We start from the raw sequence: 144,179 nt of genomic DNA on the forward strand, positions 1-144,179 counted from the left end.
GGGCCCTCCTCAATCGCTATTGAACAGGCCATGGCCAGTGCGCCGCTATGTTCCATCGCTGGGGGGCCAGAGATGACCCAAACTGCCCCTGCGGCTACAGACAGACTATGACCCACATAGTCAACGACTGCCACCTCTCCAGATTCAAAAGAGGTCTCGAAACTTTACATCAGGCTCAACCTGACGCTCTTGACTGCCTTCGGAAGAAGGGCAAACGCTAGAAGAAGAAGAAGTTGACAGGTTCAGGTCCTGGCAGAGGGGGGAGAGATAGAGAGAGAGGAAGAGAGAGAGAGAAATAGGGGAGATAGGAGAGAATGAAAGAAGATTGCATAAATAGCAACTTAAGATAACAAAGAAAATCTCTAAATCGAAGGACCAGTCATCAAAAGGTTGTCTGACAACTTGTAGGTATCTCGAGCACCTTAAAAAAAAACAAACAACAAAAAAAAAAACTTTGGATTTCTCCATATGCTTCAAGCAAAGTCACATGAGCCACAGACATGAGGACCCTACTATTTTCTATTAAGCCACATAGCTCAGTTTAGAACTACAACTCAAGATATATATATAATGGAACACGGTACCTTCAGCTCACTTGATGCATTGCTTTTATCTACCTAGGCCATCCTCCTTACCTAGCAGATATCTGAACTTTGACTCTTTTAAGTAGCAGAGAGTCAGCAAAGAGTCTTAGATGAGACTCTCAGGGATTAGAGTTAAGGTGAGATAGAAAATTCCAGAAATCTCCTAGCTGGCTTGTTCCTTAAGTCTATTTCATTCTGTACTTCATGGATATATTCAATTCAATCCTGTTGCTTTTTTACCAAGCTGATTTCTGGGGAGTGACAATTTTGAAGTTAGAACAGAAATATAACAAACTCTGCCAACCACTTTTTCAGAAGAGATCAGAATTGTTGGCCAATATGCCAAAGTTTGGGGTAACATTTGTCAACCACCCACAAGTGTCTACACTGCTTGGGGAAGAGGATGAAGAGGCACTGCATTACTTGACAAGAGTTGAAGTGGCAGTATTCAAAGATAGTAAATCAGGTAATAGAACAGACTTTTATTTTGTTGAAAACCCTTTCTTTGAAAATAAAGTTCTCTTCAAAGAATTTTATCTGAATGAGAGTGGTGATCCTTCTTTTGAAGGATCCACTGAAATCAAATGGAAATCTGGAAAGGATTTGATCAAATGTTCAAGTCAAACACAATATAAAACCAACAGGAAGAGACAACATGAGGAACCAGAGACCTTCTTCACCTGCTTTATTGACCATTCTCATGCAGATGCAGGTGAGTTAAGAGAGGCCATTAAAGATGGTATCTGGCCAAATCCACTACAATACTACTTGGTTCCTGATATGGATGATGAATAAGGCGAGGGGGAAGATGATGATGATGATGATGAAGAAGAAGAAGAAGAGGAAGAAAGATTAGAAGATATGAAGAAGTGGGAGCCTGGTGGTGGTGCACTTGGTTGAGCTCACATGTTACAATGCACAAAGACCTGGGTTCAAGCCCCCAATTCTCACCTGCAGGGGGGAGATCTTCATAAGTGGCGAAGCAGTACTGCAGCTGTCTCTCTGTCTCTCACCCTCTCTATCCCTCCCTCCCCTCTTGATTTCTAACCATCTCTATCCAATTAACAAATAAAAATAATATTTTTTTAAAAAAAGAAGATATGAAGAAGGAGACGAGGATGAAGGAAAAGAAGATGGTGATGAGGGGGAGGAAAGAGAGGAAGATGAAGGAGATGACTAATGAAACACTGATTAATTCCTGCATTTTTAAATTTTCTCCTGTCCCTGGGAGCTAGTTGCAGTCTTTATTTTTTTCTGTTTTTTTCTCTCCCCTTGTACACAATCACCCTGTCTTTGAGGTCTCATCTCTCCTTTATACAATAGTTATCAACTTATTTGGGGGGAGGATACCTTGACAGAATACAGTTGAAAAGAATCTCTATCCTTTTCTGTTCCAAACTAATATTTTTTTATTTTTTATTTTTTTATTTAAGAAAGGATTAATTAACAAAACCATAGGGTAGGAGGAGTACAACTCCACACAATTCCCACCACCCAATCTCCATATCCCACCCCCTCCCCTGATGGCTTTCTCACTCTCTATTCCTTTGGGAGCATGGACCCAGGGTCATTGTGGGTAGTAGAAGGTGGAAGGTCTGGCTTCTGTAATTGCTTCCCCGCTGAACATGGGTGTTGACTGGTCGGTCCATACTCCCAGTGTGCCTCTCTCTTTCCCTAGTATGGTGGGCCTCTGGGGAAGTGGAGCTCCAGGCCACATTGGTGGGGTCTTCAGTCCAGGGAAGCCTGGCCGGCATCCTGATGACATCTGGAACCTGGTGACTGAAAAGAGAGTTCACATACAAAGCCAAACAAATTGTTGAGCAATCATGGACCCAAAGCTTGGAATAGTGGAGAGGAAGTGTTAGGGGGATACTCACTGCAAACTCTAGTGTACTTCTGCTTTCAGGTATATATTTTGCAGCAAACTAATATTTTTTTCCACTTAAAACATTTTTAAGAAAACCTTTATCTTTCTGCAGTTAGCAAAAAGACAGCTTTGTGTTGTTGTTGTTTTTCAATTTTTTTATTTATAAAATCAAACACTGATAAAACCATAGGATAATAGGGGTACAACTCCCCCATCCTTTTTCAACAAAAACTTTTGGAATCAATACCACCATGCTCCGTGGGAACAAAGAACAACTTTCTGCTCCCTCAGCTCTGCTAGAAGCTGGGGGCTTCTGTGTAGTAGTGCATAGAATTCTAGCTTTTTTCCTCCTTTCTCTCAGATCTTGAATCTGAGGGGATCATATGGCAAAGCAGGCACCTTCCCAGTTTTTGTTTGTTTGCTTGTTTTTGTTTTTGCCTCCAGGGTTATAGCTGGGGCCCAGTGCTGGCACTACAAATTGACTGCTCCTATTGGCCATCTTTTGTCCATTGTTGCTGCTGTTATTCTTGTTATGACTGCTGTTAGACAGGACAGAGAAAAATTGAGAGGAGGGGAAGTTGGAGAGGAGGAGAGAAAAACAGACATCTGCAGACCTGGTTCATGGCTTGCAAAATGACTCCCCCCTCCCCCCCGCAGGGAACTGAACTGGGATCATTGTGCACATCCTTGTGCTTCACACTATGTGCACTTAACCCGGTGCGCTAGCGCCTGGCCCTCATCGTAGTTTTGAATCATCATTCCCAGACTATTCCAGTCTGACTATTCCAGTCTATTTTCAGTCTGAAAATGTAATTCAGGAACTAGGTGGTGACACACCAGTACAGTGCATATGACAGTGCAGAAGGACCTGGGTTCAAGCCTCTGGTCCCTAACTGCTGCAGGGAGGGAAGCGTCATGAGTGATGAAGCAGTGCTGCTGATGCTACTGCTGCGTATGTTAGTGCTGCAGATGTTCCTTCCCTCTCTTCTCTAATTCTCCCTTCCCTCTCAATGTCTGTCTCTATCCAACAAATGAATAATGAAATGAAATAGTAAAGAAGTGAGTGCAGATGTAAAAATAAAATGCAATTTCATCAAACTTTGAGCTGTGGGAATATCATAGCCAATGAGCTTTATCAGAGTTGAACTACCGTTAACTGGAAAAGAAAGCCATCATAACATTCCTTTTCAGAATCCAAATGTTACAAATAATCTTCTCAGTCAAACTGAAAGTCACAGTAGATTAATTCAGAACCTGATGCCAACTGCATTTCTATCAACAGAGCTTCTTGACCCATGACAACTAAGATGATCAGGGCAGGTTAAGAAATGTACACATTGAAAGTTGGGGGATAGCACAGCAGGTTAAGCGTACATGGCACAAAGCAAAAGAACCGGTATAAGGATCCTGGTTCAAGCCCCTGGCTCCCCACCTTCAGGGGAGTCACTTCACAAGCAGTGAAGCAGGTCTGCAGGTGTCTATCTTCTCTCCCTCTCTCTTTCTCCCACTCCTCTCTCCATTTCTCTCTGTTCTATCCAAACAGTGACACCAATAACAACAACAATAATAACTACAACAATAAAAACAACAAGGGCAACAAAAAGAAAAATGAATAAATATTTTTAAAAATCTTTAAAACAAAGAAGTATACACACCAAGGGCGGGTAGGTGGCACACTTGGATTACACATGACCATGCACAAGGACCCAGGTTCAAGATCTCAGCCCCCAACTGCAGGAGGTAGAGGAGGGGGGAAGCTTTAGGGGTAGTAAGGCAGTGATGCGGGTGTCTTTCTTTTCCCATCAGAATTTCTCTCGGTCCTATAAAATATAAGAAAACTAAAATAAAGCAAAAGAAAAAAAAAAAAAGAAAGCAGACACTGTATTACTGAGTCTCCTTGCATAAAAGTTCCTAAAATACTGGTATCTTCCCTTATGTATAAATGGTTCAACAGATGCTGACAGTATAACAGACAGTATACCAGAGGCTATGAATACACATGCTCACACATAATATATACCCATAATTTCATATCAATACTTTAAAAGAAGCTTTATTCTTGGAGGATGTTAAACGGAAATGAACTCAACTTCTGTACTTTTTCTGAAAACCTAAATTATTTATTTATTAGTAAGACAGAGGTTATGGAGGAGGAGAGGGAGACAGAGTGAGAACCAGAGCATCACTCTGGCATGAGATGCCAAGGCTTGAACTCAAAACTTCTTGCATGAGAGTCCAACAACATCACCTCTCAGGTGTACAATGACCTTTTTTTAAAAAAATGACATACAGGGCAGGGGTAGATAGCATAATGGTTATGCAAGGAGACTCATGCTTGAGGCTCTGAAGTCCCAGGTGATCTAAAATAAGTATTTAAGATATCACCGAGTGAATGAAATCTTTAAATAAAAAACAGATTTTTAAGTATCCAAGGAGTCTCTAAAACAGCTGACTCAGATAGTACAGAGTTTTGTCATGCTCACGATCCAGGTTCGAGGCCTGGCCCAGCGCACTGTAGGAAGGCGCGCTACTGTGGTCCTTAACACCATTCAACAAAAAGGCTGCAACACTGAACAGCAGCAAGAAAGCAGAGCTCTGGGACATTTCCAGGTGTCTTCCAAGGTGGCGAGCCAGGCTGCCTCCAGAGTATTCCTGACCATTTCAGGGGGTGACCTCGCCCCTGTCACACAATCTAGCCCAGTGGGCATCCTCTCTGGGGACCTTACAAGGAGGCCTGCTACCGACCAACACGGGGCGACTGGGGAGAACCTCAGGCCCGGCTTGCCCTGGAGTCCTCCAGGCTACACCCGGCCCGGTAGGTCTACACTGTCCGAGCACCGGGGTCATTAAAAAAACAGAGTCCTCAGACCAGAAGAGAACTCCCGACTGCCCGCCGGGTGACAGGAGCTCCAGCAGATGTCTACACTGCCAGCCACGCAGCTTGACCTGGGTGGGAACTGGAGCTCCTGGAGAGGGCGATGAGCAAAGAAAGGCCCAGCCAGGATGCGCCTGCAGAGGCTAGGCTTGGGGCCAGACATCCCTGCTCCCCGCCCAGCCTGGCGCTCACCACCACCCCCACCCCGCCCTTCCTCACCAGTCTCCCAGCCACTAAGCAGTGAACAAGGTGGAGACCCTGCGCCAACTGTCTGGCAACTGAAACCTTTGATGAGTCGCAGATACGCCAGGCCAGGAGGGGAGGAATTCTGTCTAGCAGATGCAGGAGGCTCTAGGGCCCACACTACAGGGCCACCCAGTGCATGACCTCTGACCTCCCTCACAACTAGCTACCTGCCCTGGGGACCAGTACTTCAGGGGCATGTGCCAAGCTCTTCCACAATCACCTATAGTGATTTTCTTTGGGCGGTGGGAGAGTGCATTGAATTTTGTAAACCACTACTAATCACAATTTTCAAAAAGGAAAAATAAATGTGCAAGATGGTGTATTATCATGATCATTGTTATATAAATAAGGGCCATAAGCCTAAAAAACACTTGTCAAAAAAACAGTCTTTGTATTTTGTGATCACCTGACTTTTCTTTCCAGATGTTAAGAGAGAGAATCAGACATCTCTTTCTCTCTCAGGTACATGGTAGCTAAACTGAACTCAATAGTTTGTGAAGACAGCTCTACTATTTGTATTCTGAACATAATCTGCTGAGAAACTGAAAGTGTCACTCAGAAACAATAGGATGCTCTGGATCTCCCACCCCACTACTACCTTGTATTAAGAAATAAATTAAATATTTTATAAATCCTTTTCAACTTTTTATTTATTTATTTATTGAATGCAGTCACAGAAATTGAAAGGGCCAGTGGGGATAAAGAGGGAAAGAAGGGGGTCGGGCAGTAGTGCAGTGGGTTAAGTGTACATGGCACAAAGCATATAAATATCATGGTTCACAGCCCCCAACCCCCACCTCTAGGGGAGTAGCCTTATAAGTGGTGAATCAGGTATGCAGGTGTATATATTTCTCTCCCTCTTTCTGTCTTCCCCAACTTGCTGTGCTAGCTTCACTGGAGAAAGAGACGAGGAACTCGTGGCAGTGTGATAATACAATTCTTATTGATGCGGACCCCCCAGAATCAGGAGCCAGCACAGTGAGTTTAGCCACAAAGAGCTAGCAAAATAGCCATGCTCATGGATTGGGAGAATAAATATCAAAATGAATATTCTCCCCAGAGCCATATACAAATTTAATGCAATACCCATCAAAGTTCCACCAAGCTTCTTTAAGAGAATAGAACAAACACTACAATCATTTATCTAGAACCTGAAAACACCTAGAATTGCCAAAACCATCTTGAGGAAAAGAAACAGAAATGGAGGCATCACACTCCCAGACCTTAAACTATATTATAAAGCCATCATCATCAAAACAGCATGGTACTGGAACAAAAATAGGCACACAGACCAGTGGAACAGAATTGAAAGCCCAGAAATAAATCCCAACACCTATGGATATCTAGTCTTTGATAAGGGGGCCCAAAGGATTAAATGGAAAAAGGAGGCTCTCTTCAATAAATGGTGCTGGGAAAACTGGGTTGTAACATGCAGAAGAATGAAATTGAACCACTTTATCTCACCAGAAACAAAAATCAACTCCCAATGGATCAAACACCTAGATGTCAGACCAGAAACAATCAAATACTTCGAGGAAAACATTGGTAAAACACTTTCCCACCTACACCTCAAGGACATCTTTGATGAATCAAACCCAATTGCAAGGAAGACTAAAGCAGAAACAAACCAATGGGACTACATCAAATTGAAAAGCTTCTGCACATCCAAAGAAACTATTAAACAAACAGAGAGACCCCTCACAGAATGGGAGAAGATCTTCACAGGCCATACATCAGACAAGAAAGTAATCACCAAAATATATAAAGAGCTCAGCAAACTTAGCACAAAAAAAGCAAATGACCCCATCCAAAAATGGGCACAGGATATGAACAAAACATTCACTACAGAGGAGATCCAAAAGGCTAACAAACATATGAAAAACTGCTATAGGTCACTGATTGTCAGAGAAAGGCCACAAATATTCTAAATGGCCAATTAACAAATTGTAATCCTGGGTAGCCCATGGATAACTCCTCCTTCCTCTTCTCCTACCCTTCTTTCTCTCTCTACTCCTCCTTCAGTCTGGCTTATGATGATACAGAGGATTGAACCTGGGACTTCAGAGTCTCAGACATGCAAGTCTTTTGCAGAACCACCATGCTATCTTTCCCACTGGGATACAATCTCTTCTAAAGGAAATGTTCTGATTTTGGTGGAAGGCATTTCCTCCCCCTCTCTCATGTAGGGCCCATCATTTGTGGCAGTGAGTGATAGTAGAAGAACAGCCTGGGGGAACGGGAGCAGGTACTGGGGGGGGGTGGTCACTGTCCTTGTCTCCTTTTCACAGTTTTGAGGAAGGCCTCTCACCATTGCCTGTGTCTCCTTCCCAGTTGTCCTGCTAGCAGGGACTGGAGGGTTGAGGGTGGACTGGGGGGCTTGAGAGAGGAGGTACCCAACTGAATTGGAGGAACCCACAAAACAACCCCAAATCCCACCCCCATCCCTACTAGTTCACCTGCCTATGCCCCATTTAGCACCTCAAACCACCCTATCCCATTCAATGTCCCCCACCCCAACCATCATCCTTCCACCTTCCCAGTCCACCCTCAGGGCAGCTGGGGATAAGGCACCAAGCCTAAGACTGATGTGGTGTGCTCGCCTAAACCCCTACATTCACCACTCCACCCCACACCATCCCATCAAACCCCCTCCAATTAGCCCAGGATCTCTCCTCCAATCCCCACAACCTGTCCACCCTCAACCTCACAGACCTGGTACCAGCACAGCTAGGGAGGAAGCACCCAGCCTAATTCCGGATTCCCTATTTTTCCTCCCTCTGCCCCCATGTACCACAGAGAGGAAAAACGAAAGAAGAATCTAGAGAATGAGACGATTCTACAGAGATACCACTCTAATCCTAATTTCTTTGCTTTTTCTTTTTGCTCCCTGCCTTTTTAGGTCCATTATGACCTGCATTCACGAGCTATGCAGAGTATCTGTCAACCAGCTTCTCCTACACTCTTACATTCCTCTGCAGGTTGGGCCCCCACAGACCTATTCCTACCTTTAACCCCCACCACATGTCGCCCCCATTTAGCAGGAAGCAGCCAGAATGACTTCGGCACCCTATATAACCAAAAAGGTAAGAATGATACAACTGGGACGGCCTCACCATTGAAGGCGCTTGTGGCTAAAAACACTCAATCATAAGAATGTGGAACCCAGCAATACCAGCTCCTCCCTGGAATGCCTGCTGGAGGCTAGCAGTTTCCTAAACCACAGACCCACCACACTTAATGTCATGGAAAATGCCCACTGAACTCTCACCTAAGTTCCTTGTTCTCCTCACCTATAAGAATCTCCGTCCCTGACCCTGGCTGTGACTCCATGCCCACTCCACCCCACCCTGCATGCCTGGACTGGAGAACCTTGCCCCAGGAGCACACAAATAAAACCCTTGTTGATGATATTCATGGCCTGAATTTTTCTATCAGGTTCCTTTCGCCACCCACCAGACCATACAACCAGTAGACAGCAGACAGGCACTGGTCTCCCCAGACAAGCAAATGATGGGGTGGCTTCACTGGCTCTCACACAGGGCTGTGAGAACAAGGATTCTGAGTTGATGTAGACACTGCACATCAAGCTGAATTGGGGCCACTCCTGCAACCCGAGGAGCTCAGCCTACCAAAATCATCGAGCCTGGCATACCCTCCTACCTATGATGGTTGTGGGCTTCACCTGCTGCACCACCTCCTCCAAGGAGCCCTGCTCAGCATGATCCTGGGCAAAAGTCTCTTTCTCAGGTCTCAGATGACTCCTCCCCTGCAGGAGAGGAAGAAGGCATGTGGCTGTGGGGAACCCGGGCAAAATTGCTGCATTTGAGCCACAGAGTGTACTCTTCGTACTTCTTTCTGAGACACACACACACACACACACTCACACACACACAGAAGGAGAGCCACCTCAGCACCAGAGCTTCTCCCAGTACAGTGACACCCTCCCATGTGGTGCTAGGGTTTGAATGTGATTCAAGTGCATGGCAAGGTATCTACCCTGCCCACTGAAATATATGGCTCTCAGATGCAGGTGTCCATGGTTCTTAAACTTTAATTTTATTATTAGCATTATTGCCAGCAGTGTCATTGTCCAGGATCAATGGTTACACAACTCCACTGCTCATGGTGGCCACTTTGGTTCCTTCCTCCCTCCCTCCCTCCTCCTTTTCTTATCTTTTCTTTTTTTAAATATTTATTTATTTTCATTTTTGTTGCCCTTGTTATTTTTTTATTGTTATAGTATTTATTATTATTGTTGTTGATGTTGTCATTGTTGGATAGGACACAGAGAAATGGAGAGAGGAAGGGTAGACAGAAAGGGGGAGAAAAAGACAAACACCTGCAGACATGCTTCACCACCTGTGAAGCAACTCCTCTGCAGGTGGTGAGCCAGGGGCTCGAAGCATTCTCTTTTCTTTTTTCTCCCTTCTTTTATAGAGACAGAGACTGATAGAAAGGGAATAAGGAGGGACATCTTCAGCCTGTTCTACTATTCGGGAAACTTTTCCTTTGCAGGTCAGGACCAGGCACTTGAACCCAGGTTCTCACAAATGTGAACGTGTGTTCTACCAGGTGTGTCAACTCTTAGCCCAGGTTTTTACATTTTAAGCTCTGACCTTTGAACTGTCTCTCCTGTCCCTCTCCCCAGTTTTCTATGCTACTGGAATCTGGGACCTGAATTCAGGCTCTGAGTGACATCTGAGGGGAATCACTCTGTGCTGCAGATGTCTCCCCTTCTCTCTATTTCCCTCTCATTTTTTCCCTATGTATTCTTCTCTATCTCTCCCTTTCTCTGCAATAAAAATGGCATTCAGGAATAGTGAAACAGTATGGTAACCCTGGTGGCAAAATCAATCAATCCATCAATGCAAATAAAGAGCAGGCCCTGCCCTCCTTGACCTCCTCTCTCTCCTGCCTGCCAGGCTTGCCTCCTCACAGGTGAGCACCCCATCTCCAGCTGCTGTAAGACACCCCATGTCTTGCCCCAGACCAATACATCTTGACAGTGAGTCGCCTGGAGTCCACCATCCAGATCTTCTTGGTGCCTCAGCTGCAGGGATGCCTTCCTTCTCCAGGGCCATAACCAGGAGGTGAGTGATGCCCAGGGAAGCCTGGGGGTGCCACACAGGACAGGTTCAGACCCAGGGAGGCAGCAGCCAGCCCTCCTCCCTCCACACCTGGGGAACGCAGGGATCCTCAAGTGAGAGAGGGTGCAAAAAGCCCATAGGTCTAGAGGTTCCTCCAATGCAGTGGCCGTGCACCTGGCAAAGGAGTGCAGTGTCCAGATGAGGCATCGTGCCAGGCTGCCTCTAGGCTTTTCCATTTCCTGGCAGTACCTACCTCCCCTGCTCTTTGGAAGATGAACACATGGCTAGAGAGCTGGCTTCTGGTGACCCACAGAGTCACAAGGATCCCAGCCACAGCAATGGAATCCTTCTTCGACCTGTATTCTTCCCATACATCCACCCCAGAGTCTTTTACTTTGATGCACTATGCAATTCCATTTCAGATTCTATTTCTGTTTTTTTTTCTGATCTTATTTTTCAACTTCTGCCTGAGAGTGAGATCATCCCATATTTACCCTGATATTTCTGACTTATTTCACTCAACATGATTCTTTCAGGGTCCATCCAAGATCGGCTGAAAATGGTGAAGTCATCATTTTTTAGAGCTGAGTAGTATTCCACTGTGTATATAGACCACAACTTGCTCAGCCACTCATCAGTTGTTGGATATCTGGGTTGCTTCCAGGTTTTGGCTATTACGAATTGTGCTGCTAAGAACATATGTATACACAGATGTTTTTGGATGGATGTGTTGGGTTCCATAGGATATATCCCAGGAGAGGAATTGCAAGATCATAGGGTAGGTCCATTTCTAGCCTTTTGAGAGTTCTCCAAACTGTTCTCCACAGAGGTTGGACCAACTGACATTCCCACCAGCAGTGTAAGAGGGTTCCTTTGACCCACAACCTCTCCAACATTTGCAGCTCTTACCTTTTCTAATGTATGACATTCTCACAGGAGTGAAGTGGTATATCTTGCATTTCTCTGACAGTCAGAGACTTGGAGGATTTTTTCATGTGTTTCTCGGCCTTTTGGATCTCTTCTGTGGTGAATATTCTGTCCAAGTCCTCCCCCCATTTTTGGATGGGGTTATTTGTTGTCTTCTTTTTGAGTCTGACAAGCTCTTTATATATGTTGGTTATTAAACTCTTGTCTGATGTATGTCATGTAAAGATCTTCTCCCATTCTGTGAGGGGTCTCTTGGTTTGGGTAGTGGTTTCTTTGCTGTGAAGAAGCTTTTTAATTTGATGTAGTCCCATAGGTTTATACTTGCCTTAGTCTTCTTTGTAATTGGATTTGTTTTATTGGTGATGTCTTTAAATTTTATGCGGAAAAGAATTCTGCCAATATTTTCTTCTAAGTATCTGATAGTTTGTGGTCTAACATCCAAGTCCTTGATCCACTTGGAATTTACTTTTATATTTGGTGAAATACAGTGTTTCAATTTCATTCTTCTGCCTGTTTCAACCCATTGTTTCTAACACCATTTGTTGAAGAGACTCTGCTTTTCCCATTTAATAGTCTGAGCCCCTTTGTTGAAGATTAGATGTCCATAGGTGTGGGGTCTCACTTCTGGGCTCTCAATTCTATTCCATTGGTCACGGTGTCTATTCGTGTTCCAGTGTCAAACAGTTTTGATGACAATGGCCCTGTAATAAAATTTGAGATCTGGGAGTGTGATGCCTCCAGTTCTGTTCATTATTCTCAAGATGTTTTGACAATTCTAGGTCTTTTCTGGTTCCAGATAAACACTTGTAGCATTTATTCTATTCTCCTAAATATGTGCTTGGGATCTTGATGGTGATAGCATTAAATTTGTTTATGGCTCTAGGTAGTATATTCATTTTGATGATGGCAATTCTACCAACCCATGAACATGGAATATCTTTCCGCTTCTTTGTGTCTTTTTCAATTTCTTTGAGTAGTGACTCATAATTTTCAGTATACAAGTCTTTCACTTCTTTGGTTAGGTTTACTCCTAGATATTTTGTTATTTTAGTTGCTATAGTAAAAAGAATTTCTTTCTGGGTTTCAATTTCTTCTAGCTTAGTGTTTGAATAGAGGAATGCCACTGACTTTTGAATATTAATTTTATAGCCTGACACCTTACTGTATTGCCTATGATTTCCAAAAACTTTTTGTTGGATTCCTGAGGTTTTCTGTGTATACTATCATGTCATCTGTAAATAGGGAGAGTTTGACTTCTTCTCTTTCAATCTGTATCTCTCTAATTCCTTGCTCCTTCCTGATTGCTATGGCAAGAACTTCCAACACTATGTTGAATAGTAATGGTGATAGTGAGCAGCCCTCTCTAGTACCTGATCTGAGTGGAAATGCTTCCAGGTTTTCACCATTGAGTATGATGCTAGCTGTAGGTTTGCTATATGTAGACTCCACTATCTTCAGGAATTTTCCATCTATTCCCATTTTTTGTAGTGTTCTGATAATAAAGCCATGTATTTTGTCAAAGGCTTTCTCTGCATCTATTGATATGACCATTTGGTTTTCAGTCTTGCTTTTGTTGATGTGCTGGAGCACATAGATTGATTTATGTATATTAATACATAATATTAATTAATATTATGTATTAATAAATATTAATTTTTATTAATAATAATTAATTAATAATATTGCATGCCTGGGATAAACCCCACTAGTTCATGATGAACAATCTTTTTAATATACTGCTGTATCCAGCTGGCTAGAATCTTGTTCTGTATTTTTAGCATCTATGTTCATCAGAAATATTGATCTGATGTTTTCTTTTTTGTTTATGTCCCTGTCTGCTTTTGGTATCAGAGTGATGTTGACTTCATAGAAGCTGGCAGGGAGTATTCCAGTGTCTTCAATCTTCTGGAAGACTTTTAAAAGTAGAGGTATTAGTTTTTCTTTGAAGGTTTTGTAGAATTCTTTTTTAAAACTATCTGGTCCAGGACTTTTATTTCTGATAACTGTTTCAATTTCATTAGCTGTGATGGTCCTGTTCATGTTATCCACTTTCTCTTTACTTAGTTTTCGAAGTTGGTAGATATGTAGGAAATTGTCCATTTCTTCTAGGTTCTCTAGCTTGGTGGCATATAGAAGCCTCACATGATATCTTGAATTTCTGCAGTGTCTGTTGTGATAGCTCCTCTTTCATTTATGATACGATTTATTTGGGTTTTCTCTCTTTTTTGTTTTGTGAGTCTGGCTAAAGGTTTGTTGATTTTGGTCATTCTTTTGAAGAACCAACATTTACTTTCATTGATCTCTTGTATGGTTTTCTTATTCTCAATGTTATTTATTTCTGCCCTAACTTTAGTGATTTCTGTCCTTCTCGTTGCTTTAGGGTTCCTCTGTTGTTCTTTTACTAGTTCTTTAAGATATGCAGTCAGGCTGTTTATTTATGCTTTTTCTTGTTTCCTAATGTGTGCTTGTACAGCTATGATCTTCCCTCTCATTACTGCCATATCTGTGTCCCAAATATTTTGATAGTTTGTGTCTTCATTTTCTTTGAAGTATCGAAACATTTTGACTTCTTCCGTGATTTCCTCTTTGACTCAGAGGTTGTTAAGAAGTGTACTGTTGAGCTTCCAAATTTTGGGACTATTAGTAATCTTCTGTTGATTGTTAAGTGTTAGTTTATTTCCACTGTGGACTGAGAAGATGTTTGGGATGATTTTAATGCTCTTGAATGTGCTGATGCTGTCTTTGTGGCCTAACATATAGTCTATCCTTGAGAGTGATCCATGTGGACTTGTGTAAAATGTGTATTCCAGTTTCTTGGGATGAATGACTCTGACAATGTCCAATAGTTTTAGTGTATCTATCTCTTCATTTAGCTCCCTTATGTTTTTACTGATTTTATACCTGGATGATCTGTCAAGTTGAGAGACTGGGGTGCTGAAGTCCCTTACTATGACTGTGTTGCTATGAATAAATTACTTTAGCTCTTTCAGTAGATGTTTGATGTATTTAGGTGGCTTCTCATTGGGTGCATAGATGTTAATAATTGTGAAGTCCTCTTGATTGACTGATCCTCTGAGCATTAAGTAGTGTCCATTCCTATCTTTTTTAATCATATCTATTTTGAAGTGTATCGTTTCAGATGTGAGAATAGCTATTCCTGCCCATTTTTGTGGGCCATGTGTTTGTATGATAGTTTTCCATCCTTTCACTCTAAGTCTGTGTTTGTCTTTTTGATTTAGGTGGGCTTCTTATAGACAGCGTATTGTTGGGTTGTATTTTCTGATCCATCTTCCTACTCTTTGTCTTTTAATAGGTGAATTCAGGCCATTGACATTTATTGATATCAAAGATTGAAGATATTTTAACACCATTCTTGTAGAGTTTTAGAGTGTTCTGATATATGACCTATTTATGATGGTCTGACAGCTTATAGAAGAGCTTTCAGAACTTCTTTCAGGGCAGGCTTGGTGATAGTTGATTCCTTCAACTGTTGCTTGTCTGAGAAGGTTTTGATGCCTCCATCTAGTCTGAATGACAGTCTAGCAGGATACAGTATTCTTGGTCGAAAGACTTTCTCATTGAGCCCTCAGTAGATACCTTGTCATTCTCTTCTGACCTGTAGTGTTGGTGTGGAGAAGTCTGATGCTAATCTTATGGGATGTCTTCTATAGGTGACTCTTTGTTTTTCTCTTGCAGCCTTCAGGATCCTTTATTTATCATATTCCTTTCCATTCTAAAGATGATGTGTCTTGGTGTCTTTATGTCTGGTTTAATTCTGTTTGGGACCCTCTGGGCTTCTTGAATCTTTATGCCTTTTTGTTGTTGTTGTTGTTAATATTTATTTATTTATTTATTTTTTATTTTTTTATTTTTTATTTAAGAAAGGATTAATTAACAAAACCATAGGGTAGGAGGAGTACAACTCCACACAATTCCCACCGCCCAATCTCCATATCCTACCCCCTCCCCCGATATCTTTCCCATTCTCTATCCCTCTGGGAGCATGGACCCAGGGTCATTGAGGGTTGCAGAAGGTAGAAGGTCTGGCTTCTGTAATTGCTTCCTCGCTGAACATGGGCGTTGACTGGTCGGTCCATACTCCCAGTCTGTCTCTCTCTTTCCCTAGTAGGATGGGTCTCTGGGGAAGCTGAGCTCCAGGACACATTGGTGGTGTCTTCAATCCAGGGAAGTCTGGCTGGCATCCTGATGACACCTGGAACCTGGTGACTGAAAAGAGAGTTCACATACAAAGCCAAACAAATTGTTGAGCAATCATGGACCCAAAGCTTGGAAAAGTGGAGAGGTAGTATTAGGTAGGTACTCCCTGCAAACTCTAGTATACTTCTGCTTTCTTACTTTGGTGCCATACTCCAAACTCAGTCAATTTCTGCTTTGCGTTTCTACTTCTTTTTTTTTTTTACATGCATAACATTCCCCAGATTCCCATTTAGCAATACAACCCCCACTATTTAATTCATCATTTTTCATGGACCTGTATTCTCCCCACCCACCCACCCACCCCAGAGTCTTTTACTTTGGTGTAATACTCCAATTCCATTTCAGGTTCGACTTGTGTTTTCTTTTCTAATCTTGTTTTTCAACTTCGGCCTGAGAGTGAGATCATCCCATATTCATCCTTCTGTTTCTGACTTATTTCACTCAACATGATTTTTTCAAGGTCCATCCAAGATCGGCTGAAAACGCTGAAGTCACCATTTTTTACAGCTGAGTAGTAAGTATGTATACCACAGCTTGGTCAGCCACTCATCTGTTGTTGGACACCTGGGTTGCTTCCAGGTTTTGGCTATTACAAATTGTGCTGCCAAGAACATATGTGTACACAGATCTTTTTGGATGGATGTGTTGGGTTCCTTAGGATATATCCCCAGGAGGGGAATTGCAGGGTCATAGGGTAGGTCCATTTCTAGCCTTCTGAGAGTTCTCCAGACTGTTCTCCACAGAGGTTGGACCAATTTACATTCCCACCAGCAGTGCAGGAGGGTTCCTTTGACCCCACATCCTCTCCAGAATTTGCTGCTGTTACCTTTTCTGATGTGTGACATTCTCACAGGAGTGAAGTGATATCTCATTGTTGTCTTGATTTGCATTTCTCTGACAATCAGAGACTTGGAGCATTTTTTCATGTGTTTCTCGGCCTTTTGGATCTCTTCTGTGGTGAATATTCTGTCCAATTCCTCCCCCCATTTTTGAATGGGGTTATTTGTTGTCTTGTTGTTGAGTCTGGTAAGCTCCTTATATATGTTGGTTATTAAACTCTTATCTGATGTATGGCATGTAAAGATCTTCTCCCATTCTGTGAGGGGTCTCTTGATTTGGGTAGTGGTTTCTTTTGCTGTGAAGAAGCTTTTTAATTTGATGTAGTCCCATAGGTTTATACTTGCCTTAGTCTTCCTTGTAATTGGAGTTAATATTTATTTTATTTATTTATTCCCTTTTGTTGCCCTTGATTATTTTTATTGTTGTACTTATTATTGTTGTTGTCTTTCTTGGATAGGACAGAGAGAAATGGAGAGAGGAGGGGAAGACTGAGAGGAGGAGAGAGAAAGATAGACACCTGCAGACCTGCTTCACTACCTGTGAAGTGACTCCCCTGCAGGTGGGGAGCTGGGGCTCAAACTGGGATCCTTATGCCAGTCCCTATGCTTTGCACCACCTGCACTTAACCTGCTACACTACAGCCCGTCTCCCATCTTTATGTCTTTGATGTTGTCTAGACTAGAGAATTTTTCAGCTATTATGGCCTGAAGAATGATTTCTTCCTTACCCTCTCTTTCTTCCTCTGGTAAGCCAATGATGTGTATATTGTTTCCTTTTAAGTCAACCCATAGGTCTCTGTTGTTATTTTCAGCACCTCTTAATCTCTTTGTGAGATGTCTTACTTCTTTTTTAGTTGTCTCTAAATCGTCCTCAATCTTGCTAATCCTGCCTTCAGCCTCATTGATTCTATTCTCTCTGCCCTCTACTGTTTTCTGCAGTTCATTTATTTTGTTACTCTGTTTTGACACTGTTTTAGCTTGTTCAACGAGTTGAGTTCTTAGCTCAGCTATTTCAGCTTTCAGCTCTCTAATAACCTTGAGATAGTTAGTTACTGTTTTCTTCCAGAGTCTCATTTGTTGTTCCCGTGTTTCTGATTACAATTTTTTCAAACTCTTTACTCACTCCTGTGATTATTTCCTTAGCTAATGTTTGGATGCTGAAGTTGCTATTTTGTGCTTCTCCCTTTGGGGGGCTTTTAGCTGGAATCTTGTCCTGGTTTGTTTCTCCAATAGTTCTTCTTGTTGGTTTACCTATTTTATATATTATGTTATGATTTCCCTCTCTTAGTACTTTTCAAATTACTGACCACTATTTCCTGGATTGACTTGTGTCTATGTAAGGTAATTAAAGGGTTCACAGTGGTGGAAGTTAACAGATGTTAAATAGTATTTTAATCCTTGAGTTGGAGCTCAGTGATTTAAAACTCTCTTTTTTATTTTTTTTTTCTCTCTCTTTAGGCTATGGGAGCCTGAGGGTTTTTAAACTATAAGTAGGCTTCTTAGCTTAATCACTGACTCCTGACCAAGAGATAAGGCAGTGTGTGGCAGAGATAGTCCAGTGGTTATGCAAAGAGACTTTCACAGTCCAACAGCTATGCCACGGAGGTATAGGTCTTCTCCTCTGTTTCCTGGTTAGATCTCTGCCCCCTGTTGTCCCTCCCTACTACTGCTCCAGATTCTGAGGGCAGTAGCAATGGAGACTTAGAATTGCACTTGGTGAGACTCCAGGGAGTCCTCTCCTCCCTTCAGCTGTCCCCTTGTTGGTGGAACAGACTGGAGGTGGTGTCTCAACTGATAAACTGTCGGACTGTTAACAGCCACTTAGACTCTCCCTAGGCTCCTCTCTATCACAATCCATGTGTATCTGCACTCACTGGTGATTTGGTGGATTCCTGTAGTCATTCTAGTCCTGTCTTGCTTAGGTCCCAGGTGGTCTCCTTTGGTATCCCTAGAGATTGGAATGTGCTGTTTAGGTAAAGATTGAGGAGGAATGTGTGCTTTGCCTTGCTCAAGGCAAAGATTAGAATGTAATGTGTACCTGTTTTACCTTGGGGCATCCTCCTTGTGCAACCCCCATCCCTCGAGAGTGTAAATAGGGGGTCTTAGAGTTGCCTGAGGGATCTGTCCCAGCTAGACCCTCAGTGCTGAGTTCCCCTGTGTGTGTGTCTTGTGTGTCTGTGTAAATAAATACTTTAACTTTGTCAATTGCCTGTGTCAGCCTCAGTTTGTGATAGGGCTCTGTCAGTAGCAACTTAACACTGTTCTCAGCTCCCACAGTGAATCCTTAAGCACCCAAGTCCTAAGTTCCTTTTTAAGTCTCAAGTTACAACACAGATCCAAGCCCCTTTTAAAGTTAAATTTCAACAAATGGCGCCTCAACGTGTTGAATATATATTTTTTAATTTATCCCACCTCTATTTTAGTTGACTTTCATTTCGCCCTACCCACTTTTTTCACATTACAAATCCATTGTTCCTGGCGGCCAATTAAAACAAAAAAATCTGAGGAGTCAGGTGGTAGCGCAGAGAGTTAAGCGAAGATGGCGCAAAGCACAAGGACCAGTGGAAGGATACTGGTTTGAGCCCCTGGCTCCCCACCTGCAGGGGTGTCACTTCACAGGTAGTGAAGCAGGTCTACAGTTGTCTCTCTTTCTCTCCCCCTCTCTGTCTTCCTCTCCTCTCTCCATTTCTCTCTGTCCTAGCCAACAACAATGACAGCAATAATAACTACAACAATTAAGGGCAACAAAGGGAATATATAAATATAAAAAAATAAAAAATAAAATAAAACAATTTTTTTTCATTTCAGAAGGACAAAGAGAAACTGAGAGGGGATGGAGTGATAGAGGGGAAAAAAAGATAAGACACCTGTAGACTTGTTTCTTGATGGTTGGGAGCGGGGCTCGATGCCAGGTTCTTGCCTTTGGTGGTATGTGTGCTTAACTGGTGCACCACAGCCCGGCACCCTTCTGGTTCTTTTTCTTGTTAATGAATAATTATTTCTTTAAAGGAAAGAGTGATAATGCCTGCTGTAAGGATTTAGTGAAGCGATACTTATAAAGGCGCACTGTAATTTCTTTTCTTTTTTTTTTGTAATTGTATTTATTTATCTTCCCTTTTGTTGCCCTTGTTGTCTCCTTTTTTATTGTTGTTGTAGATATTGTTGTTGTAGTTGATGTCGTCGTTGTTGGATATGACAGAGAGAAATGGAGAGAGGAGGGGAAGACAGAGAGGAGGAGAGAAAGACAGACACCTGCAGATCTGCTTCACCACCTGTGAAGCGACTCCCCTGCATTGGGGAGCCTGGGCTTGAACAGTGGTCCTCATGCAGGTCCCTGCACTTAGCGCCACCTGTGCTTAACCCGCTGCGCTACAGCCGGGCTCCCGCACTGTAATTTCTTAAACACTACACAGAGGCATTAACTCAACTGTCAATCAATTCTGATTCCAGAATTTGGGAGCCCAAATTTTCTCAAAGGGGGTGTGTTTTCAGGGACCATAACCTACAGTAAGTAGGCGCCGAGCCTTCTGGGACTTGTAGTTTTCATTTATTGTCACTCACTTATAGTGGTGGAGCTTGGAGCAGGCCTGGAAATACTTGTTCCAGGGGCAGATAGCTAGTTGTGAGGGGGGTCAGAGTTCTGCCTGGCCTGGCATCCCCGCGACTCGTGGACGGTTTCGGCCGCCCTTCAGCTGGCGCAGGGTCGCCGCCAAGTTCGCTGCTAAGTGGCTGGGAGACTGGTGAGGATGGCGGGGGCATGAGCCCAGCTGGGCGGGGAGCAGGCAATGCCGGCCTGGAGCCTGGCCACTGCAGGCACATCTTAGGCTATTGCTCTCCACCCTCTCCCGGAGCTCCAGTTCCCACCAGAGCGAGCTGCATGACTGGCAGTGTAGATGTCTGCCTGAGCTCCTGTCAGTTCTCATCTGGTCTGAGGACCCTGTTTTTTTTTAAAGACCCCGGTGCCCCTGCAGTGTAGACCTACAGGGCCTGGTGTAGCCTGGAGGACTCCTGGGCAATCAGGCCTAAGGTTCTCCCCACTCGCCCCGTGTTGGTGGGTAGCAGGCCTCCTTGTAAGGTCCCCAGAGAGGATGCCCACTGGGCTAGATTGTGTGACAGGGGCGAGGTCACCCCCTGAAATGGTCAGGAATACTCTGGAGGCAGCCTGGCTAGCCACCTTGGAAGCCGCCTGGAAATGTTCTTGCTGCTGTTCAGTGTTGCAGCCTTTTTGTTGAATGGTGTTAAGGACCACAGCAGCGCAGCTTCCTCCAGTGCGCTGGACCGGGCCTCGAACCTGCCTCTTGAGCATGGCAAATATCCGAGTCAGCTGTTTCAGAGCCTCCTTGGATACTTATAAATCTGTTTTTTATTTAAAGATGTCCTTCACTCAGTGATCTCTTAAATACTTATTTTAGATCACTAAGCTTTATGCTTTCCTGGTATATTTGTTAATGACATGGAATATTAGATTCACTATTATTAGATTATTAGTGGTATGATTGTAATTGATTATACTTGGAAGTAGAGCTTACAGCTGTACTATAAAGGTAATAGAAACCTACCAGACTTTTAAACTAAAAGAAGTTAAGAATAATGATAAAAAATAATAATAAGTGAACTGGGGACTGGTTGGTGGTGCACCTGGTTAAGTGCACATAGCACCAAGCTCAAGGCCCAGGGAATACTCTCGCATCCTGTGGGGACGTTCTGCGAGTGGTGAAGCAGGTCTACAGGTGTCAGATTTTTCTCTTTTCTATCTCTCCCTTCCCTCTCAATTTTCTCTGTCCTATCCAACAAAATAGAAAAAAAGGAAAAACTGGCCGCTGGAAGTGTTGTATTCACAGTGCTGGCACCAAACCCCAGTAGTAACCTTGGTGGGAAATAAACTAAGGGAGAATTTCGTATGTTCCAGGTGCAAAGAGCTGCACAGCAAGTAGGAGAAAATAAATTTGTTTTCGATTTGCCTGATTATGAAAATATCAACCACGTGGGAAAAACCACGGTCTTCCTCTCCTCCATAACCTCTGTCTTACTAATAAATAAACAATTTAGCTTTTGAGAAAAAGTACAGAAATTGAGTTGATTTCCATTCAACATTCTCCAAGAATGATGCTTCTTTTAAAGTATTGATATTATGAAATTGTGAGTATATGTTAGAAGTGGGTATATGTATTTATAGCCTCTGGTATACCATCAGGATCTGTTGGACTATTTATACTTTTTTTTTCTTCTTTTTTTAGGGACGATACCAGGATTTTAGGAATTTTTATGCAAGGAGAATCTGTAATACAGTGTCTGTTTTCTTTTTCTTGATTGTAGTTTTCTCATACTTGATAGGACAGGGAGAAATTGTGATGGGGTGGGAAAAAGACATCTGCATCACTGCCTTACTACTCCTGAGCCGCCCCCCTCCCCCACCCCACCCCCCGCAAGTGCGGACTGAGAGCTTGAACTTGGGTCCTTGTGCACGGAAATGTATAACCTAAGTGCGCCACCACCCAGCCCCTGATGTGTACATTTCTTAACTCTGCTCAGAACGTGTTAGTTGTCATGTTTCAAGAAGCTTTGTTGATAGAATTGCAGTTGCTAGCAGGTCCTGAATTAATCTACTGTGAATTCAGTTTGAGATTATTTTTTAATTTTTTAAAAAATTTATTTATTCCCTTTTGTTGCCCTTCTTGTTTTATTGTTGTCGTTATTATTGTTGTTGTCGTCATTGTTGGATAGGACAGAGAGAAATGGAGAGAGGAGGGGAAGACAGAGAGGAGGAGAGAAAGATAGACACCTGCAGACCTGCTTCAGCGCCTGTGAAGTGACTCCCCTGCAGGTGGGGAGCCGGGGCTCGAACCGGGATCCTTATGCCGGTCCTTGTGCTTTGCGCCACCTGCGCTTAACCCACAGCCCAACTCTCTGAGATTATTTTTAACACTTGGATTTTGAAAAGGAGTTTTGTGATGAAATTTTTTTCAGTTAACAGTAGTTAAGCTCATAAAGCTCATTGGCTATGATACTCCCACAGCTCAACGTTTGATGAAATTAAATTTTTATTTTTACATCTACATTCTAACCCTTTTTACTATTTTATTTATTGCCAGGAGCCATTTCTCTGCTTTATAGATGATAAGCTTTGAGACAACAGAACCCCTCAAGACAAATGTTAATTCCCCCCTGGGCAGGCCATTTCCCCTTAGGTAAACCATTTATCAGTAATCAAGTGAGTCAACACAAGTGAGTCAACACACAGTTTGGTTCCTGCCATTTGTTGCAAGGAACATTCCGCTTTGAAGTTTGGTCCCCCTTCCCCTCCTCCAGCATTCCCTCTCCTTCCCCAAAGCCTTATAATGCCTGTGTGCTCAATAAAATTTACAGCTTGATCAGAAACTTGACTTGCTGTCATTCTCTCGTGTCTCATGTTCCTTCATTTCAGGTTTCATTGGGTTCCTAGCCCCTGTTCACCGCCCTACTGGTCGGGGCATTCTGGCACCCGGAACGTGGGGCGAAGAAGCCTTCTGGACCTAGAAACTCCGCTGATCGAGAGGGTAGGCCTACCCGACTTCACTGAGTTACTGTGGCCCGAGGGGGGTAACGCAAAGACTCGCATAGATGGCCATGGAGATACCCGACCGTGAGTCGCATCTGGAGGAGAGTGTCACAGCGGCTGAGGTAAGCAATACCATGGGACATGAATTCAGCAAACTATTTATTCATTAAAGGACTCAAGGAGTCACTCAAGACACGAGGAACTAGGGTTAAAAAGAAAGAATTAAAGAAGTTTTTAGATTATATTGGAAATATTTGCCCCTGGTTCCCCCAGGAAGGCACTATAGATGAAAAGCGTTGGAGGAGAATTAGTGACTGTCTTAACGATCACTATCAGTCTTTTGGTCCTGAACGTGTACCTGTTTCTGCCTTTTGTTACTGGAATTTAATTAATGATATCTTAAAAATCTATAATAATCACCCTGATATTAAAAACCTTATTACAGAGGGTGAAAAGGTCCTCCGGCAACTTTCTAGTCCGCCGTCCAGGACAAAGTCCCCATCCCCATGCCCTTCTGTGATTATTGATCTTGATCCCCCAGTACCCAGTCAAAATGAAAGCCTCCCAAAACCCATTGAAAGTAAAAGCCCCGTTCTCCTCCCTACAGGTTCCACCTCACTCACTAAAGTTCCCTCCATTGACCCTCCTATTGCTAATTCACATGAGAATGAAACCCAGCATTCTTTCCCCCACCTCTATCCAGTTTTACAAACCCCCCCTCTCCTGAAGCACTTCCCACAGAGAATGAGGCTTTGCTAGAAAAAGAGGCTGCCAGATACTACAATCCCGATTGGTGTCCTCCTCCCTTTAATTTCCCTCCCTATATCCATGCCCCTGCTCTCCAGCCTGACCCTCTCCTTGACAACCCCTCCGTCAGGAGGGCACGCTCAGGGGCCCTTACAGGAATTTCCACTCTCCGCAAGGTCCTTGCTGACCGGAGAGAGCAGCTTCAATTAATGAAAGAAATAGCTGCAGTTACAAAAGAGCTTACATTTTTAGCCTCACCAAAAAACCCAATCCCTAAAACTAAAACTAAGACTAAACCATCCAAATCAAACCCGGTTTTGGCTTTCCCTGTTACTCGGAGCCAGGCTCAAACTGGCTAGCCCTATCCCCTATGCTCTTCCTTTGTCCAGACTGCCTCCCTACACCACCGCCCCTCCGTTTTGTGCTACGGTCCTTGACTTGGCCAATAATACTGATTAGACCACTTTCTTTAAAACTGTAAAATGTACCTTAGCCCAGAAAAAAAAAATTTCAAAGATTTTTCTCTGTGCGAGGCGGTAAACTAAGCCCGCCTGTTCCGCCCGCACAGCCAATCACGGCACAGAGCCCCTGCTCCACAGATTGGCAAAGACTGATGTCAATCATTCCTTAGCCACTAACGCCCCTCCTTAGGCAACCTGGTCCTGGGTAGATAGGCTGTGAGTCAGGAATCCAAAAACCAAAAGCGGTTTTTCAAAGGGAAAATTTTTCTGTTCACCAAGAATGTATGTTTTAAGTCTGTGCTAACCTTGTTTTCATTAATGTGTGTTAACCCCTAAGTAACTAAAGTTTGTTTTAAGTTTTAAATAAGATTTAGTTAAGCTAAATGTGGTTTTAAAGATCCTGACTCATAGAGTTGGCACACCTTTACCAGAGTAAAATATAGGACAGTTTCGTCCTTCTGATAGCTAATATCAGCATCAATTCATTAGTTAAAAGATTTTCTGAGATCTCTAGGCATGGTAAAATGCCCCTGCAGTCTCTCTCCCTCTTGTGAGAATTGTAAACCTTAACAGCACCCCAATACCAACTGCCACTGTTTGTTAATTTGTTAATTTAATTCCATGCTTGAACTGACTTTCTAATAACCCAGTCAGTGTAGAGCAGTGGCCTTGACAGGAAAAAAAGGGTTAAACGTGCTATTCCTGGCCTGATAAAAAAATTTTATTCAACAGATGTGATTCAACAAAATTATTTAGTGTAAAATGGTCATATAAAAGAAATGTTAACAGTAAAAATTTATTATAACATTTCAGCTATAAGGTTTATCTTAGCTTTTTAAGTTACCTATCCAAATCAAAGTGAAAGATCAATTAAGTTGTGTACCCACCCTTGTTCATAGCTGCCCTAAGGGTGTGATAGCTTTGTGATAAACGAAGGTCCTAGCAAATAAAGTTAACATTTTACTTAAAATTGTTTTTAAGACTGGCTTGGGTTAGTAAAAGATAACACAATAGTTATGTTAATTATTTACATGCCAGAGGCTCTTGCGCTGGTTTTCCTCTTTATATCTTTCTGCTTTTAAAAATTATCTGGTTTGTTTTAAGACACTGCCAGAGGTTTATTCTTGATAAATTAAGGTAATACATTGTATTTTTGGTCTGATAGAAGATTTGTTTTGGCAAATCCTGATTTAACAAAATTAATATTTTGAACATTTAAACTATGAGGTTTTATTTTAGCCTTTTAAGTTGCCATATTAGAGTTCTAAAGAGTAAAATCTATTAAGAGTTTTATATCTATGCTTACTCATGATAGCCTTGTGATGAGTAAAGATCTTAGTAAACTAAAGGTATAATAGTGTGCTTAAACTGTCTAATCAGTTTAAAATAATGCCAAAAAAATGGTAAACATTTTATCATGTCAACACATTAGGTATTGACTTTCTATAACATATTGGTATATTCTAATAAAGAGCCTTCTAAAATTATAGAAAAAACTCAAGTCAATTCTAACCATTACATCATCAATTAACTTGGTACAAGTTCTCTCCCTAAGTAAATAATTATAGGTACATCTGCACATGAAGAACTGACTGCTCATATGGTAAGATTTAAAACTAAACATTTTTAATTTTTTACTTATGGGTGTGTGATGACTCCTAAAGTCACTCATATCCTAAAATTTTTCTCATTTTTTTTACAAGCCTCTTAACAATTTCAATGCTTGACCTGCCATAGTGAGAGCACTTTACTGGCTCCTGCATTATTTAATTAAGAGCTTGCTATTCAGACTTTTAAGATTAATCTCCATTGATAAAAGCCAATGCTCTCTGACAGATTGATGTAATTCACCTGCCCATGTTTAGTAAACAAAAAAACTTTTTTCTCAGTTGATATTTTGTCTAAATTTATGTGGGCTACAGCTCAAACAATAAAAACTAAAACCCTTAAGCTTAATTAATTAAAAAAAAAAGAAGGGAAATGCACCCCCCCAGTATTCAGTTGGCTAAAGTGTCAATGAAGTAACATACTAAATCTTTTTAATATTTACAAAAATTCTAATTGTCCGTTTATTGTATCTCATTGACAAAGCCACACACTTTTCCAGTCATAGAGACATATTCTTTTTCTCTTTTTTCAGCACTGGATGTCCATGTTTGTTTTCCTTTTATTATGGTGGATGACATTGTTCTTGCAAAATCCACAGAGTCCCTGTTGGCAAGTCCTTACCACAAAGGACGCCATGGCAGTATATACTCCAGCTAACCTCACCAGCTTATCCAAGTCTTCTCTTTCTGCTTACCTACCACTGCTGACTTCATCTTTGCATGCTTATTGACTGCTCACTTTTCTCAAAATGTTCCTTGATGTTCAAGGAACCTCACCTTGACTTCTAATGTGTATGCACCTCCTCTGTGTTTTGGTACAACACCATCCTATATTTTCATGTCAATTCTTCTCTACCTGGCCCTTGCCTCCTAGTTTTGCTTGTTCCACAGCTGACAGGAAGAAGAAAATTTCATCAGTTGGTGCTGACCAGACCAGACGTGCTGTGTTTCTTCTCCTGGACATCACATCCACTGACTGCTTCCCTTAGACTTGCTGGTGGCATGCTAGGACACTCTATATATTCCTCCCATAAATTTTCTGACAAATTACAACAGGTTATAGACTCTACCACAAATAGTCTTGAGTCACTACAGAGCCCCTTATGGGAACCTTATTAGTCTTTTGTTAATGATTACCTTAAGACCCTTTATTTTTAATAAGATTACTGATTTTATAAAACGGCAGATTGACTCCTTGGCATCAAAACCTTTGCAAATACATTATCACAGACTTGATTTGGCTGACAGAGGCCTGGCTGAACCTGAGGATGACAGACCCCCTTTTTGGATGGCATAAAACTCAGAATTATGCATCGAGACATCCAACCTTGGCAGGGAAAGGACACCAGTAAGGGGTTTAAGGCAAAGCACTGCAGGGGGAGGACCCTATAGTTCGCCTCTGAGTCCCCCGTGAAGCAAACCTGATTTGCATGGAGGTTGGTGTCAGCAACAAAAATTGTTTCCCTAGAAACTGTGGCTCTGCCTCCCCTCCCCAAAAAGACACCAAGAGCCTTATAAGATGTGGGAAGGTTGGTTTTGCACCCACCCCGCGGGAGGAATCAGGTCAATACTTCCCTCCTCTGGTTACGCCCACCAAACCTGCTGTTAGGGTCTCTGCGCCTCACCCCCATTGCCTGCCTCAATTTTAAATTATAACAAAGGGAGGATATGCCAGGAGCCATTTCTCTGCTTTATAGATGATAAGCTTTGAGACAACGGAACCCCTCAAGACAAATGTTAATTCCCCCCTGGGCAGGCCATTTCCCCTTAGGTCAACCATTTATCAGTAATCAAGTGAGTCAACACAAGTGAGTCAACACACAGTTTGGTTCCTGCCATTTGTTGCAAGGAACATTCCGCTTTGAAGTTTGGTCCCCCTTCCCCTCCTCCAGCATTCCCTCTCCTTCCCCAAAGCCTTATAATGCCTGTGTTCTCAATAAAATTTACAGCTTGATCAGAAACTTGACTTGCTGTCGTTCTCTCGTGTCTCATGTTCCTTCATTTCAGCTTTCATTGGGCTCCTAGCCCCTGTTCACCGCCCTGCTGGTCGGGGCAATTTATTTATTTGTTGGATAGAGACAGAAATTGAGAGAGAAGGGAGAGATAGAGGAGGGGGGACATCGGTAGCATTGCTTCATCACTTGTGAAGCTTCCCTCCCTGTAGCTGAGGACTGGAGGCTTGAACCCAAGTCCTTGTGTACTGTCATATGTACTCTACTGTTGTGCCACCACCCAGCTCCTGAATTACATTTTCAGACTGATGCTTGAATAGCCTGGGAATGATGATTAAAAACTAGGATGGGGCTGGGGGATCCTGGCGTTCCTGTAGCAGGTTGAGTTCACATGGTGCAAAGTGCAAGGACTGGATTAAGGATTTCAGTTTGAGCCTGGCTCCCCACCTGCTGGTGGGTGGCTTCACAAGTAGTGAAGCAGGTAGGCAGATATTTATCTTTTATAATCAATTACAATCATTATACCACTATTTATCTTTCTCTCCCCCTCTCTGTCTTTCCTCCCTCTCTGGATTTCTTTCTATCTTAAAAATAACTTGGTTGGGGAGCCAGGTGATAGTATACTGGGTTAAGTGCATGTAGTGTGAAGTACAAGGACTCATGCAGTGATCCCAGTTCCAGTCTCCTGCAGGTGGAGTCGCTTTGCAAGCTGGGAAGTAGATCTGCAGGTGTCTTTCTCTCCTCCTCTCTACCTTTCCTCAAATTTTTTCTGTTCTATTCAACAGCAGTAGTAACAACAATAACAGCAGCAGCAGTGGACAAAAGATGGCCACCAGGAGCATTCAGTTTGTAGGTAGTGTCAGTACCATCCCCAGAGATAACCCTGGAAGCAAAAAGAAAGAAACAAACAAAAAACTGGGATAGGTGGGCCTTGGAAGGTGCCTGCTTTGCCATAGGATTCACTCAGATTCCAGATCTGTCACACAGCACTGAGGGAAGCTTCAGTGAGTGCTGCTGTGGTGTGTGGCTCACTTGCTCTCTTTCTCTTTCTCACACCCTCCCCACCCTCCCACCCCCCACCCCCCACCCCCACTTTGCCTTTCCCTTTCTGTCTGGGAAAAAGATAAACAGAAACTTATCACAGACCTGTGAAAATCACGGAAAAAAACAAAACAAAAAACTAGCATGGGACTAATCTTGAGAATGTAAAATGAAAGGGTCACTATTTCAAAACAGGAAGGAACTTTCTTCCCTTCCTTTCTACCTCCAACAAAAATCTGTCTTATTTTATTTATTTTTTTTTTTGCATATATTTCTCTCGTAAGTATGATTTGTAGCTACAGAATTTGGGATGTTTAAATGAATCTTTTCCTATTTTGTCTTTAGGTTGCGTCTTCTTCCTAACGTGCATGAAACATTTAACTGAAAACTCAGTACAAATAATGAACTACTGAAAGTTTATAAAGAGTTTTATAGAGATTCTTTGCTTTTGTAAGTATATATGAATTCATATAAGCACATATCAGGAAGTGTTAACAAGGTTAAACATTTTTTTTTGTTTTATTTTTGAAACTGCCAGGTAGTGCTATTAGTTACTAGTAGTGTGGTATAAGTACTGTATGTCTGTTTGCTATAACTTGATTTTTAAACTGTCTATACTGTGAAAGCTTAGGGAAATACTTGGAATTAATATTTAAGTTACAGAAGAAAAAATGATCTGAATTTGTGGTTAAGACTGTGTTGTTTATCTTTTTTAAAAATATTTATTTAATTTATTTATTCCCTTTTGTTGTCATTGTTGTTTTATTGTTGTGGTTATTCTTGTTGTTGTAGTTGTCGGATAGGACAGAGAGAAATGGAGAGAGGTGGGGAAGACAGAGAGGGGGAGAGAAAGATAGATACCTGCCGACCTGCTTCACAGCCTGTGAAGCGACTCCCCTGCAGGTGGGGAGCCGGGGGCTCGAACTGGGATCCTTGCGCCGGACTGTGTTGTTTATCTTATTCCTCAAGAATATCTACTCTTTATTTGCCTGTATGCTTCAAAGTGATGACTGTTTTTGGGATATTCATATCACAGATAAGCAGGATTCAAAAAAAACAAACTGTGCACTGGTTGAAACAGATCTATGAAAGGTAACATTTCTAAAGTGTTCAGTGGGCTTGGATGGGATAAAAGTGGGAGAATGCCAACTGCGCTTGGTAGTAGTTAGAATCATCAACTAGTAACATCTGCACCTTCCAGTGGAGAGGGATCTTTTAGGATGGCATGATAGGGTTATTTTTGGAAAGTCTTGAAGATCAAGTAGATTCGATGGTGTACAGGATTGGACACTCCAACATGAGGTCCTGAGTTTAATCCCTGGCATCATGTGTGGTAGAGTGATGCTCTGGTTCTTTCTCATTGATAAATATTTAAGTAAATAAATGTTGAGTTGAGTTGAGTTGAGTTGAGTTGTGTTATAGCCACACTAGGGGGGGTTTCTATTTTTTTTCCCTTCTGGTGGGCACATATTTGAGCAAGACTATATTCACATTGGTGTTTGAGGAAAACTTGTCTGGGATGACTTGAAGAATCTTGCTTAGGTTAGAGTCAAAGGGTAATAGATGCTGATCGTGCAATGTGCCATTGCAAACTTTTCCTGTGTACTAGCTATGTTATATTTTAAAATCAACCTTTTGATGTGGTGCTATTGATATCTCCTGTTTCAAGAGACTGAGTTACAAGAAGTTTAGTATGTTGTTTAGGCAACCCACTGATTTGTGGGCAGTAAACAGTCCTATTTTGAAGTGCAGCACCATGCCTCATTCAACAAGTTCCAACTGCTGGAAATTTGGGGGTGGCCTCATATTTCCTTAGCGTTTCACCAGCAATGCTGCAACAAGTATTCTTGCATGTGTCTTTGCACATATTTTGTAGCACTGTTTTTCTGTAGAAGGAACTAGAAGTGAAACTGAATCCCTGGATTAAAATGCCCTTTAAACAAATGGTATCGGAGGCCTGGAGAAAGGGTACTTAGTGGCTGTGGATAATGGATCACTCTTGTTATACAGTGTGAGATGGGGAGAGAAAAAAAGACACCTGCAGACCTCCTTCACTGCCTGTGAAAGGACTCCCCTGCAGGTGGGGAGCTGGGGGCTGAAACCTGGATCCATAGGTTGGTCCTTAAGCTTTGGGCCATGTGCGCTTAAACCAGATGCGCTGCTGCCCGACTCCTCGTGCAGAAGCTTTTTAATATGATGTAGTCCCATAGGTTTATTCTTGCCTTAGTCTTCTTTGCAATTGGATTTATTTCATTGAGGATGTCTTTAAACATTATGTGGAAAGATGTTCTGCCATTATTTTCCTCTCAGTATCTGAAAGTTTCTGGTTGAACATCCAAGTCCTTGATCCACTTGGAATTTACTTTTATGTTTGGTGAAATATAGTGGTTCAGTTTCACTCTTCTGCATGTTTCAACCCAGTTTTTCCAACACCATTTGTTGAAGAGACTGTGCTTTCCCCATTTAATAGTCTGGGCCCCTTTGTCAACAATTAGATGTCCACAGGTATGGAGGCTCGCTTTTGGGCTCTCAATTCTAATCCACTGGTCAGTGTGTATGTTCATGTTCCAGTATCAAGCAGTTTTGATGACTATGGCCCTATAATACAGTTTGAAATATGTGAGTGTGATGCCTCTGGTTCTGTTCTTTTTTCTCAAGATTGTTTTGGCAATTCTAGGTTTACTCTGGTTCCAGATAAACATTTGTCGCCTAAAAAATGTGTTTGGGATCTTGATGGAGATATCATCAAATTTGTAGATGGCTCTGGGTAGTATATTCATTTTGATGATGTTAATTCTTCCAACCCATGAACATGGAATATATTTCCACTTCTTTGTGTCTTTTTCAATTTCCTTGAGTAGTGACTCATAATTTTCAGTGTACAAGTCTTTCACTTCTTTGGTCAGGTTTACTCCTAGATATTTTATTGTTTTAGTTGCTATAGTAAAAGGAATTGATTTCTGGATTTCAATTTCTTCTAGTTTAGTGTTAGCATACAGGAATGCCACTGCCTTTTGAATGTTAATTTTATAGCTTGATACCTTACTGTATGTCCTGATGATTTCCAAAAGCTTCTTGCTGGATTCCTTAGGTTTGAGTTCTTTTTTTTTGAAGGTTTTGTAGAATTCATTTGTTAAACCATCTTGCCCTGGTCTTTTATTCTTGGGAAGGTTATAATAACTGTTTCAATTTTGTTAGTTGTGATGGGCCTGTTCATATTATTTAGTTCCTCTTTATTTAATTTTGTATGTTTGTAGGTATCTAAGAAGTTGTCCATTTAGTCCATGTTCTCTAACTTGGTGGCATATAGTTGTTCATAGAAACCTCACATGATATGTTGAATTTCTGCTGTCTTTTTTGATATCTCCTCTTCAATTTGCAATCTGATTTTTTTATCTTCTCCCTTTTATTTTTTTCTTCAATTTTGTTAGTCTGGCTAAAGGTTTGTGGATTTTGTTTACTCTTTTGAAGAACCTACATTTACTTTCATTGATCTTTTTTTAATAGTTTTCTTATTTTCAGTGTTATTTATTTCTGCCCTAACTTTAGTGATTTCTGTCCTTCTGATTGTTTTAGGTTTCCTTTATTCATCTTTTTCTAGGTCTTATTAAGGTGTGAAGTCAGGCTGTTTCTTTGTGCTTTTTCTTGTTTCCTAATGTGTGCTTGTATGGCTGTCAGCTTCCTTTTCAGTACTTCCTTAGCTGTATCCCAAATGTTTTGATAGCTTGTGTCTTCATTTTCATATAGTCTCGAAATATTTTTATTTCTTCCTTTATTTCCTCTTTGTCCCTGTAGTTGTTAAGTAGTGTACTGTTGAGCTTCCACATTTTGGGACCATTAGTCATTTTTTTCTTGATTGTTAAGTGTTTCATACCACTGTGGTTTGAGAAGATGCTTGGAATGATTTCAGTGCTCTTGAATTTGCTGATGCTGTCTTTGTGGCCTAAAATGTGGACTGTCCTTGAGAATGACCCATGTGGACTTGAGTAGAATGTGTATTAGTTTCTTGTGGTGAAAGACTCTGAATATGTCCAATAGTTCTAGATTATTTATCTCTTCATTTAGCACCTTCATTTCTTTTATTTATTTATTTATTTATTTATTTATTTATCTATTTATTTAGTTGTTTTTTATTGATGCAGTTATTATTGTTATTGATGTCATCATTGTTAGATAGCATAGAGAGAAATAGAGATATTGTGGAAGACAGAGAGAGACAGAAAGACACCAGCAGACCTGCTTCACCACCTGTGAAGTGACTCCACTTCGGGTGGGGAGTCGGTAGCTTAAACTGGGACCCTTATGTTGGTCTTTGCACTTTGCACTACTTGCACTTAATCTGCTGCACAACCGCCCATCTCCCTATCTCCTTCACTTCCTTAGTGATTTTCTGCCTGTATGATCTGTCATGTTGAGAGAGTGGGGTGTTGGATACCCCAATATTACTGTGTTGTTGTCTGTATATTATTGTACCTCTTTTAGTACATGTTTGATGTATTTAGATGACTTCTCAATAAGTGTATAAATGTTAATAATGTTAAATCCTCTTGATTGATTGAGTTAGGTAGTGTCCATACATATCTTTTTAAATTTTATTCATTTTAAAATCTATCGTGTCAGATATGATAATAGCTGTTCCTGCTCTTTTTTGTGTGCCCTTGGCTTGTATGATAGTTTTCCATCCTTTCACTTTGTATGTGTTTGTCTTGTCGAATTAGGTGGGTTTCCTATAGACAACATATAGTTGGGTTCTGTTTTCTGATCCATCTTCATACTCAATGCCTTTTAATATGTGAATTTAGGCCATTGACATTTATTGATATCATATGCTGAAATTATTTTAACATCAATATTGTAGATTGTAGAGTGTTCTGATAGATGGCATGCTTATGGTGGTCTGATTGTTTATAGGAGGACTTTCAGAACTTATTTCAGGGCAGGTTTGGTGATAGTTGATTCTTTCAACTGTTGCTTGTCTGAGAAGATTTTTATGCTTCCATCTAATCTGAATGGCAGTCTAGCAGGATACAGTAGTCTTGGTTGAAAGCCTTTGTCAGTAAGTACTTGATAGATATCTTGTTATTCTCTTTTGGCCTGCAGTGTTTGTGTGGAGAAGTCTGCTGCTAATCTTATGGGTTTTCCTCTGTAGGTGACTCTATGTTTTTCTCTTGCAGCCTTCAGGATCCTTTCTTTATCCTTTTTCCTTTCCATTCTAAATTTCATGTGTCTTGTTGTCTTTAAGTGTGTGTTGATTCTGTTTGGGACCCTCTGGGCTTCTTGAACTTTTATGTGTGTAGAGTATGGAAGTTCTCAGCTACTATTTACAGAAGAATGCTTTCTTCCCTTCCTCCTCTTCCTCTGGTAAGCCAATAATACATATATTATTATTATTATTTTATTTTTTTATTTATAAAAAGGAAACATTGACAAAACCATAGGATAAGAGCAACCAACTTCACACAATTCCCACCACCAGAACTCTGTATGACATCCCCTCCCCTGATAGCTTTCCTATTCTTTAACCCTCTGGGATTATGGACGCAAGGTCAATATGGACTACAGAAGGTTGAAGGTCTGGCTTCTGTAATTGCTTTTCCACTGAACATGGGCATTGACAGGTTCATCCATACTCCCTGCCTGTCTCTTTCCTTAGTGAGGAAGGAATCTGGGGAAGCGCAGCTCCAGGACACATTGTTGGGGTTGTCTGTCCAGGCAATTCTGGTTAGCATCATGCTAGCATCTGGAACCTGGTAGTTGAAAAGAGAGTTAACATACAAAGCCAAACAAATTGTTAACCTATCATGAACCCAAGGGCTGAAATAGTGCATATGAAGAGTTGGGGGCAGGGTCCTCCATTTTGTAGATAGCTAGCTGGAATATTTTAGTTAAATTTGAAAGGGCTTGTGGCTATACTAGTTTGATGGGCCTAGACCTCTAATAAATACTTCTCTCCATTTTTATGGGTCATTTCTGATAGCAACAACTCAATAGACCTCTTTGTGGGCCCCCGTAGGACCTTGCCCTCAACTTGGATCTACAACGATATAGAGGGCAGGCAAGATAGCATACTGATTATACAAACAGACTCTCATGCTTGAGGCTCCAAAGTCCCAGGTTCAATCCCCCTGAGCACCACCATAAACTAGAGCTGAGCTGTGCTCTGGTATTTCTTTTTATATCTCTCTCTCTCTCTCCCTCTCTTTCTCTCTCTCACTCTGTGTATTCATCTCTATCAAAAATAAAATAAAAAAATAAAATATATTTTAAAAAATGGTAGAAATGTTCTGTCCTCCAAAAGGAGGATGCACAACATGCTCTATGCTACATCTGAGGAAGATGGATTGATATTGGAGCAACATGGAATGTTCCTACTCAGGACCACAGAATGTGATCTCAGATTTAGAGGGATATAGAGGTCACATAGGCTCCTAAACTCAATAGGGGACCCAGATCACATGAAATCGATGTTGTTTATAGTCAACAATATTTATACACCTTTCCCATATTAGGGAGCTAGTCTCTTTCCTGATCCAGATTTCTGGTCCTTTTTACAGCCATGACATCATCTCCCTAGACAATAACTTGGATCCACTGGCATATCAGATTTCAGGCTCAGGGACAAAAAGGAAAAAAAAAAAAAAACTCGTATATTATTTCATTTGAAGTCATCCCATAGGTCTCTGTTGTTTATGTCAGTATCTCTTAGTGTCATTTTGAGATCTCTAATTTCATTTTTAGTTGTCTCTAAGTCATCCTCCAACTCGCTAATTCTGTCTTCAGCCTCATTTATTTTATTCTCTCTCCCCTCTACTGTTTTCTGGAGTTCATCTATTTTTTAAATATATTTTTTTATTTCTTTCTTGGGGAATTAATGTTTTACATTCAACAGTAAATATAATAGTGTGTACATGCATAACATTCCCCAGTTTCCCATATAACAATACAGCCCCCACTAGGTCCTCTGTCATCCTTCTTGGACCTGTATTCTCCCCACCCACCCACCCCAGCGTCTTTTACTTTGGTGTGAGAGTTCATCTGTTTTGTTATCCTGTTCTGATACTGTTTTGGCTTCTCCAGCCTGTTGTGTTCTTAGCTCAGCTATTTCAGCTTTCATCTCTCTAATAACCTTGAGATAATTAGTGTTTTCTTCCAGTGTCTCATTTGTTGTTTCTGCATATCTAGTGAGAATTCTTTCAAACTCTTTACACACTCCTGTCACTATTTCCTTAACTAGTGTTTGAATGTTGACCTCATTATTTTGTGCCTCACCCTTTGGGGCCCTTTTAGTTGGACTGTGATCCTGGTTAATTTTCCCAATATTTATTCTTGTTGGTTTAACCATTCTATACAGTATATTATGAGTTCTCTTAGTACTTCTCAAATTACTGCAGGGGAGTCGCTTTACAGGTGGTGAAGCAGGTCTGCAGGTGTCTGTCTTTCTCTCCCCCTCTCTGTCTTCCCCTCCTCTCTCCATTTCTAAGTGTCCTATCTAACAATAAAAACAGCAATAACAACAATAACTACAACAACAATGAAAAAAAAACAAGGGCAACAAAAAAGGAACATAAATAAATAAATAAACAAATAAAATATTTAAAAAAGAGAGAGAGGCAGAGTGATGGGTGAGGGTAGATAGCATAATGGTTATGCAAACAAACTGTCATGCCTGAGGCTCCAAAATCACAGGTTCAATCCCCCGCACCACCATAAGCCAAAGTTGATCAGTGCTCTGGTAAAAAGAGAGAGAGAGAGAGAGAGAGAGAGAGAGAGAGAGAGAGAGAGAGGCAGTGTGAAGAGAACACAGCACCAAAGCTTCCTTTAATGCTATGGGGACTCAGCTTCAGGCTGGGTTATGCACATGGAAAAGCAACACACTTTCCAAGTGACATGTTTCACTGGCTCTCTCTGTCTCTCTATCTCCCTCTCTCTCTCCCTCTTCCTCTCTCTCTCCCTCTCTCATATATATATATATATATATATATATATATATATATATATATATATATATATATATATTATAGTCCAGGAGCAGTGAAATAATATACAAGACAATGCCATCTTTAAGATTTGCTTTTAATGAGCAGAATCAGAAATGTATAGATTTTCATATTTTGTTCAGTAGCAAAAATTACCAGATGGAAGCATTTCAGTTGTTGGATAGATGAGACATTGAATACAAAGAGGCAAGGCGCTTGAGTTTAGTGGCTAGTCTGAGGTTGGATGAAATATTGTCTGAGTAGAGAAAAGGGCTAGACAGTCGGATAAGGGCAGGGAGTAGCTCCCATTATTATGGATAAAATATGTGCCTAAAATTAACTATTTACCTCCATCCATCTTTTCCAGGGCCTATATATATATATATATATATATATATATATATATATATATATATATGTTTATCACAGAGCCTGTGTAACCTCTAAGTCCCTGTTGGTCTTAGCTTATAGCTCATGGTCACATCTGAGGACCATTGCAGGCTGTACTCATTCCAGGATCAATCTTTTTCAAGTGGAAGGGCAGGATACCCTCAGCTTCCCTTCAGAGTCTGGGGATATCTCCACCATCACTGCTTTGTGGTAGAGCCAAGGTCCTGGAAGGCCCCCAAGAGGCTGTTCCTTATGGACGTGACCAGCAGTAGTGGAGATAGGGACCTTTTAGTGTTCAAGGCCCAGTATATGTGTATGGGAATCCAAGGATTCCCTAAGTAGGGCCCCTGATGATCAGATGGTACGATATTGAGCAAACAGGCCATTATTAAGTGGGCCAGTCTCTTGCCCTTACCCAACTTTTGTAGTCCTTTCTTTATCTGATGATCTTATATTTTCTCTCAGTTGTTCAGGCATTGAGTATCATTTGTTGAGTTCAACCAGCGTTAGGTTTTGGGGATGTGTCTTCTTTGGACCTTTCTGCTAGACTGCCCTGCTAATTTGGTCTAAATCCAATAAATTAAAGTTTAAAAAATATTTTATTCAATTTTATTGAGAGTTATAATGAAAGAAATCACAGTACTGAAGCATCCTTTCTGGTTGCATCTATGTCACCTGTCCCTGCAAAATGTTTATGGGTGCATGTATTCATCATTGATACCTGAGACTGCAGTGTCATTGGTTCAGACTGCAAACCAAGTACAAAAGCTCAGGAGAAAAGACTGGGAAGAAGGATTTTGAAATTCTCAATACATACCATGTATATAAAGAATTAACTGTAAATCTCAAAATATTCTAAAAGGTAGACTATGTGAAGTATATTCTCTCAGTGTTGATAGAATGACAGATCTGGAAAGTTAACATGTAAAATTAAAATAATTTTAAGGGGACTAGGTGGTGATGCACCAGGTTGAGCACACATGTTACAATGCACAGGGGCCCAGGGTCAAGCCCCTGGTCACTACCTGAGGGGGAAAGCTTCATGAGTGGTGAAGCAGCACTGCAGGTGTCTTCTCTGTCTCCTTCCTTCTCAATTTCTCTGTCTCTACCCAATAGTAATAAATACATAATTTAGAATAATTTTAAAAGCACTGAAAAATCTCAGACCAGTTATGTATAGTGAATGTGTTTTTTAGAGCATTTAAACACATTTATGGTTTTTCTCATTTGCTTGAAAATTTAAGAAGGGTTTTGATATTTGCAGTAAATATTCGAGTTATTAGGATCACTTTTCTAAAAACTAGGTTTTTTATCTCAGTGTCTTATTTAATTAATTAGTTAGTTAATTTTTTAGTCAAGCTTCCTTGTTTGTTTAGCAGCTAGAACACAGACTTGCATATTTAAGGCCCTGGGTTCAACCTTCAGCTCTGTAATTCTGCAGTGACGCTTTGGTCTCTCCAAACTAAATTCAAAACCAAAGTAAAACATCTAAAAGTTTTACAGTTATAGAAAGATCAGTTAATTGGAAAAAAAAGATAGTAACTTCATTGTATGTTTTTCTTAAGAGGTATAATCTGTACAAGTGGCCATTTATAGATCTTTGGTGAAATTTTCAGGAAATGTTAAAACCTGCCAGGGGCCAGCCCCAGCAGGTCTCAGGGATCCCAAAGGAGGGGTGTTGGCCAAGAATGAGAGATGAGTGAGTTGATGCTGAATCAAGCTCAGGCAGACATCTCTGTCATGCTCAAGCAGAACTTTATTTTTATAGTCTCATAAGGCATAGATCATTAATACAGAAATCACCAAGGTATAGATTATTAAAACAAAAATCACCAAGTAAGCACAGCACAGGTAGGGAACACCTGCTTTGTGGAATATTCGCATTCCACGGGCACTTTTCTCCCTAGAGATCACATCACAGTTTCTAGGTCTTTTGTTATTTCCTGTACCTGTGTGCTAGTCAGATGTCTTTTTGATTAAGATTAATATTCTCCCTATTATGTATGTTTATGCCATCCTCTGGCCCCTAGGCATCGCAAGCTTGTTATGTTTCTAGGAGCCTTAAACAAATTTAACAGCCCATTTTTCATATAATCTGTTCCATTGTTTGATCAAGGAGTTTTGTTTTGTTCCTTACTGAGAAGGCAGCAAGGTGATACTTAATTTTCCTCCATAAAATTAAGCTCGCTTTCTTGTATGCTTATTATGTGACCTAGGTTCTCATGTACTATTCCTGTATAAGGAAGTGGGAGCATGGTGGGTGGTAGCTTAAAAGGCCCATTGTATCTAGGCAGGTACCTTAACTTTCCATTTATTAATTAGGCTATCTAAGGTGCCCCCCTCCACTGTGGGAACTACCAATCTTTCTCTATGTTTTAGGGGGAATACTAAAGGAAGTGGTGTAGATAAATGGGGACACAATTCTTCCTCTTGGAGTCTCCTGAAAAATTCTGCATTACTGATATTGCTTGTTCCGTTATGATCAATCTTACAGGGTGCAATGCAGGTTTTATCATTACTTTTGTTATTGGTCAGGCTCTGAGCTTGGCCATAGGTAAATATTATTAAGACCACACAGAGCTTAATCCCAAGACCTATACCTGGCAAAAGGCAAGATGGTTTCAGTTTATCCTGGAGAGTCCAGCCTAGCTGAACTTCCTGCAAAGCTGGTACTGTGTCAAGCAGGTCACATGACAGTGCCTGTGCCATCTCCCCCTTTTTTATTTTGTAAATGAAACTTTCATGTTTCATAGAAATGGCTTTGATGCTCTGCCTTAGCATCACTGAGCTAAGATCTCTGAGCTCTTATGGTTGTTTTTGCTTTAATTTTAACTATGATTAATTATCCCTAAGCAAGCTTCCTGGAGCGTTTGGTAGTAGTTAGAATCATCAACTAGTAACATCTGCACCTTCAAGTGGAGAGGGAGCTTTTAGGATGGCATGATAGGGTTATTTTTGTAAAGTCTTGAAGATCAAGTAGATTCGATGGCGTACAGGATTGGACACTCCAACATGAGGTCCTGAGTTTAATCCCTGGCATCACGTGTGGTAGAGTGATGCTCTGGTTCTTTCTCATTGATAAATATTTAAGTAAATAAATGTTGAGTTGAGTTGTGTTATAGCCACACTGGGGGAGGGGTTTCTATTTTTTTTCCCTTCTGGTGGGCACATATTTGAGCAAGACTATATTCACATTGGTGTTTGAGGAAAACTTGTCTGGGATGACTTGAAGAATCTTGCTTAGGTTAGAGTCAAAGGGTAATAGATGCTGACTGTGCAATGTGCCACTGCAAACTTTTCCTGTATATTAGCTATGTTATATTTTAAAATCAACCTTTTGATGTGGTGCTATTGATATCTCCTATTTCAAGAGACTGAGTTACAAGAAGTTTAGTATGTTGTTTAGGCAACCCACTGATTTGTGGGCAGTAAACAGTCATACTTTGAAGAGCAGCACCATGCCTCATTCAACAAGTTCCAACTGCTGGAAATTTGGGGGTGGCCTCATATTTCCTTAGCGTTTCACCAGCAATGCTGCAACAAGTATTCTTGCATGTGTCTTTGCACATATTTTGTAGCACTTTTTTTCTGTAGAAGGAACTAGAAGTGAAACTGAATCCCTGGATTAAAATGCCCTTTAAACTAATGGTATGTGAGGCCTAGAGAAAGGGTACTTAGTGGCTGTGGATAATGGATCACTCTTGTTATGCAGTGTGATATGGGGAGAGAAAAAAAGACACCTGCAGACCTCCTTCACTACCTGTGAAAGGACTCCCCTGCAGGTGGGGAGCTGGGGGATGAAACCTGGATCCTTAGGTTGGTCCTTAAGCTTTGGGCCACGTGCGCTTAAACCAGATGCACTGCTGCCCGACTCCTCATGCAGAAGCTTTTTAATATGATGTAGTCCCATAGGTTTATTCTTGCCTTAGTCTTCTTTGTAATTGGATTTATTTCATTGAGGATGTCTTTAAACATTATGTGGAAAGATGTTCTGCCAATATTTTCCTCTAAGTATCTGAAAGTTTCTGGTCGAACATCCAAGTCCTTGATCCACTTGGAATTTACTTTTGTGTTTGGTGAAATATAGTGGTTCAGTTTCATACTTCTGCATGTTTCAACCCAGTTTTTCCAACACCATTTGTTGAAGATACTGTGCTTTCCCCATTTAATAGTCTGGGCCCCTTTGTCAACGATTAGATGTCCACAGGTATGGAGGCTCGCTTTTGGGCTCTCAATTCTAATCCACTGGTCAGTGTGTCTGTTCATGTTCCAGTATCAAGCAGTTTTGATGACAATGGCCCTATAATACAGTTTGAAATCTGGGAGTGTGATGCCTCCGGTTCTGATCTTTTTTCTCAAGATTGTTTTGGCAATTCTAGGTCTTCTCTGGTTCCAGATAAACATTTGTCGCCTTTGTTCTATTCTCCTAAAAAATGTGTTTGGGATCTTGATGGAGATATCATTAAATTTGTAGATGGCTCTGGGTAGTATATTCATTTTGATGATGTTAATTCTTCCAACCCATGAACATGGAATATATTTCCACTTCTTTGTGTCTTTTTCAATTTCTTTGAGTAGTGACTCATAATTTTCAGTGTACAAGTCTTTCAATTCTTTGGTTAGGTTTACTCCTAGATATTTTATTGTTTTAGTTGCTATAGTAAAAGGAATTGATTTCTGGATTTCAATTTCTTCTAGTTTAGTGTTAGCATACAGGAATGCCACTGCCTTTTGAATGTTAATTTTATAGCCTGATACCTTACTCTATGTCCTGATGATTTCCAAAAGCTTCTTGCTGGATTCCTTAGGTTTGAGTTCTTTTTTTTTTTTAAGGTTTTGTAGAATTCATTTGTTAAACCATCTTGCCCTGGTCTTTTATTCTTGGGAAGGTTATAATAACTGTTTCAATTTTGTTAGTTGTGATGGGCCTGTTCATATTATTTAGTTCCTCTTCATTTAATTTTGTATGTTTGTAGGTATCTAAGAAGTTGTCCATTTAGTCCATGTTCTCTAACTTGGTGGCATATAGTTGTTCATAGAAACCTCACATAATATGTTGAATTTCTGCTGTCTTTTTTGATATCTCCTCTTCAATTTACAATCTGATTTATTTTGGTCTTCTCCCCTTTTTTTTTTTCTTCAATTTTGTTAGTCTGGATAAAGGTTTGTGGATTTTGTTTACTCTTTTGAAGAACCTACATTTACTTTCATTGATATTTTTTGTAGGTTTCTTATTTTCAGTGTTATTTATTTCTGCCCTAACTTTAGTGATTTCTGTCCTTCTGATTGTTTTAAGTTTCCTGTATTCATCTTTTTCTAGGTCTTTAAGGTGTGAAGTCAGGCTGTTTCTTTGTGCTTTTTCTTGTTTTCTAATGTGTATGTGTATGGCTAATGTGTATGTGTATGTCTAATGTGTATGTGTATGGCTGTCAGCTTCCTTCTCAGTACTTCCTTAGCTGTATCCCAAATGTTTTGATAGCTTGTGTCTTCATTTTCATATAGTCTCGAAATATTTTTATTTCTTCCTTTATTTCCTCTTTGTCCCTGTAGTTGTTAAGTAGTGTACTGTTGAGCTTCCACATTTTGGGACCATTAGTCATTTTTTTCTTGATTGTTAAGTGTTTCATACCACTGTGGTTTGAGAAGATGCTTGGAATGATTTCAGTGCTCTTGAATTTGCTGATGCTGTCTTTGTGGCCTAAAATGTGGACTGTCCTTGAGAATGACCCATGTGGACTTGAGTAGAATGTGTATTAGTTTCTTGTGGTGAAAGACTCTGAATATGTCCAATAGTTGTAGATTATTTATCTCTTCATTTAGCACCTTCATTTCTTTTATTTATTTATTTATCTATTTATTTAGTTGTTTTTTATTGATGCAGTTATTATTGTTATTGATGTCATCATTGTTAGATAGCATAGAGAGAAATAGAGATATTGGGGAAGACAGAGAGAGACAGAAAGACACCAGCAGACCTGCTTCACCACCTGTGAAGTGACTCCACTTCGGGTGGGGAGTCGGGGGCTTAAACTGGGACCCTTATGTTGGTCTTTGCACTTTGCACTACTTGCACTTAATCTGCTGCACAACCGCCCATCTCCCTATCTCCTTCACTTCCTTAGTGATTTTCTGCCTGTATGATCTGTCATGTTGAGAGAGTGGGGTGTTGTATACCCCAATATTACTGTGTTGTTGTCTGTATATTATTGTACCTCTTTTAGTACATGTTTGATGTATTTAGATGACTTCTCAATAAGTGCATAAATGTTAATAATGTTAAATCCTCTTGATTGATTGAGTTAGGTAGTGTCCATCCATATCTTTTTAAATTTTATTCATTTTAAAATCTATCGTGTCAGATATGATAATAGCTGTTCCTGCTCTTTTTTGTGTGCCCTTGGCTTGTATGATAGTTTTCCATCCTTTCACTTTGTATGTGTCTGTCTTGTCGAATTAGGTGGGTTTCCTATAGACAACATATATTTGGGTTCTGTTTTCTGATCCATCTTCATACTCAATGCTTTTTAATATGTGAATTTAGGCCATTGACATTTATTGATATCATATGCTGAAATTATTTTAACATCATTATTGTGGATTGTTAGAGTGTTCTGATAGATGGCATGTTTATGGTGGTCTGACTGTTTATAGGAGGCCTTTCAGAACTTATTTCAGGGCAGGTTTGGTGATAGTTGATTCTTTCAACTATTGCTTGTCTGAGAGGTTTTTATGCTTCCATCTAATCTGAATGGCAGTCTAGCAGGATACAGTAGTCTTGGTTGAAGCCTTTGTCATTAAGCACTTGATAGATATCTTGTTATTCTCTTTTGGCCTGCAATGTTTGTGTGGAGAAGTCTGCTGCTAATCTTATGGGTTTTCATCTGTAGGTGACTCTATGTTTTTCTCTTGCAGCCTTCAGGATCCTTTCTTTATCCTTTTTCCTTTCCATTCTAAATTTCATGTGTCTTGTTGTCTTTAAGTGTGTGTTGTATCTGTTTGGGACTCTCTGGGCTTCTTGAACTTTTATGTGTGTAGAGTAGGGAAGTTCTCAGCTACTATTTACTGAAGAATGCTTTCTTCCCTTCCTACTCTTCCTCTGGTAAGCCAATAATACATATATTATTATTATTATTATTTTAATTTTTTATTTATAAAAAGGAAACATTGAAAAAACCATAGGATAAGAGCAACCAACTTCACACAATTCCCACCACCAGAACTCTGTATGACATCCCCTCCCCTGATAGCTTTCCTATTCTTTAACCCTCTGGGATTATGGACGCAAGGTCAATATGGACTACAGAAGGTTGAAGGTCTGGCTTCTGTAATTGATTTTCCACTGAACATGGGCATTGACAGGTCCATCCATACTCCCAGCCTGTCTCTTTCCTTAGTGAGGAAGGACTCTGGGGAAGCAGAGCTCCAGGACACATTGTTGGGGTTGTCTGTCCAGGGAATTCTGGTTAGCATCATGCTAGCTGGTAGTTGAAAAGAAAGTTAACACAGAAAGCCAAACAAATTGTTCACCTATCATGAACCTAAGGGCTGAAATAGTGCAGATGAAGAGTTGGGGGCAGGTCCTCCATTTTGTAGATAGCTAGCAGGCATATTTTAGTTAAATTTGAAAGGGCTTGTGGCTATACTAGTTTGATGGGCCTAGACCTCTAATAAATACTTCTCTCCATTTTTATGGGTCATTTCTGATAGCAACAACTCAATAGACCTCTTTGTGGGCCCCCATAGGACCTTGCCCTCAACTTGGATAACAATGATAGAGAGGGCAGGGGAGATAGCATACTGGTTATATAAAAAGACTCTCATGCTTGAAGCTCCAAAGTCCCAGGTTCAATCCCCCTGAGCACCACCATAAACCAGAGCTGAGCTGTGCTCTGGTATTTCTCTTTATCTCTCTCTCTCCCTCTCTCTCTCTCTTTCTCTTCCTCTCTTTCTCTTTCTCACTCTGTGTATTCATCTCTATCAAAAATAAAATAAATAAATAAGATATATTTTAAAAAATGGTAGACAATGTTTTGTTCTCCAAAGGGAGGATGGACAACATGCTCTATGCTACATCTGAGGAAGATGGATTGATATTGGAGCAACATGGAATGTTCCTACTCAGGACCACAGAATGTGATCTCAGATTTAGAGGGATATAGAGGTCACATAGGCTCCTAAACTCAATAGGGGACCCAGATCACATGAAATCGATGTTGTTTATAGTCAACAATATTTATACACCTTTCCCATATTAGGGAGCTAGTCTCTTTCCTGATCCAGATTTCTGGTCCTTTTTCAGCCATGACATCATCTCCCTAGACAATAACTTGGATCCACTGGCATATCAGATTTCAGGCTCAGGGACAAAAAGGAAAAAAAAAAAAAAACCTCGTATATTATTTCATTTGAAGTCATTCCATAGGTCTCTGTTGTTTATGTCAGTATCTCTTAATGTCATTTTGAGATCTCTAATTTCATTTTTAGTTGTCTCTAAGTCACCCTCCAACTAGCTAATTCTGTCTTCAGCCTCATTTATTTTATTCTCTCTCCCTTCTACTGTTTTCTGGAGTTGATCTATTTTTTAAGTATATTTTATTTATTTCTTTCTTGGGGAATTAATGTTTTACATTCAACAGTAAATATAATAGTGTGTACATGCATAACATTCCCCAGTTTCCCATATAACAATATAGCCCCCACTAGGTCCTCTGTCATCCTTCTTGGACCTGTATTCTCCCCACCCACCCACCCAGTGTCTTTTACTTTGGTGTGAGAGTTCATCTATTTTGTTATCCTGTTCTGATACTGTTTTGGCTTCTCCAGCCTGTTGTGTTCTTAGCTCAGCTATTTCAGCTTTCATCTCTCTAATAACCTTGAGATAATTAGTGTTTTCTTCCAGTGTCTCATTTGTTGTTTCTGCATATCTGGTTAGAATTCTTTCAAACTCTTTACACACTCCTGTCACTATTTCCTTAACTAGTGTTTGTATGTTGACCTCATTATTTTGTGCCTCACTCTTTGGGGGCCTTTTAGTTGGACTGTGATCCTGGTTAATTTTCCCAATATTTATTCTTGTTGGTTTAACCATTCTATACAGTATATTATGAGGTCTCTCTCTCAGCACTTTTCAAATTACTGCAGGGGAGTCGCTTTACAGGTGGTGCAGCAGGTTTGCAGGTGTCTGTCTTTCTCTCCCCCTCTCTGTCTTCCCCTCCTCTCTCCATTTCTAAGTTTCCTATCTAACAATAAAAACAGCAATAACAACAATAACTACAACAACAATGAAAAAAAAAACAAGGGCAACAAAAAAAGGATCATAAATAAATAAATAAACAAATAAAATATTAAAAAAAGAGAGAGAGGCAGAGTGATGGGTAAGGGTAGATAACATAATGGTTATGCAAACAAACTGTCATGCCTGAGGCTCCAAAATCACAGGTTCAATCCCCTGCACCACCATAAGCCAAAGTTGATCAGTGCTCTGGTAAAAAAAGAGAGAGAGAGAGAGAGAGAGAGAGGGACAATGTGAAGAGACCACAGCACCAAAGCTTCCTTTAATGCTATGGGGACTCAGCTTCAGGCTGGGTTATGCACATGGCAAAGCAACACACTTTCCAAGTGACATGTTTCACTGGCTCTCTCTCTCTCTCTCTATCTCCTTCTATCTCTCCCTCTTCCTCTCTCTCTCCCTCTCATATATATATATATATATATATATATATATATATATATATATATATAGTCCAGGAGCAGTGAATTAATATGCAAGACAATGCCATCTTTAAGATTTGCTTTTAATGAGCAGAATCAGAAATGTATAGATTTTCATATTTTGTTCAGTAGCAAAAATTACCAGATGGAAGCATTTCAGTTGTTGGATAGATGAGACATTGAATACAAAGAGGCAAGGCGCTTGAGTTTGGTGGCTAGTCTGAGGTTGGATGAGAATATTGTCTGAGTAGAGAAAAGGGCTAGACAGTCAGATAAGGGCAGGAAGTAGCTCCCGTTATTATGGAAAAAATATGTGCCTAAAATTAACTATTTACCTCCATCCATTTTTTCCAGGGCCCATATATATATATATATATATATATATATATATATGTTTATCACAGAGCCTGTGTAACCTCTAAGTCCCTGTTGGTCTTAGTTTATAGCTCATGGTCACATCTGAGGACCATTGCAGGCTGTACTCATTCCAGGATCAATCTTTTTCAAGTGGAAGGGCAGGATACCCTCAGCCTCCCTTCAGAGTCTGGGGCTACCTCTACCATCATTGCTTTATGAGCCAAGTTCCTGGAAGGCCCCCAAGAGGCTGTTCCTTATGGAAGTGACCAGCAGTAGTGGAGATAGGGACCTTTTAGTGTTCAAGGCCCAGTATATGTGTATAGGAATCCAAGGATTCCCCAAGTAGGGCCCCTGATGATCAGATGGTACGATATTGACCAAACAGGCCATTATTAAGTGGGCCAGTCTCTTGCCCTTAACCAACTTTGTAGTCCTTTCTTTATCTGATGATCTTACATTTTCTCTCAGTTGTTCAGGCATTGAGTATCATTTGTTGAGTTTAACAAGAGTTAGGTTTTGGGGATGTGTCTTCTTTGGACTTTTCTGCTAGGCTGCCTTGCTAATTTGGTCCCAATCCAATCAATTAAAGTTTAAAAAAATATTTGATTCAATTTTAATGAGAGTTATAATGAAAGAAATCACAGTACTGAAGCATCCTTTCTGGTTGCATCTATGTCACCAGTCCCTGCAAAATGTTTATGGGTGCATGTATTCATCATTGCTGCCTGAGACTGCAGTATCATTGGTTCAGACTGCAAACCAAGTACAAAAGCTCAGGAGAAAAGACTGGGAAGAAGGATTTTGAAATTCTCAATACATACCATATATATAAAGAATTAACTGTAAATCTCAAAATATTCTAAAAGGTAGACTATGTGAAGTACATTCTCTCAGTGTTGATAGAAATGACAGATCTGGAAAGTTAACATGTAAAATTAAAATAATTTTAACGGGACTAGGTGGTGATGCACCACGTGTTACAATGCACAAGGGCCCAGGGTCAAGCCCCTGGTCACTACCTGAGGGGGAAAGCTTCATGAGTGGTGAAGCAGCACTGCAGGTGTCTTCTCTGTCTCCTTCCTTCTCAATTTCTCTGTCTCTACCCAATAGTAATAAATACATAATTTAGAATAATTTTAAAAGCACTGAAAAATCTCAGACCAGTTATGTATAGTGAATGTGTTTTTTAGAGCATTTAAACACATTTATGGTTTTTCTCATTTGCTTGAAAATTTAAGAAGGGTTTTGATATTTGCAGTAAATATTCGAGTTATTAGGATCACTTTTCTAAAAACTAGGTTTTTTATCTCAGTGTCTTATTTAATTAATTAGTTAGTTAATTTTTTAGTCAAGCTTCCTTGTTTGTTTAGCAGCTAGAACACAGACTTGCATATTTAAGGCCCTGGGTTCAACCTTCAGCTCTGTAATTCTGCAGTGATGCTTTGGTCTCTCCAAACTAAATTCAAAACCAAAGTAAAACATCTAAAAGTTTTACAGTTATAGAAAGATCAGGTAATTGGAAAAAAGATAGTAACTTCATTGTATGTTTTTCTTAAGAGGTATAATCTGTACAAGTGGCCATTTATAGATCTTTCTTTGGTGAAATTTTCAGGAAATGTTAAAACCTGCCAGGGGCCAGCCCCAGCAGGTCTCAGGGATCCCAAAGGAGGGGTGTTGGCCAAGAATGAGAGATGAGTGAGTTGATGCTGAATCAAGCTCAGGCAGACATCTCTGTCATGCTCAAGCAGAACTTTATTTTTATAGTCTCATAAGGCATAGATCATTAATACAGAAATCACCAAGGTATAGATTATTAAAACAAAAATCACCAAGTAAGCACAGCACAGGTAGGGAACACCTGCTTTGTGGAATATTCGCATTCCACGGGCACTTTTCTCCCTAGAGATCACATCACAGTTTCTAGGTCTTTTGTTATTTCCTGTACCTGTGTGCTAGTCAGATGTCCTTTTGATTAAGATTAATATTCTCCCTATTATGTATGTTTATGCCATCCTCTTGCCCCTAGGCATCGGAAGCTGTGGTTCATAGAAAATTCAAGCTTGTTATGTTTCTAGGGGCCTTAAACAAATTGAACAGCCCATTTTTCATATAATCTGTTCCATTGTTTGATCAAGGAGTTTTGTTTTGTTCCTTACTGAGAAGGCAGCAAGGTGATACTTAATTTTACCCCATAAAATTAAACTCGCTTTTTTGTATGCTTATTATGTGACCTAGATTCTCATGTACTATTCCTGTATAAGGAAGTGAGAGCATGGTGGGTGGTAGCTTAAAAGGCCCATTGTATCTAGGCAGGTACCTTAACTTTCCATTTATTAATTAGGCTATGTGAGGTGTCCCCTCTACTGTGGGAACCACCAATCTTTCTCTATGTTTTAGGGGGACTACTAAAGGAAGTGGTGTAGATAAATGGGGAGACAATTCTTCCTCTTGGAGTCTCCTGAAAAATTCTGCATTACTGATATTCCTTGTTCCGTTATGATCAATCTTACAGGGTGCAATGCAGGTTTTGTCATTACTTTTGTTATTGATCAGGCTCTGAGCCTGGCCATAGGTGAATATTATTAAGACCACAAAGAGCTTAATCCCAAGACCTATACATGGCAAAAGGCAAGATGGTTTCAGTTTATCCTGGAGAGTCCAGCAAGCTGAACTTCCTGCAAAGCTGGTAGTGTGTCAAGCAGGTCGCATAACAGTGCCTGTGCCATCTCCCCCTTTTTTATTTTGTAAATGAAACTTTCATGTTTCATTGAAATGGCTTTGATGCTGTGCCTTAGCACTCACTGAGCTCTTATGGTTGTTTTTGCTTTAATTTTAACTATGATTAATTATCCCTAAGCAAGCTTCCTGGAGTAGCTATTGTTTCTAAAAGGTGAGTTTTTATGAAGCAAATTAACAGTCTACCCCTATTCTATAAGCTTCTCAAGGCTGTGGGAAGAACCCACTGCTCTCTATATTTCCCTCTAACCTTTTCTGCTAGGGGTGTAGGTACCTGGATGATAAAGGGGTGGGGGGAGCTAGGAATTGCCTTACAGACAGCTTATCTGATAATTGGCCAATTGCTGTTTTGGACCTCTTTAGTCTGGGGGTCTTTAAGGGGTTGTTTTTTGTTAAACAGCATTCTCCTTAGGAACTTGCTATTTTCTCAGTTGTCATTTGGAAATTAACCAGTAAATCTTATAAAATAGCCAATAATACCCAATATTAATATCATGATTAGTGGAACAAAAAGGCAGAGTGGTTTCAGTTCAATCCAGGGCCACTCACCTTGCAGAGGCCCCCCACCATGCTTGGATCTTGTCAGATGGCTGGTGTGACTTGGCCTTCCCTAAAAACTGGTCCTTAAAGTCTTTAAAACCATTCTTCCCTCAGAGTTAACATTGAAAATCTTTTATCTGATACTTGCTCTCATTCATTGATTTCTCTCTTTTTATTCTGTCAACTTCCAGCTATACTAATTTAATACAATTTAGAAAAAGCTACTTTTTATGGTGGGGGAAATGTTATGTGATGATTTGTATTTTTATTTAGCAATATGGTAAAAACTCATTCTTTACAGTTAAAAAAGCAAACTTTCAAATAATAACACACACACATATATATGTATGTATATATATATACATACATATATATATATATATATTTAAGCTAGAACACTGCTCAGCTATGGTTATGGTGGTGTAGAGGATTAATTCTGGGCAAATAAAAATTATTCTGGGCAAATAAAAATTATAAAAATACATTTATTGGGAGTCAGGCGGTAGCGCAGTGCGTTAAGCACACGTGGCGCAAAACGCAAGGACCGGCTTAAGGATCCCAGTTCGAGCCCCAGCTCCCCACGTGCAGGGGAGTCACTTTACAGGTGGTGAAGCAGGTCTATAGGTGTCTATCTTTCTCTCCCCTTCTCTGTCTGAACTACTCTGCAAGGACTACTGAGCATCATTCTGGTACATGTGAAACTAGGGATCAAGATTTCGGACCTTATGCTTTCAAGCCCAGTATTTCATTCCCGACCCCACCTAGCAAGCCACTTAATTTATTAATTAACATGAAACTGAGAGAACAGAGCATTGCTCCGGCAATCCATGCATTGAACTCAAGTCCTCATGCTTAAGACTCCAATACTGTTAGCAATCTCCCAGTCTGCTTCAGAACTGATTTTTAAAGGGTTGAGTTTATTCCATAGGTGGTAGACCATTATATTCACATGACAGAAGCCACAGTGCCACTCCAGTAGGTGTGTGTGGCACTGGGAATTGAATCAGGAGCCTCCTGCATGTAAGTCCTGAACTCCACCAATGGAGCTATTTCCCTGACTGCTTATATCAGAACTTGCTTTCTTTTACTGCATTTACACTGGAAGTTCTTACTTATTTATGAATTAATTTATATGGACCCCAGTTAGGCTTGAAATATGTGTATATGTTCTTTTTTTTTTTTTCCAGGAGAAGGGAGCCAGCATCCTTTTGGAGCCATGAATATGGTGTGGACTCCATCTGTTGCTCAGATTGGAATTTCAGTGGAATTACTGGATAGCGTGGCTCAGCAAACTCCTGTAGGCAATGCTGCTGTGTCCTCAGTTGACTCCTTCACTCGGGTAATGTCATCTTATTTCCTTACTCCTTTAAAAAACAATATATACTTTAAAAATAAGCCTGGTGGGGAGTCGGGTAGTGAGTTAAGCACATGTGGCACAAAGTGCAAAGACTTGCATAAGGATACAGGTTTGAGCCCCTGGCTTCCCACCTGCAGGGGAGTCACTTCACAGGCAGTGAACCAGGTCTGCATGTGTCTATCTTTCTCTCCCCTTCTCTGTCTTCCCATCCTCTCTCCATTTCTCTCTGTCCTATGTAACAATAATAATAACTACATCAACAATGAAAAATAACAACAACAAAAGGGAAAATAAATAAATATAAAAAATTTATATAGTAAAAAATAGCCTGGTACTGGAAAGTTAAAAAAATGAAGGTGGATATATGACATTAATTACTGACTTTATGAATGCTTTTAGTTTATTTGTATATGCTTAAGTATCTTAGTATTTGTAAATGTTTTGATGAGTTTTTTTTAACATTTATTTGTATGTGTGCTAGAACAAGAGAATTCTGTTTATAGTGATTTCTATGATATTTAGGCTTAACTATTATACTTTACATATATGTTCTAAATTTTAAAAATTATTTTATTTATTTTATTTTTGAGAGAGTTGCAGAGAGAGAAAGACACAGAGAAACACCAGAGCAAGACACAATAAGCTCTGGCTTATTGTGATGCGGGGGATTGAACCTGGGACTTTGGAGCCTCTTTGCATAACCATTATCCTACTTACTTTTTTTTTCTCTACATTTTACTTACTGATGAGAGCATATGGATGAGAGAGAGAGAGAAAACAAGAAAATCTTTGTTGTATATAGTGCCAGTGCTCAATCTCAGACCCTCTGTGCACACAGGTCTGATGCTATCACGTTCATCCTCACTACTTCCATTTTTTTTAAGATAAAATATTGGGCTATAAGTAGCTTAGCAATCTACACAACAGACTTTCATGTAAAAGGCCCCAGAAGTCCAGAGCTGAGCAGTTCTCTGTTTTTTGTTTTTTTTTTAAACCAGAGCACTACTCAGTTCTGGCTTATGGTGGTGCGGGGGATTGAACCTGGGACTTTGGAGCCTCAGGCATGAGAGTCTCTTTGCATAACCATTATGCTATTTACCCTCTGCCCTGCTTTCTTTTTTAAATATAATTTATTTAATTGTTTTCCCTTTTGTTGCCCTTGCTTTTTATTGTTGTAGTACTTATTATTGTTGTTATTGATGTCATCATTATTAGACAGGACAGAGAGAAATGGAGAGAGGAGGGGGAGACAGAGAGGGGGAGAGAAAGGTAGACACCTGCAGACCTGCTTCATTCACTGCCTGTGAAATGACTCCCCTGCAGGGTGGGGAGCCGGGGGCTCGAACTGGGATCCTTATGCTGGGTCTTGCACTTTGCGCCATGTGTGTTTAACCACTGCGCTACCAACCGACTCCAAGCAGTTCTCTTCTTAAAAAGAGAAAAGCAAAATTACACATATGGTCCACTGCCCTTCCGTTTCCCTCCTTATATCTGCTCTGTGTCTTTTTTTTATGATAAGACATTTATTTATTTATTTATTTATTTATTTATTTATTCTGCCTTCAGGGTTATCACTGGGACATGGTTCCTGCACTACAAATCCACTGCTCTTGGAGGTCATTTTTCCCATTTATGTTGCCCTTGTTGTTATTATTGTTGGATAAGATAGAGACATCGAGAAGGGAGGGGAAGACAGAGAGGGAGAGAAAGGTAGATACCTGCAGACCTACTTCACCACTTGTGAAGCGACACCCAAAACGCCACCACCACCACCACCACCACCACCCTCCCGCCTTGCAGGTGGGTACCCTGGAACTCGAACCGGGATCCTTATGTAGTCCTTGTGCTTTGCCCCATGTGCGATTAACCTGCTGTGCTACCACCCTACTCCCTTGATAAGACCTTTTTATCTGTGTTCCAGTGGATAGTGGCATTACTTCTAGATCTGGAATCTGTACCATAAATCAGTACATTTATCTATGTGTGTGAGTTTCTTTGTATTTGAAATGCCTGGAAGCATTTGGCCTGTGAATACTGACATCCTAGTGCCTGCTGGTATGTTGATTACATGGAGCAGTCTGCAGCCTAGAGGAGGGCTCACACCAAGCTGGCACCTTGATCTTGAACTTGCAGTCTCCAGAATTGTGAGAAATCTTGTGTTACCATCTACCCAGTCTGAGGTCATTTGTGATAGCAGTTGAATGGGAAAAGATACACTGACACTTATTTTTTTATTAATAAATGTCATATATATATATATGTTAACCCAGGCAAGCTAAATTCTGGTAATATGCCAAGTTATCTTCTGTTAAGTTCAGTTATTAATAGAGAGCTCAGCTAGCGTTTAGGCAGTTTAGATTTGGAGAATACTGAAGAAACTAAATTTCTCCTGTTATCTCTTCTGAAAGGTAAAGGAAACCCAAAGAGCTCATGCAGAAAGGCATCTTAGCAGTTTTATTGTGACTGGATTTTGGAAAGGCAAATTCAATGAGCTGTCATAGAAGACAAGGTATGAATGAATACGAGTAAACAGTATGTGTAAGGCAAGAAATAGTCTCCATTTTCTGGATCCAATACACTAGAAAACATAATACAGTTTGCAGCTGGTTTCCCAGTACCCCCCAGAGTACTTTTTTTCCAAATCTGTCTTTAAAAATATAAATTTATCTTTATTTTACTTGTTAAAAGAGAGAACCAGAGCCTCACTCCAGCATGTACACTACCATATACTGACTGAACTTGGAGCCTCATGCTTGAGTCCAACAATTTCGCCACTGTGTCAGCTCCTGGATCACCTTTATTTTTATTTTTATTTATTTTTTGACCAGAGCTTTATTTAGCACTGGTTTAAAGTGGTACCAGAGATTCATTGGGACCCCAGAGCCTCAGACATAAGAGTCTTTTGCAGTGAGGATCCTGGTTAGGGACCCTGGATTCCCACCTGCAGGGGAGTCGCTTCACAGGCGGTGAAGCAGGTCTGCAGGTGTCTGTCTTTCTCTCCCCCTCTCTGTCTTCCCCTCCTCTCTCCATTTCTCTCTGTCCTATCCAACAACAACAACATCAATAATAACTACAACAACAAAACAAAGAGGGCAACAAAAGGGAATAAATAAATATTAAAAATGCAAAAAAAAGTCTTTTGCATAACCACTATGCAATCTCCTAACCCAAATTTCCCTTTCCAGTGTTTTTTATGCAACCAAAAACACACAGTACAGTCTTTTGTGAGTCCCTTCCTTCATTTAGCATATTTTCGCGATTTACTCATTTTCAGCATGTATAATACATATTTTTTGCTAAAAAATATCTTTTCCATTTCATGATTATGCCACATTTCCCTCAGTGGAACTGGGGCCTCATTTATATGTAATTTCATTGTTCTTAGATTGATTTTTCATTCAGCTAGAAAGGGGGAGAGACAGACGATTCCAGAGCTGCCCCTGTTTCCATGTCACCTTGTACTTGGTGCCAGTGCTTGAGTCCCACCCACACAATTAGACAAGGCATGTCCCCTAGATCGTGAGCTGTCTCTCTAGATGGATAGACCACATTTTAGCCATACTTTTGGGTTGATTGCATCTTTGGCTGTTATGAGTAATGTTGCTGTGTATATTCATGTACAAGGTTTATTTTATTTTTTTGTTTTTGTTTTGTCCTCTCTGGGGCCTCACTTTTCTGTAAAGAAAGGGACAGATACCACAGCACCAAAACGTTCCTCAGTGTGATAGTGCCCCCATGTGGTGTAGCAGTAGCTCAAACCTGGGTGATGCACCTGGCAAAGCAGACACCCTCCCAGGTAAAGTATCTCACTGTCCCCTGTATACATGTTTTTTTAATGGGCATGTGCTGTCATTTCTCTTGCATATATTTTCAATAATAGAATTTTAGGTTCTCTATGCCTAACTTTAAAAATATTTTTGTTAGTGATTTAATATTGATTTACAAAATTATAAGATAACAGGAGTATAATTCCATGCTTTTCCCACTGCCAGTGTTTTCTATCCCCATGCCCTTCATAGGATACTGCATTTGTTCTCCCAAGATCACAAATATAGGTTGACTATTATTTGTACAACTGTCAGTCTCTCTCTATATATATATTTCCCCATTTTCCCTATGATCTTGCTTCCTCTTCCTTTCTAAGTCACACTTAATACTTGTGAGCCCCCCCCCTTTTTTTTTTCTCTTTCTTTTCCTTCTCTCTCTGGTTCCTGATGAAATTGGAGTTCAGAGCCCTGTAGTCACCTTTCCCTGACATTTACCCCTCTGGGAGTATGGACCAAAATTCTTTATGGTGTACAGAAAATGGAAGTTCTGGCTTCTGTAATTGCTTCTCCACTGGACATGGACATTGGTATCTTGTGTTGGGTTTTTGGTTTATTTATTAAAAAGAGGGAAAGAACAGCATTACTCTCCCATACTTGATGCCAGGTCACAAAACCATTGCACCACAAATGCAAAGTCCTATACTATACCTGAACAGCTACCTTTCATCACAGATTTTGTTGTAAGAGTTATAGGAATAAATTCTATATGGAGGCCAGGTAGTGACATGCCAGGTAGGGCACAAAGACCTGAGTTCAAGCTCCCAGCCTTGACTAGCAGGTATCTCTCTTTTTCCTTCCCACTATATCCCCCCATCTCTCCCCCCCCCCCTCTCTCTCTCTCTCACACACACACACACACACACACACACACACACACACACACACACACACACAGGTTTTCATAGCTCTTGGCCCAGTAAAATAGAATAGTTTACATACATATGGCCCACAAGGAAATGGACTGGGAACACTGCTGGAGAGAGCATCTTGATCTCTCTTGACACTAGTGCCACTTTATCACTAGTGTCCCTCACCTCCCAGAGCAGAGGCTTTCCCTAGAAATTGCTTCACTCCAGCCCCCTCCATCAGGACTATTGCTAGGGCCGTCAGCCAACAAGATATTTCATTAATGTGCATGTACAGAGTGAGTGGGCTTAGGACACTAAGGAGAGTGAAATGACCTTTTTCATGCAAAACCAAAGAGGAAGAGAGAGACTTGGGAGTCAAGAGTTCTCCTCAGGGAGGCACACAGGAAGCTGGGTTTCACCAGGAGCACAGGCACTCAAGGCAGGGGTAAGAACTCTGGGGAAACTCAGTGGAGAGCCATGCTGGCAACAGAAACTCTTCTTCCTTCTAGTGAAGTCAACACTCTTCCTGGGATCTGGTGCCTCCCAAAGAATGACCCACACCCTCTAGCTGACTGATACAAATATGGGATATAAAGTATGTGATGACTGTGTTAAGAAGATAATAAAGGACAGACGGGGTGGGTGGTAGGATAGGTAACATATGGTTATGCAAAGAGATTCTGATGCCTGAGACTCCAAAGTCTCAGGTTCAGTCCCTTGCACCACCATAAACTGGAGCTGATCAGTGCTCTGGTAACAAAGAAAAAAAATGAGAGTGTGATAATAAAATAAAAATTTAAGTCTTCCATCTCTACTTCTCATCAGCAAGGCAGTCACTTTCCAACTAAGTGGGTTACTGTCAGTGAGAGACAAATAATAGGGATAAAGTATTGTTTCCCAGGACTGCTAATACAGTTTATACAAAAGTGCTTGTAACTATACAGCATAGCACATGTTATGTGTTATTACAATTATAACGAGTACCTATGATGTCATTGCAGTTGTCCTGATGATAAAAATGATCTTTTATGCTTCTTTTTACTGGGTAGTTAGATGTATAGATGAATTGATAGAAAGATTAGACATACAGAAAGTCATATTCATAGTTAGGGAGACAACAAAGTGGCTTTGCAAAAGATTTTCATGCTTGATGATCTGAAGTCCCAGGTTTAGTCCTGAGCACCACCATAAGCCAGAGCTGAGCAGCACTCTAATCTTTCTGTATCTCTATTTTTCTCTCCCATTAAAATAAAATAAAATATTAAAAAAGAGGTCCTATTTATGAACATTCCCTGTTACATAACAAATTACAAAAACTTTTCTTCATCATCTGTGTTCAGGTGAAAGCGAAACTATCAGCCATGCAAGTTAGACTGTGACTGTGGTATGCAGTATATCAGCAATTTCAGAATATGGTACAAAACTTTTTTAAAATTTTTTATGAGAGGGATAGGGGAGAGAGAAAGAACCAGACATCACTGGTACATGTGCTACCGGGGATCGAACTCAAGACCTAACGCTTGAGAGTCCAACTCTTTACCTAGTAGGCTAAATCCCATACCACTGGTACAAAACATTTTAACAAGTATCAAGTTATGACTAATTACAAGTGCTGAAGCTGTGTTACAGGTTTTTCTCTCTCCCTCTCTATTTCTTTCTTCCATGTCCACTTCTCTTAGTCTCTATTCAATAATAAAAAATATTTTACAAAATGAATTAGAGGGTGGGAGTAAATAGCAAAATGGTTATGCAAAGAGACTCTCATGCCTGATGCTCCAGAGTCCCAGGTTCAGTCCCGCACACCACCATAATCCAGAACTGAGTACTGCTCTGGTAAAAAAAAAAAAAAAAAAAAAAAAAAAAAGAATTGTAATTTACAGATATAGAAATTGAGAGATGGAGAGATAGCATAATAGTTATGCAGAGACTCTCTTCCGTGAGGTTTTAAAATTCCAGTTTCAGTTCCCCATACACAAGCCAGAACTGTGTTAAATAAAATAAAAAAAAACACAAAAAACTTGAAAGGCAGACATGACAAATGAGCAGCAGAGAAAGGAAGAAAAACTTTACTCTTCTTAGATTTTAAGTTGAGTTAGAATCTGTGACTCCTCCAGACACAACCTATGTAATAGGATAACATCTGTGCAAATCATATATCTAAATGCAGGTTTATATTCAAAATGATAACTTAAAGGAACTCATGGAACTCAAAGCGTCTGACACCAAATAACTCAAGTTTGTAAATAGGCAAAACCACTGACCAGATATTCCTCCAAAGAAGATCTACAACAGGATTGTGGGAAAAGTTGAGTACTCACCAGAGAAATGCAAGCCAAAACCTCAGTACCTGCTAGAGTAGATATTATTCAAACAGAAATGAGTGCTGAGAGGAGAAGAAATCAGAGGCCCTGGGTGTACTGTTGATGGGTAGGTAAAGTGGAGCAATCCCTGTGGAAAACAGACTAGATGTTGCTCACAAAAGGAAAAGTAGAACTACTTCTAAATAAACTCATGTCTAGGCCCTTGAAGATGTCCTTGTACACCCTTGTTCACTGCATAGTTAGCATGAACTTGTCTTGAAAATGATAAAATGTAAGTAACCCCATGCTAACAGAGCTGCCAAGTCCCAGACCCCTAGACTGGAACCCAGAGGCCAGATCACAAAACCCTTCACTGGTGTGTCTAGTGCAGACTGTCTTTGGACTGGTGCTCCACTGCTCCAGTTAATGCAAGCCGGTGGTTTCTACCTAGTGCACATTCTCTAATAGAAATGCAAATGACGACAGCCCTGTAGATGCAAATTCATTTTTTCTTCTTTATTGGGGGGAATCAATGCTCTACAGTCAAAAGCAAACACAACAGTTTGTACATGCATAACACCTCCCACTCCTCCACACAACACTACATCCCCCAGTAGGCCCTCTATCATCCTGTCCCAAGACCTGAACTCCCTCTCCCACTCATTAACTCCAGAGTCTTACTTTGCTGCATTATACCACCTGCAGTTGGGGTTCAACTTAATTCTTTCTCTTCTGATCTTGTTTTTCAACTTCTGCCTGTGAATGAGGTCATCTCATATACATCCTTCTGTTTCTGACTTATTTCACTTAACATGATTACTTTAAGCTCCATCCAAGATGGGCTGAAAATGATTACGTCACCATTTTTACTCTCCTTATTTACCTTTCTCATTTCTTTATTGATTTTCTGCCTGGATAATCTTTCAAGTGAATAGAGTGGTATGTTTAAGTTCCCTATTATGACTGTGTTACTTGCTGTTAATATATTGCTGTAGCTCTTGCAGTAGATATTTGATATATTTAAATAGCCTCTCCTTGGTTGCATAAATGTTGATAATCATTAAGTCCTCTTGATTGATCCTCTGAGCACTAAGTAATGTCCATCCCTATCTTTTTAAATTTTATTTATTTTAAGGTCTATTGTGTCAGATATACACATAGCTGTTCCTGTCCTTTTTTTGTGTGGTCCATTGGCTCATACGATAGTTTTCCATCCTTTCACTTTGAGTCTGTGTTTGTCTTGCTGAGATAGGTGGGATTCCTACAGACAACATAGGACTTTTTTTTTCTTTCTGATCCATGTTTCTACTTTGCCCCTTTTAATACGTGAATTCATGCCATTGACATTTATTTATTTATTTACTATTGGATAGAGACAGAAATGGAGAGGGAAGGGGGAGATAGAGAGGGAGAGAGACACCTGAAGCCCTGCTTTACCACTTGTGAATCTTCCCCCTGCAGGTGGGGACCAGGCGCTTGAACCCAGGTTCTTGTGCACTGTAACGTGAGTGCTTAAATAGGTGTGGCACTGCCTGGTTCACTCATTGATGTTTATTGTTATCATAGATTGAAGATATTTTATCATCATTATTGTAGATCTTTAGAGTGTTCTGTTATATGGCATATTTAAGGTGATCTGACTGTTTATACAACTTTCAGAATTTCTTTCAGAGCAGGTTTGGTGATAGTTGATTCTTTCAACTGCTGCTTGTCTTAGAAGGTTGTTATGCCTCCATCTATTCTGAATGAGAGTCTAACAGTAATCTTGGATGAAAGCCTTTCTGATTGAGCACTAGATAGATATCTTGCCATTCTCTTCTGGCCTTTAGTGTTTGTGTGGAGAAATTTGCTGCCGATCTTATGGGTTTTCCTCTGTAAGTGACTCTTTGTTTTTCTCCTGCAGCCTTTGGGATCCTTTCTTGTTGAGTTATGTTGGTTTCCTGTAGATATCATATTGTTGGGTTGTGTTTTTGGAACCATCTTCCTTCTCTGTGCCTTTTAATAGGTGAATTCTGACCATTGACATCTATTGATATCATAGATTGAATATATTTTAGCATCATTATAGATTTTTAGTGTGTTCTGATATATGACATAATTATGGTGTTCTGACTGTTTATAGGAGACCTTTCAGAACTTCTTTCAGGGAAGGCTTGGTGATAGTTGATTCTTTCAACTGTTGCTTGTCTGAGAAGGTTTTGATGCCTCCATCTAGTCGGAATGACAGTCTAGCAGGATACAGTAGTCTTGGCTGAAAGCCTTTCTCATTGAGCACTAGATAGATATCTTGCTGTTCTCTTCTGGCCTGTAGTGTTTGTGTGGAGATGTCTGCTGCTAATCTTATGGGTTTTCCTCTGTAGGTAACTCTTTGTTTTTCTCTTGCTGCCTTCAGGATCCTTTCTTTATCCTTATCCCTTTCCATTCTAAATATGAAGTGTCGAGGTGTCTTTAAGTCTGGGTTAATTCTGTTTGGGAACCTCTGGGCTTCTTGAACCTTTATGTTTTTGATGTTATTTAGACTAGAGAAGTTCTCTCTCTCTTTTTTTTTCCTCCAGGGTTATTGCTGGGACTTGGTCCTTGCACTACAAATCCATTGCTCCTGGATGTTTTTATTCCCCCTTTTTTCCCCTTGTGTAAGGATCCCGGTTTGAGCTGCCAGCTCCCCACCTGCAGGGTATTCACTTCACAGGCAGTGAAGCAGGTCTGCAGGTGTCTTTCTCTCCCCCACTGTCTTTCCCTCTTCTCTCCATTTCTCTCTGTCTTTTCTAACAACAATGACATCAATAACAACAATAATAACTACAGCAATTAAAAAAAAGGCAACAAAGGGAATACATATTTAAAAAAATTTTTAAAAGCTTTAAATCAAAACCATAAACATACGGGGCATCATTTATTTTTTTAAGTTGTTTTTTAATATGTATTCCCTTTTGTTGCCCTTGTTTTTTTCATTGTTATGGTTATTAAAATCATCTTTGTTTGGATAGAACAGAATGAAATGGAGTGATGAGGGGAAGACAGAGGGAGAGAGAAACAAAGACACCTGTAGACCTGCTTCACGGCTTGTGAAGCGACTCCCCTGAAGGTGGGGAGCTGGGGGCTTGAACCGGGCTCCTTACATAGGTCCTTGTGCTTTGTGCTGCATGTGCTTAATCTGCTGCGCTACCTCCATACTCCCACAGGGCATCTTTCGAACAAAATCCCCTGCAATCCTTCCATATAGGTGCCAACATTTACAAGCTTTTTCTTTCTTTTTTTTATTTTCCCTTTTGTTGCACTTGTTTTATTGTTGTTGTAGTTATTATTGTTGTTGTTATTAATGTCGTCATTAGGACAGAGAGAAATAGAGAGAGGAACAGAAGACAGAGAGGGAGAGAGAAAGATATAGACACCTACAGACCTGCTTCATTGCTTGTGAAGCGACTCCCCTGCAGATGGGGAGCCAGGGTCTCGAACCGGGATCCTTACTCCTACCCCTGCGCTTTGCACCACTTGCACTTAATTACTGCGGCGCTGTCACCGAAATCCCGGTTTTTTCTTTTTTAATGGTCATTACTGTTCACAGTAGACAATAAGAAGAAGATATTAAGAAAAAGCCATTAAGAAAAAAGCCATTAAGAAAAATAATAAAGAAAAAAAGGGAAAAGAATAGAGAGATGTGTTGCTCTATAGATGTCAAGGATGGGGACCAGGCAGTGGTGCATTTGGCAGAGTACAATAGTTAAAATACACAAGGACCCATTTCAAGCCCTTGGTCCACACACACACACATATCTGTCTGCAGGGGGAAAGCTTCAGAAAAGGTGAAGCATTGTTGCAAGTGGCTCTTTCTCTCTTCATCTCTGTCTTCTCTCTCAATTTCTTTCTGCCCCTACTCAACAAATAAATAATAAAAAAAATTAAAAGATGTCAAGAACATGTTCTATAAACAAAGACAAGTAGCCAGAGTTGCGAATTGTGGGTTCTGTCACAGTCACCTACATTGGTAACATTCACATCAAGATGTATTGGTGGAGACTCAACCCTATGGGGCATGTGGATGATTTATAAAAGGAAAAGATAATAACAGTAAAAAGAATCTCCAGACTGCTTCCCACAGGAGTTGTACCAATTTTCATTCCCCCCAGCTGTATAGAAGGGACCCCAGGATCCTCACTGCAAAAGACTCTTATGTCTGAGGCTCTGGGGTCCCAATGAATCTCTGGTACCACTTTAAACCAGTGCTAAATAAAGCTCTGGTCAAAAAATAAATAAAAATAAAAATAAAGGTGATCCAGGAGCTGACACAGTGGCGAAATTGTTGGACTCAAGCATGAGGCTCCAAGTTCAGTCAGTATATGGTAGTGTACATGCTGGAGTGAGGCTCTGGTTCTCTCTTTTAACAAGTAAAATAAAGATAAATTTATATTTTTAAAGACAGATTTGGAAAAAAAGTACTCTGGGGGGTACTGGGAAACCAGCTGCAAACTGTATTATGTTTTCTAGTGTATTGGATCCAGAAAATGGAGACTATTTCTTGCCTTACACATACTGTTTACTCGTATTCATTCATACCTTGTCTTCTATGACAGCTCATTGAATTTGCCTTTCCAAAATCCAGTCACAATAAAACTGCTAAGATGCCTTTCTGCATGAGCTCTTTGGGTTTCCTTTACCTTTCAGAAGAGATAACAGGAGAAATTTAGTTTCTTCAGTATTCTCCAAATCTAAACTGCCTAAACGCTAGCTGAGCTCTCTATTAATAACTGAACTTAACAGAAGATAACTTGGCATATTACCAGAATTTAGCTTGCCTGGGTTAACATATATATATATATGACATTTATTAATAAAAAAATAAGTGTCAGTGTATCTTTTCCCATTCAACTGCTATCACAAATGACCTCAGACTGGGTAGATGGTAACACAAGATTTCTCACAATTCTGGAGACTGCAAGTTCAAGATCAAGGTGCCAGCTTGGTGTGAGCCCTCCTCTAGGCTGCAGACTGCTCCATGTAATCAACATACCAGCAGGCACTAGGATGTCAGTATTCACAGGCCAAATGCTTCCAGGCATTTCAAATACAAAGAAACTCACACACATAGATAAATGTACTGATTTATGGTACAGATTCCAGATCTAGAAGTAATGCCACTATCCACTGGAACACAGATAAAAAGGTCTTATCAAGGGAGTAGGGTGGTAGCACAGCAGGTTAATCGCACATGGGGCAAAGCACAAGGACTACATAAGGATCCCGGTTCGAGTTCCAGGGTACCCACCTGCAAGGCGGGAGGGTGGTGGTGGTGGTGGTGGTGGTGGCGTTTTGGGTGTCGCTTCACAAGTGGTGAAGTAGGTCTGCAGGTATCTACCTTTCTCTCCCTCTCTGTCTTCCCCTCCCTTCTCGATGTCTCTATCTTATCCAACAATAATAACAACAAGGGCAACATAAATGGGAAAAATGACCTCCAAGAGCAGTGGATTTGTAGTGCAGGAACCATGTCCCAGTGATAACCCTGAAGGCAGAATAAATAAATAAATAAATAAATAAATGTCTTATCATAAAAAAAAGACACAGAGCAGATATAAGGAGGGAAACGGAAGGGCAGTGGACCATATGTGTAATTTTGCTTTTCTCTTTTTAAGAAGAGAACTGCTTGGAGTCGGTTGGTAGCGCAGTGGTTAAACACACATGGCGCAAAGTGCAAGACCCAGCATAAGGATCCCAGTTCGAGCCCCCGGCTCCCCACCCTGCAGGGGAGTCATTTCACAGGCAGTGAATGAAGCAGGTCTGCAGGTGTCTACCTTTCTCTCCCCCTCTCTGTCTCCCCCTCCTCTCTCCATTTCTCTCTGTCCTGTCTAATAATGATGACATCAATAACAACAATAATAAGTACTACAACAATAAAAAGCAAGGGCAACAAAAGGGAAAACAATTAAATAAATTATATTTAAAAAAGAAAGCAGGGCAGAGGGTAAATAGCATAATGGTTATGCAAAGAGACTCTCATGCCTGAGGCTCCAAAGTCCCAGGTTCAATCCCCCGCACCACCATAAGCCAGAACTGAGTAGTGCTCTGATTTAAAAAAAAAACAAAAAACAGAGAACTGCTCAGCTCTGGACTTCTGGGGCCTTTTACATGAAAGTCTGTTGTGTAGATTGCTAAGCTACTTATAGCCCAATATTTTATCTTAAAAAAAATGGAAGTAGTGAGGATGAACGTGATAGCATCAGACCTGTGTGCACAGAGGGTCTGAGATTGAGCACTGGCACTATATACAACAAAGATTTTCTTGTTTTCTCTCTCTCTCTCATCCATATGCTCTCATCAGTAAGTAAAATGTAGAGAAAAAAAAAGTAAGTAGGATAATGGTTATGCAAAGAGGCTCCAAAGTCCCAGGTTCAATCCCCCGCATCACAATAAGCCAGAGCTTATTGTGTCTTGCTCTGGTGTTTCTCTGTGTCTTTCTCTCTCTGCAACTCTCTCAAAAATAAAATAAATAAAATAATTTTTAAAATTTAGAACATATATGTAAAGTATAATAGTTAAGCCTAAATATCATAGAAATCACTATAAACAGAATTCTCTTGTTCTAGCACACATACAAATAAATGTTAAAAAAAACTCATCAAAACATTTACAAATACTAAGATACTTAAGCATATACAAATAAACTAAAAGCATTCATAAAGTCAGTAATTAATGTCATATATCCACCTTCATTTTTTTAACTTTCCAGTACCAGGCTATTTTTTACTATATAAATTTTTTATATTTATTTATTTTCCCTTTTGTTGTTGTTATTTTTCATTGTTGATGTAGTTATTATTATTGTTACATAGGACAGAGAGAAATGGAGAGAGGATGGGAAGACAGAGAAGGGGAGAGAAAGATAGACACATGCAGACCTGGTTCACTGCCTGTGAAGTGACTCCCCTGCAGGTGGGAAGCCAGGGGCTCAAACCTGTATCCTTATGCAAGTCTTTGCACTTTGTGCCACATGTGCTTAACTCACTACCCGACTCCCCACCAGGCTTATTTTTAAAGTATATATTGTTTTTTAAAGGAGTAAGGAAATAAGATGACATTACCCGAGTGAAGGAGTCAACTGAGGACACAGCAGCATTGCCTACAGGAGTTTGCTGAGCCACGCTATCCAGTAATTCCACTGAAATTCCAATCTGAGCAACAGATGGAGTCCACACCATATTCATGGCTCCAAAAGGATGCTGGCTCCCTTCTCCTGGAAAAAAAAAAAAAGAACATATACACATATTTCAAGCCTAACTGGGGTCCATATAAATTAATTCATAAATAAGTAAGAACTTCCAGTGTAAATGCAGTAAAAGAAAGCAAGTTCTGATATAAGCAGTCAGGGAAATAGCTCCATTGGTGGAGTTCAGGACTTACATGCAGGAGGCTCCTGATTCAATTCCCAGTGCCACACACACCTACTGGAGTGGCACTGTGGCTTCTGTCATGTGAATATAATGGTCTACCACCTATGGAATAAACTCAACCCTTTAAAAATCAGTTCTGAAGCAGACTGGGAGATTGCTAACAGTATTGGAGTCTTAAGCATGAGGACTTGAGTTCAATGCATGGATTGCCGGAGCAATGCTCTGTTCTCTCAGTTTCATGTTAATTAATAAATTAAGTGGCTTGCTAGGTGGGGTCGGGAATGAAATACTGGGCTTGAAAGCATAAGGTCCGAAATCTTGATCCCTAGTTTCACATGTACCAGAATGATGCTCAGTAGTCCTTGCAGAGTAGTTCAGACAGAGAAGGGGAGAGAAAGATAGACACCTATAGACCTGCTTCACCACCTGTAAAGTGACTCCCCTGCACGTGGGGAGCTGGGGCTCGAACTGGGATCCTTAAGCCGGTCCTTGCGTTTTGCGCCACGTGTGCTTAACGCACTGCGCTACCGCCTGACTCCCAATAAATGTATTTTTATAATTTTTATTTGCCCAGAATAATTTTTATTTGCCCAGAATTAATCCTCTACACCACCATAACCATAGCTGAGCAGTGTTCTAGCTTAAATATATATATATATATATGTATGTATATATATATACATACATATATATGTGTGTGTGTTATTATTTGAAAGTTTGCTTTTTTAACTGTAAAGAATGAGTTTTTACCATATTGCTAAATAAAAATACAAATCATCACATAACATTTCCCCCACCATAAAAAGTAGCTTTTTCTAAATTGTATTAAATTAGTATAGCTGGAAGTTGACAGAATAAAAAGAGAGAAATCAATGAATGAGAGCAAGTATCAGATAAAAGATTTTCAATGTTAACTCTGAGGGAAGAATGGTTTTAAAGACTTTAAGGACCAGTTTTTAGGGAAGGCCAAGTCACACCAGCCATCTGACAAGATCCAAGCATGGTGGGGGGCCTCTGCAAGGTGAGTGGCCCTGGATTGAACTGAAACCACTCTGCCTTTTTGTTCCACTAATCATGATATTAATATTGGGTATTATTGGCTATTTTATAAGATTTACTGGTTAATTTCCAAATGACAACTGAGAAAATAGCAAGTTCCTAAGGAGAATGCTGTTTAACAAAAAACAACCCCTTAAAGACCCCCAGACTAAAGAGGTCCAAAACAGCAATTGGCCAATTATCAGATAAGCTGTCTGTAAGGCAATTCCTAGCTCCCCCCACCCCTTTATCATCCAGGTACCTACACCCCTAGCAGAAAAGGTTAGAGGGAAATATAGAGAGCAGTGGGTTCTTCCCACAGCCTTGAGAAGCTTATAGAATAGGGGTAGACTGTTAATTTGCTTCATAAAAACTCACCTTTTAGAAACAATAGCTACTCCAGGAAGCTTGCTTAGGGATAATTAATCATAGTTAAAATTAAAGCAAAAACAACCATAAGAGCTCAGTGAGTGCTAAGGCACAGCATCAAAGCCATTTCAATGAAACATGAAAGTTTCATTTACAAAATAAAAAAGGGGGAGATGGCACAGGCACTGTTATGCGACCTGCTTGACACACTACCAGCTTTGCAGGAAGTTCAGCTTGCTGGACTCTCCAGGATAAACTGAAACCATCTTGCCTTTTGCCATGTATAGGTCTTGGGATTAAGCTCTTTGTGGTCTTAATAATATTTACCTATGGCCAGGCTCAGAGCCTGATCAATAACAAAAGTAATGACAAAACCTGCATTGCACCCTGTAAGATTGATCATAACGGAACAAGGAATATCAGTAATGCAGAATTTTTCAGGAGACTCCAAGAGGAAGAATTGTCTCCCCATTTATCTACACCACTTCCTTTAGTAGTCCCCCTAAAACATAGAGAAAGATTGGTGGTTCCCACAGTAGAGGGGACACCTCACATAGCCTAATTAATAAATGGAAAGTTAAGGTACCTGCCTAGATACAATGGGCCTTTTAAGCTACCACCCACCATGCTCTCACTTCCTTATACAGGAATAGTACATGAGAATCTAGGTCACATAATAAGCATACAAAAAGGCGAGTTTAATTTTATGGGGTAAAATTAAGTATCACCTTGCTGCCTTCTCAGTAAGGAACAAAACAAAACTCCTTGATCAAACAATGGAACAGATTATATGAAAAATGGGCTGTTCAATTTGTTTAAGGCCCCTAGAAACATAACAAGCTTGAATTTTCTATGAACCACAGCTTCCGATGCCTAGGGGCAAGAGGATGGCATAAACATACATAATAGGGAGAATATTAATCTTAATCAAAAGGACATCTGACTAGCACACAGGTACAGGAAATAACAAAAGACCTAGAAACTGTGATGTGATCTCTAGGGAGAAAAGTGCCCGTGGAATGCGAATATTCCACAAAGCAGGTGTTCCCTACCTGTGCTGTGCTTACTTGGTGATTTTTGTTTTAATAATCTATACCTTGGTGATTTCTGTATTAATGATCTATGCCTTATGAGACTATAAAAATAAAGTTCTGCTTGAGCATGACAGAGATGTCTGCCTGAGCTTGATTCAGCATCAACTCACTCATCTCTCATTCTTGGCCAACACCCCTCCTTTGGGATCCCTGAGACCTGCTGGGGCTGGCCCCTGGCAGGTTTTAACATTTCCTGAAAATTTCACCAAAGAAAGATCTATAAATGGCCACTTGTACAGATTATACCTCTTAAGAAAAACATACAATGAAGTTACAATCTTTTTTCCAATTACCTGATCTTTCTATAACTGTAAAACTTTTAGATGTTTTACTTTGGTTTTGAATTTAGTTTGGAGAGACCAAAGCGTCACTGCAGAATTACAGAGCTGAAGGTTGAACCCAGGGCCTTAAATATGCAAGTCTGTGTTCTAGCTGCTAAACAAACAAGGAAGCTTGACTAAAAAATTAACTAACTAATTAATTAAATAAGACACTGAGATAAAAAACCTAGTTTTTAGAAAAGTGATCCTAATAACTCGAATATTTACTGCAAATATCAAAACCCTTCTTAAATTTTCAAGCAAATGAGAAAAACCATAAATGTGTTTAAATGCTCTAAAAAACACATTCACTATACATAACTGGTCTGAGATTTTTCAGTGCTTTTAAAATTATTCTAAATTATGTATTTATTACTATTGGGTAGAGACAGAGAAATTGAGAAGGAAGGAGACAGAGAAGACACCTGCAGCGCTGCTTCACCACTCATGAAGCTTTCCCCCTCAAGTAGTGACCAGGGGCTTGACCCTGGGCCCTTGTGCATTGTAACACGTGTGCTCAACCTGGTGCATCACCACCTAGTCCCTTTAAAATTATTTTAATTTTACATGTTAACTTTCCAGATCTGTCATTTCTATCAACACTGAGAGAATGTACTTCACATAGTCAACCTTTTAGAATATTTTGAGATTTACAGTTAATTCTTTATATATATGGTATGTACTGAGAATTTCAAAATCCTTCTTCCCAGTCTTTTCCCCTGAGCTTTTGTACTTGGTTTGCAGTCTGAACCAATGATACTGCAGTCTCAGGCAGCAATGATGAATACATGCACCCATAAACATTTTGCAGGGACAGGTGACATAGATGCAACCAGAAAGGATGCTTCAGTACTGTGATTTCTTTCATTATAACTCTCAATAAAATTGAATAAAATATTTTTTTAAACTTTAATTGATTGGATTGAGACCAAATTAGCAAGGCAGCCTAGCAGAAAAGTCCAAAGAAGACACATCCCCAAAACCTAACTCTTGTTAAACTCAACAAATGATACTCAATGCCTGAACAACTGAGAGAAAATGTAAGATCATCAGATAAAGAAAGGACTACAAAGTTGGTTAAGGGCAAGAGACTGGCCCACTTAATAATGGCCTGTTTGGTCAATATCGTACCATCTGATCATCAGGGGCCCTACTTAGGGAATCCTTGGATTCCTATACACATATACTGGGCCTTGAACACTAAAAGGTCCCTATCTCCACTACTGCTGGTCACTTCCATAAGGAACAGCCTCTTGGGGGCCTTCCAGGACCTTGGCTCATAAAGCAATGATGGTAGAGATAGCCCCAGACTCTGAAGGGAGGCTGAGGGTATCCTGCCCTTCCACTTGAAAAAGATTGATCCTGGAATGAGTACAGCCTGCAATGGTCCTCAGATGTGACCATGAGCTATAAGCTAAGACCAACAGGGACTTAGAGGTTACACAGGCTCTGTGATAAACATATATATATATATATATATGGGCCCTGGAAAAAATGGATGGAGGTAAATAGTTAATTTTAGGCACATATTTTTTCCATAATAATGGGAGCTACTTCCTGCCCTTATCTGACTGTCTAGCCCTTTTCTCTACTCAGACAATATTCTCATCCAACCTCAGACTAGCCACCAAACTCAAGCACCTTGCCTCTTTGTATTCAATGTCTCATCTATCCAACAACTGAAATGCTTCCATCTGGTAATTTTTGCTACTGAACAAAATATGAAAATCTATACATTTCTGATTCTGCTCATTAAAAGCAAATCTTAAAGATGGCATTGTCTTGCATATTAATTCACTGCTCCTGGACTATATTATATATATATATATATATATATATATATATATATATATATATATATATATGAGAGAGGGAGAGAGAGAGGAAGAGGGAGAGAGAGAAGGAGATAGAGAGAGGGAGAGAGAGAGAGAGAGAGCCAGTGAAACATGTCACTTGGAAAGTGTGTTGCTTTGCCATGTGCATAACCCAGCCTGAAGCTGAGTCCCCATAGCATTAAAGGAAGCTTTGTTGCTGTGGTCTCTTCACATTGCCTCCCTCTCTCTCTCTCTCTCTCTCTCTCTCTCTCTCTTTTTTTACCAGAGCACTGATCAACTTTGGCTTATGGTGGTGCGGGGGATTGAACCTGTGATTTTGGAGCCTCAGGCATGACAGTTTGTTTGCATAACCATTATGTTATCTACCCTTACCCATCACTCTGCCTCTCTCTCTTTTTTTAATATTTTATTTGTTTATTTATTTATTTATGATCCTTTTTTGTTGCCCTTGTTTTTTTTTTCATTGTTGTTGTAGTTATTGTTGTTATTGCTGTTTTTATTGTTAGATAGGAAACTTAGAAATGGAGAGAGGAGGGGAAGACAGAGAGGGGGAGAGAAAGACACCTGTAAACCTGCTGCACCACCTGTAAAGCGACTCCCCTGCAGTAATTTGAAAAGTGCTGAGAGAGAGACCTCATAATATACTGTATAGAATGGTTAAACCAACAAGAATAAATATTGGGAAAATTAACCAGGATCACAGTCCAACTAAAAGGCCCCCAAAGAGTGAGGCACAAAATAATGAGGTCAACATACAAACACTAGATAAGGAAATAGTGACAGGAGTGTGTAAAGAGTTTGAAAGAATTCTAACCAGATATGCAGAGACAACAAATGAGACACTGGAAGAAAACACTAATTATCTCAAGGTTATTAGAGAGATGAAAGCTGAAATAGCTGAGCTAAGAACACAACAGGCTGGAGAAGCCAAAACAGTATCAGAACAGGATAACAAAATAGATGAACTCTCACACCAAAGTAAAAGACGCTGGGGTGGGTGGGTGGGGAGAATACAGGTCCAAGAAGGATGACAGAGGACCTAGTGGGGGCTGTATTGTTATATGGGAAACTGGGGAATGTTATGCATGTACACACTATTATATTTACTGTTGAATGTAAAACATTAATTCCCCAAGAAAGAAATAAAAAAAATATACTTAAAAAATAGATCAACTCCAGAAAACAGTAGAAGGGAGAGAGAATAAAATAAATGAGGCTGAAGACAGAATTAGCTAGTTGGAGGGTGACTTAGAGACAACTAAAAATGAAATTAGAGATCTCAAAATGACACTAAGAGATACTGACATAAACAACAGAGACCTATGGAATGACTTCAAATGAAATAATATACGAGGTTTTTTTTTTTTTTTTCCTTTTTGTCCCTGATCCTGAAATCTGATATGCCAGTGGATCCAAGTTATTGTCTAGGGAGATGATGTCATGGCTGAAAAAGGACCAGAAATCTGGATCAGGAAAGAGACTAGCTCCCTAATATGGGAAAGGTGTATAAATATTGTTGACTATAAACAACATCGATTTCATGTGATCTGGGTCCCCTATTGAGTTTAGGAGCCTATGTGACCTCTATATCCCTCTAAATCTGAGATCACATTCTGTGGTCCTGAGTAGGAACATTCCATGTTGCTCCAATATCAATCTATCTTCCTCAGATGTAGCATAGAGCATGTTGTCCATCCTCCCTTTGGAGAAGAAAACATTGTCTACCATTTTTTTTAAATATATCTTATTTATTTATTTTATTTTTGATAGAGATGAATACACAGAGTGAGAAAGAGAAAGAGAGGAAGAGAAAGAGAGAGAGAGAGGGAGAGAGAGAGATAAAGAGAAATACCAGAGCACAGCTCAGCTCTGGTTTATGGTGGTGCTCAGGGGGATTGAACCTGGGACTTTGGAGCTTCAAGCATGAGAGTCTTTTTATATAACCAGTATGCTATCTCCCCTGCCCTCTCTATCATTGTTATCCAAGTTGAGGGCAAGGTCCTATGGGGGCCCACAAAGAGGTCTATTGAGTTGTTGCTATCAGAAATGACCCATAAAAATGGAGAGAAGTATTTATTAGAGGTCTAGGCCCATCAAACTAGTATAGCCACAAGCCGTTTCAAATTTAACTAAAATATGCCTGCTAGCTATCTACAAAATGGAGGACCTGCCCCCAACTCTTCATCTGCACTATTTCAGCCCTTAGGTTCATGATAGGTTAACAATTTGTTTGGCTTTCTGTGTTAACTTTCTTTTCAACTACCAGCTAGCATGATCCTAACCAGAATTCCCTGGACAGACAACCCCAACAATGTGTCCTGGAGCTCTGCTTCCCCAGAGTCCTTCCTCACTAAGGAAAGAGACAGGCTGGGAGTATGGATGGACCTGTCAATGCCCATGTTCAGTGGAAAATCAATTACAGAAGCCAGACCTTCAACCTTCTGTAGTCCATATTGACCTTGCGTCCATAATCCCAGAGGGTTAAAGAATAGGAAAGCTATCAGGGGAGGGGATGTCATACAGAGTTCTGGTGGTGGGAATTGTGTGAAGTTGGTTGCTCTTATCCTATGGTTTTGTCAATGTTTCCTTTTTATAAATAAAAAATTAAAATAATAATAATAATAATATATGTATTATTGGCTTACCAGAGGAAGAGGAGGAAGGGAAGAAAGCATTCTTCAGTAAATAGTAGCTGAGAACTTCCCTACTCTACACACATAAAAGTTCAAGAAGCCCAGAGAGTCCCAAACAGATACAACACACACTTAAAGACAACAAGACACATGAAATTTAGAATGGAAAGGAAAAAGGATAAAGAAAGGATCCTGAAGGCTGCAAGAGAAAAACATAGAGTCACCTACAGAGGAAAACCCATAAGATTAGCAGCAGACTTCTCCACACAAACATTGCAGGCCAAAAGAGAATAACAAGATATCTATCAAGTGCTTAATGACAAAGGCTTCAACCAAGACTACTGTATCCTGCTAGACTGCCATTCAGATTAGATGGAAGCATAAAAACCTCTCAGACAAGCAATAGTTGAAAGAATCAACTATCACCAAACCTGCCCTGAAATAAGTTCTGAAAGGCCTCCTATAAACAGTCAGACCACCATAAACATGCCATCTATCAGAACACTCTAACAATCCACAATAATGATGTTAAAATAATTTCAGCATATGATATCAATAAATGTCAATGGCCTAAATTCACATATTAAAAAGCATTGAGTATGAAGATGGATCAGAAAACAGAACCCAACTATATGTTGTCTATAGGAAACCCACCTAATTCGACAAGACAGACACATACAAAGTGAAAGGATGGAAAACTATCATACAAACCAAGGGCACACAAAAAAGAGCAGGAACAGCTATTATCATATCTGACACGATAGATTTTAAAATGAATAAAATTTAAAAAGATATGGATGGACACTACCTAACTCAATCAATCAAGAGGATTTAACATTATTAACATTTATGCACTTATTGAGAAGTCATCTAAATACATCAAACATGTACTAAAAGAGGTACAATAATATACAGACAACAACACAGTAATATTGGGGTATACAACACCCCACTCTCTCAACATGACAGATCATACAGGCAGAAAATCACTAAGGAAGTGAAGGAGATAGGGAGATGGGCGGTTGTGCAGCAGATTAAGTGCAAGTAGTGCAAAGTGCAAAGACCAACATAAGGGTCCCAGTTTAAGCCCCCGACTCCCCACCCGAAGTGGAGTCACTTCACAGGTGGTGAAGCAGGTCTGCTGGTGTCTTTCTGTCTCTCTCTGTCTTCCCCAATATCTCTATTTCTCTCTATGCTATCTAACAATGATGACATCAATAACAATAATAACTGCATCAATAAAAAACAACTAAATAAATAGATAAATAAATAAATAAATAAATAAAAGAAATGAAGGTGCTAAATGAAGAGATAAATAATCTAGAACTATTGGACATATTCAGAGTCTTTCACCACGAGACACTAATACACATTCTACTCAAGTCCACATGGGTCATTCTCAAGGACAGTCCAAATTTTAGGCCACAAAGACAGCATCAGCAAATTCAAGAGCACTGAAATCATTCCAAGCATCTTCTCAAACCACAGTGGTATGAAACACTTAACAATCAAGAAAAAAATGACTAATGGTCCCAAAATGTGGAAGCTCAACAGTACACTACTTAACAACTACAGGGACAAAGAGGAAATAAAGGAAGAAATAAAAATATTTCGAGACTATATGAAAATGAAGACACAAGCTATCAAAACATTTGGGATACAGCTAAGGAAGTACTGAGAAGGAAGCTGACAGCCATACAAGCACACATTAGGAAACAAGAAAAAGCACAAAGAAACAGCCTGACTTCACACCTTAAAGACCTAGAAAAATATGAATACAGGAAACCTAAAACAATCAGAAGGACAGAAATCACTAAAGTTAGGGCAGAAATAAATAACACTGAAAATAAGAAACCTACAAAAAATATCAATGAAAGTAAATGTAGGTTCTTCAAAAGAGTAAACAAAATCCACAAACCTTTAGCCAGACTAACAAAATTGAAGAAAAAAAAAAGGGGAGAAGACCAAAATAAATCAGATTGTAAATTGAAGAGGAGATATCAAAAAAGACAGCAGAAATTCAACATATTATGTGAGGTTTCTATGAACAACTATATGCCACCAAGTTAGAGAACATGGACTAAACGGACAACTTCTTAGATACCTACAAACATACAAAATTAAATGAAGAGGAACTAAATAATATGAACAGGCCCATCACAACTAACAAAATTGAAACAGTTATTATAACCTTCCCAAGAATAAAAGACCAGGGCAAGATGGTTTAACAAATGAATTCTACAAAACCTTCAAAAAAAAAAAGAACTCAAACCTAAGGAATCCAGCAAGAAGCTTTTGGAAATCATCAGGACATAGAGTAAGGTATCAGGCTATAAAATTAACATTCAAAAGGTAGTGGCATTCCTGTATGCTAACACTAAACTAGAAGAAATTGAAATCCAGAAATCAATTCCTTTTACTATAGCAACTAAAACAATAAAATATCTAGGAGTAAACCTAACCAAAGAATTGAAAGACTTGTACACTGAAAATTATGAGTCACTACTCAAAGAAATTGAAAAAGACACAAAGAAGTGGAAATATATTCCATGTTCATGGGTTGGAAGAATTAACATCATCAAAATGAATATACTACCCAGAGCCATCTACAAATTTAATGATATCTCCATCAAGATCCCAAACACATTTTTTAGGAGAATAGAACAAAGGCGACAAATGTTTATCTGGAACCAGAGAAGACCTAGAATTGCCAAAACAATCTTGAGAAAAAAGATCAGAACCGGAGGCATCACACTCACAGATTTCAAACTGTATTATAGGGCCATTGTCATCAAAACTGCTTGATACTGGAACATGAACAGACACACTGACCAGTGGATTAGAATTGAGAGCCCAAAAGTGAACCTCCATACCTGTGGACATCTAATTGTTGACAAAGGGGCCCAGACTATTAAATGGGGAAAGCACAGTATCTTCAACAAATGGTGTTGGAAAAACTGGGTTGAAACATGCAGAAGAGTGAAACTGAACCACTATATTTCACCAAACATAAAAGTAAATTCCAAGTGGATCAAGGACTTGGATGTTCGACCAGAAACTTTCAGATACTTAGAGGAAAATATTGGCAGAACATCTTTCCACATAATGTTTAAAGACATCCTCAATGAAATAAATCCAATTACAAAGAAGACTAAGGCAAGAATAAACCTATGGGACTACATCATATTAAAAAGCTTCTGCATGTGGAGTCGGGCAGCAGTGCATCTGGTTTAAGCGCACGTGGCCCAAAGCTTAAAGACCAACCTAAGGATCCAGGTTTCATCCCCCAGCTCCCCACCTGCAGGGGAGTCCTTTCACAGGCAGTGAAGGAAGTCTGCAGGTGTCTTTTTTTCTCTCCCCCTCTCACACTGCATAACAAGAGTGATCCATTATCCACAGCCACTCAGTACCCTTTCTCCAGGCCTCCTATACCATTTGTTTAAGGGGCATTTTAATCCAGGGATTCAGTTTCACTTCTAGTTCCTTCTACAGAAAAACAGTGCTACAAAATATGTGCAAAGACACATGCAAGAATACTTGTTGCAGCATTGCTGGTGAAACGCTAAGGAAATATGAGGCCACCCCCAAATTTCCAGCAGTTGGAACTTGTTGAATGAGGCATGGTGCTGCTCTTCAAAGTATGACTGTTTACTGCCCACAAATCAGTGGGTTGCCTAAACAACATACTAAACTTCTTGTAACTCAGTCTCTTGAAATAGGAGATATCAATAGCACCACATCAAAAGGTTGATTTTAAAATATAACATAGCTAATATACAGGAAAAGTTTGCAGTGGCACATTGCACAGTCAGCATCTATTACCCTTTGACTCTAACCTAAGCAAGATTCTTCAAGTCATCCCAGACAAGTTTTCCTCAAACACCAATGTGAATATAGTCTTGCTCAAATATGTGCCCACCAGAAGGGAAAAAAAATAGAAACCCCTCCCCCAGTGTGGCTATAACACAACTCAACTCAACATTTATTTACTTAAATATTTATCAATGAGAAAGAACCAGAGCATCACTCTACCACACGTGATGCCAGGGATTAAACTCAGGACCTCATGTTGGAGTGTCCAATCCTGTACGCCATCGAATCTACTTGATCTTCAAGACTTTACAAAAATAACCCTATCATGCCATCCTAAAAGCTCCCTCTCCACTTGAAGGTGCAGATGTTACTAGTTGATGATTCTAACTACTACCAAACGCTCCAGGAAGCTTGCTTAGGGATAATTAATCATAGTTAAAATTAAAGCAAAAACAACCATAAGAGCTCAGAGATCTTAGCTCAGTGATGCTAAGGCAGAGCATCAAAGCCATTTCTATGAAACATGATAGTTTCATTTACAAAATAAAAAAGGGGGAGATGGCACAGGCACTGTCATGTGACCTGCTTGACACAGTACCAGCTTTGCAGGAAGTTCAGCTAGGCTGGACTCTCCAGGATAAACTGAAACCATCTTGCCTTTTGCCAGGTATAGGTCTTGGGATTAAGCTCTGTGTGGTCTTAATAATATTTACCTATGGCCAAGCTCAGAGCCTGACCAATAACAAAAGTAATGATAAAACCTGCATTGCACCCTGTAAGATTGATCATAACGGAACAAGCAATATCAGTAATGCAGAATTTTTCAGGAGACTCCAAGAGGAAGAATTGTGTCCCCATTTATCTACACCACTTCCTTTAGTATTCCCCCTAAAACATAGAGAAAGATTGGTGGTTCCCACAGTGGAGGGGGGCACCTTACATAGCCTAATTAATAAATGGAAAGTTAAGGTACCTGCCTAGATACAATGGGCCTTTTAAGCTACCACCCACCATGCTCCCACTTCCTTATACAGGAATAGTACATGAGAACCTAGGTCACATAATAAGCATACAAGAAAGCGAGCTTAATTTTATGGAGGAAAATTAAGTATCACCTTGCTGCCTTCTCAGTAAGGAACAAAACAAAACTCCTTGATCAAACAATGGAACAGATTATATGAAAAATGGGCTGTTAAATTTGTTTAAGGCTCCTAGAAACATAACAAGCTTGCGATGCCTAGGGGCCAGAGGATGGCATAAACATACATAATAGGGAGAATATTAATCTTAATCAAAAAGACATCTGACTAGCACACAGGTACAGGAAATAACAAAAGACCTAGAAACTGTGATGTGATCTCTAGGGAGAAAAGTGCCCGTGGAATGCGAATATTCCACAAAGCAGGTGTTCCCTACCTGTGCTGTGCTTACTTGGTGATTTTTGTTTTAATAATCTATACCTTGGTGATTTCTGTATTAATGATCTATGCCTTATGAGACTATAAAAATAAAGTTCTGCTTGAGCATGACAGAGATGTCTGCCTGAGCTTGATTCAGCATCAACTCACTCATCTCTCATTCTTGGCCAACACCCCTCCTTTGGGATCCCTGAGACCTGCTGGGGCTGGCCCCTGGCAGGTTTTAACATTTCCTGAAAATTTCACCAAAGAAAGATCTATAAATGGCCACTTGTACAGATTATACCTCTTAAGAAAAACATACAATGAAGTTACTATCTTTTTTTTCCAATTAACTGATCTTTCTATAACTGTAAAACTTTTAGATGTTTTACTTTGGTTTTGAATTTAGTTTGGAGAGACCAAAGCGTCACTGCAGAATTACAGAGCTGAAGGTTGAACCCAGGGCCTTAAATATGCAAGTCTGTGTTCTAGCTGCTAAACAAACAAGGAAGCTTGACTAAAAAATTAACTAACTAATTAATTAAATAAGACACTGAGATAAAAAACCTAGTTTTTAGAAAAGTGATCCTAATAACTTGAATATTTACTGCAAATATCAAAACCCTTCTTAAATTTTCAAGCAAATGAGAAAAACCATAAATGTGTTTAAATGCTCTAAAAAACACATTCACTATACATAACTGGTCTGAGATTTTTCAGTGCTTTTAAAATTATTCTAAATTATGTATTTATTACTATTGGGTAGAGACAGAGAAATTGAGAAGGAAGGAGACAGAGAAGATACCTGCAGTGCTGCTTCACCACTCATGAAGCTTTCCCCCTCAGGTAGTGACCAGGGGCTTGACCCTGGGCCCCTGTGCATTGTAACATGTGTGCTCAACCTGGTGCATCACCACCTAGTCCCCTTAAAATTATTTTAATTTTACATGTTAACTTTCCAGATCTGTCATTCTATCAACACTGAGAGAATATACTTCACATAGTCTACCTTTTAGAATATTTTGAGATTTACAGTTAATTCTTTATATACATGGTATGTATTGAGAATTTCAAAATCCTTCTTCCCAGTCTTTTCTCCTGAGCTTTTGTACTTGGTTTGCAGTCTGAACCAATGACACTGCAGTCTCAGGTATCAATGATGAATACATGCACCCATAAACATTTTGCAGGGACAGGTGACATAGATGCAACCAGAAAGGATGCTTCAGTACTGTGATTTCTTTCATTATAACTCTCAATAAAATTGAATAAAATATTTTTTAAACTTTAATTTATTGGATTTAGACCAAATTAGCAGGGCAGTCTAGCAGAAAGGTCCAAAGAAGACACATCCCCAAAACCTAACGCTGGTTGAACTCAACAAATGATACTCAATGCCTGAACAACTGAGAGAAAATATAAGATCATCAGATAAAGAAAGGACTACAAAAGTTGGGTAAGGGCAAGAGACTGGCCCACTTAATAATGGCCTGTTTGCTCAATATCGTACCATCTGATCATCAGGGGCCCTACTTAGGGAATCCTTGGATTCCCATACACATATACTGGGCCTTGAACACTAAAAGGTCCCTATCTCCACTACTGCTGGTCACGTCCATAAGGAACAGCCTCTTGGGGGCCTTCCAGGACCTTGGCTCTACCACAAAGCAGTGATGGTGGAGATATCCCCAGACTCTGAAGGGAAGCTGAGGGTATCCTGCCCTTCCACTTGAAAAAGATTGATCCTGGAATGAGTACAGCCTGCAATGGTCCTCAGATGTGACCATGAGCTATAAGCTAAGACCAACAGGGACTTAGAGGTTACACAGGCTCTGTGATAAACATATATATATATATATATATATATATATATATATATATATATATATATATATAGGCCCTGGAAAAGATGGATGGAGGTAAATAGTTAATTTTAGGCACATATTTTATCCATAATAATGGGAGCTACTCCCTGCCCTTATCCGACTGTCTAGCCCTTTTCTCTACTCAGACAATATTTCATCCAACCTCAGACTAGCCACTAAACTCAAGCGCCTTGCCTCTTTGTATTCAATGTCTCATCTATCCAACAACTGAAATGCTTCCATCTGGTAATTTTTGCTACTGAACAAAATATGAAAATCTATACATTTCTGATTCTGCTCATTAAAAGCAAATCTTAAAGATGGCATTGTCTTGTATATTATTTCACTGCTCCTGGACTATATATATATATATATATATATATATATATATATATATATATATATGAGAGAGGGAGAGAGAGAGGAAGAGGGAGAGAGAGAGGGAGATAGAGAGACAGAGAGAGCCAGTGAAACATGTCACTTGGAAAGTGTGTTGCTTTGCCATGTGCATAACCCAGCCTGAAGCTGAGTCCCCATAGCATTAAAGGAAGCTTTGGTGCTGTGTTCTCTTCACACTGCCCCTCTCTCTCTCTCTCTCTCTCTCTCTCTCTCTCTCTTTTTACCAGAGCACTAATCAACTTTGCCTTATGGTGGTGCGGGGGATTGAACCTGTGATTTTGGAGCCTCAGGCATGACAGTTTGTTTGCATAACCATTATGCTATCTACCCTCACCCATCACTCTGCCTCTCTCTCTTTTTTAAATATTTTATTTGTTTATTTATTTATTTATGTTCCTTTTTTGTTGCCCTTGTTTTTTTTTCATTGTTGTTGTAGTTATTGTTGTTATTGCTGTTTTTATTGTTAGATAGGACACTTAGAAATGGAGAGAGGAGGGGAAGACAGAGAGGGGGAGAGAAAGACAGACACCTGCAGACCTGCTTCACCACCTGTAAAGCGACTCCCCTGCAGTAATTTGAGAAGTACTAAGAGACCTCATAATATACTGTATAGAATGGTTAAACCAACAAGAATAAATATTGGGAAAATTAACCAGGATCACAGTCCAACTAAAAGGGCCCCAAAGGGTGAGGCACAAAATAATGAGGTCAACATTCAAACACTAGTTAAGGAAATAGTGACAGGAGTGTGTAAAGAGTTTGAAAGAATTCTCACTAGATATGCAGAAACAACAAATGAGACACTGGAAGAAAACACTAATTATCTCAAGGTTATTAGAGAGATGAAAGCTGAAATAGCTGAGCTAAGAACACAACAGGCTGGAGAAGCCAAAACAGTATCAGAACAGGATAACAAAACAGATGAACTCTCACACCAAAGTAAAAGACGCCGGGGTGGGTGGGTGGGGAGAATACAGGTCCAAGAAGGATGACAGAGGACCTAGTGGGGGCTGTATTGTTATATGGGAAACTGGGGAATGTTATGCATGTACACACTATTATATTTACTGTTGAATGTAAAACATTAATTCCCCAAGAAAGAAATAAAAAAATATATTTAAAAAATAGATGAACTCCAGAAAACAGTAGAGGGGAGAGAGAATAAAATAAATGAGGCTGAAGACAGAATTAGCGAGTTGGAGGATGACTTAGAGACAACTAAAAATGAAATTAGAGATCTCAAAATGACACTAAGAGATACTGACATAAACAACAGAGACCTATGGGATGACTTCAAATGAAATAATATACGAGTTTTTTTTTTTTTCCTTTTTGTCCCTGAGCCTGAAATCTGATATGCCAGTGGATCCAAGTTATTGTCTAGGGAGATGATGTCATGGCTGTAAAAAGGACCAGAAATCTGGATCAGGAAAGAGACTAGCTCCCTAATATGGGAAAGGTGTATAAATATTGTTGACTATAAACAACATCGATTTCATGTGATCTGGGTCCCCTATTGAGTTTAGGAGCCTATGTGACCTCTATATCCCTCTAAATCTGAGATCACATTCTGTGGTCCTGAGTAGGAACATTCCATGTTGCTCCAATATCAATCCATCTTCCTCAGATGTAGCATAGAGCATGTTGTGCATCCTCCTTTTGGAGGACAGAACATTTCTACCATTTTTTAAAATATATTTTATTTTTTTATTTTATTTTTGATAGAGATGAATACACAGAGTGAGAGAGAGAAAGAGAGGGAGAGAGAGAGAGAGAGATAAAAAGAAATACCAGAGCACAGCTCAGCTCTAGTTTATGGTGGTGCTCAGGGGGATTGAACCTGGGACTTTGGAGCCTCAAGCATGAGAGTCTGTTTGTATAATCAGTATGCTATCTTGCCTGCCCTCTATATCGTTGTAGATCCAAGTTGAGGGCAAGGTCCTACGGGGGCCCACAAAGAGGTCTATTGAGTTGTTGCTATCAGAAATGACCCATAAAAATGGAGAGAAGTATTTATTAGAGGTCTAGGCCCATCAAACTAGTATAGCCACAAGCCCTTTCAAATTTAACTAAAATATTCCAGCTAGCTATCTACAAAATGGAGGACCCTGCCCCCAACTCTTCATATGCACTATTTCAGCCCTTGGGTTCATGATAGGTTAACAATTTGTTTGGCTTTGTATGTTAACTCTCTTTTCAACTACCAGGTTCCAGATGCTAGCATGATGCTAACCAGAATTGCCTGGACAGACAACCCCAACAATGTGTCCTGGAGCTGCGCTTCCCCAGATTCCTTCCTCACTAAGGAAAGAGACAGGCAGGGAGTATGGATGAACCTGTCAATGCCCATGTTCAGTGGAAAAGCAATTACAGAAGCCAGACCTTCAACCTTCTGTAGTCCATATTGACCTTGCGTCCATAATCCCAGAGGGTTAAAGAATAGGAAAGCTATCACTGGAGGGGAGGAGATGTCATACAGAGTTCTGGTGGTGGGAATTGTGTGAAGTTGGTTGCTCTTATCCTATGGTTTTGTCAATGTTTCCTTTTTATAAATAAAAAATTAAAATAATAATAATAATAATATATGTATTATTGGCTTACCAGAGGAAGAGGAGGAAGGGAAGAAAGCATTCTTCAGTAAATAGTAGCTGAGAACTTCCCTACTCTACACACATAAAAGTTCAAGAAGCCCAGAGGGTCCCAAACAGAATCAACACACACTTAAAGACAACAAGACACGTTATATTTAGAATGGAAATGAAATAGGATAAAGAAAGGATCCTGAAGGCTGCAAGAGAAAAACATAGAGTCACCTACAGAGGAAAACCCATAAGATTAGCAGCAGACTTCTCCACACAAACACTGCAGGCCAAAAGAGAATAACAAGATATCTATCAAGTACTTACTGACAAAGGCTTTCAACCAAGACTACTGTATCCTGCTAGACTGCCATTCAGATTAGATGGAAGCATAAAAATCTTCTCAGACAAGCAACAGTTGAAAGAATCAACTATCACCAAACCTGCCCTGAAATAAGTTCTGAAAGGCCTCCTATAAACAATCAGACCACCATAAGCATGCCATCTATCAGAACACTCTAACAATCTACAATAATGATGTTAAAATAATTTCAGCATATGATATCAATAAATGTCAATGGCCTAAATTCACATATTAAAAGGCATTGAGTATGAAGATGGATCAGAAAACAGAACCCAACTATATGTTGTCTATAGGAAACCCACCTAATTCGACAAGACAAACACATACAAAGTGAAAGGATGGAAAACTATCATACAAGCCAAGGGCACACAAAAAAGAGCAGGAACAGCTATTATCATATCTGACACGATAGATTTTAAAATGAATAAAATTTAAAAAGATATGGATGGACACTACCTAACTCAATCAATCAAGAGGATTTAACATTATTAACATTTATGCACTTATTGAGAAGTCATCTAAATACATCAAACATGTACTAAAAGAGGTACAATAATATACAGACAACAACACAGTAATATTGGGGTATACAACACCCCACTCTCTCAACATGACAGATCATACAGGCAGAAAATCACTAAGGAAGTGAAGGAGATAGGGAGATGGGTGGTTGTGCAGCAGATTAAGTGCAAGTAGTGCAAAGTGCAAAGACCAACATAAGGGTCCCAGTTTAAGCCCCCGACTCCCCACCCGAAGTGGAGTCACTTCACAGGTGGTGAAGCAGGTCTGCTGGTGTCTTTCTGTCTCTCTCTGTCTTCCCCAATATCTCTATTTCTCTCTATGCTATCTAACAATGATGACATCAATAACAATAATAACTGCATCAATAAAAAACAACTAAATAAATAGATAAATAAATAAATAAAAGAAATGAAGGTGCTAAATGAAGAGATAAATAATCTAGAACTATTGGACATATTCAGAGTCTTTCACCACAAGAAACTAATACACATTCTACTCAAGTCCACATGGGTCATTCTCAAGGACAGTCCACATTTTAGGCCACAAAGACAGCATCAGCAAATTCAAGAGCACTGAAATCATTCCAAGCATCTTCTCAAACCACAGTGGTATGAAACACTTAACAATCAAGAAAAAAATGACTAATGGTCCCAAAATGTGGAAGCTCAACAGTACACTACTTAACAACTACAGGGACAAAGAGGAAATAAAGGAAGAAATAAAAATATTTCGAGACTATATGAAAATGAAGACACAAGCTATCAAAACATTTGGGATACAGCTAAGGAAGTACTGAGAAGGAAGCTGACAGCCATACAAGCACACATTAGGAAACAAGAAAAAGCACAAAGAAACAGCCTGACTTCATACCTTAAAGACCTAGAAAAAGATGAATAAAGGAAAACAATCAGAAGGACAGAAATCACTAAAGTTAGGGCAGAAATAAATAACACTGAAAATAAGAAAACTCTAAAAATAAAAGATCAATGAAAGTAAATGTAGGTTCTTCAAAAGAGTAAACAAAATCCACAAACCTTTAGCCAGACTAACAAAATTGAAGAAACAAATAAAAGGGAGAAGATAAAAAAAATCAGATTGCAAATTGAAGAGGAGATATCAAAAAAGACAGCAGAAATTCAACATATCATGTGAGGTTTCTATGAACAACTATATGCCACCAAGTTAGAGAACATGGACTAAATGGACAACTTCTTAGATACCTACAAACATACAAAATTAAATAAAGAGGAACTAAATAATATGAACAGGCCCATCACAACTAGCAAAATTGAAACAGTTATTATAACCTTCCCAAGAATAAAAGACCAGGGCAAGATGGTTTAACAAATGAATTCTACAAAACCTTCAAAAAAAAAGAACTCAAACCTAAGGAATCCAGCAAGAAGCTTTTGGAAATCATCAGGACATACAGTAAGGTATCAAGCTATAAAATTAACATTCAAAAGGCAGTGGCATTCCTGTATGCTAACACTAAACTAGAAGAAATTGAAATCCAGAAATCAATTCCTTTTACTATAGCAACTAAAACAATAAAATATCTAGGAGTAAACCTGACCAAAGAAGTGAAAGACTTGTACACTGAAAATTATGAGTCACTACTCAAGGAAATTGAAAAAGACACAAAGAAGTGGAAATATATTCCATGTTCATGGGTTGGAAGAATTAACATCATCAAAATGAATATACTACCCAGAGCCATCTACAAATTTAATGATATCTCCATCAAGTTCCCAAACACATTTTTTAGGCGACAAATGTTTATCTGGAACCAGAGTAAACCTAGAATTGCCAAAACAATCTTGAGAAAAAAGAACAGAACCAGAGGCATCACACTCACATATTTCAAACTGTATTATAGGGCCATAGTCATCAAAACTGCTTGATACTGGAACATGAACATACACACTGACCAGTGGATTAGAATTGAGAGCCCAAAAGCGAGCCTCCATACCTGTGGACATCTAATTGTTGACAAAGGGGCCCAGACTATTAAATGGGGAAAGCACAGTATCTTCAACAAATGGTGTTGGAAAAACTGGGTTGAAACATGCAGAAGAGTGAAACTGAACCACTATATTTCACCAAACATAAAAGTAAATTCCAAGTGGATCAAGGACTTGGATGTTCGACCAGAAACTTTCAGATACTGAGAGGAAAATAATGGCAGAACATCTTTCCACATAATGTTTAAAGACATCCTCAATGAAATAAATCCAATTGCAAAGAAGACTAAGGCAAGAATAAACCTATGGGACTACATCATATTAAAAAGCTTCTGCACGAGGAGTCGGGCAGCAGCGCATCTGGTTTAAGCGCACATGGCCCAAAGCTTAAGGACCAACCTATGGATCCAGGTTTCAGCCCCCAGCTCCCCACCTGCAGGGGAGTCCTTTCACAGGCAGTGAAGGAGGTCTGCAGGTGTCTTTTTTTCTCTCCCCATCTCACACTGTATAACAAGAGTGATCCATTATCCACAGCCACTAAGTACCCTTTCTCCAGGCCTCCGATACCATTTGTTTAAAGGGCATTTTAATCCAGGGATTCAGTTTCACTTCTAGTTCCTTCTACAGAAAAACAGTGCTACAAAATATGTGCAAAGACACATGCAAGAATACTTGTTGCAGCATTGCTGGTGAAACGCTAAGGAAATATGAGGCCACCCCCAAATTTCCAGCAGTTGGAACTTGTTGAATGAGGCATGGTGCTGCACTTCAAAATAGGACTGTTTACTGCCCACAAATCAGTGGGTTGCCTAAACAACATACTAAACTTCTTGTAACTCAGTCTCTTGAAACAGGAGATATCAATAGCACCACATCAAAAGGTTGATTTTAAAATATAACATAGCTAGTACACAGGAAAGTTTGCAATGGCACATTGCACGGTCAGCATCTATTACCCTTTGACTCTAACCTAAGCAAGATTCTTCAAGTCATCCCAGACAAGTTTTCCTCAAACACCAATGTGAATATAGTCTTGCTCAAATATGTGCCCACCAGAAGGGAAAAAAATAGAAACCCCCCCTAGTGTGGCTATAACACAACTCAACTCAACTCAACATTTATTTACTTAAATATTTATCAATGAGAAAGAACCAGAGCATCACTCTACCACACATGATGCCAGGGATTAAACTCAGGACCTCATGTTGGAGTGTCCAATCCTGTACACCATCGAATCTACTTGATCTTCAAGACTTTCCAAAAATAACCCTATCATGCCATCCTAAAAGATCCCTCTCCACTGGAAGGTGCAGATGTTACTTGTTGATGATTCTAACTACTACCAAGCGCAGTTGGCATTCTCCCACTTTTATCCCATCCAAGCCCACTGAACACTTTAGAAATGTTACCTTTCATAGATCTGTTTCAACCAGTGCACAGTTTGTTTTTTTTGAATCCTGCTTATCTGTGATATGAATATCCCAAAAACAGTCATCACTTTGAAGCATACAGGCAAATAAAGAGTAGATATTCTTGAGGAATAAGATAAACAACACAGTCCGGCGCAAGGATCCCAGTTCGAGCCCCCGGCTCCCCACCTGCAGGGGAGTCGCTTCACAGGCTGTGAAGCAGGTCGGCAGGTATCTATCTTTCTCTCCCCCTCTCTGTCTTCCCCACCTCTCTCCATTTCTCTCCGTCCTATCCGACAACTACAACAACAAGAATAACCACAACAATAAAACAACAATGACAACAAAAGGGAATAAATAAATTAAATAAATATTTTTAAAAAAGATAAACAACACAGTCTTAACCACAAATTCAGATCATTTTTTCTTCTGTAACTTAAATATTAATTCCAAGTATTTCCCTAAGCTTTCACAGTATAGACAGTTTAAAAATCAAGTTATAGCAAACAGACATACAGTACTTATACCACACTACTAGTAACTAATAGCACTACCTGGCAGTTTCAAAAATAAAACAAAAAAAAATGTTTAACCTTGTTAACACTTCCTGATATGTGCTTATATGAATTCATATATACTTACAAAAGCAAAGAATCTCTATAAAACTCTTTATAAACTTTCAGTAGTTCATTATTTGTACTGAGTTTTCAGTTAAATGTTTCATGCACGTTAGGAAGAAGACGCAACCTAAAGACAAAATAGGAAAAGATTCATTTAAACATCCCAAATTCTGTAGCTACAAATCATACTTACGAGAGAAATATATGCAAAAAAAAAAATAAATAAAATAAGACAGATTTTTGTTGGAGGTAGAAAGGAAGGGAAGAAAGTTCCTTCCTGTTTTGAAATAGTGACCCTTTCATTTTACATTCTCAAGATTAGTCCCATGCTAGTTTTTTGTTTTGTTTTTTTCCGTGATTTTCACAGGTCTGTGATAAGTTTCTGTTTATCTTTTTCCCAGACAGAAAGGGAAAGGCAAAGTGGGGGTGGGGGGTGGGGGGTGGGAGGGTGGGGAGGGTGTGAGAAAGAGAAAGAGAGCAAGTGAGCCACACACCACAGCAGCACTCACTGAAGCTTCCCTCAGTGCTGTGTGACAGATCTGGAATCTGAGTGAATCCTATGGCAAAGCAGGCACCTTCCAAGGCCCACCTATCCCAGTTTTTTGTTTGTTTCTTTCTTTTTGCTTCCAGGGTTATCTCTGGGGATGGTACTGACACTACCTACAAACTGAATGCTCCTGGTGGCCATCTTTTGTCCACTGCTGCTGCTGTTATTGTTGTTACTACTGCTGTTGAATAGAACAGAAAAAATTTGAGGAAAGGTAGAGAGGAGGAGAGAAAGACACCTGCAGATCTACTTCCCAGCTTGCAAAGCGACTCCACCTGCAGGAGACTGGAACTGGGATCACTGCATGAGTCCTTGTACTTCACACTACATGCACTTAACCCAGTATACTATCACCTGGCTCCCCAACCAAGTTATTTTTAAGATAGAAAGAAATCCAGAGAGGGAGGAAAGACAGAGAGGGGGAGAGAAAGATAAATAGTGGTATAATGATTGTAATTGATTATAAAAGATAAATATCTGCCTACCTGCTTCACTACTTGTGAAGCCACCCACCAGCAGGTGGGGAGCCAGGCTCAAACTGAAATCCTTAATCCAGTCCTTGCACTTTGCACCATGTGAACTCAACCTGCTACAGGAACGCCAGGATCCCCCAGCCCCATCCTAGTTTTTAATCATCATTCCCAGGCTATTCAAGCATCAGTCTGAAAATGTAATTCAGGAGCTGGGTGGTGGCACAACAGTAGAGTACATATGACAGTACACAAGGACTTGGGTTCAAGCCTCCAGTCCTCAGCTACAGGGAGGGAAGCTTCACAAGTGATGAAGCAATGCTACCGATGTCCCGCCTCCTCTATCTCTCCCTTCTCTCTCAATTTCTGTCTCTATCCAACAAATAAATAAATTGCCCCGACCAGCAGGGCGGTGAACAGGGGCTAGGAGCCCAATGAAAGCTGAAATGAAGGAACATGAGACACGAGAGAACGACAGCAAGTCAAGTTTCTGATCAAGCTGTAAATTTTATTGAGAACACAGGCATTATAAGGCTTTGGGGAAGGAGAGGGAATGCTGGAGGAGGGGAAGGGGGACCAAACTTCAAAGCGGAATGTTCCTTGCAACAAATGGCAGGAACCAAACTGTGTGTTGACTCACTTGTGTTGACTCACTTGATTACTGATAAATGGTTGACCTAAGGGGAAATGGCCTGCCCAGGGGGGAATTAACATTTGTCTTGAGGGGTTCCGTTGTCTCAAAGCTTATCATCTATAAAGCAGAGAAATGGCTCCTGGCATATCCTCCCTTTGTTATAATTTAAAATTGAGGCAGGCAATGGGGGTGAGGCGCAGAGACCCTAACAGCAGGTTTGGTGGGCGTAACCAGAGGAGGGAAGTATTGACCTGATTCCTCCCGCGGGGTGGGTGCAAAACCAACCTTCCCACATCTTATAAGGCTCTTGGTGTCTTTTTGGGGAGGGGAGGCAGAGCCACAGTTTCTAGGGAAACAATTTTTGTTGCTGACACCAACCTCCATGCAAATCAGGTTTGCTTCACGGGGGACTCAGAGGCGAACTATAGGGTCCTCCCCCTGCAGTGCTTTGCCTTAAACCCCTTACTGGTGTCCTTTCCCTGCCAAGGTTGGATGTCTCGATGCATAATTCTGAGTTTTATGCCATCCAAAAAGGGGGTCTGTCATCCTCAGGTTCAGCCAGGCCTCTGTCAGCCAAATCAAGTCTGTGATAATGTATTTGCAAAGGTTTTGATGCCAAGGAGTCAATCTGCCGTTTTATAAAATCAGTAATCTTATTAAAAATAAAGGGTCTTAAGGTAATCATTAACAAAAGACTAATAAGGTTCCCATAAGGGGCTCTGTAGTGACTCAAGACTATTTGTGGTAGAGTCTATAACCTGTTGTAATTTGTCAGAAAATTTATGGGAGGAATATATAGAGTGTCCTAGCATGCCACCAGCAAGTCTAAGGGAAGCAGTCAGTGGATGTGATGTCCAGGAGAAGAAACACAGCACGTCTGGTCTGGTCAGCACCAACTGATGAAATTTTCTTCTTCCTGTCAGCTGTGGAACAAGCAAAACTAGGAGGCAAGGGCCAGGTAGAGAAGAATTGACATGAAAATATAGGATGGTGTTGTACCAAAACACAGAGGAGGTGCATACACATTAGAAGTCAAGGTGAGGTTCCTTGAACATCAAGGAACATTTTGAGAAAAGTGAGCAGTCAATAAGCATGCAAAGATGAAGTCAGCAGTGGTAGGTAAGCAGAAAGAGAAGACTTGGATAAGCTGGTGAGGTTAGCTGGAGTATATACTGCCATGGCGTCCTTTGTGGTAAGGACTTGCCAACAGGGACTCTGTGGATTTTGCAAGAACAATGTCATCCACCATAATAAAAGGAAAACAAACATGGACATCCAGTGCTGAAAAAAGAGAAAAAGAATATGTCTCTATGACTGGAAAAGTGTGTGGCTTTGTCAATGAGATACAATAAACGGACAATTAGAATTTTTGTAAATATTAAAAAGATTTAGTATGTTACTTCATTGACACTTTAGCCAACTGAATACTGGGGGGGTGCATTTCCCTTCTTTTTTTTTTAATTAATTAAGCTTAAGGGTTTTAGTTTTTATTGTTTGAGCTGTAGCCCACATAAATTTAGACAAAATATCAACTGAGAAAAAAGTTTTTTTGTTTACTAAACATGGGCAGGTGAATTACATCAATCTGTCAGAGAGCATTGGCTTTTATCAATGGAGATTAATCTTAAAAGTCTGAATAGCAAGCTCTTAATTAAATAATGCAGGAGCCAGTAAAGTGCTCTCACTATGGCAGGTCAAGCATTGAAATTGTTAAGAGGCTTGTAAAAAAAATGAGAAAAATTTTAGGATATGAGTGACTTTAGGAGTCATCACACACCCATAAGTAAAAAATTAAAAATGTTTAGTTTTAAATCTTACCATATGAGCAGTCAGTTCTTCATGTGCAGATGTACCTATAATTATTTACTTAGGGAGAGAACTTGTACCAAGTTAATTGATGATGTAATGGTTAGAATTGACTTGAGTTTTTTCTATAATTTTAGAAGGCTCTTTATTAGAATATACCAATATGTTATAGAAAGTCAATACCTAATGTGTTGACATGATAAAATGTTTACCATTTTTTTGGCATTATTTTAAACTGATTAGACAGTTTAAGCACACTATTATACCTTTAGTTTACTAAGATCTTTACTCATCACAAGGCTATCATGAGTAAGCATAGATATAAAACTCTTAATAGATTTTACTCTTTAGAACTCTAATATGGCAACTTAAAAGGCTAAAATAAAACCTCATAGTTTAAATGTTCAAAATATTAATTTTGTTAAATCAGGATTTGCCAAAACAAATCTTCTATCAGACCAAAAATACAATGTATTACCTTAATTTATCAAGAATAAACCTCTGGCAGTGTCTTAAAACAAACCAGATAATTTTTAAAAGCAGAAAGATATAAAGAGGAAAACCAGCGCAAGAGCCTCTGGCATGTAAATAATTAACATAACTATTGTGTTATCTTTTACTAACCCAAGCCAGTCTTAAAAACAATTTTAAGTAAAATGTTAACTTTATTTGCTAGGACCTTCGTTTATCACAAAGCTATCACACCCTTAGGGCAGCTATGAACAAGGGTGGGTACACAACTTAATTGATCTTTCACTTTGATTTGGATAGGTAACTTAAAAAGCTAAGATAAACCTTATAGCTGAAATGTTATAATAAATTTTTACTGTTAACATTTCTTTTATATGACCATTTTACACTAAATAATTTTGTTGAATCACATCTGTTGAATAAAATTTTTTTATCAGGCCAGGAATAGCACGTTTAACCCTTTTTTTCCTGTCAAGGCCACTGCTCTACACTGACTGGGTTATTAGAAAGTCAGTTCAAGCATGGAATTAAATTAACAAATTAACAAACAGTGGCAGTTGGTATTGGGGTGCTGTTAAGGTTTACAATTCTCACAAGAGGGAGAGAGACTGCAGGGGCATTTTACCATGCCTAGAGATCTCAGAAAATCTTTTAACTAATGAATTGATGCTGATATTAGCTATCAGAAGGACGAAACTGTCCTATATTTTACTCTGGTAAAGGTGTGCCAACTCTATGAGTCAGGATCTTTAAAACCACATTTAGCTTAACTAAATCTTATTTAAAACTTAAAACAAACTTTAGTTACTTAGGGGTTAACACACATTAATGAAAACAAGGTTAGCACAGACTTAAAACATACATTCTTGGTGAACAGAAAAATTTTCCCTTTGAAAAACCGCTTTTGGTTTTTGGATTCCTGACTCACAGCCTATCTACCCAGGACCAGGTTGCCTAAGGAGGGGCGTTAGTGGCTAAGGAATGATTGACATCAGTCTTTGCCAATCTGTGGAGCAGGGGCTCTGTGCCGTGATTGGCTGTGCGGGCGGAACAGGCGGGCTTAGTTTACCGCCTCGCACAGAGAAAAATCTTTGAAATTTTTTTTTTCTGGGCTAAGGTACATTTTACAGTTTTAAAGAAAGTGGTCTAATCAGTATTATTGGCCAAGTCAAGGACCGTAGCACAAAACGGAGGGGCGGTGGTGTAGGGAGGCAGTCTGGACAAAGGAAGAGCATAGGGGATAGGGCTAGCCAGTTTGAGCCTGGCTCCGAGTAACAGGGAAAGCCAAAACCGGGTTTGATTTGGATGGTTTAGTCTTAGTTTTAGTTTTAGGGATTGGGTTTTTTGGTGAGGCTAAAAATGTAAGCTCTTTTGTAACTGCAGCTATTTCTTTCATTAATTGAAGCTGCTCTCTCCGGTCAGCAAGGACCTTGCGGAGAGTGGAAATTCCTGTAAGGGCCCCTGAGCGTGCCCTCCTGACGGAGGGGTTGTCAAGGAGAGGGTCAGGCTGGAGAGCAGGGGCATGGATATAGGGAGGGAAATTAAAGGGAGGAGGACACCAATCGGGATTGTAGTATCTGGCAGCCTCTTTTTCTAGCAAAGCCTCATTCTCTGTGGGAAGTGCTTCAGGAGAGGGGGGGTTTGTAAAACTGGATAGAGGTGGGGGAAAGAATGCTGGGTTTCATTCTCATGTGAATTAGCAATAGGAGGGTCAATGGAGGGAACTTTAGTGAGTGAGGTGGAACCTGTAGGGAGGAGAACGGGGCTTTTACTTTCAATGGGTTTTGGGAGGCTTTCATTTTGACTGGGTACTGGGGGATCAAGATCAATAATCACAGAAGGGCATGGGGATGGGGACTTTGTCCTGGACGGCGGACTAGAAAGTTGCCGGAGGACCTTTTCACCCTCTGTAATAAGGTTTTTAATATCAGGGTGATTATTATAGATTTTTAAGATATCATTAATTAAATTCCAGTAACAAAAGGCAGAAACAGGTACACGTTCAGGACCAAAAGACTGATAGTGATCGTTAAGACAGTCACTAATTCTCCTCCAACGCTTTTCATCTATAGTGCCTTCCTGGGGGAACCAGGGGCAAATATTTCCAATATAATCTAAAAACTTCTTTAATTCTTTCTTTTTAACCCTAGTTCCTCGTGTCTTGAGTGACTCCTTGAGTCCTTTAATGAATAAATAGTTTGCTGAATTCATGTCCCATGGTATTGCTTACCTCAGCCGCTGTGACACTCTCCTCCAGATGCGACTCACGGTCGGGTATCTCCATGGCCATCTATGCGAGTCTTTGCGTTACCCCCCTCGGGCCACAGTAACTCAGTGAAGTCGGGTAGGCCTACCCTCTCGATCAGCGGAGTTTCTAGGTCCAGAAGGCTTCTTCGCCCCACGTTCCGGGTGCCAGAATGCCCCGACCAGTAGGGCGGTGAACAGGGGCTAGGAACCCAATGAAACCTGAAATGAAGGAACATGAGACACGAGAGAATGACAGCAAGTCAAGTTTCTGATCAAGCTGTAAATTTTATTGAGCACACAGGCATTATAAGGCTTTGGGGAAGGAGAGGGAATGCTGGAGGAGGGGAAGGGGGACCAAACTTCAAAGCGGAATGTTCCTTGCAACAAATGGCAGGAACCAAACTGTGTGTTGACTCACTTGTGTTGACTCACTTGATTACTGATAAATGGTTTACCTAAGGGGAAATGGCCTGCCCAGGGGGGAATTAACATTTGTCTTGAGGGGTTCTGTTGTCTCAAAGCTTATCATCTATAAAGCAGAGAAATGGCTCCTGGCAATAAATAAAATAGTAAAAAGGGTTAGAATGTAGATGTAAAAATAAAAATTTAATTTCATCAAACGTTGAGCTGTGGGAGTATCATAGCCAATGAGCTTTATGAGCTTAACTACTGTTAACTGAAAAAAATTTCATCACAAAACTCCTTTTCAAAATCCAAGTGTTAAAAATAATCTCAGAGAGTTGGGCTGTGGGTTAAGCGCAGGTGGCGCAAAGCACAAGGACCGGCATAAGGATCCCGGTTCGAGCCCCGGCTCCCCACCTGCAGGGGAGTCACTTCACAGGCGCTGAAGCAGGTCTGCAGGTGTCTATCTTTCTCTCCTCCTCTCTGTCTTCCCCTCCTCTCTCCATTTCTCTCTGTCCTATCCAACAATGACGACAACAACAATAATAACGACAACAATAAAACAAGAAGGGCAACAAAAGGGAATAAATAAATTTTTTAAAAAATTAAAAAATAATCTCAAACTGAATTCACAGTAGATTAATTCAGGACCTGCTAGCAACTGCAATTCTATCAACAAAGCTTCTTGAAACATGACAACTAACACGTTCTGAGCAGAGTTAAGAAATGTACACATCAGGGGCTGGGTGGTGGCGCACTTAGGTTATACATTTCCGTGCACAAGGACCCAAGTTCAAGCTCTCAGTCCGCACTTGCGGGGGGTGGGGTGGGGGAGGGGGGCGGCTCAGGAGTAGTAAGGCAGTGATGCAGATGTCTTTTTCCCACCCCATCACAATTTCTCCCTGTCCTATCAAGTATGAGAAAACTACAATCAAGAAAAAGAAAACAGACACTGTATTACAGATTCTCCTTGCATAAAAATTCCTAAAATCCTGGTATCGTCCCTAAAAAAAGAAGAAAAAAAAAGTATAAATAGTCCAACAGATCCTGATGGTATACCAGAGGCTATAAATACATATACCCACTTCTAACATATACTCACAATTTCATAATATCAATACTTTAAAAGAAGCATCATTCTTGGAGAATGTTGAATGGAAATCAACTCAATTTCTGTACTTTTTCTCAAAAGCTAAATTGTTTATTTATTAGTAAGACAGAGGTTATGGAGGAGAGGAAGACCGTGGTTTTTCCCACGTGGTTGATATTTTCATAATCAGGCAAATCGAAAACAAATTTATTTTCTCCTACTTGCTGTGCAGCTCTTTGCACCTGGAACATACGAAATTCTCCCTTAGTTTATTTCCCACCAAGGTTACTACTGGGGTTTGGTGCCAGCACTGTGAATACAACACTTCCAGCGGCCAGTTTTTCCTTTTTTTCTATTTTGTTGGATAGGACAGAGAAAATTGAGAGGGAAGGGAGAGATAGAAAAGAGAAAAATCTGACACCTGTAGACCTGCTTCACCACTCGCAGAACGTCCCCACAGGATGCGAGAGTATTCCCTGGGCCTTGAGCTTGGTGCTATGTGCACTTAACCAGGTGCACCACCAACCAGTCCCCAGTTCACTTATTATTATTTTTTATCATTATTCTTAACTTCTTTTAGTTTAAAAGTCTGGTAGGTTTCTATTACCTTTATAGTACAGCTGTAAGCTCTACTTCCAAGTATAATCAATTACAATCATACCACTAATAATCTAATAATAGTGAATCTAATATTCCATGTCATTAACAAATATACCAGGAAAGCATAAAGCTTAGTGATCTAAAATAAGTATTTAAGAGATCACTGAGTGAAGGACATCTTTAAATAAAAAACAGATTTATAAGTATCCAAGGAGGCTCTGAAACAGCTGACTCGGATATTTGCCATGCTCAAGAGGCAGGTTCGAGGCCCGGTCCAGCGCACTGGAGGAAGCTGCGCTGCTGTGGTCCTTAACACCATTCAACAAAAAGGCTGCAACACTGAACAGCAGCAAGAACATTTCCAGGCGGCTTCCAAGGTGGCTAGCCAGGCTGCCTCCAGAGTATTCCTGACCATTTCAGGGGGTGACCTCGCCCCTGTCACACAATCTAGCCCAGTGGGCATCCTCTCTGGGGACCTTACAAGGAGGCCTGCTACCCACCAACACGGGGCGAGTGGGGAGAACCTTAGGCCTGATTGCCCAGGAGTCCTCCAGGCTACACCAGGCCCTGTAGGTCTACACTGCAGGGGCACCGGGGTCTTTAAAAAAAAACAGGGTCCTCAGACCAGATGAGAACTGACAGGAGCTCAGGCAGACATCTACACTGCCAGTCATGCAGCTCGCTCTGGTGGGAACTGGAGCTCCGGGAGAGGGTGGAGAGCAATAGCCTAAGATGTGCCTGCAGTGGCCAGGCTCCAGGCCGGCATTGCCTGCTCCCCGCCCAGCTGGGCTCATGCCCCCGCCATCCTCACCAGTCTCCCAGCCACTTAGCAGCGAACTTGGCGGCGACCCTGCGCCAGCTGAAGGGCGGCCGAAACCGTCCACGAGTCGCGGGGATGCCAGGCCAGGCAGAACTCTGACCCCCCTCACAACTAGCTATCTGCCCCTGGAACAAGTATTTCCAGGCCTGCTCCAAGCTCCACCACTATAAGTGAGTGACAATAAATGAAAACTACAAGTCCCAGAAGGCTCGGCGCCTACTTACTGTAGGTTATGGTCCCTGAAAACACACCCCCTTTGAGAAAATTTGGGCTCCCAAATTCTGGAATCAGAATTGATTGACAGTTGAGTTAATGCCTCTGTGTAGTGTTTAAGAAATTACAGTGCGGGAGCCCGGCTGTAGCGCAGCGGGTTAAGCACAGGTGGCGCTAAGTGCAGGGACCTGCATGAGGACCACTGTTCAAGCCCAGGCTCCCCAATGCAGGGGAGTCGCTTCACAGGTGGTGAAGCAGATCTGCAGGTGTCTGTCTTTCTCTCCTCCTCTCTGTCTTCCCCTCCTCTCTCCATTTCTCTCTGTCATATCCAACAACGACGACATCAACTACAACAACAATATCTACAACAACAATAAAAAAGGAGACAACAAGGGCAACAAAAGGGAAGATAAATAAATACAATTACAAAAAAAAAAGAAAAGAAATTACAGTGCGCCTTTATAAGTATCGCTTCACTAAATCCTTACAGCAGGCATTATCACTCTTTCCTTTAAAGAAATAATTATTCATTAACAAGAAAAAGAACCAGAAGGGTGCCGGGCTGTGGTGCACCAGTTAAGCACACATACCACCAAAGGCAAGAACCTGGCATCGAGCCCCGCTCCCAACCATCAAGAAACAAGTCTACAGGTGTCTTATCTTTTTTTCCCCTCTATCACTCCATCCCCTCTCAGTTTCTCTTTGTCCTTCTGAAATGAAAAAAAATTGTTTTATTTTATTTTTTATTTTTTTATATTTATATATTCCCTTTGTTGCCCTTAATTGTTGTAGTTATTATTGCTGTCATTGTTGTTGGCTAGGACAGAGAGAAATGGAGAGAGGAGAGGAAGACAGAGAGGGGGAGAGAAAGAGAGACAACTGTAGACCTGCTTCACTACCTGTGAAGTGACACCCCTGCAGGTGGGGAGCCAGGGGCTCAAACCAGTATCCTTCCACTGGTCCTTGTGCTTTGCGCCATCTTCGCTTAACTCTCTGCGCTACCACCTGACTCCTCAGATTTTTTTGTTTTAATTGGCCGCCAGGAACAATGGATTTGTAATGTGAAAAAAGTGGGTAGGGCGAAATGAAAGTCAACTAAAATAGAGGTGGGATAAATTAAAAAATATATATTCAACACGTTGAGGCGCCATTTGTTGAAATTTAACTTTAAAAGGGGCTTGGATCTGTGTTGTAACTTGAGACTTAAAAAGGAACTTAGGACTTGGGTGCTTAAGGATTCACTGTGGGAGCTGAGAACAGTGTTAAGTTGCTACTGACAGAGCCCTATCACAAACTGAGGCTGACACAGGCAATTGACAAAGTTAAAGTATTTATTTACACAGACACACAAGACACACACACAGGGGAACTCAGCACTGAGGGTCTAGCTGGGACAGATCCCTCAGGCAACTCTAAGACCCCCTATTTACACTCTCGAGGGATGGGGGTTGCACAAGGAGGATGCCCCAAGGTAAAAACAGGTACACATTACATTCTAATCTTTGCCTTGAGCAAGGCAAAGCACACATTCCTCCTCAATCTTTACCTAAACAGCACATTCCAATCTCTAGGGATACCAAAGGAGACCACCTGGGACCTAAGCAAGACAGGACTAGAATGACTACAGGAATCCACCAAATCACCAGTGAGTGCAGATACACATGGATTGTGATAGAGAGGAGCCTAGGGAGAGTCTAAGTGGCTGTTAACAGTCCGACAGTTTATCAGTTGAGACACCACCTCCAGTCTGTTCCACCAACAAGGGGACAGCTGAAGGGAGGAGAGGACTCCCTGGAGTCTCACCAAGTGCAATTCTAAGTCTCCATTGCTACTGCCCTCAGAATCTGGAGCAGTAGTAGGGAGGGACAACAGGGGGCAGAGATCTAACCAGGAAACAGAGGAGAAGACCTATACCTCCGTGGCATAGCTGTTGGACTGTGAAAGTCTCTTTGCATAACCACTGGACTATCTCTGCCACACACTGCCTTATCTCTTGGTCAGGAGTCAGTGATTAAGCTAAGAAGCCTACTTATAGTTTAAAAACCCTCAGGCTCCCATAGCCTAAAGAGAGAGAAAAAAAAAATAAAAAAGAGAGTTTTAAATCACTGAGCTCCAACTCAAGGATTAAAATACTATTTAACATCTGTTAACTTCCACCACTGTGAACCCTTTAATTACCTTACATAGACACAAGTCAATCCAGGAAATAGTGGTCAGTAATTTGAAAAGTACTAAGAGAGGGAAATCATAACATAATATATAAAATAGGTAAACCAACAAGAAGAACTATTGGAGAAACAAACCAGGACAAGATTCCAGCTAAAAGCCCCCCAAAGGGAGAAGCACAAAATAGCAACTTCAGCATCCAAACATTAGCTAAGGAAATAATCACAGGAGTGAGTAAAGAGTTTGAAAAAATTGTAATCAGAAACACGGGAACAACAAATGAGACTCTGGAAGAAAACAGTAACTAACTATCTCAAGGTTATTAGAGAGCTGAAAGCTGAAATAGCTGAGCTAAGAACTCAACTCGTTGAACAAGCTAAAACAGTGTCAAAACAGAGTAACAAAATAAATGAACTGCAGAAAACAGTAGAGGGCAGAGAGAATAGAATCAATGAGGCTGAAGGCAGGATTAGCAAGATTGAGGACGATTTAGAGACAACTAAAAAAGAAGTAAGACATCTCACAAAGAGATTAAGAGGTGCTGAAAATAACAACAGAGACCTATGGGTTGACTTAAAAGGAAACAATATACACATCATTGGCTTACCAGAGGAAGAAAGAGAGGGTAAGGAAGAAATCATTCTTCAGGCCATAATAGCTGAAAAATTCTCTAGTCTAGACAACATCAAAGACATAAAGATGGGAGACGGGCTGTAGTGTAGCAGGTTAAGCGCAGGTGGTGCAAAGCATAGGGACTGGCATAAGGATCCCAGTTTGAGCCCCAGCTCCCCACCTGCAGGGGAGTCACTTCACAGGTAGTGAAGCAGGTCTGCAGGTGTCTATCTTTCTCTCTCCTCCTCTCAGTCTTCCCCTCCTCTCTCCATTTCTCTCTGTCCTATCCAAGAAAGACAACAACAATAATAAGTACAACAATAAAAATAATCAAGGGCAACAAAAGGGAATAAATAAATAAAATAAATATTAACTCCAATTACAAGGAAGACTAAGGCAAGTATAAACCTATGGGACTACATCAAATTAAAAAGCTTCTTCACAGCAAAAGAAACCACTACCCAAATCAAGAGACCCCTCACAGAATGGGAGAAGATCTTTACATGCCATACATCAGATAAGAGTTTAATAACCAACATATATAAGGAGCTTACCAGACTCAACAACAAGACAACAAATAACCCCATTCAAAAATGGGGGGAGGAATTGGACAGAATATTCACCACAGAAGAGATCCAAAAGGCCGAGAAACACATGAAAAAATGCTCCAAGTCTCTGATTGTCAGAGAAATGCAAATCAAGACAACAATGAGATATCACTTCACTCCTGTGAGAATGTCACACATCAGAAAAGGTAACAGCAGCAAATTCTGGAGAGGATGTGGGGTCAAAGGAACCCTCCTGCACTGCTGGTGGGAATGTCAATTGGTCCAACCTCTGTGGAGAACAGTCTGGAGAACTCTCAGAAGGCTAGAAATGGACCTACCCTATGACCCTGCAATTCCCCTCCTGGGGATATATCCTAAGGAACCCAACACATCCATCCAAAAAGATCTGTGTACACATATGTTCTTGGCAGCACAATTTGTAATAGCCAAAACCTGGAAGCAACCCAGGTGTCCAACAACAGATGAGTGGCTGACCAAGCTGTGGTATACATACTTACTACTCAGCTGTAAAAAATGGTGACTTCAGCGTTTTCAGCCGATCTTGGATGGACCTTGAAAAAATCATGTTGAGTGAAATAAGTCAGAAACAGAAGGATGAATATGGGATGATCTCACTCTCAGGCCGAAGTTGAAAAACAAGATTAGAAAAGAAAACACAAGTCGAACCTGAAATGGAATTGGAGTATTACACCAAAGTAAAAGACTCTGGGGTGGGTGGGTGGGTGGGGAGAATACAGGTCCATGAAAAATGATGAATTAAATAGTGGGGGTTGTATTGCTAAATGGGAATCTGGGGAATGTTATGCATGTAAAAAAAAAAAAAGAAGTAGAAACGCAAAGCAGAAATTGACTGAGTTTGGAGTATGGCACCAAAGTAAGAAAGCAGAAGTATACTAGAGTTTGCAGGGAGTACCTCCCTAATACTACCTCTCCACTTTTCCAAGCTTTGGGTCCATGATTGCTCAACAATTTGTTTGGCTTTGTATGTGAACTCTCTTTTCAGTCACCAGGTTCCAGGTGTCATCAGGATGCCAGCCAGACTTCCCTGGATTGAAGACACCACCAATGTGTCCTGGAGCTCAGCTTCCCCAGAGACCCATCCTACTAGGGAAAGAGAGAGGCAGACTGGGAGTATGGACTGACCAGTCAACGCCCATGTTCAGCGAGGAAGCAATTACAGAAGCCAGACCTTCTACCTTCTGCAACCCTCAATGACCCTGGGTCCATGCTCCCAGAGGGATAGAGAATGGGAAAGATATCGGGGGAGGGGGTAGGATATGGAGATTGGGCGGTGGGAATTGTGTGGAGTTGTACTCCTCCTACCCTATGGTTTTGTTAATTAATCCTTTCTTAAATAAAAAATAAAAAAATAAAAAATAAATAAAAAAATAAATAAATAAATATTAACAACAACAACAAAAAAAGGCATAAAGATTCAAGAAGCCCAGAGGGTCCCAAACAGAATTAAACCAGACATAAAGACACCAAGACACATCATCTTTAGAATGGAAAGGAATATGATAAATAAAGGATCCTGAAGGCTGCAAGAGAAAAACAAAGAGTCACCTATAGAAGACATCCCATAAGATTAGCATCAGACTTCTCCACACCAACACTACAGGTCAGAAGAGAATGACAAGGTATCTACTGAGGGCTCAATGAGAAAGTCTTTCGACCAAGAATACTGTATCCTGCTAGACTGTCATTCAGACTAGATGGAGGCATCAAAACCTTCTCAGACAAGCAACAGTTGAAGGAATCAACTATCACCAAGCCTGCCCTGAAAGAAGTTCTGAAAGCTCTTCTATAAGCTGTCAGACCATCATAAATAGGTCGTATATCAGAACACTCTAAAACTCTACAAGAATGGTGTTAAAATATCTTCAATCTTTGATATCAATAAATGTCAATGGCCTGAATTCACCTATTAAAAGACAAAGAGTAGGAAGATGGATCAGAAAATACAACCCAACAATACGCTGTCTATAAGAAGCCCACCTAAATCAAAAAGACAAACACAGACTTAGAGTGAAAGGATGGAAAACTATCATACAAACACATGGCCCACAAAAATGGGCAGGAATAGCTATTCTCACATCTGAAACGATACACTTCAAAATAGATATGATTAAAAAAGATAGGAATGGACACTACTTAATGCTCAGAGGATCAGTCAATCAAGAGGACTTCACAATTATTAACATCTATGCACCCAATGAGAAGCCACCTAAATACATCAAACATCTACTGAAAGAGCTAAAGTAATTTATTCATAGCAACACAGTCATAGTAAGGGACTTCAGCACCCCAGTCTCTCAACTTGACAGATCATCCAGGTATAAAATCAATAAAAACATAAGGGAGCTAAATGAAGAGATAGATACACTAAAACTATTGGACATTGTCAGAGTCATTCATCCCAAGAAACTGGAATACACATTTTACACAAGTTCACATGGATCACTCTCAAGGATAGACTATATGTTAGGCCACAAAGACAGCATCAGCACATTCAAGAGCATTAAAATCATCCCAAACATCTTCTCAGTCCACAGTGGAAATAAACTAACACTTAACAATCAACAGAAGATTACTAATAGTCCCAAAATTTGGAAGCTCAACAGTACACTTCTTAACAACCTCTGAGTCAAAGAGGAAATCACGGAAGAAGTCAAAATGTTTCGATACTTCAAAGAAAATGAAGACACAAACTATCAAAATATTTGGGACACAGATATGGCAGTAATGAGAGGGAAGTTCATAGCTGTACAAGCACACATTAGGAAACAAGAAAAAGCATAAATAAACAGCCTGACTGCATATCTTAAAGACCTAGTAAAAGAACAACAGAGGAACCCTAAAGCAACCAGAAGGACAGAAATCACTAAAGTTAGGGCAGAAATAAATAACATTGAGAATAAGAAAACCATACAAGAGATCAATGAAAATAAATGTTGGTTCTTCAAAAGAATGAACAAAATCAACAAACCTTTAGCCAGACTCACAAAACAAAAAAGAGAGAAAACCCAAATAAATCGTATCATAAATGAAAGAGGAGCTATCACAACAGACACTGCAGAAATTCAAGATATCATGTGAGGCTTCTATATGCCACCAAGCTAGAGAACCTAGAAGAAATGGACAATTTCCTACATATCTACCAACTTCGAAAACTAAGTAAAGAGAAAGTGGATAACATGAACAGGACCATCACAGCTAATGAAATTGAAACAGTTATCAGAAATAAAAGTCCTGGACCAGATGGTTTTAAAAAAGAATTCTACAAAACCTTCAAAGAAAAACTAATACCTCTACTTTTAAAAGTCTTCCAGAAGATTGAAGACACTGGAATTCTCCCTGCCAGCTTCTATGAAGTCAACATCACTCTGATACCAAAAGCAGACAGGGACATAAACAAAAAAGAAAACATCAGATCAATATTTCTGATGAACATAGATGCTAAAAATACAGAACAAGATTCTAGCCAGCTGGATACAGCAGTATATTAAAAAGATTGTTCATCATGAACTAGTGGGGTTTATCCCAGGCATGCAAGGTTGGCTTAATATACATAAATCAATCTCTGTGCTCCAGCACATCAACAAAAGCAAGACTGAAAACCAAATGGTCATATCAATAGATGCAGAGAAAGCCTTTGACAAAATACATGGCTTTATTATCAGAACACTATAAAAAATGGGAATAGATGGAAAATTCCTGAAGATAGTGGAGTCTACATATAGCAAACCTACAGCTAGCATCATACTCAGTGGTGAAAACCTGGAAGCATTTCCACTCAGATCAGGTACTAGAGAGGGCTGCTCATTATCACCATTACTATTCAACATAGTGTTGGAAGTTCTTGCCATAGCAATCAGGAAGGAGCAAGGAATTAGAGAGATACAGATTGAAAGAGAAGAAGTCAAACTCTCCCTATTTACAGATGACATGATAGTATACACAGAAAACCTCAGGAATCCAACAAAAAGTTTTTGGAAATCATAGGCAATACAGTAAGGTGTCAGGCTATAAAATTAATATTCAAAAGTCAGTGGCATTCCTCTATTCAAACACTAAGCTAGAAGAAATTGAAACCCAGAAAGAAATTCTTTTTACTATAGCAACTAAAATAACAAAATATCTAGGAGTAAACCTAACCAAAGAAGTGAAAGACTTGTATACTGAAAATTATGAGTCACTACTCAAAGAAATTGAAAAAGACACAAAGAAGCGGAAAGATATTCCATGTTCATGGGTTGGTAGAATTGCCATCATCAAAATGAATATACTACCCAGAGCCATAAACAAATTTAATGCTATCACCATCAAGATCCCAAGCACATATTTAGGAGAATAGAATAAATGCTACAAGTGTTTATCTGGAACCAGAAAAGACCTAGAATTGTCAAAACATCTTGAGAATAAAGAACAGAACTAGAGGCATCACACTCCCAGATCTCAAATTTTATTACAGGGCCATTGTCATCAAAACTGTTTGATACTGGAACACGAATAGACACCGTGACCAATGGAATAGAATTGAGAGCCCAGAAGTGAGACCCCACACCTATGGACATCTAATCTTCAACAAAGGGGCTCAGACTATTAAATGGGAAAAGCAGAGTCTCTTCAACAAATGGTGTTAGAAACAATGGGTTGAAACAGGCAGAAGAATGAAACTGAAACACTGTATTTCACCAAATATAAAAGTAAATTCCAAGTGGATCAAGGACTTGGATGTTAGACCACAAACTATCAGATACTTAGAAGAAAATATTGGCAGAATTCTTTTCCGCATAAAATTTAAAGACATCACCAATAAAACAAATCCAATTACAAAGAAGACTAAGGCAAGTATAAACCTATGGGACTACATCAAATTAAAAAGCTTCTTCACAGCAAAGAAACCACTACCCAAACCAAGAGACCCCTCACAGAATGGGAGAAGATCTTTACATGACATACATCAGACAAGAGTTTAATAACCAACATATATAAAGAGCTTGTCAGACTCAAAAAGAAGACAACAAATAACCCCATCCAAAAATGGGGGGAGGACTTGGACAGAATATTCACCACAGAAGAGATCCAAAAGGCCGAGAAACACATGAAAAAATCCTCCAAGTCTCTGATTGTCAGAGAAATGCAAGATATACCACTTCACTCCTGTGAGAATGTCATACATTAGAAAAGGTAAGAGCTGCAAATGTTGGAGAGGTTGTGGGTCAAAGGAACCCTCTTACACTGCTGGTGGGAATGTCAGTTGGTCCAACCTCTGTGGAGAACAGTTTGGAGAACTCTCAAAAGGCTAGAAATGGACCTACCCTATGATCTTGCAATTCCTCTCCTGGGATATATCCTATGGAACCCAACACATCCATCCAAAAACATCTGTGTATACATATGTTCTTAGCAGCACAATTCGTAATAGCCAAAACCTGGAAGCAACCCAGATATCCAACAACTGATGAGTGGCTGAGCAAGTTGTGGTCTATATACACAGTGGAATGCTACTCAGCTCTAAAAAATGATGACTTCACCATTTTCAGCCGATCTTGGATGGACCCTGAAAAAATCATGTTGAGTGAAATAAGTCAGAAATATCAGGGTAAATATGGGATGATCTCACTCTCAGGCAGAAGTTGAAAAACAAGATCAGAAAAAAAAAACAGAAATAGAATCTGAAATGGAATTGCATATTGCATCAAAGTAAAAGACTCTGGGGTGGATGTATGGGAAGAATACAGGTCGAAGAAGGATTCCATTGCTGTGGCTGGGATCCTTGTGACTCTGTGGGTCACCAGAAGCCAGCTCTCTAGCCATGTGTTCATCTTCCAAAGAGCAGGGGAGGTAGGTACTGCCAGGAAATGGAGAAGCCTAGAGGCAGCCTGGCACGATGCCTCATCTGGACACTGCACTCCTTTGCCAGGTGCATGGCCACTGCATTGGAGGAACCTCTAGACCTATGGGCTTTTTGCACCCTCTCTCACTTGAGGATCCCTGCGTCCCCCAGGTGTGGAGGGAGGAGGGCTGGCTGCTGCCTCCCTGGGTCTGAACCTGTCCTGTGTGGCACCCCCAGGCTTCCCTGGGCATCACTCACCTCCTGGTTATGGCCCTGGAGAAGGAAGGCATCCCTGCAGCTGAGGCACCAAGAAGATCTGGATGGTGGACTCCAGGCGACTCACTGTCAAGATGTATTGGTCTGGGGCAAGACATGGGGTGTCTTACAGCAGCTGGAGATGGGGTGCTCACCTGTGAGGAGGCAAGCCTGGCAGGCAGGAGAGAGAGGAGGTCAAGGAGGGCAGGGCCTGCTCTTTATTTGCATTGATGGATTGATTGATTTTGCCACCAGGGTTACCATACTGTTTCACTATTCCTGAATGCCATTTTTATTGCAGAGAAAGGGAGAGATAGAGAAGAATACATAGGGAAAAAATGAGAGGGAAATAGAGAGAAGGGGAGACATCTGCAGCACAGAGTGATTCCCCTCAGATGTCACTCAGAGCCTGAATTCAGGTCCCAGATTCCAGTAGCATAGAAAACTGGGGAGAGGGACAGGAGAGACAGTTCAAAGGTCAGAGCTTAAAATGTAAAAACCTGGGCTAAGAGTTGACACACCTGGTAGAACACACGTTCACATTTGTGAGAACCTGGGTTCAAGTGCCTGGTCCTGACCTGCAAAGGAAAAGTTTCCCGAATAGTAGAACAGGCTGAAGATGTCCCTCCTTATTCCCTTTCTATCAGTCTCTGTCTCTATAAAAGAAGGGAGAAAAAAGAAGAGAATGCTTCGAGCCCCTGGCTCACCACCTGCAGAGGAGTTGCTTCACAGGTGGTGAAGCATGTCTGCAGGTGTTTGTCTTTTTCTCCCCCTTTCTGTCTACCCTTCCTCTCTCCATTTCTCTGTGTCCTATCCAACAATGACAACATCAACAACAATAATAATAAATACTATAACAATAAAAATAACAAGGGCAACAAAAACGAAAATAAATAAATATTTAAAAAAAGAAAAGATAAGAAAAGGAGGAGGGAGGGAGGGAGGAAGGAACCAAAGTGGCCACCATGAGCAGTGGAGTTGTGTAACCACTGATCCTGGACAATGACACTGCTGGCAATAATGCTAATAATAAAATTAAAGTTTAAGAACCATGGACACCTGCATCTGAGAGCCATATATTTCAGTGGGCAGGGTAGATACCTTGCCATGCACTTGAATCACATTCAAACCCTAGCACCACATGGGAGGGTGTCACTACTGGGAGAAGCTCTGGTGCTGTGGTGGCTCTCCTTCTGTGTGTGTGAGTGTGTGTGTGTGTGTGTGTGTGTGTGTGTGTGTGTGTGTGTGTGTGTGTGTGTCTCAGAAAGAAGTACGAAGAGTACACTCTGTGGCTCAAATGCAGCAATTTTGCCCGGGTTCCCCACAGCCACATGCCTTCTTCCTCTCCTGCAGGGGAGGAGTCATCTGAGCCCTGAGAAAGAGACTTTTGCCCAGGATCATGCTGAGAAGGGCTCCTTGGAGGAGGTGGTGAAGCAGGTGAAGCCCACAACCATCATAGGTAGGAGGGCATGCCAGGCTCGATGATTTTGGTAGGCTGAGCTCCTCAGGTTGCAGGAGTGGCCCCAATTCAGCTTGATGTGCAGTGTCTACATCAACTCAGAATCCTTGTTCTCACAGCCCTGTGTGTGTTCAGTGAAGCCACCCCATCAATTGCTTGTCTTGGGAGACCAGTGCCTGTCTGCTGTCTACTGATTGTATGGTCTGGTGGGTGGTGAAAGGAACCTGATAGAAAAATTCAGGCCATGAATATCATCAACAAGGGTTTTATTTGTGTGCTCCTGGGGCAAGGTTCTCCAGTCCAGGCATGCAGGGTGGGGTGGAGTGGGCATGGAGTCACAGCCAGGGTCAGGGACGGAAATTCTTATAGGTGAGGAGAACAAGGAACTTAGGTGAGAGTTCAGTGGGCATTTTCCATGACATTAATTGTGGTGGGTCTGTGGTTTAGGAAACTGCTAGCCTCCAGCAGGCATTCCAGGGAGGAGCTGGTATTGCTGGGTTCCACATTCTTATGATTGAGTGTTTTTAGCCACAAGCGCCTTCAATGGTCAGGCCGTCCCAGTTGTATCATTCTTACCTTTTTGGTTATATAGGGTGCTGAAGTCATTCTGGCTGCTTCCTGCTAAATGGGGGCGACATGTGGTGGGGGTTAAAGGTAGGAATAGGTCTGTGGGGGCCCAACCTGCAGAGGAATGTAAGAGTGTAGGAGAAGCTGGTTGACAGATACTCTGCATAGCTCGTGAATGCAGGTCATAATGGACCTAAAAAGGCAGGGAACAAAAAGAAAAAGCAAAGAAATTAGGATTAGAGTGGTATCTCTGTAGAATCGTCTCATTCTCTAGATTCTTCTTTCGTTTTTCCTCTCTGTGGTACATGGGGGCAGAGGGAGGAAAAATAGGGAATCCTATTTAGGATTCCTAAATAGGGAATTAGGCTGGGTGCTTCCTCCCCAGCTGTGCTGGTACCAGGTCTGTGAGGTTGAGGGTGGACAGGTTGTGGGGATTGGGGGAGAGATCCTGGACTAATTGGAGGGGGTTTGATGGGATGGTGTGGGGTGGAGTGGTGAATGTAGGGGTTTCGGCGAGCACACCACATCAGTCTTAGGCTGGGTGCCTTATCCCCAGCTGCCCTGAGGGTGGACTGGGAAGGTGGAAGGATGGTGGTTGGGGTGGGGGACATTGAATGGGATAGGGTGGTTTGGGGTGCTAAATGGGGTAGAGGCAGGTGAACTAGTAGGGATGGGGGTGGGATTTGGGGTTGTTTTTGGGTGCCTCCAATTCAGTTGGGTACCTCCTCTCTCAAGCCCCCCAGTCCACCCTCAACCCTCCAGTCCCTGCTACCAGGACAACTGGGAAGGAGACACAGGCAATGGTGAGAGGCCTTCCTCAAAACTGTGAAAAGGAGACAAGGACAGTGACCACCACCCCGCAGTACCTGCTCCCCTTCCCCCAGCCTGTTCTTCTCCTATCACTCACTGCCACAAGTGATGGGCCCTACATGAGAGAGGGGGAGGAAATACCTTCCACCAAAATCAGAACATCTCCTTTAGAAGAGATTGTATCCCAGTGGGAAAGATAGCATGGTGGTTCTGCAAAAGACTTGCATGTCTGAGACTCTGAAGTCCCAGGTTCAATCCTCTGTACCATCATAAGCCAGACTGAAGGAGGAGTAGAGAGAGAAAGAAGGGTAGGAGAAGAGGAAGGAGGAGTTATCCATGGGCTACCCAGGATTACAATTTGTTAATTGGCCATTTAGAATATTTGTGGCCTTTCTCTGACAATCAGTGACCTATAGCAGTTTTTCATAAGTTTGTTAGCCTTTTGGATCTCCTCTGTAGTGAATGTTTTGTTCATATCCTCTGCCCATTTTTGGATGGGGTCATTTGCTTTTTTTGTGCTAAGTTTGCTGAGCTCTTCATATATTTTGGTGATTACTTTCTTGTCTGATGTATGGCCTGTGAAGATCTTCTCCCATTCTGTGAGGGGTCTCTCTGTTTGTTTAATAGTTTCTTTGGATGTGCAGAAGCTTTTCAATTTGATGTAGTCCCATTGGTTTGTTTCTGCTTTAGTCTTCCTTGCAATTGGGTTTGATTCATCAAAGATGTCCTTGAGGTGTAGGTGGGAAAGTGTTTTACCAATGTTTTCCTCGAAGTATTTGATTGTTTCTGGTCTGACATCTAGGTGTTTGATCCATTGGGAGTTGATTTTTGTTTCTGGTGAGATAAAGTGGTTCAATTTCATTCTTCTGCATGTTACAACCCAGTTTTCCCAGCACCATTTATTGAAGAGAGCCTCCTTTTTCCATTTAATCCTTTGGGCCCCCTTATCAAAGACTAGATATCCATAGGTGTTGGGATTTATTTCTGGGCTTTCAATTCTGTTCCACTGGTCTGTGTGCCTATTTTTGTTCCAGTACCATGCTGTTTTGATGATGATGGCTTTATAATATAGTTTAAGGTCTGGGAGTGTGATGCCTCCATTTCTGTTTCTTTTCCTCAAGATGGTTTTGGCAATTCTAGGTGTTTTCAGGTTCTAGATAAATGATTGTAGTGTTTGTTCTATTCTCTTAAAGAAGCTTGGTGGAACTTTGATGGGTATTGCATTAAATTTGTATATGGCTCTGGGGAGAATATTCATTTTGATGATATTTATTCTCCCAATCCATGAGCATGGCTATTTTGCTAGCTCTTTGTGGCTAAACCCACTGTGCTGGCTCCTGATTCTGGGGGGTCCGCATCAATAAGAATTGTATTATCACACTGCCACGAGTTCCTCGTCTCTTTCTCCAATGAAGCTAGCACAGCAAGGTGGGGAAGACAGAAAGAGGGAGAGAAATATATACACCTGCATACCTGCTTCACCACTTATAAGGCTACTCCCCTAGAGGTAGGGGTTGGGGGCTGTGAACCATGATATTTATATGCTTTGTGCCATGTACACTTAACCCACTGCACTACTGCCCGACTCCCCTCTTTCCCTCTTTATTCCCACTGGCCCTTTCAATTTCTGTGACTGCATTCAATAATAAATAAATAAATAAAAAGTTGAAAAGATTTTATAAAATATTTAATTTATTTCTTAATACAAGGTAGTGGTGGGGTGGGAGATCCAGAGCATCCTATTGTTTCTGAGTGACACTTTCAGTGTCTCAGCAGATTATGTTCAGAATACTAATAGTAGAGCTGTCTTCACAAACTATTGAGTTCAGTTTAGCTACCATGTACCTGAGAGAGAAAGAGATGTCTGATTCTCTCTCTTAACATCTGGAAAGAAAAGTCAGGTGATCACAAAATACAAAGACTGATTTTTTGACAAGTTTTTTTTTTTAGGCTTATGGCCCTTATTTATATAACAACGATCATGATAATACACCATCTTGCACATTTATTTTTCCTTTTTGAAAATTGATTAGTAGTGGTTTACAAAATTCAATGCACTCTCCCACCGCACAAAGAAAATCACTATAGGTGATTGTGGAAGAGCTTGGCACATGCCCCTGAAGTACTGGTCCCCAGGGCAGGTAGCTAGTTGTGAGGGAGGTCAGAGGTCATGCACTGGGTGGCCCTGTAGTGTGGGCCCTAGAGCCTCCTGCATCTGCTGGACAGAATTCCTCCCCTCCTGGCCTGGCGTATCTGCGACTCATCAAAGGTTTCAGTTGCCAGACAGTTGGCACAGGGTCTCCACCTTTTTCACTGCTTAGTGGCTGGGAGACTGGTGAGGAAGGGCGGGGTGGGGGTGGTGGTGAGCGCCAGGCTGGGCAGGGAGAAGGGATGTCTGGCCCCAAGCCTGGCCTCTGCAGGCGCATCCTGGCTGGGCCTTTTTTGCTCATCACCCTCTCCAGGAGCTCCAGTTCCCACCCAGGTCAAGCTGCGTGGCTGGCAGTGTAGACGTCTGCTGGAGCTCCTGTCACCCGGCGGGCAGTCGTGAGTTTTCATCTGGTCTGAGGACCCTGTTTTTTTAATGACCCCAGTGCTCGGACAGTGTAGACCTACCGGGCCGGGTGTAGCCTGGAGGACTCCAGGGCAAGCCGGACCTGAGGTTCTCCCCAGTCTCCCCGTGTTGGTCGGTAGCAGGCCTCCTTGTAAGGTCCCCAGAGAGGATGCCCACTGGGCTAGATTGTGTGACAGGGGCGAGGTCACCCCCTGAAATGGTCAGGAATACTCTGGAGGCAGCCTGGCTCGCCACCTTGGAAGACGCCTGGAAATGTCCCAGAGCTCTGCTTTCTTGCTGCTGTTCAGTGTTGCAGCCTTTTTGTTGAATGGTGTTAAGGACCACAGTAGCGCGCCTTCCTACAGTGCGCTGGGCCGGGCCTCGAACCTGGATCGTGAGCATGACAAAACTCTGTACTATCTGAGTCAGCTGTTTTAGAGACTCCTTGGATACTTAAAAATCTGTTTTTTATTTAAAGATTTCATTCACTCGGTGATATCTTAAATACTTATTTTAGATCACCTGGGACTTCAGAGCCTCAAGCATGAGTCTCCTTGCATAACCATTATGCTATCTACCCCTGCCCTGTATGTCAGTTTTTTTAAAAAAAGGTCATTGTACACCTGAGAGGTGATGATGTTGTACTCTCATGCAAGAAGTTTTGAGTTCAAGCCTTGGCATCTCTTGCCAGAGTGATGCTCTGGTTCTCACTCTGTCTACCTCTCCTCCTCCATAACCTCTGTCTTACTAATAAATAAATAATTTAGGTTTTCAGAAAAAGTACAGAAATTGAGTTCATTTCCGTTTAACATCCTCCAAGAATAATGCTTCTTTTAAAGTATTGATATGAAATTATGGGTATATATTATGTGTGAGCATGGGTATTCATAGCCTCTGGTATACTGTCAGCATCTGTTGAACCATTTATACATAAGGGAAGATACCAGTATTTTAGGAACTTTTATGCAAGGAGACTCAGTAATACAGTGACTGCTTTTTTTTTTCTCTTTTGCCTTTATTTTAGTTTTCTTATATTTTATAGGACCGAGAGAAATTCTGAGGGGAAAAGAAAGACACCTGCATCACTGCCTTACTACCCTTATAGCTTCCCCCCTCCTCCACCCCCTCCAGTTGGGGGCTGAGATCTTGAACCTGGGTCCTTGTGCATGGTCATGTGTAATCCAAGTGTGCCACCTACCCGCCCTTGATGTGTATATTTCTTTTTTTAACAGATTTTTAAAAATATTTATTCATTTTTCTTTTTGTTTCCCTTGTTGTTTTTATTGTTGTAGTTATTATTGTTGTTGTTATTGGTGTCACCGTTTGGATAGAACAGAGAGAAATGGAGAGAGGAGTGGGAGAAAGAGAGAGGGAGAGAAGATAAACACCTGTAGACCTGCTTCACTGCTTGTGAAGTGACTCCCCTGAAGGTGGGGAGCCAGGGGCTTGAACCGGGAGCCTTATACCGGTCCTTGTGCTTTGTGCCATGTACGCTTAACCTGCTGTGCTATTCCCCAACTTCCATTGTGTACATTTCTTAACCTGCCCTGATCATCTTAGTTGTCATGGGTCAAGAAGCTCTGTTGATAGAAATGCAGTTGGCATCAGGTTCTGAATTAATCTATTGTGACTTTCAGTTTGACTGAGAAGATTATTTGTAACATTTGGATTCTGAAAAGGAATTTTATGATGGTTTTCTTTTCCAGTTAACGGTAGTTCAACTTTGATAAATCTCATTGGCTATGATACTCACACAGTTCGAAGTTTGATGAAATTGCATTTTTATTTTTACATCTGCACTCACTTCTTTACTATTTCATTTCATTATTCATTTGTTGGATAGAGACATTGAGAGGGAAGGGAGAATTAGAGAAGAGAGGGAGGGAACATCTGCAGCACTAACATACGCAGCAGTAGCAACAGCAGCACTGCTTCATCACTCATGACACTTCCCTCCCTGCAGCAGTTAGGGGCCAGAGGCACTGTACTGGTGTGTCACCACCTAGTTCCTGAATTACATTTTCAGACTGAAAATAGACTGGAATAGTCAGACTGGAATAGTCTGGGAATGATGATTCAAAACTACGATGAGGGCCAGGCGCTAGCACACAGGGTTAAGCGCACATAGTGTGAAGCACAAGGACCTGCACAATGATCCCAGTTCAGTTCCCTGCGGGGGGGAGGGGGGAGTCATTTTGCAAGCCATGAACCAGGTCTGCAGATGTCTGTTTTTCTCTCCTCCTCTCCAGCTTCCCCTCCTCTCAATTTTTCTCTGTCCTAACAACAGTCATAACAAGAATAACAGCAGCAACAATGGACAAAAGTTGGCCAACAGGAGCAGTCAATTTGTAGTGCCAGCACTGGGCCCCAGCTATAACCCTGGGGGCAAAAACAAAAACAAGCAAAGAAACAAAAACTGAAAAGGTGCCTGCTTTGCCATAGATTCAAGATCTGAGAGAAAGGAGGAAAAAAGCTAGAATTCTATGCACTACTACACAGAAGCCCCCAGCTTCTAGCAGAGCTGAGGGAGCAGAAAGTTGTTCTTTGTTCCCACGGAGCATGGTGGTATTGATTCCAAAAGTTTTTGTTGAAAAAGGATGGGGTAGTTGTACCCCTGTTATCCTACGGTTTTTATCAGTGTTTGATTTTATAAATAAAAAAAATTGAAAAACAACAACAACACAAAGCTGTCTTTCTGCTAACTGCAGAAAGATAAAGGTTTTCTTAAAAATGTTTTAAGTGGAAAAAAATATTAGTTTGCTGCAAAATATATACCTGAAAGCAGAAGTACACTAGAGTTTGCAGTGAGTATCCCCCTAACACTTCCTCTCCACTATTCCAAGCTTTGGGTCCATGATTGCTCAACAATTTGTTTGGCTTTGTATGTGAACTCTCTTTTCAGTCACCAGGTTCCAGATGTCATCAGGATGCCGGCCAGGCTTCCCTGGACTGAAGACCCCACCAATGTGGCCTGGAGCTCCACTTCCCCAGAGGCCCACCATACTAGGGAAAGAGAGAGGCAGACTGGGAGTATGGACCGACCAGTCAACACCCATGTTCAGCGGGGAAGCAATTACAGAAGCCAGACCTTCCACCTTCTACTACCCACAATGACCCTGGGTCCATGCTCCCAGAGGAATAGAGAGTGAGAAAGCTATCAGGGGAGGGGGTGGGATATGGAGATTGGGTGGTGGGAATTGTGTGGAGTTGTACCCCTCCTACCCTATGGTTTTGTTAATTAATCCTTTCTTAAATAAAAAAATAAAAAAAATATATTAGTTTGGAACAGAAAAGGATAGAGATTCTTTTCAACTATATTCTGTCAAGGTATCTTCCCCCCAATAAGTTGATAACTATGGTATAAAGGAGAGAGGAGACCTCAAAGACAGGGTGATTGTGTACAAGGGGAGAGAAAAAAAAGGAAAAAAATAAAGACTGCAACTTGCTCCCAGGGACAGGAGAAAATTTAAAAATGCAGGAATTAATCAGTGTTTCATTAGTCGTCTCCTCATCTTCCTCTCTTTCCTCCCCCTCATCACCATCTTCTTCTCCTTCATCCTCGTCTCCTTCTTCATATCTTCTTTTTTTAAAAAAAATATTATTTTTATTTGTTAATTGGATAGAGACGGTCAGAAATCAAGAGGGAAGGGAGGGATAGAGAGGGTGAGAGACAGAGAGACAGCTGCAGTACTGCTTCACCACTTGTGAAGATCTCCCCCCTGCAGGTGAGAATTGGGGGCTTGAACCCAGGTCTTTGTGCATTGTAACATGTGAGCTCAACCAAGTGCACCACCACCAGGCTCCCACTTCTTCATATCTTCTAATCTTTCTTCCTCTTCTTCTTCTTCTTCTTCTTCTTCTTCTTCTTCTTCTTCTTCTTCTTCTTCTTCTTCTTCTTCTTCTTCTTCTTCTTCTTCTTCATTATCATCATCATCATCATCTTCCCCCATGCCTTATTCATCATCCATATCAGGAACCAAGTAGTATTGTAGTGGATTTGGCCAGATACCATCTTTAATGACCTCTCTTAACTCACCTGCATCTGCATGAGAATGGTCAATAAAGCAGGTGAAGAAGGTCTCTGGTTCCTCATGCTGTCTCTTCCTGTTGGTTTTATATTGTGTTTGACTTGAACATTTGATCAAATCCTTTCCAGATTTCCATTTGATTTCAGTGGATCCTTCAAAAGAAGGATCACCACTCTCATTCAGATAAAATTCTTTGGAGAGAACTTTATTTTCAAAGTAAGGGTTTTCAACAAAATAAAAGTCTATTCTATTACCTGATTTACTATCTTTGAATACTGCCACTTCAACTCTTGTCAAGTAATGCAGTGCCTCTTCATCCTCTTCCCCAAGCAGTTTAGACACTTGTGGGTGGTTGACAAATGTTACCCCAAACTTTGGCATATTGGCCAACAATTCTGATCTCTTCTGAAAAAGTGGTTGGCAGAGTTTGTTATATTTCTGTTCTAACTTCAAAATTGTCACTTCCCAGAAAGCAGCTTGGTAAAAAAGCAACAGGATTGAATTGAATATATCCATGAAGTACAGAATGAAATAGACTTAAGGAACAAGCCAGCTAGGAGATTTCTGGAATTTTCTATCTCACCTTAACTCTAATCCCTGAGAGTCTCATCTAAGACTCTTTGCTGACTCTCTGCTACTTAAAAGAGTCAAAGTTCAGATATCTGCTAGGTAAGGAGGATGGCCTAGGTAGATAAAAGCAATGCATCAAGTGAGCTGAAGGTACCGTGTTCCATTATATATATCTTGAGTTGTAGTTCTAAACTGAGCTATGTGGCTTAATAGAAAATAGTAGGGTCCTCATGTCTGTGGCTCATGTGACTTTGCTTGAAGCATATGGAGAAATCCAAAGTTTTTTTTTTGTTGTTTGTTTTTTTTTTTTAGGTGCTCGAGATACCTAGAATTTGTCAGACAACCTTTTGATGACTGGTCCTTCGATTTAGAGATTTTCTTTGTTATCTTAAGTTGCTATTTATGCAATCTTCTTTCATTCTCTCCTATCTCCCCTATTTCTCTCTCTCTCTTCCTCTCTCTCTATCTCTCCCCCCTCTGCCAGGACCTGAACCTGTCACCTTCTTCTTCTTCTAGTGTTTGCCCTTCTTCCGTAGCCAGTCAAAAGCGTCAGGTTGAGCCTGATGTAAAGTTTCTAGACCTCCTTTGAATCTGGAGAGGTGGCAGTCGTTGACTATGTGGGTCATAGTCTGTCTGAAGCCGCAGGGGCAGTTTGGGTCATCTCTGGCCCCCCAGCGATGGAACATAGCAGCGCACCGGCCATGGCCTGTTCGATAGCGAACTGAGGAGGGCCCAATCATAACGTGCTAGGTCAAAGCCAGGTTGACGCTTGCAGGGGTCTATGATGAGGTGTTTGTTTTTTACCTCAGCTGACTGCCAACTCTGTTTCCAAGAGACTGGAACAGAGAAGTTCAGTGTAGTCATAGGGGACCAGATTGGGTGACGAGACGTCAAGCGTTGGACAGGGTGGGCGAAGATATCTGCGTATATTGGCAGGTCTGGTCGAGCATAGACTTGGGAAATGAACTTAGATAATGCCGCATCCCGACGAATATCTGGCGGGCGATGTTGCTAAGAACTGGCAGCCATGGAACTGGGGTGGAACGGATGGTTCCAGAAATTATCCTCATGGAGGAATATAATTTGGAATCGACCAAGTGGACATGGGGGCTACGGAACCATACTGGGGCACAGTATTCTGCATTGGAATAGCATAATGCCAGAGATGATGATCGTAGTGTGGAAGCGCTCGCGCCCCATGAGGAGCTGGCCAGTCTTGCAATGATGTTATTCCTTGCGCCCACCTTTGCTGCAGTTTTTATGAGATGTTTTTGAAATGACAGAGTGCGATCGAGAGTAACACCACGATAGACTGGCTGGACTTCATGCCGGATTCTCGTATCGCCAAGCTGCACATTAAGCTCACGCGAGGCCGAAGCATGGTGTAGATGGAAAACAGATGATACCGTTTTTGCAGTGCTAGTCGCCATTTTTTTTACAGTAATCACATATCAGAGACATGTCTTTCGTGAGTGTTTCCTCGAGGATGTTGAACTTGGATGCCTGAGTTGCACAGCAGATGTCATCGGCTTAGATGAACTTCCTTGAAGAAGTTTCTGGGAGGTCATTGATGTAAATATTACATAGCGTAGGAGCCAGAACAGAGCCCTGGGGGAGGCCACTTGAGACAAGTCTCCATCTGCTAGACTTGTCACCCAGATGCACCCAGAATCTTCTGTTTTGGAGAAGAAATGATATAGTGTTGGCCACCCGTGGAGGCAGGCATCTTGAGATCTTGACTAGGAGACCACGGTGCCAGACCGTGTCATAGGCTGCTGTGAGATCAACAAAGACAGCACCCGTCTTTAAATTCACTCCTGCTGCCACGGAACATTCTCCTAGGCCCCTGCATCTGGTGTACAGCAGGGCAGGTAAGCCGGGAGTCTGTGCCCGAGAAGAGGCCTCCCCACAAGAAGTACAGCATCTTAGCATGCCAGGTTTGTAACTGCCTCAGGTTTGCACATCCCATGGCTTAACTGCTCTGCAGGGCTGATGATGGCTAACTTTTCAAACACTAATTAGTGTCTATGGGTGCCACAGCTCCAGTGTCCAAACCCTAACCAAATCTTCATCTCACAGCACCCTCATTGGTCACATTATATAACTGATCCTTCTTCACTTGAATCACATCCTTTGTGTTTTATCCACCAAAAGGTAGTAAGGGGCTGGCAGGGGGCTTCCTCTGAGTGCACACATTACCATGCACGAGGACTCACGTTCAAGTCCTAGGTCCCACATGGGAGCAGGTGGTGATTCACCTGGTTGAGTGCACATGTTATAACCTACAAGGACCCAGGTTGGAGCCCTTGGTCCCCATCTGTACAGAGAAAGCTTTGCAAGTAGTGAAATAGTGCTGCAGGTATTTTTCTCTCTCCTTCTCTATTTCCCCTTTTCCCTTGTGATTTCTGACTGTCTCTATAAAGTAAATAAAGAAAAGTTTAAAATAATAATAATAAAAAGAATGGACTCTGGAAATGGTGGAGTCTTGCAGGCACTGAGCCTTGGTGATAACCCTGATGGCAAAAAGGTAGTAAGGGGCTGGCAGGTGGCTTCCTGTGAGTGCACACATTACCATGCACAAGGACTCACATTCAAGTCCTAGATCCCACATTGGAGCATCTAGAGGACCCAGGGAAGCTTCATCAGTGGTGGACAGTGCTGTAGTGTCTTCCCTTTTCTGTTTCTCCCCCCCACCCCCGGACTTTATCTAACCAAGGAAAAAAGAATGGTCTCTGGGGCCAGATGGTGATTCACCTGGTTGAAAAGTCATAATCACTTGTCAGCATAGCAAAACTTAGAATACTTAATCTTTCAGGCGTTTGATGCCACTTTATCTCTCTCAGAAATTCCTCTGGCTGTCCCTGTCATATGTTTGTGCCATGCCATGAAAAACAAAGTCTATTTGAGTGCAATGCTAAACAATTGAAGAAGTTGTCTCTGAGTGTTAATACCATCCTCTTATCCCAGGACTTTCAGGAATCACTACACCTTTTAAATGAAGCCTGAAGTGACTGACTTAGCATTCTGGTGGGTCATCTCAGCTAGAAGTAATTTGCCTCCACATCTTCCTGGCACACCATCTTCCCACCTTTCAGAAGCTCCTTCACTTAGCTTGCAGCTGATACACTGAGTATGTGTATCAATTCAAGTCTCAGGAGAACCGAACAAGAATCATTTAAGGGGGCTTCATAGCCCACAATGTGTCACTGTGCACTAACTCTGGACTTAAGAAGTTTGCTTCTTGTGGGGCTTGGCTGTGGAGCACCTAGTTCAGCATGCATGTTACCATGTGCTAGGACTCCAGTTCAAGCCCCCGGTCCTCACATGCAGCAGGGAAGCTTGAGGAGTAGTACAGCAGTATCTCGGGTCTCTCTTCTCTCTCTCTCCCTCTCTATATTCTCTGTCTTTATCCAATCAATAACAATTAAAATGTAAAGTAAAAAATAAAGAAGTTTGATTCCTGACTTTAAAGTGCCAGAACTCTACTTCTGTCTCTGTCTTCCTTTTCTGAAAATAAATTTTTATGGTCCTGAAGGTGGGCAATGGCTAGAACACTGGACTCCAAAGCATGAGATTCTGAGTTCAGTGGGCCAGAGTGATGCTGTGATTATTTCCCCTTCTCTCTCATGTTAATACGTAAGTTTTTTTTTTCTTTTTTTTTTTTTTTTGCCTCCAGAGTTATCACTGGGGCTCGGTGCCTGCACTATGAATCTGCTGCTCCTGGGGGCCATATTTCCCATTTTTGTTACCCTTGTTGTCATTGCTGTTATTGTTGTTGGATAGGACAAGGGAAATTAGAGAGAAGGGGAAGAATGGGAGAGAGAGACACCTGCATACCCGCTTTACCGCATATGAAACGACCCCATCCTTCATGTGGGGAACCAGGGACTTGAACTGGGATCCTTAATGCTTGTCCTTGTGCTTCACACCATGTGAGCCTAACCCGCTGTGCTACCACCCAGCCCCCACCCCCAATAATTGTTTTTTAAAAAGTAGGAAGGTGGGTGTTGAAGTAGTAAAGTTGAGGGTCCAAGTGGTGATGTACCTGCCCAAGTATGTGCATTTAAATGTACAGGAATTCAAGCACTCCAGTTCCCAACTGCAGGAGGAAAACTTCCATGGGTGGTGATGCAGAGCTGTGGGTGTCTCTGTCTGTAAACCTCTCTACCTCTGTCCAATAAAACAAGTTATTTTTGTTCAGCTATTTATTTTTCAAAAATAGCTAATGGGTAGTGTGCTGCTTTGTCAAGTGTGCACCCATGTTCAAGTCTGGCCCCCAATGATTTGAAGGAAGATTTGGTGCTGTGGCTTGTCTGTCTATTTCTCTCTCTCTCTCTCTCTCTCTCTCTCTCTCTGCCTATATAAAAAGAAATGAAGGCTACACACGGGATTTTATTTGGGCACATACACATAGTCACTTATCTCTCTTGATTGGTGACTAGTGTCCTACCAATTAAGCAATATGTGTGAATCTTAGGGCCAGGTGGTGCACCTGGCTAAGAACGCACAGTACAGTGCACAAGGACCTGGGTTCAAGCCCATGGTCCCCCCTGCAGGGGAAATGCTTCATGAGTGGTGAGGCATGGCAGCAGTTGTCTCTCTGTCTCTCCTTTCTAACTCAGTCTCCCCTCTCAATTTCTGCTGTCATCAAATATAAATAATGTTCTTAGAATTTGCATTTAGTCTTAATGAGGACAGAAGAGATTTCATCTCTAATAGAGTTAGTAGTTTAGAAGAAAGAACATATATCATTGTATTTTAATACTCAAAACACAGGTTGCTTAAATTCATTGCTTAGTTTTTGTTGTTGGTGGTGTTTTTGTTCTTACTGTTATTGTTTTACAAAGTGATTCAGAACATACTGGTTTTATTGACAATGTTGTACTTTACTTACTAGGTAAAACAAAGCAAGAAGTTTCTGGGTTTTGAAAGGTATGTCTCATTTTGAAGTCCTACTTCAAAAATATACTACCATTGATTTAGTTTTGATAACTCATCTCTAAGATGTTATCTACTTATAATAATCAATGAGTTAAAAGAGTGAGAAAGGAAAATCAATGCACCAAAGATGTTTCTCAATATATATATTCTTATCACCTGATCAGCTGAAACAAATGCAGTTGAAACAAATTTAGAAGAGATCGTTTTGCTTTTTTTGTTTTCTTTACGTATTTATTTATTTAATCAGAGCCCTGCTCAGCTCTAGTTTATGGTGGTATGAGGGACTGAACCTGGGACTTTGAAGCCTCAGGCATGAGAGTCTCTTTGCATAACTATTATGCTTAGAATAGATCTTTACTAGAAGACCTGACTATGAAGAACACCAAACTAAAGGGTAGTTATAAGAGTTACTTCCTGATGGGTGGTTTGAAAGCAAGTTCTGCCACATATGTGAGATAGTTTAATTAAATGTATTTTCTTTGTACTATATACACTCATTTAATATGCAAGGATTAATATAATGCAGAAGTTCCTATAGCTATATTATTTTATGTTCATTAATAAATACATGCTACAGAAAATATATTTATTGATCCTGGAAATATTTTAACATGAAAGAATGACAAGAAATTTAAGTTAAAATAGCTAATATTGAAGAGAATTTTTATTTATTTATTTTTCACCAGAGCAATACTCAGCTCTGGTTTATGGTGGTGTGGAGAATGAACCTGGGACTTTGGAGCCTCTGTCTTGAGAGTCTGTTTGCATAACCATTATGCTATTTACCCCACCCAAGAGATTTTTTTTAAAAAGTTTTACATTCTCCTGTAGGTAAGGACTGGGGCTTGAACTTGGGTTCTTGTGCATATTAATGTGTGCATTCTACTGTATGTGCCAACGCCTTTCTCCCACATCCCCCACCTTTTTTTTTTTTTAAGATATATTTATTAACGAGAGAAAGATCACTTTTCTGGGTAATTGACTTCAGAACTCATGTTTGCAGGCCCTGTGCTCCCCTGCTTTACTTACCACTCCTTAAGATATTAAGTGCTCCCATTTTTTCCTTCATTATATTATATTTTCTTCAATAAATATGTGTTAAATGGGGAATAAATGAATTGCCTACCTCTTGCATGGTGGGTTCTCTCTCTGCCCCATCATCTCGCCTCTTATCTCTTAGCAACCAACCAAGTGCCTGGTAAAAGCTAATATATGCTCAGTAGACATGGGTTAACTTTCTGGCAGGTTTTGAATAATACAAAAGTGAGGGCATTGTAAATGTCTTTTCTTTCAGATACATTCGCAGCCTGTCCTTATTAGAGTGTGAGTCTTTGGGTTGTGTGGCAGCTGAGGGATGTGAATGAAAAAGTGACTGTCATGTGGGTTTTGCAATGCAAGTCCAAGCTTGCAGAAAAGCATATGTGCATTGAGGCAGCTTAGAAAACTCTGACCCAGTTCATTTCTGTCTGTTTGCTTAAATCCCTATACTCTCCCTGCACTTCACTCTGTGTGTTTCTTACCTTGGCCAACTCTTGGACTACTTGAAAAGTAACCCATACTCTTGGTGATCAGTAAATAAGAGAGAAAAATGAGCAAAAAGTTCCCTGAACTCTTCTTCCCCTTCACTTAAAATGTCACATGGTCCCCAAACAACCACAGCCAACACTTTTGTGTATCTGTCCTCAAAGATTGATACAAGTTTGGAAAGTATAGTTGTGCCAGGGACCAACCTTAGCAGTTAACTTAGTACCACCTGGCATATAGGTTTGGCCCTGTGCCCACTGCACTATTCTCCTGTTTTTTTTTTTTTTTTTTTTCAGAGCAGATTATTGGCAGGGGAATAGCCATGGTGCCCTAGCTTTACTGTGGACTGAAGCCTGTGTGGTCTGCACTCCGAGTAGAGTCCAGCTAGTCCCTAGTCTCTGTTGGGACAGACTGGGGAGTAGGATGGAACAGTTGTTTCTTTCTCTTTTTTTCCTCCAGAGTTATTTGCCTGCACTGAGAATCCACTGGATGCTATTTTTCCCATTTTGTTGCCCTTGTTGTTGTGCTTGTTGTAGTTGTTTTTGTTGGGAGAGCTGTTGTTGTTGTTGGATAGGACATAGAGAAATGGAGAGAGGAGGGGAATACAGAGAGAGGGAGAGAAAGATAAACACCTGGAGACCTGCTTCCAACACTTACAAAATGACCTCCCGCAGGTGGGGAGCCTGGGCTCGAGTCGAGATCCTTACTCTGGCCCTTGGGTTTTGCGCCATGTGCATTTAAACTGCTGCACTACCACCCAGCTCCCTAGAGCAGCTGTTTCTATCACTGATGGAGTTCTAGTTCTTGCCATGGGCAAGGTTTACATGACTGTGTTTAACGTGTGAGAATTCACAACTAGCAGTTGAAGAGGGGGAAAAAACAGTGCAGGATGATGGGGCACAGGTAAGGGAATGGAGGGGAAACTGGATAAAGAAGTGTCAAATGAGATGAGACAAATACTGCTTTGTAATTTAAAAATAAAGACTATTGGAGGTGATGATACAGAGTGAAATAAGGGAGAGAAAGGCAGCTACCATTTGGTTTTGCTCATGTGTGGAATACAGAGGGTTGAAACACAAACTTAGGAAAGGAGGGGGGTGAGGGACGGAAGGGAAGGGGAAAAGAGGAGGAGAAATGATAAATAATGAAGGAGAATGAAGAAAGGAGGAGAGAGATGAAGGGGGTGGGTGGGAAGAGGAGCCAAATTGTCTCTAAGACTTTGTGAGGTGGGTCAGGTGGCAGTGCACATGGACTGAAGCACAAGGACCAGTGTAAGCATCCTGGTTTTAACCCCAGGCTATTCACCTACAGGGGGTTGCTTGACAAGTGGTGAAGCAGGTCTGCAGGTGTCTACCTTTCTCTCTTCCTCTCTGTCTTCCCCTCCTCTCTCCATTTCTCTCTTTCCTATCCAGCAACAATGATGTCAATAACAACAATAATAACCACAAGGATGATAAAACAACAAGGGCAACAAAAAGGGGGGGGAAACACAAAAACCTCTAGGACTGGTGGAGGTACCAAGCCCCAGCAATAACACCAGAAACAGACAAACAAACAAACAAAAAACAATAAAAAACTTTGTGAGAACTATGGTTATTTTGTGTTGGGGGTAGGGTGTCACATAACTCTGGTGGTGGGTGTAATGTGCAACTATACCCTTGTAATCTTATCATCTTGTCAGCCACTATCACATCACTGATAATAGTGAAAAAAGTTCATCTCAGTTGTAAACTCATTTTTTTATTTAAGAAAATAACATTAAAAAAAAAAAGTCAACCTAAACTGGAGTTGGTGTATTGCACCAAAGTAAAAGATTCTGGGGTGGGTGTGTGGTAGAGTCCTGGAACATGATGACAGAGGACCTAGTGGGGGTTTTATTGTTATGTGTAAAACTGAGAAATGTTATGCATGTAGAAGCTATTGTATTTACTGTGGAATGTAAAACATTAATCTCCAACAAGTAAATTTAAAAACATAAAAATTAAAATTAAAAGAAAATATGAAAGAGGGGGAAAAAACCATCAACAGAGAGAGTCAGAGTGACAGCCTGTGGAACAGATCTGGCAGCAACATTCTAGCAAAGGGGTGGGGGCTGGGGGCCAGGCGCCCAGGTGATGACCTCTGAGCCTTTGTTGCTTGCTTGCCTGGCCACGCCCCTTCTCCAGGTTGCCCAGATTTTCTCTCTGAATCCTGAGAGTGCAGGAGGGCAGGAACCCAGCTCCTCTGTAACACTGCCCTTCTGGGAGTCTTGCCCAAAATACTGAGCCCAGGGGGTGTGGAGGGGAGGCTAGGAAGAGCCTTTGCCCTTATATTAAAAAAAAAAAAATCAAATCGCTCATTCAGTTATAGCGTAATTTCGAGGCACAGTCGGAAGTCAGACAACCCCCGTGCCTGCCTTGGTGGGCGAGCCCCACCGCCCACCTCCTTTGGGAGGGTGGACATCATGCGCCCTGCGGACAAGACAGGCCTCGGCCCTTCTGCTGCCATGGGCGCCACTGCAGAAGAGTTGACCATCTGGCGACAGCACATGAATAAGAACAAGCTGCACACCCTAGCTCGGCTGAGCCGGGATGGTAAGGACACCACCCACCCCTCTGTGTCCCTCTCCGTGGGCAGGCTGGCTGGGCTGGGGGCCAGGTAGGAGGAATCCACACTCTGACAGCCTGGGGTGACCCAAACTCTTATATGATCTGTATACTGGCACCAAGTCTGTGTCCAATAGATGCCACTCAACACAGCCACCTCCTGGCTTCCTGGCCAGGACTAGACAGCCGGTGGCGTCCCTGATTCCTGGGGTTGTGTTGTGTTAAGAAACTGGGGTGAGGAGGGCCCAGGTTCAAGGCCCCAGTTCCCACCTTCAGAGGGTGGAGATTTTTAGGAGCAGTGGAGTAGTGCTGCAGGTATCTCTTCAGTTTCTCTTGCACTTTCTCTCTCCCCCTCTGTTGGAAAGTAAGGCAGGGGAAACCATAAAAAGAGCTGCTTAATGTTTGGGAGAGGACCAGAGCAGCATCTCCTAGAAGACTTTCTAGGCTTGTTTGAAAGAGGGTGCTGATCTCTTGGCAAAACAGATGCCTCAAGAATGGCACCACCATTACCATTAAGTCACTGGGCTCTTGCCCAGACTCTCACTAAATGATGTGAGATGAACCAGGAAGAGGCATCTCTTCTTTCCCTTCCCTGGCATCTATTCGACTTCCATATTTTTATAAGAACTTTATTCTGCTGTCAGGAACAGGAGAGCTATGGTGTTTTGGTTCACTGTCAGTCGTCTTCCTCTGTGGGACGTTTAATTACTTTCCCAGCTTTCACATTTCCATTAAATTATGGTTAAAACATTTCTTACTAAACATCAGCTGATTTTTCTCCCACAAACAAATTCTGAAATTAAACATCACAGGTAATTATTTTATGGGTCTTCTTTTTAAAAAGTATTTTAAAAATATTTATTTACTTATTTCCTTTTGTTGCTCCTGTTCTTTTATTGTTATTGTTGTTGCTATTAATGTCATAGTTATTGAATAGGGCAGAGAGAAATGGAGAGAAGAGAAAGATAGATACCTGCAGCAGACCTTCTTCACCCTTTCAACCCACTGCACTACCGCCCGACTCCCGATGTTATGTGTCTTAAGAAATCTATGCCTGGGCAAATTTCTCCATTTTTTTCTTGATTTCTTTCTAAATTTTGGTAGTATTCTTTTCATCAAGCCATTTGGAGAGCCCATTCTGTGGCTTGGTGTGGCTAGAGGTCAGTTGCCTGGGAGATGAGTATGTCACAAAGGCCACCCTGACTGCCAGTCACCAGGTCATAAAGGTGGACATTGTTGGGGAATCAGTATGTGACAAAGGTCAGCCTGGATGCAAAGTCCCAGGTCATAAAGGTGGACATTGCCCAGAACCACCAAGTGTATGGTTGTGTGCTGGGTACTGGGGAACTGATCAAAGTCAAACATTTTGAATTTATAACCTAGTGTTGGGAGATACACAAAACCCAGTAAGCACAGATATAAATGCACATGTATAGTGAGTGTGAGGAGTAATTTGTATGGTTATAAGGAATGCTTTTTTAAAATTTCCTTATTGGGGGATTAATATATTCATTTAACAGTAAATACAGTAGTTTGTAGATGAATAACATTTCTCAAGTTTTCCACATAACAATACAACCCCTCTGCCATCATATTCCAGGACCTGAACTACAAGAAAGACATTTACAGAGGGCGAGGGTGGGGTATGTTTCAAGGCTGACTAAAGAAAGGGGAGATGTGAAGTGAGAATCAGGATCAGTGGAGCAGGAGGGGAAGATTTGTTTTTGTTTGTTTGTTTGTTTGTTTTTTGGTAGAGGGAACAAGGAGAACAAACACACTTAACTGAGGGTGGGTGGACAGTTTGTGGAAGGAGGTGAAAGACAACACTATGGCTGCTGTCTGACTGGGCATGGAAGTATGTGATTTTTTTTCCCACCAAGGTTATAGTTAGGGTGTAATGTTGGTAATACAAAGTCAGAACTCCTGGCAGCAATATTTTCCTTTTCTTTTTTTACTAGGACATCAGAATTTAGAGAGTAGGGAGAGAGAAAGATAGCCACCTGCAGTCCTGCTTCAGTGCTTGTGAAACATTCCCACTGCAGGTGGAGAGCCAGGACTCAAACTCAGGTCCTTGCACAAAAAACTATGTGCACTTAACCCAGCCAAAGTGTTTGCTTAATGAGAGGAAAAAGTCATGTTATTCTGGGCACTGTGAGTCACATCACATAGGTTGGCGTTGAGGATAATCCTAATGAGGGGGTAGAAGAGAAGTGAACCCCCAAGATCTGTGCTGGGAAACACTGGCTCAGGTGGCAGTGTGGAGAATTAAGTGGATGTCGGGATTGCCTTTATGAGTGATCTAAGTGACAGCTCAGGTGGTGGCACAGTGGATAAGATGTTGGACTCTGTTTCATGTATTTGTTATTTGTTTGCATAGAGAGTACAAAAGTTCACAAGAACAAAGTTTCATTTAAGGAGTTGGAGGCTGGGCTTGAACCTGGATAGCACACATGGCAAAGTACTTCAGTGTCCAAGGAAGCATTTTTCTGGCCCAGGTTGTTGGATTTTCAAGCTTGAAGTCTCAAGAATAATTCCATGGCATCCTATGCGCAAAAATGTTTCTCTGGTTCTGTCTCTTTCTCTCTACTAATTCTTTTCCTCGTAGGGTTCCCCCCTCCGCAGCCCTCCCCCATATTTTAAACTTTAATCAGGAAAATGAAAAGGCCACACACTAGAGAAGCATGTGGGCCACTCAGGCAAAAATGGATGACCTAACGTGGAACAATTGTTTCCTTTCAGAGTTATCTAAGAGAGAAAGGATGGCGATTTGGCCTGAATTGGTAGAATGAAATGTAGAGAGTGGACAGACTTAAAGGACAGATGTGAAAATCTATTGGTTACAGTGATGTAGTAAATGATAGGATATAGCAGAAAGGAACTTTCCAAGCAGCTTTTGAGTTTGGATCTATGCAAGTGAATCAAGTGATGATGCTATTCGTCGAGAGCAAAAGCCTACATCAAAGACAAGATTTAAAGGAAGCCCGATTCTGGCTTTAAGTGAGTTAGGTGTGGTTTTTCCCAGAGCACTGATTTTTGTTGGCTTATGGCTGTGCTGGGAATTGACTGTTGGACCTCAGAGCTTCAGGCTTGAGTCTTTTTGTATAACCATTGTGCTATTTATTTCTCCAGTCCAAGCATATCGATTGTGGTAGGAAGTCACATGCATAGGATCAAAAATGTGATTTTGTGTGAGTGTTTTGTTGTAGAGAGTTGGGGGGAGGGAACCTTGGCTTTTGAATTTGCCTTTGGCAGAGATTGGCATAGTGATGGTTGGCAAGGCCCTGGGCATGATGTAAGCAGAGGGGATGGAGGGAAATAAGAGAATGTGGAGCTAGACCTCAACAAGCTCCAACACTGATGCCTAAATTGAGCTAGTGAACCTGCTGAGGGAACTGAGAAGAAATGGCATAGAGACACAGGGAATCCCAAGAGAGAATGGTGCCACAAAGCCAGCCTTTGATGCCACAAGCCCTCATCGCCAGGGCACAGTGGGTGCATGCCAGGTGAGCTTGTCGGCAAGGTAACAGTGTCAGTGACTCCTGCAAAAGCCTCACGGTTGAAGGACAGACAAGTATTTTTAAATATAAAAGTCATATTCCAATTCTCTGACACACTGGCATATTGGGGCATCAGAAAAACTAGTTCAAAACCAAGTCTGTAAGGTTTCCAAGTCTATTCCAACTGAACTGCAGAGGACTGAAACTGTTCTAGAGGGCACCAGGTGGTATCCCACGGGCTTATGTGCACATAGTGCAAACTGCAAGGAGCTGCACAATGATCCTGTTTCAACCCCTTGGTTCTCCACGAGCAGGGGGGTCAATTCACAAGTGGTGAAGCAGGTCTGCAGGTGCTGTTCTCTTCTCTGCACTATTTTCTCCTCTCAATTTCTCTCTGTCCTATCCAAAAAGAGAAAAAAAGGAAAGAAAAAAAGGTGTCCAGGAGCAATGGGTTCATAGTGCAGGCACTAAGCTCCAATAGCCCTGGAGGAAAAAAAAGAAAAACTTCACTTGGAGTGAATACTGTGCATATGTTCTCTGTCTTCAATGAGAAGTAGGAAATATCAGGTCAAAGGAATTTAATGCTGCTCTTATTAGGACATCTATTAGATTCTTAAAAGCAAAACCACACAGTGGATTTGTATAGTATCCAGATGAAGAAACACGACTCTTACATTTCCAATTTAGCTCTCACAAGCCTTTCTACTAGCATTTGGTTGCAAGAAATATTGTTTCTCTGGGTCCCAACTAGGTCATTTCCTTTTTGAATAGATGTGTTTCCTGAAATCTGAGCTGCCTGCCTCAAATCTACATAAAAGACAGTAGGTTTGACACACTAACTTGGAAAGGGCTCCCCTATATCCAGATAGTGAGATTCTATTTTATTCCTGTGTATATTTGATTGTGATGAAATTTTAACTTGGGGGGTACAAGTTGGACTAGGTTGGAGAATCCACTTTTGTGCTTAGCTTCCAGGAGGAGAATTATTTTGGTAATGAAAATATGATAGGATAGAGGAAATACCTGAACAGATTCAGAGCTTGTCTGGAGGTTCAATCAGGGGAGCACAGCTACTCATATACCTTCACCCAAAGACCGGTCACCTCTACTTAGGGAAGGCCATCCTCCTCGACAGAGCACACGGCTTTGGGAGGGTCACACATGGAGCGATGATGGAGCAAGGGGACACCCACCTAACCAGGCAGATGAGCCAAATCAACCTGGCATTCAATGGGGTGACAGATGTCACAGCCAGATTGCCCTCACATTCCCTGATCAGTTTTAATACATTAATTAGCCATGATTTAGACCATGGTTTAGAGAATAGGGCAAAATCTTAGTCTTTGACTGACTTACCTTTAGTGCTTGGCTTACCATAACATATGTTTTGGGGTAGGTTTCCACCACCCAGTTTGTCTCCAATGTCCATAAGAGCAATTACTAGTTCTCCTTCAACAACCTGTACTTCAGTCCTAGGACATCAGAAAAAAACTGTGTATAACCTCCACATACTGGAAGTGAAAGACTGTGGTATCTCTGTCTCGGGTAGTGGTTTGGGGGTGGGGGAATATTCCAGTGAATTGAGCAGTTTGCTTTATTCCATAAAGATTTCCTTCAAGTACATATCATGATGTACTATTTCTTACATATTTACAGAGCTTAGCGGGGGTAAAGTTAAACAATCAGGGAAACTGACTTTCAGGAAGGACCTTATTTCTGTCTGTTTCTAGCTATGAATGACTTGCTATTTGAAGGAGTCTTTTGTATTTGCATTTGGATAGTGACAGGGTATTTACATAAATCAAATTGTGTTTTTGTTTTCTTTGAATTTCAGAAGTCTCTATGATATGGAGCCACGTTTCTGACTTTATTCTACGACAGCTGAGGCTGCAAAAGGTAGGACTTCAGAAGGTGACTTGGCAGTAGAGCACTGACCCTGCACACATGCCTGAGGTCTTGAGTGTGAAGCCTGGCACTGGCTGTGCTGGAGTGGTGCTCTGGTATCATGCTCTCTCATCTCTCTGTCTCTCTCTCTCTGTCTCTGTCTGTCTGTCTCTCTCTCTCTCTCTCTCTCTCTATATATATATATATATATATATATATATATATATGCAACTATAGCATCCCTATAGTTTCTCTTAATATTATAGCTTTCGAGCTAGAAATGGACCTAATCTATGATCTTGTAATTCCTCTCCTGGAGATATATCCTAAGGAACACAACACACCCATCCAAAAAGATCTGTATACACATATGTTCTTGGCAGCACAAGTTGTAATAGCCAAAACCTGGAAGCAACCCAGGTGTCCAACAACAGATGAGTGGCTGAGCAAGTTGTGGTATATATATATATATATATATATATATATTAAAGTACTACTTAACTATAAAAGTGGTGACTTTGGGAGTAAGGCTGTAGCGCAGCGGGTTAAGCGCAGGTGGCGCAAAGCACATGGACCGGCATAAGGATCCCGGTTTGAACCCCATCTCCCCACCTGCAGGGGAGTCACTTCACAGGCAGTGAAGCAGGTCTGCAGGTATCTGTCTTTCTCTCCCCCTCTCTGTCTTCCCCTCCTCTCTCCATTTCTCCTGTCCTATCCAACAACGACAACAACAATAATAACTACAACAATAAAACAACAAGGGCAACAAAAGGGAATAAATAAATAAAATAAAAAATAAAAAAAAGTGGTGACTTCACTGTTTACAGCCGATCTTGGATGGACCTTGAAAAATTCATTTTAAGTGAAATAAGTCAGAAACAGAAGAATTAATATGGGTTGCTCTCACTCTCAGGCAGAAGTTGAAAATCAAGATCAGAAAGGAAAACACAAGTAGAACCTGAACTGGAATGGGTGTATTGCACCAAAGTAAAAAACTCTAGGGTGGGTGGGTGGGGAGAATACAGATCAAAGAAAGATGACAGAGGACTTAAGGGGGGTTGTATTATTATATGGAAACTGGGAAATTTTATTCATGTACAAACTATTGAATTTACTATTGAATTTAAAACATTAATTTCCCAATAAGGAAATTTTTTTAAGGAAGAAAAATATAGCCTTCGAATTGGTTATATTTTATGCAAACATCATTTGAAAACTTTTAGTCTAAAATTCTCTCAGGATTTGTCTTTATCATCCCTTCAGAGAAGTCAGCATGTGGTTCTTTTCTTCCCACCTTCTGTTTGCTTCGTTTCTAGGGGGTCTACATACCTGCTTTTGGGACATTTACTTTTATGAGGCAAAAACTAGATGCTGGGAACAGGTTTAGCTCTATCCAGATACCGATCTTTATCATGTCAGAGAAGCTATTGCAGCTGCATGGACTACGACAAACTAAGATCCACACACCTGGTAAGTAGCTCTACTGGCTAAACCTTTCCCATTAAAAGAGAGACAGTTATTTCTGAGTATCTGCCATCTGCTCACTGTCTTTCCCCCACACAACTGTCCTTTTCTCTTCCAGGGTATATCCCCGTTGTACCACTGAATTTTATCATGGTTGCCATAGCGGGGCATTATAGCAGGGACACAGTCGAAGGATGCATTAAAGAAACTCTGCAGCTCTTATCACGATCAATCTGCACACGAAAGAAAGTTGAATTTACTTTCCAAGGAATCGGTATCCTTACAATTGAAAATGACAAAGTAAAAATGAAATTTTTTCAGGACTTCTTGTCTGCAGTGGATTCAAGTGGCAATCTGGAAAAAGGTATTGCAAAGGTAATGTTGACCTTCTAATTATTTCTCTTTCTTACAGTTCTGAATTGTCTATAGAGGTGTCACCCTTCAGTGTTGGCCTGTCTTAGATGACAAGTGCCCCTTGGGCAAAGAAAGGCTTGATTCTAAGTGTCTTACTCAAATAAAATGGCCAGAAGGATAAAACATCTGAAGGTCTGAGCCAGGGACAGGGGAAAATATGGTTTAAAAGTATCTTACTGGGAGTTGGGAAGTAGTGCAGCGGGTTGAGCACAGTAGGCCCAAAGTGCAAAGACTGGCATGAGGATCATGGTTTGAGTCTGCAGGTGTCTATCATTCTCTCCCCCTCTCTGTCTTCCCCTCTTCTCTCCATTTCTCTCTGTCCTACCCAACAACAAAGACTTCAATAAGGACAATAACTACAACAATAAAACAACAAGGGCAATAAAAAGAGAATAAATAAATATAAAAATAGATAAAAGTATCTCACCCACATAATTTCTTTTTTATTATTTTTATTGAGGAATTAATGTTTTATATTCAACAATAAATACAATAATTTGTACATGCATAACATTTCTCAGTCTTCCACATAACAATACAATCCCCACTAGGTTCTATGTCATCCTTTTGGAACCTGTACTCAACCACCACTGCACCAGGGAATGTTTTACGTTGTGGCAGTACACCAACTCCAGTTCGGTTTCTACTTGTGTTTTCTGATCTTGTTTTTAAGCGTCTGCCTGAGAGTGGGATCATCCATATTCATCCTTCTGTTTCTGACTTCTTTCAGTTAACATGATTTCTTCAAGCCCCATCCAATATGGGTTTACAATGGTGAAATCACCATTTTTAATAGCTGAGTGGTATTCCATTGTGTATATAAACCACAACTTGCTCAGCCCCTCAACTGATGTTGGACACCTGGGTTGCTTCCAGTTTTTGGCTATTACAAATTGTGCTGCCAAGAACATAGGTATACACAAATCTTTTTGGATGTGCATGTTGGGTTCCTTAGGATATATCCCCAGGAGAGGAATTGCAGGATCATAGGGTAGGTCCATTTCTAGCCTTCTGAGAGTACTCCAGACTGTTCTCCACAGAGGTTGGACTAATTTACATTCCCACCTGCAGTGCAGGAGGGTTCCTTTGACCCTACAACCTCTGTAGTATTTGTTGCGCTACCTTTTTTGAAGTATGACATTTTCATAGGAGTGAAGTGGGATCTATTGGTTGTCTTTATTTGCATTTCTCTGCCAGTCAAAGACTTGGAGCATTTTTTCATGTGTTTCTCATCCTTTTGGATCTCTTCTGTGGTGAATATTCTGTCTATGTCTTCACCACATTTTTGGATGGCTTCATTTGTTTTCTTGTGGTTGAGGCTGGTAAGCTCTTTATATATTTTGGTTATTAGCCTCTTGTTTGATGCAGGGCATGTGACGATCTTCTCCCATTCTGTGAGGGGTCTCTTGGTTTGGGTATTGCTTTTTTTGCTGTGCAGAATCTTTTTAATTTGATGAAGTCCGATAGGTATATATTTGCCTTAGTCTACTTTGTAACTGGATTCATTTCATTGAAGATGTCTTTAATATTTATGTGGAATAGAGTTCTGCCAATATTTTCCTCTAAGTATCTGATAGTTTCTGGTCTAACATCCAAGGCCCTGATCCATTTAGAATTTACTTTTGTGTTTGGTGGTTCACATTCATTCCTCTGCATGTTTCAACCCATTTTCCCAACACCATTGGTTGAAGAGACTCTGCTTTCCCCCTTTTAATAGTCTGGGCACCTTTGTCAAAGACTAGATGTCCAGTGTGTGGGGGCTTACTTCTGGGTTCTTGGTTCTATTCCACTGGGCAGTGTGTCTGTCTATTCATGTTCCATTACCCAGAAGGTTTGATTACAAGGACCCCATAAAACAATTTGAGGTCAGGGAGTGTGATCCTCCAGTTCTGTTCTATCTTCTCAAGATTATTTTTGACAATTCTAGGTCTTTTTGGTTCCAGATAAACATTTGTAGAATTTGTTTTATACTCCTACAAGATGTGTATGGATTCTTGATGGGGATAGCATTAAATTTGTATATGGCCTTGGGCAGTATATTCATTTTAATGATGATAATTCTTCCAACCCTTGAACATGTAATTATCTTTCCACTTCTTTGTGTCTTTTTCAATTTCCTTGATTAGTGACTCACAATTTTAGTATACAAGCATTTCACTTCTTTGGTTAGGTTTATTCCTAGATATTTTATTTTTTTGTTCTTGTTGTTGCTGTAGGAAAAGGAATTGATTTCTCGATTTTTCTTCTTCTAACATAGTGTTTGCACAGAGGAATGCCACTGAATTTGAATATTAATTTTGCTGCCTGACACCTTACTGTATTGCTTAATGATTTCCTAAAGCTTCTGGCTGGATTTCCTAGGTTTATCTATGTATACTATCATATCATCTGCAAATAGGGAGAATTTGACTTCTCTTACAATATGTATGCCTTTAATTCCTTGCTCCTGCGTGAAAGCTTGGGCAAGAACTTCCAAAACTATGTTGGGTAGTAATGGTGATAGTAGGCAGCCCTGTCTAGTACCTGATATGTGTGGAAGTGCTTACAGTTTTTCACCATTGAGTATGATTTTGGCTGTAGGGTTCTGAGGGATCAGAGCTCCAGGACACATTGGTGGGGTTATCTGTCCAGGGAAGTCTGGTTGGCATTGTGCTTGCAGCTGCATCCTGTTGGCTGAAAAGAGAGTTAAAATATAAAGCCAAACATGTTTTTGACTGACTATGAACCTAAAGGCTAGAATGGCACAAATGAAGAGTTGGGGGTGGTCTCCATTCTCTGCTAATAGGCGTATTTTAGTTATATTTGTTTTTTAAGCTTTTTTTTTTTATTTACAAAAGGAGACAATAACAGAACTGTAGGATACTAGGGGTACAACTCCACACAATTCCCACCACCCGATATCCATATCCCATCTCCTCTCCTGATAGCTTTCCTATTCTCTATCCCTCTGGGAGTATGGACCCAAGGTCATTTTGGGTTGCAGAAGGTGGAAGGTCTGGCTTCTGTAATTGCTTCCCCACTGAGCATGGGCTTTTACTCATTGATCCATACTCCCAGTCTGCCTCTCTCTTTCCCTAGTAGGGTGGATCTCTGGGGAAGTGGAGCTCCAGGCCACATTAGTGGTGTCATCAGTCCAGGGAAGTCTGGTCGGCATCATGCTGGCATCCGGAACCTGGTGGCTGATAAGAGAGTTAACATACAAAGCCAAACAAATTGTTGAACAATCATGGACCTTAAGGTTGGAATAGTGGAGAGGAAGTGTTAGGGGGGGTACTCACTGCAGACCAGTGTACTTGTGTACTTCTGCTTTCAGGTATATATTTTTCCTTGGTTTATGGACACATGTGAACATATGCTCTATCTCAGGGGACCTGGTCTATATCTGGGTTTGGGGACTTTATTGGGGAGTGGACCACCTGGAATGGAATTAGAGAATACTATGAAAGGAAAGGTCTCTCCTGAGTGATGAAGCTGAAGGGTTGTCGTTCCACACCTGAAGTCTCTGGACACAGTCTGAAGTGAAGCACGCTGGGGTGGTACTCGTTGCGTTGATTAGGTTGTGATCGGCGGATGCAATATTATTTGACATGAATTGAGAGAAGCATGCAGGAAAGTCCAAAGGGCCTGAGGATATACTAGTTTTTTTTTTCTCCCTGAGCCTGAAATGTTACATGCAGATGGATCCTAGTTATTGTCTGGGGAGATGATGTCATGGCTGCAAAAAGGACCAGAAAGCTGGATCAGGGAAGAGAGTAGCTTCCAAATATGCTAAAGGTATATAAATATTGTTGACTGTAAACCCCATCTATTGGATCTGATCTGTTGCCCTAATTCAGCTTAGGAGCCTCTTTGATTGGCCTCTGTATCCCTTTAGATCAAACCTCACATTCTGTGATCATCAGTAAGAACATTCCAATTGCCCCAAAATTAGGACCCATCTTCCTCAGGTGTAGCATAGAGTATGTGGTCCAGCCTCCTTTCAGAGGATGGAACATTCTCTACTGTTGTTGATTTGAGTGCAAGGACCTGTGGGGGTCCACAAAGGGATCTGTTTTGTTGTTCCTGATACAGATGACTGGTAACAATGGAGAAAGGGATTTATTTGAGGTCAAGGCACATCATGTCTGTTTGGGAGTCTCAGGACTCCCAGACTAGGGCCCCAGCTTGATGGGGTGGCCTGATAGTGACAAAAGAGTCATTGTTAAAGTATGCCAGTCTCTTGCCCTTATTGAGCTTTTGCTGTCCTTGCTTTGATAAGGATATCTTGGGAGTAAGTATAATAGGAAATAGGGAAGGAACTTCCCTATTCTTTATCCCTCTGAGAGTATGGACTCATGATCATTATGGGGTGCAGAAGGTGGAAGGTCTGGCTTCTGTAATTGTTTCCCTGTTGAACACTGGCATTGGCTGGTCAATCCATTCCCAGCCTGTCTCTCTCTTTCCCTAGTGGGGCAGAGATCTGAGATAGGTGTGTCTCCAGGTGGAGTCATCTGCCCAGTGAAGTCAGGTTGGCATCATGATATCATTTGGAACCTGGTGGCTGAAAAAGAGTTAATATAGAAAGCTGAACATATTGTTGACTAATCATGAACCTAAAGGCAACAATATTGCAGATGAAGATTTGGGGTCTCTGTTTTGGAAAAAACAGCTTTGTCTATTTTAGGAAAATAGAAAAAAGGAAAAAGAGAAAAAAAGGAAAAGAGAAAGGCTCCATTTTTGCCTGAGCCTAACAGCTGATATGCAGGTGGACACAGGTTACTGTCTGGGGAAATGGTGTAATAGTTGGAAAAGGTACTAGAAAGCTGGATCTGGGAGAAGAGTCAGAAGATCATTATTAAATGGGGGGGGGGGGGTAAGCTTGAGGCTTTAGTCACTGAGCATCCAACAAGCCAGCCTTCCAGTAGCATTGCTTCCAGGGAGCCTGTGAGGCGTCTGGGTCCTGACTATAGACCAGCTATAAATCTCCTCTCTCCTTTTTCTCCAGACACCTCAAAGTGTAAATTCAACTTTAGCAAACATCAAAAATTCAAAGAGAAGTCCAAACTGTGTTCTTTCATTCCCCAGGTGAGTGCCTTACCCCAAAGGTTCCATGGACCTATCAACCCTGGCCTCCCAAACTCTCTGCCAACCACATACAACTCTGACAGCCCTGTATTGAATCTGGTGACAGAACTAGAAAAGTCACATTCAAACTGAAACCAAAACCCAAAGGCATCCCCTCCCCCCCGGAGTATGAGTACCTTTTGAGACCTCAGTTTAGAAGAGGCAGGTCACAGTCAGACTCAGGCTAAAAAAGAAAAGAGTCTTCAGTCTGTGATTTCTGCATAACAAAGTCCAGGCACTCACTCATGGCAGAGAAGTAGGTTTATTTCAGTATTATCAGGCTGGCTGGGGTGCTGCTCAGAACTGAGAATTCTCCTAGTTTCTTATTCAGATCCAGTGAGCAGGCAAACCTTTTGGTCCATTCCTAGAATTGAATTTGAATTAAAAGGAAATAATGAAACACTGGAAAAAATTGAACAACCTAAACTGAGGAAATCCGTGTTAAGAATGAAGTCAGACAAAAATGATGTGCAAGGTAGGCCAACGATTTTAGCTGTTTTCTCTTTTCTGCTAAGCAGCAGGGCATTGTTGCTGAGCAACTCCTGTGCCGAAAATCAGTACCATTAGAGTTATAAGAAATGTGTTCTTCTAAGAAACTGGTCTTCTAGAATTTTCTTTTTTTTAATTTTATAATTATTTATTTTCCCTTTTGTTGCCTGTTTTTTATTGTTGTTGCAGTTGTTATTGTCATTGATGATGTTGTTGTTGGATAGGACAGAGAAATGGAGAGAGGAGGGGAAGGCAAGAGGGGGGAGAGAAAGACAGACACCAGCACACCTGCTTCACTGCTTGTGAAGCGACTCCTCTGCAGGTGGGGAGCCAGGGGCTAGAACTGGGATACTTACACTGGTCCTTGTGTTTTGTGCCACTGGCATTTTTCCAGCTGCGCTATTGCCTGACTCCCAAGAAATATGCTCTTCTAAGAAATAGCTCTTCTAGAATTTTCTATCTCACCTTAACTCTAATCCCTGAGATTCTCAACTAAGACTCTTTGCTGGCTCTCTACTACTTAAAAGAGTCAAAGTTCAGATGGCTACCGGGGGAGGGAAGTGGCCTAGGTAGGTAACAGAAATGCATCAAGTGAGCTGCATGTAACATGTTCCATATATATATATTCTGAGTAGGAGTTTACAACTGTCTTATATGGCTTAATAGAAAATAGTAGGATTCTCATGTCTGTAGCTGATGTGACTTTGGTTGAAACATATGTAGAAACACAAAGGTTTTCTTTATTTTTTTCTAAGTTACTGGAGATAGCTAGAAGTTGCCAGACAATGTTTTGAGGACTGTTCCTTTCATAAAGAGATTTTACTTGTTATCTTAAGTTGTTATTTATGCAATCTTTCCCTTTCACTTTCTTCCCTTCTCTCTGTCTATCTCTCTCTCTCTTTCTCTGTATCTGTCTCTGTGTCTCTCTGCCAAGGATTGAACCTGTGATTTAAGAGCATCAGACACAAAAAAGTCTTTTGCATAACCACTATGCTATCTCCCTGGCCCATTATGCATTAGATTAAGCACTTAGCACAGTTGGTGTAGAGTAAGAATGTGTTATCTGTTCCTATTGTATTTTTCTCTCTTCATTGTGTCTATATGACCATTAAAGCCTCAAAGGAAAAGACTGAAAGGAAACTTAACTCTTTCTCTTATTCTACAGTCAACTTTCTACCTAGACCTCCAGGTCAAAAACTCACTCCAGCATCTGGAAATATTGCACCCGTAATATTGCCTACCACAGTGGAACCTAATAAGACTGTCTTTACAAAAACAAGAACCAAAAGGTAACATGATGGTCTTTTGTGGGGGGTTAGGTGGGGATCACACTTTACTAACTGTAGTCTGAGTCTTATCTTGATTCAGGGATATTAGATGTTTCCATGCATGCCTTCACATGGTGTCCCTGCATTTGTGCTCCATGGTGAGGACTGCAGAGATGTTCAGGGCTCACAGTCTATCAGGGGGAAGCTAGGTGTGCATGGTCATTAGCAGTGCCAAATACACTGGAGACCTCACTTACCTTGTTTAGTAACTTTGCTTTAGAATGTTGATTCCACAGGAAGAGGGTGTGTGTGTGTGTGTGTGTGTGTGTGTGTGTATGTGTGTGTGTGTGTGTGTGTGTGTGTGTGTTCACTGCACCTCCCATGCCTGAGAAAGTGCAGTCAGTAATGCTCAAAAGTCAAATGTAAACAAGCATGCTATTATTGAAATCCAGGCTTATCAAACACATAGGTCGCTCACCTCTACAATGCAGAGCTCTGAAGAGAACCACTGAGCTATCTTCCTTTGGCTATATTCGCCTCTAATTTCACTCTGGATGTGAAATTGTGTTGTTTTTTTAATATTTATTTATTCCCTTTTGCTGCCCTTGTTGTTTTATTGTTGTAGTTATTGTTATCATTATTGTTGGATAGGACATAGAGAAATGGAGAGAGAAGGGGAAGACAGAGAGAGGGGAGAGAAAGATAGACACCTGCAGTTCTGCTTCTCTACTTGTGAAGCAACTCCCCTACAAGTGGGGAGCCAGGTTTGATCCTTATGCCAGTCCTTGTGCTTTGTGTCCTGTGCACTTAGCCCACTGTGCTACAGCCTGACTCCCTATTGTTGTTTTCTTATAGTGTGCCACATCCACCCAGTCCATCAAAGAACACCAAAACAGAACCTAAGACCTCTGAGACTACAACTTGTAGGGATCATGAGAAAGCAGGACAGGTACCAGTCTCCTCAGACAAACAAATGATGGGGGTGGGTGCTACTGAACACAAACAGGGCTGGGAGAACAAGGGTTCTGAGTGAACATAGACCTTGCAAATCAAGTGGAATTGTGGCCACTCCTGCAACCTGAGGACTCAGCCTATCAAACCCATTGTGCACATCGCTGTTCATATGTCTTTTTATCAAACACACTCCTGGAGAAATCCAGTCTTGGGGAGCACAGGAAGAAGTGTGAAGATAAGAAAGCAAAAGGTAGGAATAGACCCTTGGTGTCATTGTAGGAACTTTGTTACGTGTGTATGCAACGCAGGAAGGCCAACAGTGCACTGTATTCTAATGTCAAGTTGAAAAAAGAAGAAGAACAGGACGACCAAATTCTACATCAATATCAGATAATGAAAGACAAGGACACTGCATTCAAAGACCAGGTAGTAGAATGCTTGGATTGAGAGGTGGTGCAGTGAGGGCAGCAAACAAGACAAGGCCACTGCAGATGTCCTGTGCACGTCTGCCAGGCAGTGTGCCAAATCAGGCATTTCATTTGAGAATGAAGTTTGGGTCATGGCCAGGTTTTCAGGAGCAGACTCAAGTCTTGTTTGGTGCACTACATTTTGGGGCTGAAGCTACTTTCTGATCTCCTCACAGCTTATATAAATGCATTGGGGAGGGGTTTGGAGGATGAATGGAGGGTTTACTCTACTCTGTTGCATGAGTGCAGGGAAGAACATAGACAGCCATCCATTTTCAGGTGCCATTCTGCTTGACTTGCTAGAGCCGCCAAGCCTTGGGTTTGAAAAAGAAAGTTCTTGACTGGGAGACATTTTCTCAGGGAGCAAAACAAACATAGAAAAGCCCAATCAGTTTGGACTCATTTGAAACACAGTCTTTGTAGAGAGAAAGTTAGTAGCCTTCACAAACAGAATGACATTTCCAGTGTGTGTTTATTTTCTTTTTCCTTGCAAAGTTGAGACTAAAATCAGAAAAAGAAGAACGCATGAGGAATGCTGCTTATAACCTTGGTGTCGCAGATGCTATAAAATCACAGAGGAATCCGAAATGCCACTTTTCTGTAAGAGTTGTTTCTGCCTCTCTCTTGCATATAACCCTGTCTGGGAATGTTTGAACCCACCCTCTGGAGGGCAGATTGAAGGGATTCCTGTGGGCTTTACAAGAGTGATACTTACTTTCTGGGTGGGAGCTCATTCCATAGAATCTTGGGCCCCTCCCGACACCCTCAGAACTAAGGTCTCCACCTCAGTAAAACCCTCAGGTGAGCTGTAGGTGCAGAAGTTTCAAAAAACTTCATTTCAGATGGTAGTGAACATGCTTCACCACCATTTTCATGTTTTTAGTATCTTTGGCTTCTATTTTTATCTGCCTAAATCATCCTCTTTTCAAACCATTTTCTAGTTAACCTGACAACTCTTGGACTTGATAGATAGTCCATTGTATTGCCTTTGTTCACCATGCAGGGCTTTGGGACACACACACACACACACACACACACACACACACACACACATACACACACACACAGACACACCATGGAGAAGAAAAAAAGACCTGTGTTGTTAAAATTCGGAGTCTCTAGCTGGCCGGGCTAGCTTCACGAGCGGGCAACAGAGACGACCAGAGACATACGGCTGGGCAGAGAAGCTGTATTTCTTTATTTAGGATCAACGATTTATAAACTAAGACAAACTAATCACCATACAGAACTCTGCTGCCTCTTTACCGTGGCGGCGCCAAGAACTCTCTCTAACTCTGCCACTCTGGAACTCTGTTGGGGTTCCTAGGGGCGGGGCAAAGCAGGCCCTTGAAACTAACTGGACTGATGCAATTCTTTTGGCGGGGGAGAGCTAGAACAAACCAATGTAAAGCATACAACAGACCTGTGACCTCTGGTCAGTTCTGCTCAGAGTCACCTTGGAGCAGGTGAGTTCAACATGTAGCTGCTTTATCGGCACTTTGAAAAATGACTTTTCTTTCTTTTAGATAGATGGAGAAAGCAACCATAGCACTGAGGCTCCTTCAGTGTGGTAGCGCAGGGCTGAAACCCAGGTCTCACCAACGACAAAGCAGTCACTGTATAAGCCAGCTATTTTGCTAGCCCATCAGTTGCTTTCTTGCTCGTCTCAAAGAAATGAACTGCTCCTCTTTCATCCTAGAATCCATATTACTTTGCGAACCGACCAGCAAGTGCTGCTATTGTCACTGAAAAGAAAAATGAGTATACTAAGAACCTTCTCAAACAAATAGATGCCAATAGTAAACTGGCCAAGAAAAACAAAGAAAATCAGAAAGTCTTGGAGCAACTAGAACGGCTGCAACTCAAACAAGAGTGAGTTTTGGTGGACTTGCAGGGGGACTCCAGTAGGGAAGGGTAGGGCAGCACAACTAGTGCTGCAGCACATCTCAGCCAGCCAACCAGGATCCCCACACAGCCCATCATCGCCACCAATGCTTAGTGTCAGGACAGCCTTGGAGGCCAGGTACAGTTGTCAATTGGGACCATGGCCTTTGGCTTTGTGGTCAGTGGTGTTAGTAGAGGAAGAAGGGGCCAGTCTGATGGAGGGACCCTTCCAAGTGTAGGTTTATCATCAGTCTGTTGGGAGCCCAGCACCCAGGGTCAGGAGTGTGGGGGCCCAGACTAGAAGCAGGGGCCAGGCCATCATGGAAAGGCTTCCACATA

General features: G+C 40.9%; 1 protein-coding gene and 1 pseudogene across 1 annotated transcript; one reads left to right on the plus strand and one right to left on the minus strand.

Annotated features, from left to right (window-relative positions):
• Nucleotides 1–788: 788 nt before the first annotated feature.
• LOC132533711 (protein SET-like) lies at nt 789–2,112 on the plus strand (annotated as a pseudogene).
• A 61,481-nt stretch (nt 2,113–63,593) lies between these two features.
• On the minus strand, nt 63,594–117,312 carry LOC132533712 (protein SET-like). Its single transcript, XM_060175773.1, is given in 5 exon segments — nt 63,594–63,686; nt 66,105–66,256; nt 109,417–109,600; nt 116,315–116,343; nt 116,604–117,312. Coding segments are annotated over 5 exon segments (1,167 nt in total).
• Nucleotides 117,313–144,179: the final 26,867 nt, after the last annotated feature.

The sequence above is a fragment of the Erinaceus europaeus genome, chromosome 17, assembly GCF_950295315.1.
Source record: "Erinaceus europaeus chromosome 17, mEriEur2.1, whole genome shotgun sequence".
In the NCBI taxonomy this organism is placed as follows: domain Eukaryota; kingdom Metazoa; phylum Chordata; class Mammalia; order Eulipotyphla; family Erinaceidae; genus Erinaceus; species Erinaceus europaeus.